Raw genomic sequence first — 144,179 nt, forward strand, 5'->3', positions numbered from 1 at the left:
TGGACTCTTTACTGTAAGAGCAGTGAGACTATGGACTCTTTACTGTAAGAGCAGTGAGACTATGGACTCTTTACTGTAAGAGCAGTGAGACTATGGACTCTTTACTGTAAGAGCAGTGAGACTATGGACTCTGTACTGTAAGAGCAGTGAGACTATGGACTCTTTACTGTAAGAGCAGTGAGACTATGGACTCTGTACTGTAAGAGCAGTGAGACTATGGACTCTTTACTGTAAGAGCAGTGAGACTATGGACTCTTTACTGTAAGAGCAGTGAGTTTATGGACTCTTTACTGTAAGAGCAGTGAGACTATGGACTCTATACTGTAAGAGCAGTGAGACTATGGACTCTTTACTGTAAGAGCAGTGAGACTATGGACTTTACTGTAAGAGCAGTGAGACTATGGACTCTTTACTGTAAGAGCAGTGAGACTATGGACTCTTTACTGTAAGAGCAGTGAGACTATGGACTCTTTACTGTAAGAGCAGTGAGACTACGGACTCTTTACTGTAAGAGCAGTGAGACTATGGACTCTTTAATGTAAGAGCAGTGAGACTATGGACTCTTTACTGTAAGAGCAGTGAGACTATGGACTCTATACTGTAAGAGCAGTGAGACTATGGACTCTTTACTGTAAGAGCAGTGAGACTATGGACTCTATACTGTAAGAACGGTGAGACTATGGAACTCTTTACTGTAAGAGCAGTGAGACTATGGACTCTTTACTGTAAGAGCAGTGAGACTATGGACTCTTTACTGTAAGAGCAGGGAGACTATGGACTCTATACTGTAAGAGCAGTGAGACTATGGACTCTTTACTGTAAGAGCAGGGAGACTATGGACTCTGTACTGTAAGAGCAGTGAGACTATGGACTCTTTACTGTAAGAGCAGTAAGACTATGGACTCTATACTGTAAGAGCAGTGAGACTATGGACTCTTTACTGTAAGAGCAGTGAGACTATGGACTCTTTACTGTAAGAGCAGTGAGACTACGGACTCTTTACTGTAAGAGCAGAGAGACTATGGACTCTTTACTGTAAGAGCAGTGAGACTATGGACTCTTTACTGTAAGAGCAGTGAGACTATGGACTCTTTACTGTAAGAGCAGTGAGTTTATGGACTCTTTACTGTAAGAGCAGTGAGACTATGGACTCTATACTGTAAGAGCAGTGAGACTTGACCATTATATCGGTAAGAGGCAGTGAGACTATGGACTCTTTACTGTAAGAGCAGTGAGACTATATGGGCCCCTCTTACTGTAATGAGCAGTGAGACTATGGACTCTTAGCTGTAGGAGCAGTGAGACTATGTACTCTTACTGTAAGAGCAGTGGAGACTATGGACTCTTTACTGTAAGAGCAGTGGGAGACTAATGGACTCTTTACTGTAGAGCAGTGAGACTATGGACTCTTTACTGTAAGAGCAGTGGTGACTATGGAATCTTTACAGTAAGAGCAGTGAGACTATGGACTCTTTACTGTAAGAGCAGTGAGACTATGGACTCTTACAGTAAGAGCAGTGAGACTATGACTCTGTACTGTAAGAGCAGTGAGACTATGGGACTCTTTACTGTAAGAGCAGTGAGACTATGGGACTCTTAACTGTAAGAGCAGTGAGACTATGGACTCTTTACTGTAAGAGCAGTGAGACTATGGACTCTTTACTGTAAGAGCAGTGAGACTATGGACTCTTTACTGTAAGAGCAGTGAGACTATGGACTCTTTACTGTAAGAGCAGTGAGACTATGGACTCTTTACTGTAAGAGCAGTGAGACTATGGACTCTTTACTGTAAGAGCAGTGAGACTATGGACTCTTTACTGTAAGAGCAGTGAGACTATGGACTCTTTACTGTAAGAGCAGTGAGACTATGGACTCTTTACTGTAAGAGCAGTGAGACTATGGACTCTTTACTGTAAGAGCAGTGAGACTATGGACTCTTTACTGTAAGAGCAGTGAGACTATGGACTCTTTACTGTAAGAGCAGTGAGACTATGGACTCTTTACTGTAAGAGCAGTGAGACTATGGACTCTTTACTGTAAGAGCAGTGAGACTATGGACTCTTTACTGTAAGAGCAGTGAGACTATGGACTCTTTACTGTAAGAGCAGTGAGACTATGGACTCTTTACTGTAAGAGCAGTGAGACTATGGACTCTTTACTGTAAGAGCAGTGAGACTATGGACTCTATACTGTAAGAGCAGTGAGACTATGGACTCTATACTGTAAGAGCAGTGAGACTATGGACTCTTTACTGTAAGAGCAGTGAGACTATGGACTCTTTACTGTAAGAGCAGTGAGACTATGGACTCTATACTGTAAGAGCAGTGAGACTATGGACTCTTTACTGTAAGAGCAGTGAGACTATGGACTCTTTACTGTAAGAGCAGTGAGACTATGGACTCTTTACTGTAAGAGCAGTGAGACTATGGACTCTATACTGTAAGAGCAGTGAGACTATGGACTCTATACTGTAAGAGCAGTGAGACTATGGACTCTTTACTGTAAGAGCAGTGAGACTATGGACTCTTTACTGTAAGAGCAGTGAGACTATGGACTCTTTACTGTAAGAGCAGTGAGACTATGGACTCTATACTGTAAGAGCAGTGAGACTATGGACTCTTTACTGTAAGAGCAGTGAGACTATGGACTCTTTACTGTAAGAGCAGTGAGACTATGGACTCTTTACTGTAAGAGCAGTGAGACTATGGACTCTTTACTGTAAGAGCAGTGAGACTATGGACTCTTTACTGTAAGAGCAGTGAGACTATGGACTCTTTACTGTAAGAGCAGTGAGACTATGGACTCTTTACTGTAAGAGCAGTGAGACTATGGACTCTTTACTGTAAGAGCAGTGAGACTATGGACTCTTTACTGTAAGAGCAGTGAGACTATGGACTCTATACTGTAAGAGCAGTGAGACTATGGACTCTATACTGTAAGAGCAGTGAGACTATGGACTCTTTACTGTAAGAGCAGTGAGACTATGGACTCTTTACTGTAAGAGCAGTGAGACTATGGACTCTTACTGTAAGAGCAGTGAGACTATGGACTCTATACTGTAAGAGCAGTGAGACTATGGACTCTTTACTGTAAGAGCAGTGAGACTATGGACTCTTTACTGTAAGAGCAGTGAGACTATGGACTCTTTACTGTAAGAGCAGTGAGACTATGGACTCTTTACTGTAAGAGCAGTGAGACTATGGACTCTTTACTGTAAGAGCAGTGAGACTATGGACTCTTTACTGTAAGAGCAGTGAGACTATGGACTCTTTACTGTAAGAGCAGTGAGACTATGGACTCTTTACTGTAAGAGCAGTGAGACTATGGACTCTTTACTGTAAGAGCAGTGAGACTATGGACTCTTTACTGTAAGAGCAGTGAGACTATGGACTCTTTACTGTAAGAGCAGTGAGACTATGGACTCTTTACTGTAAGAGCAGTGAGACTATGGACTCTTTACTGTAAGAGCAGTGAGACTATGGACTCTTTACTGTAAGAGCAGTGAGACTATGGACTCTTTACTGTAAGAGCAGTGAGACTATGGACTCTTTACTGTAAGAGCAGTGAGACTATGGACTCTTTACTGTAAGAGCAGTGAGACTATGGACTCTTTACTGTAAGAGCAGTGAGACTATGGACTCTTTACTGTAAGAGCAGTGAGACTATGGACTCTTTACTGTAAGAGCAGTGAGACTATGGACTCTTTACTGTAAGAGCAGTGAGACTATGGACTCTTTACTGTAAGAGCAGTGAGACTATGGACTCTTTACTGTAAGAGCAGTGAGACTATGGACTCTTTACTGTAAGAGCAGTGAGACTATGGACTCTTTACTGTAAGAGCAGTGAGACTATGGACTCTTTACTGTAAGAGCAGTGAGACTATGGACTCTTTACTGTAAGAGCAGTGAGACTATGGACTCTATACTGTAAGAGCAGTGAGACTATGGACTCTTTACTGTAAGAGCAGTGAGACTATGGACTCTTTACTGTAAGAGCAGTGAGACTATGGACTCTATACTGTAAGAGCAGTGAGACTATGGACTCTTTACTGTAAGAGCAGTGAGACTATGGACTCTTTACTGTAAGAGCAGTGAGACTATGGACTCTTTACTGTAAGAGCAGTGAGACTATGGACTCTTTACTGTAAGAGCAGTGAGACTATGGACTCTTTACTGTAAGAGCAGTGAGACTATGGACTCTATACTGTAAGAGCAGTGAGACTATGGACTCTTTACTGTAAGAGCAGTGAGACTATGGACTCTTTACTGTAAGAGCAGTGAGACTATGGACTCTATACTGTAAGAGCAGTGAGACTATGGACTCTTTACTGTAAGAGCAGTGAGACTATGGACTCTTTACTGTAAGAGCAGTGAGACTATGGACTCTTTACTGTAAGAGCAGTGAGACTATGGACTCTTTACTGTAAGAGCAGTGAGACTATGGACTCTTTACTGTAAGAGCAGTGAGACTATGGACTCTTTACTGTAAGAGCAGTGAGACTATGGACTCTTTACTGTAAGAGCAGTGAGACTATGGACTCTTTACTGTAAGAGCAGTGAGACTATGGACTCTTTACTGTAAGAGCAGTGAGACTATGGACTCTTTACTGTAAGAGCAGTGAGACTATGGACTCTTTACTGTAAGAGCAGTGAGACTATGGACTCTTTACTGTAAGAGCAGTGAGACTATGGACTCTTTACTGTAAGAGCAGTGAGACTATGGACTCTTTACTGTAAGAGCAGTGAGACTATGGACTCTTTACTGTAAGAGCAGTGAGACTATGGACTCTTTACTGTAAGAGCAGTGAGACTATGGACTCTTTACTGTAAGAGCAGTGAGACTATGGACTCTTTACTGTAAGAGCAGTGAGACTATGGACTCTTTACTGTAAGAGCAGTGAGACTATGGACTCTTTACTGTAAGAGCAGTGAGACTATGGACTCTTTACTGTAAGAGCAGTGAGACTATGGACTCTTTACTGTAAGAGCAGTGAGACTATGGACTCTTTACTGTAAGAGCAGTGAGACTATGGACTCTTTACTGTAAGAGCAGTGAGACTATGGACTCTTTACTGTAAGAGCAGTGAGACTATGGACTCTTTACTGTAAGAGCAGTGAGACTATGGACTCTTTACTGTAAGAGCAGTGAGACTATGGACTCTTTACTGTAAGAGCAGTGAGACTATGGACTCTTTACTGTAAGAGCAGTGAGACTATGGACTCTTTACTGTAAGAGCAGTGAGACTATGGACTCTTTACTGTAAGAGCAGTGAGACTATGGACTCTTTACTGTAAGAGCAGTGAGACTATGGACTCTTTACTGTAAGAGCAGTGAGACTATGGACTCTTTACTGTAAGAGCAGTGAGACTATGGACTCTTTACTGTAAGAGCAGTGAGACTATGGACTCTTTACTGTAAGAGCAGTGAGACTATGGACTCTTTACTGTAAGAGCAGTGAGACTATGGACTCTTTACTGTAAGAGCAGTGAGACTATGGACTCTTTACTGTAAGAGCAGTGAGACTATGGACTCTTTACTGTAAGAGCAGTGAGACTATGGACTCTTTACTGTAAGAGCAGTGAGACTATGGACTCTTTACTGTAAGAGCAGTGAGACTATGGACTCTATACTGTAAGAGCAGTGAGACTATGGACTCTTTACTGTAAGAGCAGTGAGACTATGGACTCTTTACTGTAAGAGCAGTGAGACTATGGACTCTTTACTGTAAGAGCAGTGAGACTATGGACTCTTTACGGTAAGAGCAGTGAGACTATGGACTCTTTACTGTAAGAGCAGTGAGACTATGGACTCTTTACTGTAAGAGCAGTGAGACTATGGACTCTATACTGTAAGAGCAGTGAGACTATGGACTCTTTACTGTAAGAGCAGTGAGACTATGGACTCTTTACTGTAAGAGCAGTGAGACTATGGACTCTTTACTGTAAGAGCAGTGAGACTATGGACTCTTTACTGTAAGAGCAGTGAGACTATGGACTCTTTACTGTAAGAGCAGTGAGACTATGGACTCTTTACTGTAAGAGCAGTGAGACTATGGACTCTTTACTGTAAGAGCAGTGAGACTATGGACTCTTTACTGTAAGAGCAGTGAGACTATGGACTCTTTACTGTAAGAGCAGTGAGACTATGGACTCTTTACTGTAAGAGCAGTGAGACTATGGACTCTTTACTGTAAGAGCAGTGAGACTATGGACTCTTTACTGTAAGAGCAGTGAGACTATGGACTCTTTACTGTAAGAGCAGTGAGACTATGGACTCTTTACTGTAAGAGCAGTGAGACTATGGACTCTTTACTGTAAGAGCAGTGAGACTATGGACTCTTTACTGTAAGAGCAGTGAGACTATGGACTCTTTACTGTAAGAGCAGTGAGACTATGGACTCTTTACTGTAAGAGCAGTGAGACTATGGACTCTTTACTGTAAGAGCAGTGAGACTATGGACTCTTTACTGTAAGAGCAGTGAGACTATGGACTCTTTACTGTAAGAGCAGTGAGACTATGGACTCTTTACTGTAAGAGCAGTGAGACTATGGACTCTTTACTGTAAGAGCAGTGAGACTATGGACTCTTTACTGTAAGAGCAGTGAGACTATGGACTCTTTACTGTAAGAGCAGTGAGACTATGGACTCTTTACTGTAAGAGCAGTGAGACTATGGACTCTTTACTGTAAGAGCAGTGAGACTATGGACTCTATACTGTAAGAGCAGTGAGACTATGGACTCTTTACTGTAAGAGCAGTGAGACTATGGACTCTTTACTGTAAGAGCAGTGAGACTATGGACTCTTTACTGTAAGAGCAGTGAGACTATGGACTCTTTACTGTAAGAGCAGTGAGACTATGGACTCTTTACTGTAAGAGCAGTGAGACTATGGACTCTATACTGTAAGAGCAGTGAGACTATGGACTCTTTACTGTAAGAGCAGTGAGACTATGGACTCTTTACTGTAAGAGCAGTGAGACTATGGACTCTTTACTGTAAGAGCAGTGAGACTATGGACTCTTTACTGTAAGAGCAGTGAGACTATGGACTCTTTACTGTAAGAGCAGTGAGACTATGGACTCTTTACTGTAAGAGCAGTGAGACTATGGACTCTTTACTGTAAGAGCAGTGAGACTATGGACTCTTTACTGTAAGAGCAGTGAGACTATGGACTCTTTACTGTAAGAGCAGTGAGACTATGGACTCTTTACTGTAAGAGCAGTGAGACTATGGACTCTTTACTGTAAGAGCAGTGAGACTATGGACTCTTTACTGTAAGAGCAGTGAGACTATGGACTCTATACTGTAAGAGCAGTGAGACTATGGACTCTTTACTGTAAGAGCAGTGAGACTATGGACTCTTTACTGTAAGAGCAGTGAGACTATGGACTCTTTACTGTAAGAGCAGTGAGACTATGGACTCTTTACTGTAAGAGCAGTGAGACTATGGACTCTTTACTGTAAGAGCAGTGAGACTATGGACTCTTTACTGTAAGAGCAGTGAGACTATGGACTCTTTACTGTAAGAGCAGTGAGACTATGGACTCTTTACTGTAAGAGCAGTGAGACTATGGACTCTTTACTGTAAGAGCAGTGAGACTATGGACTCTTTACTGTAAGAGCAGTGAGACTATGGACTCTTTACTGTAAGAGCAGTGAGACTATGGACTCTTTACTGTAAGAGCAGTGAGACTATGGACTCTTTACTGTAAGAGCAGTGAGACTATGGACTCTTTACTGTAAGAGCAGTGAGACTATGGACTCTTTACTGTAAGAGCAGTGAGACTATGGACTCTTTACTGTAAGAGCAGTGAGACTATGGACTCTTTACTGTAAGAGCAGTGAGACTATGGACTCTTTACTGTAAGAGCAGTGAGACTATGGACTCTTTACTGTAAGAGCAGTGAGACTATGGACTCTTTACTGTAAGAGCAGTGAGACTATGGACTCTTTACTGTAAGAGCAGTGAGACTATGGACTCTTTACTGTAAGAGCAGTGAGACTATGGACTCTTACTGTAAGAGCAGTGAGACTATGGACTCTTTACTGTAAGAGCAGTGAGACTATGGACTCTTTACTGTAAGAGCAGTGAGACTATGGACTCTTTACTGTAAGAGCAGTGAGACTATGGACTCTTTACTGTAAGAGCAGTGAGACTATGGACTCTATACTGTAAGAGCAGTGAGACTATGGACTCTATACTGTAAGAGCAGTGAGACTATGGACTCTTTACTGTAAGAGCAGTGAGACTATGGACTCTTTACTGTAAGAGCAGTGAGACTATGGACTCTTTACTGTAAGAGCAGTGAGACTATGGACTCTTTACTGTAAGAGCAGTGAGACTATGGACTCTATACTGTAAGAGCAGTGAGACTATGGACTCTTTACTGTAAGAGCAGTGAGACTATGGACACTTTACTGTAAGAGCAGTGAGACTATGGACTCTTTACTGTAAGAGCAGTGAGACTATGGACTCTATACTGTAAGAGCAGTGAGACTATGGACTCTTTACTGTAAGAGCAGTGAGACTATGGACTCTATACTGTAAGAGCAGTGAGACTATGGACTCTATACTGTAAGAGCAGTGAGACTATGGACTCTTTACTGTAAGAGCAGTGAGACTATGGACTCTATACTGTAAGAGCAGTGAGACTATGGACTCTTTACTGTAAGAGCAGTGAGACTATGGACTCTATACTGTAAGAGCAGTGAGACTATGGACTCTTTACTGTAAGAGCAGTGAGACTATGGACTCTTTACTGTAAGAGCAGTGAGACTATGGACTCTTTACTGTAAGAGCAGTGAGACTATGGACTCTTTACTGTAAGAGCAGTGAGACTATGGACTCTTTACTGTAAGAGCAGTGAGACTATGGACTCTTTACTGTAAGAGCAGTGAGACTATGGACTCTTTACTGTAAGAGCAGTGAGACTATGGACTCTTTACTGTAAGAGCAGTGAGACTATGGACTCTATACTGTAAGAGCAGTGAGACTATGGACTCTTTACTGTAAGAGCAGTGAGACTATGGACTCTTTACTGTAAGAGCAGTGAGACTATGGACTCTATACTGTAAGAGCAGTGAGACTATGGACTCTTTACTGTAAGAGCAGTGAGACTATGGACTCTTTACTGTAAGAGCAGTGAGACTATGGACTCTTTACTGTAAGAGCAGTGAGACTATGGACTCTTTACTGTAAGAGCAGTGAGACTATGGACTCTTTACTGTAAGAGCAGTGAGACTATGGACTCTTTACTGTAAGAGCAGTGAGACTATGGACTCTTTACTGTAAGAGCAGTGAGACTATGGACTCTTTACTGTAAGAGCAGTGAGACTATGGACTCTTTACTGTAAGAGCAGTGAGACTATGGACTCTTTACTGTAAGAGCAGTGAGACTATGGACTCTTTACTGTAAGAGCAGTGAGACTATGGACTCTTTACTGTAAGAGCAGTGAGACTATGGACTCTTTACTGTAAGAGCAGTGAGACTATGGACTCTTTACTGTAAGAGCAGTGAGACTATGGACTCTTTACTGTAAGAGCAGTGAGACTATGGACTCTTTACTGTAAGAGCAGTGAGACTATGGACTCTTTACTGTAAGAGCAGTGAGACTATGGACTCTTTACTGTAAGAGCAGTGAGACTATGGACTCTTTACTGTAAGAGCAGTGAGACTATGGACTCTTTACTGTAAGAGCAGTGAGACTATGGACTCTTTACTGTAAGAGCAGTGAGACTATGGACTCTTTACTGTAAGAGCAGTGAGACTATGGACTCTTTACTGTAAGAGCAGTGAGACTATGGACTCTTTACTGTAAGAGCAGTGAGACTATGGACTCTTTACTGTAAGAGCAGTGAGACTATGGACTCTTTACTGTAAGAGCAGTGAGACTATGGACTCTTTACTGTAAGAGCAGTGAGACTATGGACTCTTTACTGTAAGAGCAGTGAGACTATGGACTCTTTACTGTAAGAGCAGTGAGACTATGGACTCTTTACTGTAAGAGCAGTGAGACTATGGACTCTTTACTGTAAGAGCAGTGAGACTATGGACTCTTTACTGTAAGAGCAGTGAGACTATGGACTCTTTACTGTAAGAGCAGTGAGACTATGGACTCTATACTGTAAGAGCAGTGAGACTATGGACTCTTTACTGTAAGAGCAGTGAGACTATGGACTCTTTACTGTAAGAGCAGTGAGACTATGGACTCTATACTGTAAGAGCAGTGAGACTATGGACTCTTTACTGTAAGAGCAGTGAGACTATGGACTCTTTACTGTAAGAGCAGTGAGACTATGGACTCTTTACTGTAAGAGCAGTGAGACTATGGACTCTATACTGTAAGAGCAGTGAGACTATGGACTCTTTACTGTAAGAGCAGTGAGACTATGGACTCTTTACTGTAAGAGCAGTGAGACTATGGACTCTTTACTGTAAGAGCAGTGAGACTATGGACTCTATACTGTAAGAGCAGTGAGACTATGGACTCTTTACTGTAAGAGCAGTGAGACTATGGACTCTTTACTGTAAGAGCAGTGAGACTATGGACTCTATACTGTAAGAGCAGTGAGACTATGGACTCTTTACTGTAAGAGCAGTGAGACTATGGACTCTTTACTGTAAGAGCAGTGAGACTATGGACTCTTTACTGTAAGAGCAGTGAGACTATGGACTCTTTACTGTAAGAGCAGTGAGACTATGGACTCTTTACTGTAAGAGCAGTGAGACTATGGACTCTTACTGTAAGAGCAGTGAGACTATGGACTCTTTACTGTAAGAGCAGTGAGACTATGGACTCTTTACTGTAAGAGCAGTGAGACTATGGACTCTATACTGTAAGAGCAGTGAGACTATGGACTCTTTACTGTAAGAGCAGTGAGACTATGGACTCTTTACTGTAAGAGCAGTGAGACTATGGGCTCTTTACTGTAAGAGCAGTGAGACTATGGACTCTATACTGTAAGAGCAGTGAGACTATGGACTATATACTGTAAGAGCAGTGAGACTATGGACTCTTTACTGTAAGAGCAGTGAGACTATGGGCTCTTTACTGTAAGAGCAGTGAGACTATGGACTCTATACTGTAAGAGCAGTGAGACTATGGACTATATACTGTAAGAGCAGTGAGACTATGGACTCTATACTGTAAGAGCAGTGAGACTATGGACTCTATACTGTAAGAGCAGTGAGACTATGGACTCTTTACTGTAAGAGCAGTGAGACTATGGACTCTATACTGTAAGAGCAGTGAGACTATGGGCTCTTTACTGTAAGAGCAGTGAGACTATGGACTCTATACTGTAAGAGCAGTGAGACTATGGACTCTTTACTGTAAGAGCAGTGAGACTATGGACTCTATACTGTAAGAGCAGTGAGACTATGGACTCTATACTGTAAGAGCAGTGAGACTATGGACACTTTACTGTAAGAGCAGTGAGACTATGGGCTCTTCACTGTAAGAGCAGTGAGACTATAGACTATATACTGTAAGAGCAGTGAGACTATGGACTCTCTACTGTAAGAGCAGTGAGACTATGGACTCTTTACGGTAAGAGCAGTGAGACTATGGACTCTGTACTGTAAGAGCAGTGAGACTATGGACTCTTTACTGTAAGAGCAGTGAGACTATGGACTCTTTACTGTAAGAGCAGTGAGACTATGGACTCTATACTGTAAGAGCAGTGAGACTATGGACTCTTTACTGTAAGAGCAGTGAGACTATGGACTCTTTACTGTAAGAGCAGTGAGACTATGGACTCTTTACTGTAAGAGCAGTGAGACTATGGACTCTATACTGTAAGAGCAGTGAGACTATGGACTCTTTACTGTAAGAGCAGTGAGACTATGGACTCTTTACTGTAAGAGCAGTGAGACTATGGGCTCTTTACTGTAAGAGCAGTGAGACTATGGACTCTATACTGTAAGAGCAGTGAGACTATGGACTCTTTACTGTAAGAGCAGTGAGACTATGGACTCTTAACTGTAAGAGCAGTGAGACTATGGACTCTTTACTGTAAGAGCAGTGAGACTATGGACTCTATACTGTAAGAGCAGTGAGACTATGGACTCTTTACTGTAAGAGCAGTGAGACTATGGACTCTTTACAGTAAGAGCAGTGAGACTATGGACTCTTTACTGTAAGAGCAGTGAGACTATGGACTCTATACTGTAAGAGCAGTGAGACTATGGACTCTTTACTGTAAGAGCAGTGAGACTATGGACTCTTTACTGTAAGAGCAGTGAGACTATGGACTCTTTACTGTAAGAGCAGTGAGACTATGGACTCTATACTGTAAGAGCAGTGAGACTATGGACTCTTTACTGTAAGAGCAGTGAGACTATGGACTCTTTACTGTAAGAGCAGTGAGACTATGGGCTCTTTACTGTAAGAGCAGTGAGACTATGGACTCTATACTGTAAGAGCAGTGAGACTATGGACTCTTTACTGTAAGAGCAGTGAGACTATGGACTCTTAACTGTAAGAGCAGTGAGACTATGGACTCTTTACTGTAAGAGCAGTGAGACTATGGACTCTATACTGTAAGAGCAGTGAGACTATGGACTCTTTACTGTAAGAGCAGTGAGACTATGGACTCTTTACAGTAAGAGCAGTGAGACTATGGACTCTTTACTGTAAGAGCAGTGAGACTATGGACTCTTTACTGTAAGAGCAGTGAGACTATGGACTCTTTACAGTAAGAGCAGTGAGACTATGGACTCTATACTGTAAGAGCAGTGAGACTATGGACTCTTTACTGTAAGAGCAGTGAGACTATGGACTCTATACTGTAAGAACGGTGAGACTATGGAACTCTTTACTGTAAGAGCGGTGAGACTATGGACTCTTTACTGTAAGAGCAGTGAGACTATGGACTCTTTACAGTAAGAGCAGTGAGACTATGGACTCTATACTGTAAGAGCAGTGAGACTATGGACTCTTTACTGTAAGAGCAGTGAGACTATGGACTCTTTACTGTAAGAGCAGTGAGACTATGGACTCTTTACTGTAAGAGCAGTGAGACTATGGACTCTTTACTGTAAGAGCAGTGAGACTATGGACTCTTTACTGTAAGAGCAGAGAGACTATGGACTCTTTACTGTAAGAGCAGTGAGACTATGGACTCTATACTGTAAGAGCAGTGAGACTATGGACTCTTTACTGTAAGAGCAGAGAGACTATGGACTCTTTACTGTAAGAGCAGTGAGACTATGGACTCTATATTGTAAGAGCAGTGAGACTATGGACTCTTTACTGTAAGATCAGTGAGACTATGGACTCTTTACTGTAAGAGCAGTGAGACTATGGACTCTTTACGGTAAGAGCAGTGAGACTATGGACTCTATACTGTAAGAGCAGTGAGACTATGGACTCTTTACTGTAAGAGCAGTGAGACTATGGACTCTTTACAGTAAGAGCAGTGAGACTATGGACTCTTTACTGTAAGAGCAGTGAGACTATGGACTCTTTACTGTAAGAGCAGTGAGACTATGGACTCTTTACAGTAAGAGCAGTGAGACTATGGACTCTTTACTGTAAGAGCAGTGAGACTATGGACTCTTTACTGTAAGAGCAGTGAGACTATGGACTCTGTACTGTAAGAGCAGTGAGACTATGGACTCTATACTGTAAGAGCAGTGAGACTATGGACTCTTTACTGTAAGAGCAGTGAGACTATGGACTCTGTACTGTAAGAGCAGTGAGACTATGGACTCTTTACTGTAAGAGCAGTGAGACTATGGACTCTATACTCTAAGAGCAGTGAGACTATGGACTCTTTACTGTAAGAGCAGTGAGACTATGGACTCTTTACTGTAAGAGCAGTGAGACTATGGGCTCTTTACTGTAAGAGCAGTGAGACTATGGACTCTATACTGTAAGAGCAGTGAGACTATGGACTCTTTACTGTAAGAGCAGTGAGACTATGAACTCTTTACTGTAAGAGCAGTGAGACTATGGACTCTATACTGTAAGAGCAGTGAGACTATGGACTCTTTACTGTAAGAGCAGTGAGACTATGGACTCTTTACAGTAAGAGCAGTGAGACTATGGACTCTTTACTGTAAGAGCAGTGAGACTATGGACTCTATACTGTAAGAGCAGTGAGACTATGGACTCTTTACTGTAAGAGCAGTGAGACTATGGACTATTTACTGTAAGAGCAGTGAGACTATTGACTCTTTACTGTAAGAGCAGTGAGACTATGGACTCTTTACTGTAAGAGCAGTGAGACTATGGACTCTTTACTGTAAGAGCAGTGAGACTATGGACTCTTTACTGTAAGAGCAGTGAGACTATGGACTCTTTACTGTAAGAGCAGTGAGACTATGGGCTCTTTACTGTAAGAGCAGTGAGACTATGGACTCTATACTGTAAGAGCAGTGAGACTATGGACTATATACTGTAAGAGCAGTGAGACTATGGACTCTATACTGTAAGAGCAGTGAGACTATGGACTCTATACTGTAAGAGCAGTGAGACTATGGACTCTTTACTGTAAGAGCAGTGAGACTATGGACTCTTTACTGTAAGAGCAGTGATACTATGGACTCTATACTGTAAGAGCAGTGAGACTATGGACTCTATACTGTAAGAGCAGTGAGACTATTCGCTCTTTACTGTAAGAGCAGTGAGACTATGGACTCTTTACTGTAAGAGCAGTGAGACTATGGACTCTATACTGTAAGAGCAGTGAGACTATGGACTCTATACTGTAAGAGCAGTGAGACTATGGACACTTTACTGTAAGAGCAGTGAGACTATGGGCTCTTCACTGTAAGAGCAGTGAGACTATGGACTCTTCACTGTAAAAGCAGTGAGACTATAGACTATATACTGTAAGAGCAGTGAGACTATGGACTCTTTACTGTAAGAGCAGTGAGACTATGGACTCTTTACTGTAAGAGCAGAGAGACTATGGACTCTTTACTGTAAGAGCAGTGAGACTATGGACTCTATACTGTAAGAGCAGTGAGACTATGGACTCTTTACTGTAAGAGCAGTGAGACTATGGACTCTTTACTGTAAGAGCAGTGAGACTATGGACTCTTTACTGTAAGAGCAGTGAGACTATGGACTCTATATTGTAAGAGCAGTGAGACTATGGACTCTTTACTGTAAGATCAGTGAGACTATAGACTATATACTGTAAGAGCAGTGAGACTATGGACTCTTTACGGTAAGAGCAGTGAGACTACGGACTCTTTACTGTAAGAGCAGAGAGACTATGGACTCTTTACTGTAAGAGCAGTGAGACTATGGACTCTATATTGTAAGAGCAGTGAGACTATGGACTCTATACTGTAAGAGCAGTGAGACTATGGACTCTTTACTGTAAGAGCAGTGAGACTATGGACTCTTTACTGTAAGAGCAGTGATACTATGGACTCTATACTGTAAGAGCAGTGAGACTATGGACTCTATACTGTAAGAGCAGTGAGACTATTCGCTCTTTACTGTAAGAGCAGTGAGACTATGGACTCTTTACTGTAAGAGCAGTGAGACTATGGACTCTATACTGTAAGAGCAGTGAGACTATGGACTCTATACTGTAAGAGCAGTGAGACTATGGACACTTTACTGTAAGAGCAGTGAGACTATGGGCTCTTCACTGTAAGAGCAGTGAGACTATAGACTATATACTGTAAGAGCAGTGAGACTATGGACTCTATACTGTAAGAGCAGTGAGACTATGGACACTTTACTGTAAGAGCAGTGAGACTATGGACTCTTCACTGTAAGAGCAGTGAGACTATGGACTCTTTACTGTAAGAGCAGTGAGACTATGGACTCTTTACTGTAAGAGCAGTGATACTATGGACTCTATACTGTAAGAGCAGTGAGACTATGGACTCTATACTGTAAGAGCAGTGAGACTATTCGCTCTTTACTGTAAGAGCAGTGAGACTATGGACTCTTTACTGTAAGAGCAGTGAGACTATGGACTCTATACTGTAAGAGCAGTGAGACTATGGACTCTATACTGTAAGAGCAGTGAGACTATGGACACTTTACTGTAAGAGCAGTGAGACTATGGGCTCTTCACTGTAAGAGCAGTGAGACTATGGACTCTATACTGTAAGAGCAGTGAGACTATGGACTCTATACTGTAAGAGCAGTGAGACTATGGACACTTTACTGTAAGAGCAGTGAGACTATGGACTCTTCACTGTAAGAGCAGTGAGACTATAGACTATATACTGTAAGAGCAGTGAGACTATGGACTCTTTACTGTAAGAGCAGTGAGACTATGGACTCTTTACGGTAAGAGCAGTGAGACTACGGACTCTTTACTGTAAGAGCAGAGAGACTATGGACTCTTTACTGTAAGAGCAGTGAGACTATGGACTCTTTACTGTAAGAGCAGTGAGACTATGGACTCTATATTGTAAGAGCAGTGAGACTATGGACTCTTTACTGTAAGATCAGTGAGACTATGGACTCTTTACTGTAAGAGCAGTGAGACTATGGACTCTTTACGGTAAGAGCAGTGAGACTACGGACTCTTTACTGTAAGAGCAGAGAGACTATGGACTCTTTACTGTAAGAGCAGTGAGACTATGGACTCTATATTGTAAGAGCAGTGAGACTATGGACTCTATACTGTAAGAGCAGTGAGACTATGGACTCTTTACTGTAAGAGCAGTGAGACTATGGACTCTTTACTGTAAGAGCAGTGATACTATGGACTCTATACTGTAAGAGCAGTGAGACTATGGACTCTATACTGTAAGAGCAGTGAGACTATTCGCTCTTTACTGTAAGAGCAGTGAGACTATGGACTCTTTACTGTAAGAGCAGTGAGACTATGGACTCTATACTGTAAGAGCAGTGAGACTATGGACTCTATACTGTAAGAGCAGTGAGACTATGGACACTTTACTGTAAGAGCAGTGAGACTATGGGCTCTTTACTGTAAGTGCAGTGAGACTATGGGCTCTTTACTGTAAGAGCAGTGAGACTATGGACTCTATACTGTAAGAGCAGTGAGACTATGGACTATATACTGTAAGAGCAGTGAGACTATGGACTCTTTACTGTAAGAGCAGTGAGACTATGGGCTCTTTACTGTAAGAGCAGTGAGACTATGGACTCTATACTGTAAGAGCAGTGAGACTATGGACTATATACTGTAAGAGCAGTGAGACTATGGACTCTATACTGTAAGAGCAGTGAGACTATGGACTCTATACTGTAAGAGCAGTGAGACTATGGACTCTTTACTGTAAGAGCAGTGAGACTATGGACTCTTTACTGTAAGAGCAGTGATACTATGGACTCTATACTGTAAGAGCAGTGAGACTATGGACTCTATACTGTAAGAGCAGTGAGACTATTCGCTCTTTACTGTAAGAGCAGTGAGACTATGGACTCTTTACTGTAAGAGCAGTGAGACTATGGACTCTATACTGTAAGAGCAGTGAGACTATGGACTCTATACTGTAAGAGCAGTGAGACTATGGACACTTTACTGTAAGAGCAGTGAGACTATGGGCTCTTCACTGTAAGAGCAGTGAGACTATGGACTCTTCACTGTAAGAGCAGTGAGACTATAGACTATATACTGTAAGAGCAGTGAGACTATGGACTCTTTACTGTAAGAGCAGTGAGACTATGGACTCTTTACTGTAAGAGCAGAGAGACTATGGACTCTTTACTGTAAGAGCAGTGAGACTATGGACTCTATACTGTAAGAGCAGTGAGACTATGGACTCTTTACTGTAAGAGCAGTGAGACTATGGACTCTTTACTGTAAGAGCAGTGAGACTATGGACTCTTTACTGTAAGAGCAGTGAGACTATGGACTCTATATTGTAAGAGCAGTGAGACTATGGACTCTTTACTGTAAGATCAGTGAGACTATGGACTCTTTACTGTAAGAGCAGTGAGACTATGGACTCTTTACGGTAAGAGCAGTGAGACTACGGACTCTTTACTGTAAGAGCAGAGAGACTATGGACTCTTTACTGTAAGAGCAGTGAGACTATGGACTCTTTACTGTAAGAGCAGTGAGACTATGGACTCTATATTGTAAGAGCAGTGAGACTATGGACTCTTTACTGTAAGATCAGTGAGACTATGGACTCTTTACTGTAAGAGCAGTGAGACTATGGACTCTTTACGGTAAGAGCAGTGAGACTACGGACTCTTTACTGTAAGAGCAGAGAGACTATGGACTCTTTACTGTAAGAGCAGTGAGACTATGGACTCTATATTGTAAGAGCAGTGAGACTATGGACTCTATACTGTAAGAGCAGTGAGACTATGGACTCTTTACTGTAAGAGCAGTGAGACTATGGACTCTTTACTGTAAGAGCAGTGATACTATGGACTCTATACTGTAAGAGCAGTGAGACTATGGACTCTATACTGTAAGAGCAGTGAGACTATTCGCTCTTTACTGTAAGAGCAGTGAGACTATGGACTCTTTACTGTAAGAGCAGTGAGACTATGGACTCTATACTGTAAGAGCAGTGAGACTATGGACTCTATACTGTAAGAGCAGTGAGACTATGGACACTTTACTGTAAGAGCAGTGAGACTATGGGCTCTTCACTGTAAGAGCAGTGAGACTATGGACTCTTCACTGTAAGAGCAGTGAGACTATAGACTATATACTGTAAGAGCAGTGAGACTATGGACTCTTTACTGTAAGAGCAGTGAGACTATGGACTCTTTACTGTAAGAGCAGAGAGACTATGGACTCTTTACTGTAAGAGCAGTGAGACTATGGACTCTATACTGTAAGAGCAGTGAGACTATGGACTCTTTACTGTAAGAGCAGTGAGACTATGGACTCTTTACTGTAAGAGCAGTGAGACTATGGACTCTTTACTGTAAGAGCAGTGAGACTATGGACTCTATATTGTAAGAGCAGTGAGACTATGGACTCTTTACTGTAAGATCAGTGAGACTATGGACTCTTTACTGTAAGAGCAGTGAGACTATGGACTCTTTACGGTAAGAGCAGTGAGACTACGGACTCTTTACTGTAAGAGCAGAGAGACTATGGACTCTTTACTGTAAGAGCAGTGAGACTATGGACTCTATATTGTAAGAGCAGTGAGACTATGGACTCTTTACTGTAAGAGCAGTGAGACTATGGACTCTTTACTGTAAGAGCAGTGAGACTATGGACTCTATATTGTAAGAGCAGTGAGACTATGGACTCTTTACTGTAAGATCAGTGAGACTATGGACTCTTTACTGTAAGAGCAGTGAGACTATGGACTCTATACTGTAAGAGCAGTGAGACTACGGACTCTTTACTGTAAGAGCAGAGAGACTATGGACTCTTTACTGTAAGAGCAGTGAGACTATGGACTCTATATTGTAAGAGCAGTGAGACTATGGACTCTTTACTGTAAGATCAGTGAGACTATGGACTCTTTACTGTAAGAGCAGTGAGACTATGGACTCTTTACTGTAAGAGCAGTGAGACTACGGACTCTTTACTGTAAGAGCAGAGAGACTATGGACTCTTTACTGTAAGAGCAGTGAGACTATGGACTCTATATTGTAAGAGCAGTGAGACTATGGACTCTTTACTGTAAGATCAGTGAGACTATGGACTCTTTACTGTAAGAGCAGTGAGACTATGGACTCTTTACGGTAAGAGCAGTGAGACTATGGACTCTGTACTGTAAGAGCAGTGAGACTATGGACTCTTTACTGTAAGAGCAGTGAGACTATGGACTCTGTACTGTAAGAGCAGTGAGACTATGGACTCTATACTGTAAGAGCAGTGAGACTATGGACTCTTTACTGTAAGAGCAGTGAGACTATGGACTCTTTACTGTAAGAGCAGTGAGACTATGGACTCTTTACTGTAAGAGCAGTGAGACTATGGATTCTATACTGTAAGAGCAGTGAGACTATGGACTCTTTACTGTAAGAGCAGTGAGACTATGGACTCTTTACTGTAAGGGCAGTGAGACTATGGGCTCTTTACTGTAAGAGCAGTGAGACTATGGACTCTATACTGTAAGAGCAGTGAGACTATGGACTCTTTACTGTAAGAGCAGTGAGACTATGGACTCTTTACTGTAAGAGCAGTGAGACTATGGACTCTATACTGTAAGAGCAGTGAGACTATGGACTCTTTACTGTAAGAGCAGTGAGACTATGGACTCTATACTGTAAGAGCAGTGAGACTTTGGACTCTTTACTGTAAGAGCAGTGAGACTATGGACTCTTTACAGTAAGAGCAGTGAGACTATGGACTCTTTACTGTAAGAGCAGTGAGACTATGGACTCTATACTGTAAGAGCAGTGAGACTATGGACTCTATACTGTAAGAGCAGTGAGACTATGGACTCTTTACTGTAAGAGCAGTGAGACTATGGACTCTTTACTGTAAGAGCAGTGAGACTATGGCCTCTTTACTGTAAGAGCAGTGAGACTATGGACTCTTTACTGTAAGAGCAGTGAGACTATGGACTCTTTACTGTAAGAGCAGTGAGACTATGGACTCTATACTGTAAGAGCAGTGAGACTATGGACTCTTTACTGTAAGAGCGGTGAGACTATGGACTCTATACTGTAAGAGCAGTGAGACTATGGACTCTTTACTGTAAGAGCAGTGAGACTACGGACTCTATACTGTAAGAGCAGTGAGACTATGGACTCTTTACTGTAAGAGCAGTGAGACTATGGAACTCTACTGTAAGAGCAGTGAGACTATGGACTCTTTACTGTAAGAGCAGTGAGACTATGGACTCTATACTGTAAGAGCAGTGAGACTATGGACTCTTTACTGTAAGAGCAGTGAGACTATGGACTCTATACTGTAAGAGCAGTGAGACTATGGACTCTTTACTGTAAGAGCAGTGAGACTATGGACTCTATACTGTAAGAGCAGTGAGACTATGGACTCTTTACTGTAAGAGCAGTGAGACTATGGACTCTATACTGTTAGAGCAGTGAGACTATGGACTCTTTACTGTAAGAGCAGTGAGACTATGGACTCTATACTGTAAGAGCAGTGAGACTATGGACTCTTTACTGTAAGAGCAGTGAGACTATGGACTCTACTGTAAGAGCAGTGAGACTATGGACTCTGTACTGTAAGAGCGGTGAGACTATGGACTCTTTACTGTAAGAGCAGTGAGACTATGGACTCTATACTGTAAGAGCAGTGAGACTATGGACTCTACTATAAGAGCAGTGAGACTATGGACTCTATACTGTAAGAGCAGTGAGACTATGGACTCTATACTGTAAGAGCAGTGAGACTATGGACTCTATACTGTAAGAGCAGTGAGACTATGGACTCTTTACTGTTAGAGCAGTGAGACTATGGACTCTTTACTGTAAGAGCAGTGAGACTATGGACTCTTTACTGTAAGAGCAGTGAGACTATGGACTCTTTACTGTAAGAGCAGTGAGACTATGGACTATTTACTGTAAGAGCAGTGAGACTATGGGCTCTTTACTGTAAGAGCAGTGAGACTATGGACACTTTACTGTAAGAGCAGTGAGACTATGGACTCTTTACTGTAAGAGCAGTGAGACTATGGACTCTATACTGTAAGAGCGGTGAGACTATAGACTCTTTACTGTAAGAGCAGTGAGACTATGGACTCTATACTGTAAGAGCAGTGAGACTATGGACTCTATACTGTAAGAGCAGTGAGACTATGGACTCTATACTGTAAGAGCAGTGAGACTATGGACTCTATACTGTAAGAGCAGTGAGACTATGGACTCTATACTGTAAGAGCAGTGAGACTATGGACTCTATACTGTAAGAGCAGTGAGACTATGGACTCTTTACTGTTAGAGCAGTGAGACTATGGACTCTTTACTGTAAGAGCAGTGAGACTATGGACTCTATACTGTAAGAGCAGTGAGACTATGGACTCTATACTGTAAGAGCAGTGAGACTATGGACTCTTTACTGTAAGAGCAGTGAGACTATGGACTCTATACTGTAAGAGCAGAGACTATGGACTCTTTACTGTAAGAGCAGTGAGACTGTGGACTCTATACTGTAAGAGCAGTGAGACTATGGACTCTTTACTGTAAGAGCAGTGAGACTATGGACTCTTTACTGTAAGAGCAGTGAGACTATGGACTCTATACTGTAAGAGCAGTGAGACTATGGACACTTTACTGTAAGAGCAGTGAGACTATGGACTCTTTACTGTAAGAGCAGTGAGACTATGGACTCTATACTGTAAGAGCGGTGAGACTATAGACTCTTTACTGTAAGAGCAGTGAGACTATGGACTCTATACTGTAAGAGCAGTGAGACTATGGACTCTTTACTGTAAGAGCAGTGAGACTATGGACTCTTTACTTTAAGAGCAGTGATACTATGGACTCTTTACTGTAAGAGCAGTGAGACTATGGACTCTATACTGTAAGAGCAGAGAGACTATGGACTCTACTGTAAGAGCAGTGAGACTATGGACTCTTTACTGTAAGAGCAGTGAGACTATGGACTCTTTACTGTAAGAGCAGTGAGACTATGGACTCTATACTGTAAGAGCAGTGAGACTATGGACTCTATACTGTAAGAGCAGAGAGACTATGGACTCTACTGTAAGAGCAGTGAGACTATGGACTCTGTACTGTAAGAGCAGTGAGACTATGGACTCTTTACTGTAAGAGCAGTGAGACTATGGACTCTATACTGTAAGAGCAGTGAGACTATGGACTCTTTACTGTAAGAGCAGTGAGACTATGGACTCTTTACTGTAAGAGCAGTGAGACTATGGACTCTTTACTGTAAGAGCAGTGAGACTATGGACTCTTTACTGTAAGAGCAGTGAGACTATGGACTCTTTACTGTAAGAGCAGTGAGACTATGGACTCTTTACTTTAAGAGCAGTGATACTATGGACTCTTTACTGTAAGAGCAGTGAGACTATGGACTCTATACTGTAAGAGCAGTGAGACTATGGACTCTTTACTGTAAGAGCAGTGATACTATGGACTCTTTACTGTAAGAGCAGTGAGACTATGGACTCTTTACTGTAAGAGCAGTGAGACTATGGACTCTATACTGTAAGAGCAGTGAGACTATGGACTCTATACTGTAAGAGCAGTGAGACTATGGACTCTTTACTGTAAGAGCGGTGAGACTATGGACTCTTTACTGTAAGAGCAGTGAGACTATGGACTCTATACTGTAAGAGCAGTGAGACTATGGACTTTATACTGTAAGAGCAGTGAGACTATGGACTCTATACTGTAAGAGCAGTGAGACTATGGACTCTATACTGTAAGAGCAGTGAGACTATGGACTCTTTACTGTAAGAGCAGTGAGACTATGGACTCTTTACTGTAAGAGCAGTGAGACTATGGACTCTTTACTGTAAGAGCAGTGAGACTATGGACTCTTTACTGTAAGAGCAGTGAGACTATGGACTCTATACTGTAAGAGCAGTGAGACTATGGACTCTTTACTGTAAGAGCAGTGAGACTATGGACTCTTTACTTTAAGAGCAGTGATACTATGGACTCTTTACTGTAAGAGCAGTAAGACTATGGACTCTATACTGTAAGAGCAGTGAGACTATGGACTCTTTACTGTAAGAGCAGTGATACTATGGACTCTTTACTGTAAGAGCAGTGAGACTATGGACTCTTTACTGTAAGAGCAGTGAGACTATGGACTCTATACTGTAAGAGCAGTGAGACTATGGACTCTATACTGTAAGAGCAGTGAGACTATGGACTCTTTACTGTAAGAGCGGTGAGACTATGGACTCTTTACTGTAAGAGCAGTGAGACTATGGACTCTATACTGTAAGAGCAGTGAGACTATGGACTTTATACTGTAAGAGCAGTGAGACTATGGACTCTACTGTAAGAGCAGTGAGAATATGGATTCTTTACTGTAAGAGCAGTGAGACTATGGAACTCTCTGCCTGAGGAGGTGGTGATGGTGAGTACAATAAAGGAATTCAGGAGGGGCCTGGATGTATTTCTGGAGTGTAATAATATTACAGGCTATAGCTACTAGAGAGGGGTCGTTGATCCAGGGAGTTATTCTGATGCCTGATTGGATTTGGGAAGAAATTTATTTCCCTAAAGTGAGGAAAATTGGCTTCTACCTCACAGTTTTTTTTTTGCCTTCCTCTGGATCAACTTGCAGGATGACAGGCCGAACTGGATGGACAGAGGGCTTTTTTCGGCCTTATATATTGTGTTACTATGGTATTTCAGCTCCAGGTAGCAGTTTTATTAGACAATGATATGGATGATGTGGGAGTAGTTTATCTGCATTCTTCTTATCACAGACATCCTGAAATCCTCTGTACTGCGGAGGTAATAGTTCTTTAGCAGACAGTTCAGAGATGCTCTCAGGCAATGAAGAGTTGGGTTTATGCAGGCAATTCAGCTGGAAAAAAAATTCAGAGGTAAACTGTACACGAGTTTCCCAGTCAACAGATGGATTGTGAATAGAAAGCCAAGGGATACCCCAAATTACTGTAAACTTTGGGGAAGGAATCAGTGAAAAATTATTAACTTCACGGTGATCAGGTTTAATGAGGTCTTGAAGCTTCACAGTCTGTTGGGCCCGATGAAAGTGGTGACCCCTCAACAGTTTCCATGTCTGTAGGTGTTGTCTTTGTTAACAGTGTAATATTATTTTCATGAGCCAAGGTTATGTCCATGAAGATACCACCGGCCCCAGAGTCGAGCAGAACAGGAGATCTTCAGGGCAGATGTGGATTAGCATTATAAAATGAGACCCGGGAGCCGTTCTCTTCTCATCACCCAGAGCTAAAGGAGAAATAGAATTTATTTTTGAGTCCAAAAGATATGATGTTTCTAGTTTAATCTGTTCTTTTACCTCCATGACAGCAATTGTTCTACGGACCTTGTTTGGAATTTGGACATTTTTTAGCATAATGCCCTGACTCCCCACAGAAGGTTTTCTGTAAACCGTCTCTCTTTTTCTGCTGTAGTTAGAGATTTCTGTACGACATCAATCTGCATTGGTTCAGGTATGGACTCACTGAAAGTATAGGTAGGTACAGTGAGGTCCTTAAATATTGGGACATGGACACAATTCTAACATTTCTGGCTCTATACACCACCACAATGGATGTGAGATGGCTTTACCTGCAGACTGTCAGCTGTAATCTGAGGGGATTTACATCCAGATGAGGTGAACGGTGCAGGAATTACAGCAGTTTGTATATGTGCCTCCCACTTGTTAAGGGACCAGAAGTAATGGGACAATTGGCTTCTCAGCTGTTCCATGGCCAGGTGTGTGTTATTCCCTCATTATCCCAATTACAATGAGCAGATACAAGGTCCAGAGGTCATTTCCAGTCTGCTATCTGCATCTGGAATCTGTTGCTGTCAACACTCAAGATGAGATCCAAAGAGGTGTCACTATCAGTGAAGCCATCATTAGGCTGAAAAAACACCACAAACCCATCAGAGAGATAGCAAAAACATTAGGCGCGGCCAAAACAACTGCCAGGAACATTCTTATAAAGAAGGAACGCACCGGTGAGCTCAGCAACACCAAAAGACCCGGAAGACCACGGAAAACAACTGTGGTGGACGACCGAAGAATTCCTTCCCTGGTGAAGAAAACCCCCTTCACAACAGTTGGCCAGATCAAGAACACTCTCCAGGAGGTAGGTGTATGTGTGTCAAAGTCAACCATCAGGAGAAGACTTCACCAGAGTGAATACAGAGCGTTCACCACAAGATGGAAACCATTGGTGAGCCTCAAAAACAGGAAGGCCAGATTAGAGTTTGCCAAACGAGATCTAAAAAAGCCTTCACAGTTCTGGAACAACATCCTATGGACAGATGAGACCAAGATCAACTTGTACCAGAGTGATGGGAAGAGAAGATTATGGAGAAGGAAAGGAGCTGCTCATGATCCTAAGCATACCACCTCATCAGTGAAGCATGGTGGTGGTAGTGTCATGGCGTGGGCATGTATGGCTGCCAATGGAACTGGTTCTCTTGTAGTTATTGATGATGTGACTGCTGACAAAAGCAGCAGGATGAATTCTGAAGTGTTTGGGGCAATATTATCTGCTCATATTCAGCCAAATGCTTCAGAACTCATTGGACGGCGCTTCACAGGGCAGATGGACAATGACCCAAAGCATACTGCAAAAGCAACCAAAGAGTTTTGGAATGTTCTGCAATGACCGAGTCAATCACCGGACCTGAATCCGATTGAGCATTTCACTTGCTGAAGACAAAACTGAAGGGAAAATGCCCCAAGAACAAGCAGGAGCTGAAGACAGTTGCAGTAGAGGCCTGGCAGAGCATCACCAGGGATGAGACCCAGCGTCTGGTGATGTCTATGCGTTCCAGACTTCAGGCTGTAATTGACTGCAAAGGATTTGCAACCAAGTATTAAAAAGTGAAAGTTTGATTCATGATTATTATTCTGTCCCATTACTTTTGGTCCCTTAACAAGTGGGAGGCACAGATGCAAACTGCTGTAATTCCTGCACCGTTCACCGGATCTGGATGTAAATACCTCAGATTACAGCTGACAGTCTGCAGGTAAAGCACATCTTGTATGTTTCATTTCAAATCCATTGTGGTGATGTACAGAGCCAAAAATGTTAGAATTGAGTCGATGTCCCAATATTTATGGACCTGACTATATATTTCCCAATGCCCAGAGTTCTTCCCTCTTCCTTTCAGAAAGTCTCTGATCAACTCGGATACACAATTAAATAAGGTCCTCCAAATCATCAGGGGCTTCCACTATAGCAAGCTCATCTTTTACTTGTTCTGAAAGTTCTTGCCAAAGCTGTTTTTTATGGGCTGCTAGATTCCATGTAGTATGAGCGACCCAATAGCGGAATTCTGCAGAGTATTCAGCCACCGAACGTTTCCCTTGTCGTAGATTCTGTAGTTTGGCTTCATCTGTGGAACAACGGTTAGGGTCATCAAAGACTTGACTCATACCAGAGACGAAGTTATTCAATTCATTCAAAAGATGACTATTTGTATCCACGTACGGAGAAGCCCATGCAAGAGCTTCGTCAGTCAAAATATTGATGATGAACAATACTTTTTTCTGGTCACTGGTAAGGACTGGAGCTGGCTGCATTTGAAAATATATGCGGCTTTGATTAATGAACCCCCAATAATGACGTTGATTACCATTGAACGTTGATGGAAATGGCATGCGTGTATCCCTGGCTGAGCCGCGCACATCCAAAAGTTGTCTTTGCAATTGAATTATTTCTCTTTGTTGATTTTGTACTAAGCCTTGTAGCTGTGAAAAGTTTTTTTGATAGGTGGCACCAAATTCCTGCAGTTCAGAAACTTGTTTCCTCAAAGTTGTCATAGCAGACACCATATTTTGTGGCCAGATTATTCTGTTAGAGTGATGTCACAATTGCTCACTTGAAATGAGCAGTCGTCTAGGCCTGGATGGTAGGTAAGGAGTCCAATGGTTGAGAGTGAGACAATTTGGAGCACTTTAGTAGCTGAAGCAAGCAGTATCAAATAACAGTGCGGGTTGGTAACAGGTAAGCACAGCAGTCTAGGAGGACGCTCAAGAACTACATAGAGGCAGAAAGCACAATAATCTGGCCAGGAGGGAGTGGTGAGGTCTGGTTTATATAGGAAGTTCCCCCCTCATCTGAGCAGTAATGAGGGGGTCGCTCCAGTGACGTGAACACACTTTCCGTGGATGCAACGCCCTTCCAGCTCCTCATAGCTAGGCAGTAAGTAGAGGGCACTCCAGTTACGTAAAACACTCCCTGGAGGCATCGCCCATCCAGCCTCCTCAGCCGGGCAGTAAGGAGGGAGCACTCCAGTAACATGTAGACACTCTCCGCGGATGAACCACCTTTCCAGCCTCCTCAGCCGGGCAGTAAGGAGGGAGCACTCCAGTGATGTGTAGACATTCCCCGCGGATGAACCGCCCATCCAGCCAGGGAGTAAGGAGAGGGTACTCCAGTGATGTGTAGACATTCCCCGCGGATGAACCACCCATCCAGCCGGGCAGTAAGAAGAGGGCACTCCAGTGACATTTAGACACTCTCCATAGATGAAGCACCCATCCAGCCTCCTCAGCCGGGCAGTAAGGAGGGAGCACTCCAGTGATGTGTAGACACTCTCCACGGATGAAGCACCCGTCCAGCCTCCTCATCGGGCAGTAAGGAGAGGGCACTCCAGTGACATGTAGACACTCTCCACGGATGAACCATCCATCCAGCCTCCTCAGCCGGGCAGTAAGGAGGGAGCACTCCAGTTGCATGTACAGTACAGACCAAAAGTTTGGACACACCTTCTCATTCAAAGAGTTTTCTTTATTTTCATGACTATGAAGGCATCAAAACTATGAATTAACACATGTGGAACTATATACATAACAAACAAGTGTGAAACAACTGAAAATACATCATATTCTAGGTTCTTCAAAGTAGCCACCTTTTGCTTTGATTACTGCTTTGCACACTCTTGGCATTCTCTTGATGAGCTTCAAGAGGTAGTCCCCTGAAATAGTCTTGAAGGAGTTCCCAGAGATGCTTAGCACTTGTGGGCAGTAAGGAGGGAGACCTCCAGTGACATTTAGACACTCTCTGCGGATGAACCACCCATCCAGCCTCCTCAGCCGGGCAGTAAGGAGAGGGCAATCCAGTGACATGTAGACACTCTCCACGGATGAACCATCCATCCAGCCTCCTCAGCCGGGCAGTAAGGAGGGAGCACTCTAGTTATATGTAGACACTCTCTGCGGATGAACCACCCATCCAGCCTCCTCAGCCGGGCAGTAAGGAGAGGGCACTCCAGTTACATGTAGACACTCTCCACGGATGAAGCACCCATCCAGCCTCCTCAGCCGGGCAGTAAGGAAGGAGCACTCCAGTGACATTTAGACACGCTCTGCGGATGAACAACCCATCCAGCCTCCTCATCCGGGCAGTTAGGAGAGGGCACTCCAGGTACATGTAGACACGCTCTGCGGATGAACAACCCATCCAGCCTCTTCATCTGGGCACTAAGTAGAGGGCACTCCAGTGACATTTAGACACTCTGCGGATGAACCACCCGTCCAGCCCCCTCAGCTGGGCAGTAAGGAGAGGGCACTCCAGTGACATTAAGACACTCTCTGCGGATGAACCACCCGTCCAGCCTCATCGGGCAGTAAGTAGGGGACACTCTAGTTACATGTAGACACTCTCCGCGGATGAAGCACCCATCCAGCCTCTTCATTGGGCAGTAAGTAGGGGACACTCTAGTTACATGTAGACACTCTCCGTGGATGAAGCACCCGTCCAGCCTCATTGGGCAGTAAGTAGGGGACACTCTAGTTACATGTAGACACTCTCCGCGGATGAAGCACCCGTCCAGCCTCATCGGGCAGTAAGTAGGGGACACTCTAGTTACATGTAGACACTTTCCATGGATGAACCACCCGTCCAGCCTCCTCATTTGGCAGTAAATAAGGGACACTCCAGTTACAGGTAGACACTCTCTGCACAGGGCGTACATATGTAGTGATATAAGGGGGTACAGATATTTTGGGGTATGTAGTGATATACAGAGTACAATTATTTTAGGGGGTTCAGACATCTCTTGGGGTTATCTCCCTTGAGAACATAGGATTGGGCATGATGTGGTGGACATACGCAAGCTGGTCCTGGCTGCTCTTCACGCTGGCTGGTGGAGGGTCCTGAGCAGAACCCTCTCTTACGGTTCTTAATAATAAAGAAGAAATCAACACATTTTCAAGTATTTTATTTTCCTGAGAAAATGTTCAAATTATGTCACATGAAGGGGGTGAGGGGCTGCAGCGGATCCAGACATCCCAGGCAGTGCTGTGGTATCAGTTACCATGTCCATCATGAGAGGTGTGCAGATCTGTCCTCCTTCCCTTGGGGCACACAGAAGCAAGGTTTCATGCATGAAGATGACAGAGGACCATGCACCAGGAAAGATGGCAGTGCAGAAAAAAGAAGAGAAGTCAACAACCAGGGTGGGGGTGGAGTATTTATTATTAAAGTGCTAATGATCCCAACAGACGAGATCCCCCCCAGATTCACCACCACCAGACTCCCCAGAACCCCACAATCCCTGAAGCGCCTTCCATCCTGGTGACCGACGACTCACCCCCATCTGACGGTGAAGAAACCTGTCTGTAATGCCACCCTGTGAATCCATCATCTTACAGCATTGAGATAGGAGGTGTAGTGTTACTGTTTTATTATAGGATGCAATGATGGAGTTGTAGTGCCTTGACATTTTTATAGAGAACAGTGATGGGAGTTGTAGTGTTTCTCCAGTACTATTGAGCAGAGTGATGAGGAGTGTAGTGTTGCTCCAGTACAGTGATGGGAGTGGTGGTGCTACCTTAGAATAGGAGAATTCGCTGAGAGTAGAGTCTGGGGTCACCAGGCGATGGGCTCCTCCAGTCAGCTAAATCCTATAATCTGATCTGGGTTCATCGGGTCATGGGGGGCTGGCATTATCAGACTATAATACAGGCTTAGTGGCCACTGGGCCATATCGAGGCGGGAGTGCGATGAGTTTAATTGTGAGGGTGCAGGGGTCCCCGTTATCCAGCACCAGCCATTAGCTGTGGGACGACAGGTCAATGTTACTGGCGCTCAAGCCTCGAGTTTCAGACAGAGGATTCTGAGAGCCCTGAAAATAAAAAGAAGTTTCATAAAGTTACTCTTAATGGAGAAATATGGAGCAAATCTGCAAGGAAGAGACCTCCCACCTTGGGACGCTTCTTACCTGGAAGGTCTCGTCGCTGGATTTATTGAGATAGTTCAGGGAGGCAGCACGCTTCATACTGTAAGAGAAAAGAGGAGAGGCACTAAGCCAGGAGGCAAGAAGGCCGGGCTCCTGCAGAGGCCGGTGTGAAGACTACTCCGTCTGTAATGTGTACGTCACGTTCAACATGTCCCAGAATGAGTCACTGATGTGTGTTGTGCACCATTTACTTTGTGCTTCGTGGTTCCGGAGGTGTCGTCCCTTGTAGCTTCTTCACCAACATTTCACTGCTCCTCCTTAGGACATCACGGATCTTACCCAGAGACCCAGAACGTCTGAGTGTTCCACTGCCGTCCTGTAACACAACACATGACTGACGCCCGTGTATCACTGTCATCCTGTAACACATCACATGAATGACGCCCGTGTATCACTGTCATCCTGTAACACATCACATGACTGACGCCCGTGTATCACTGTCATCCTGTAACATCACATGTATCACTGCCGTCCTGTAACACAACACATGACTGACGCCCGTGTATCACTGTCATCCTGTAACACATCACATGAATGACGCCCGTGTATCACTGTCATCCTGTAACACATCACATGACTGACGCCCGTGTATCACTGTCATCCTGTAACATCACATGTATCACTGCCGTCCTGTAACACAACACATGACTGACGCCCGTGTATCACTGTCATCCTGTAACACATCACATGACTGACACCCGTGTATCACTGTCATCCTGTAACACATCACATGACTGACGCCCGTGTATCACTGTCATCCTGTAACACATCACATGACTGACGCCCGTGTATCACTGTCATCCTGTAACATCACATGTATCACTGCCATCCTGTAACACAACACATGACTGATGCCCGTATATCACTGCCATCCTGTAACACATCACACGCAGGACGCCCGTGTATCACTGTCATCCTGTAACACATCACATGACTGACGCCCGTGTATTACTGCCGTCCTGTAACACATCACACGCAAGACGCCCGTGTATCACTGCCATCCTGTAACACATCACATGACTGCCGCCCGTGTATCACTGCCGTCCTGTAACACATCACATGACTGACGCCCGTGTATCACTGTCATCCTGTAACATTACATGACTGACACCCGTGTATCACTGTCATCCTGTAACACATCACATGACTGACGCCCGTGTATCACTGTCATCCTGTAACACATCACATGACTGACGCCCGTGTATCACGGTCATCCTGTAACACATCACATGACTGACACCCGTGTATTACTGCCGTCCTGTAACACATCACACGCAAGACGCCCGTGTATCACTGCCATCCTGTAACACATCACATGACTGACGCCCGTGTATCACTGCCGTCCTGTAACACATCACACGCAGGACGCCCGTGTATCACTGCCATCCTGTATGACTGATGCCCGTGTATCACTGCCGTCCTGTAACACATCACATGACTGACGCCCGTGTATCACTGTCGTCCTGTAACACATCACATGACTGATGCCCGTGTATCACTGTCATCCTGTAACACATCACATGACTGACGCCCGTGTATCACTGTCATCCTGTAACACATCACATGACTGACGCCCGTGTATCACTGCCATCCTGTAACACATCACATGACTGACGCCCATGTATCACTGTCATTCTGTAACATCACATGTATCACTGCCGTCCTGTAACACATCACACGCAGGACGCCCGTGTATCACTGCCATCCTGTATGACTGATGCCCGTGTATCACTGTCGTCCTGTAACACATCACATGACTGACGCCCGTGTATTACTGTCATCCTGTAACACATCACATGACTGACGCCCGTGTATCACTGCCATCCTGTAACACATCACACGCAGGACGCCCGTGTATCACTGTCATCCTGTAACACATCACATGACTGACGCCCATGTATCACTGTCATTCTGTAACATCACATGTATCACTGTCATCCTGTAACACATCACATGACTGACGCCCGTGTATCACTGCCATCCTGTAACACATCACATGACTGACGCCCGTGTATCACTGTCATCCTGTAACACATCACATGACTGACGCCCGTGTATCACTGTCATCCTGTAACACATCACATGACTGACGCCCGTGTATCACTGTCATCCTGTAACACATCACATGACTGACGCCCGTGTATCACTGCCATCCTGTAACACATCACACGCAGGACACCCGTGTATCACTGTCATCCTGTAACACATCACATGACTGACGCCCATGTATCACTGTCATTCTGTAACATCACATGTATCACTGCCGTCCTGTAACACATCACACACAGGACGCCCGTGTATCACTGCCATCCTGTATGACTGATGCCCGTGTATCACTGCCGTCCTGTAACACATGACTGACACCCGTGTATCACTGTCGTCCTGTAACACATCACATGACTGACGCCCGTGTATTACTGTCATCCTGTAACATCACATGTATCACTGCCATCCTGTAACACAACACATGACTGATGCCCGTGTATCACTGCCATCCTGTAACACATCACACGCAGGACGCCCGTGTATCACTGCCGTCCTGTAACACATCACATGACTGACGCCCGTGTATCACTGTCCTCCTGTAACATCCCATGTATCACTGCCATCCTGTAACACATCACATGACTGACGCCCGTGTATCACTGCCATCCTGTAACACATCACATGACTGACGCCCGTGAATCACTGCCATCCTGTAACACATCACATGACTGACGCCCGTGTATCACTGTCATCCTGTAACACATCACATGACTGACGCCCATGTATCACTGTCATCCTGTAACACATCACATGACTGACGCCCGTGTATCACTGTCATCCTGTAACACATCACATGACTGACGCCCGTGTATCACTGTCATCCTGTAACACATCACATGACTGACGCCCGTGTATCACTGCCATCCTGTAACACATCACATGACTGACGCCCGTGTATCACTGCCATCCTGTAACACATCACATGACTGACGCCCGTGTATCACTGTCATCCTGTAACACATCACATGACTGACGCCCGTGTATCACTGTCATCCTGTAACACATCACATGACTGACGCCCGTGTATCACTGCCATCCTGTAACATCACATGTATCACTGCCGTCCTGTAACACAACACATGACTGACGCCCGTGTATCACTGCCATCCTGTAACATCACATGTATCACTGCCGTCCTGTAACACAACACATGACTGACGCCCGTGTATCACTGTCATCCTGTAACACATCACATGACTGACGCCCGTGTATCACTGTCATCCTGTAACACATCACATGACTGACGCCCGTGTATCACTGCCATCCTGTAACATCACATGTATCACTGCCGTCCTGTAACACATCACACGCAGGACGCCCGTGTATCACTGTCATCCTGTAACACATCACACGCAGGACGCCCGTGTATCACTGTCATCCTGTAACACATCACATGACTGACGCCCGTGTATCACTGTCATCCTGTAACACATCACATGACTGACACCCGTGTATCACTGTCATCCTGTAACACATCACATGACTGACGCCCGTGTATCACTGTCATCCTGTAACACATCACATGACTGACGCCCGTGTATCACTGTCATCCTGTAACATCACATGTATCACTGCCATCCTGTAACACAACACATGACTGATGCCCGTATATCACTGCCATCCTGTAACACATCACACGCAGGACGCCCGTGTATCACTGTCATCCTGTAACACATCACATGACTGACGCCCGTGTATTACTGCCGTCCTGTAACACATCACATGACTGACGCCCATGTATCACTGTCATTCTGTAACATCACATGTATCACTGCCGTCCTGTAACACATCACACGCAGGACGCCCGTGTATCACTGCCATCCTGTATGACTGATGCCCGTGTATCACTGTCGTCCTGTAACACATCACATGACTGACGCCCGTGTATTACTGTCATCCTGTAACACATCACATGACTGACGCCCGTGTATCACTGCCATCCTGTAACACATCACACGCAGGACGCCCGTGTATCACTGTCATCCTGTAACACATCACATGACTGACGCCCATGTATCACTGTCATTCTGTAACATCACATGTATCACTGCCGTCCTGTAACACAACACATGACTGACGCCCGTGTATCACTGCCATCCTGTAACATCACATGTATCACTGCCGTCCTGTAACACAACACATGACTGACGCCCGTGTATCACTGTCATCCTGTAACACATCACATGACTGACGCCCGTGTATCACTGTCATCCTGTAACATCACATGTATCACTGCCGTCCTGTAACACATCACACGCAGGACGCCCGTGTATCACTGTCATCCTGTAACACATCACACGCAGGACGCCCGTGTATCACTGTCATCCTGTAACACATCACATGACTGACGCCCGTGTATCACTGTCATCCTGTAACACATCACATGACTGACACCCGTGTATCACTGTCATCCTGTAACACATCACATGACTGACGCCCGTGTATCACTGTCATCCTGTAACACATCACATGACTGACGCCCGTGTATCACTGTCATCCTGTAACATCACATGTATCACTGCCATCCTGTAACACAACACATGACTGATGCCCGTATATCACTGCCATCCTGTAACACATCACACGCAGGACGCCCGTGTATCACTGTCATCCTGTAACACATCACATGACTGACGCCCGTGTATTACTGCCGTCCTGTAACACATCACATGACTGACGCCCATGTATCACTGTCATTCTGTAACATCACATGTATCACTGCCGTCCTGTAACACATCACACGCAGGACGCCCGTGTATCACTGCCATCCTGTATGACTGATGCCCGTGTATCACTGTCGTCCTGTAACACATCACATGACTGACGCCCGTGTATTACTGTCATCCTGTAACACATCACATGACTGACGCCCGTGTATCACTGCCATCCTGTAACACATCACACGCAGGACGCCCGTGTATCACTGTCATCCTGTAACACATCACATGACTGACGCCCATGTATCACTGTCATTCTGTAACATCACATGTATCACTGTCATCCTGTAACATCACATGACTGACGCCCGTGTATCACTGTCATCCTGTAACACATCACATGACTGACGCCCGTGTATCACTGTCATCCTGTAACACATCACATGACTGACGCCCGTGTATCACTGTCATCCTGTAACACATCACATGACTGACGCCCGTGTATCACTGCCATCCTGTAACACATCACACGCAGGACACCCGTGTATCACTGTCATCCTGTAACACATCACATGACTGACGCCCATGTATCACTGTCATTCTGTAACATCACATGTATCACTGCCGTCCTGTAACACATCACACGCAGGACGCCCGTGTATCACTGCCATCCTGTATGACTGATGCCCGTGTATCACTGCCGTCCTGTAACACATGACTGACACCCGTGTATCACTGTCGTCCTGTAACACATCACATGACTGACGCCCGTGTATTACTGTCATCCTGTAACATCACATGTATCACTGCCATCCTGTAACACAACACATGACTGACGCCCGTGTATCACTGTCATCCTGTAACATCACATGTATCACTGCCATCCTGTAACACAACACATGACTGATGCCCGTGTATCACTGCCATCCTGTAACACATCACACGCAGGACGCCCGTGTATCACTGCCGTCCTGTAACACATCACATGACTGACGCCCGTGTATCACTGTCCTCCTGTAACATCACATGTATCACTGCCATCCTGTAACACATCACATGACTGACGCCCGTGTATCACTGCCATCCTGTAACACATCACATGACTGACGCCCGTGTATCACTGTCATCCTGTAACACATCACATGACTGACGCCCATGTATCACTGTCATCCTGTAACACATCACATGACTGACGCCCGTGTATCACTGTCATCCTGTAACACATCACATGACTGACGCCCGTGTATCACTGTCATCCTGTAACACATCACATGACTGACGCCCGTGTATCACTGCCATCCTGTAACACATCACATGACTGACGCCCGTGTATCACTGCCATCCTGTAACACATCACATGACTGACGCCCGTGTATCACTGCCATCCTGTAACACATCACATGACTGACGCCCGTGTATCACTGTCATCCTGTAACACATCACATGACTGACGCCCGTGTATCACTGTCATCCTGTAACACATCACATGACTGACGCCCGTGTATCACTGCCATCCTGTAACACATCACATGACTGACGCCCGTGTATCACTGCCATCCTGTAACACATCACATGACTGACGCCCGTGTATCACTGCCATCCTGTAACACATCACATGACTGACGCCCGTGTATCACTGTCATCCTGTAACACATCACATGACTGACGCCCGTGTATCACTGTCATCCTGTAACACATCACATGACTGACGCCCGTGTATCACTGTCATCCTGTAACACATCACATGACTGACACCCGTGTATCACTGCCATCCTGTAACACATCACATGACTGACGCCCGTGTATCACTGCCATCCTGTAACACATCACACGCAGGACGCCCGTGTATCACTGTCATCCTGTAACACATCACATGACTGACGCCCGTGTATCACTGTCATCCTGTAACACATCACATGACTGACACCCGTGTATCACTGCCATCCTGTAACACATCACATGACTGACGCCCGTGTATCACTGCCATCCTGTAACACATCACACGCAGGACGCCCGTGTATCACTGTCATCCTGTAACACATCACAAGCCTCACACCCATGTACAGTTGTGTTCAGAATAATAGCAGTGTGTTTAATAAGTGAATAAAGCTCAGAATCCTTCCAATAGCTTCTATCTCCATCCACACAGATGCATCGGGAACACTGCACATTCTATTCCAAATTAAAACATGAAGAAAAATATATCACATTTGTGTTGTTCCTCTAAAACAATCGAAGAAAAGTGAATATTAGACTGTTCAAAAAAATAGCAGTGTTTGTCGTCTTCTTTACAATCTCAGACATTCACTCTATAAACTGAGAAATGTCTGAAGCTTCTCTTCCCTCTGAATCCCGTCACTAATACTTAGTTGTATAACCGCTGTCTCTGAGACCTGCTGGACGTCTGTGCTGCTCGGAGTCACCACCTTCTGCCCCTGTGCCCAGGTATTCCGGCCCAGGAGGATCGGACCACATTCCACCGTTCTTCTCTATTACTTGGTTTTTCTCTCAGACTCTGCATGTTTGATGTCACCCACAAGTTTTCTATTGGATTAAGACCCGGGGATTGGGCCGGCGGCTCCATGACGTCAGTCTTGTTGGTCTGGAGCCGAGATGTTGCCCGTTTACTGGTGTGTTTGGGGTCGTTGTCTTGTTGGAGCACCCATTTCAAGGGCATTTCCTCTTCAGCATAAGGCAGCCTGACCTCTTCCAGTATTCTGATGGATTCAAACTGATCCACGATCCCTGGTCTGCGATAAATACTCCCAACACCGTAGTATGAGACACATCCCCATCTCATGATGCTTGTCCACCATGCTTTACTGTCTTCACAGTGTACTGGGGCTGAATTCAGTGTCTGGGGGTCGTCTGACAAACTGTCTCCGGCCACTAGACCCAAACAGAACAATCTCACTTCCATCAGTCCACAGAATGTCTCTTCAGGCCGGTCAATGGGCTCTTTGGCAGATTGTAAGCTCTTCAGCACACATCTTGTTTCCAGCAGTGGGACTTTGCGGGGGCTTCTTGCAGATCGCTCGGCGTCTTCTCCTTGTAACAGGACTCACAGGGAACTTTACACCTTCTTCATCTTCCTGGAGCAGATTGTCGGCCGAGTCCTCGCCATTTTGGCTTTTCTTCTATCCATTCGAATGGTAGTTTTTCGCTTTCTTCCACGTCTTTTTGGTTTCCATTTTAAAGCATTTGCGATCATTTTCTGCGCTTCTTTATATGTTTTCCCCTCTCCAATCATCTTTTTAATCAAGGTACGCTGTTCTTCTGAACAATCTCTGGAACGACCCACGTTCCTCAGAGTTTCAGAGAGAAATGCGCTGTAACCGACAGGTACGACATGTGCTGCCTTCCTTCCTTAAATAAGGGTAATAATGGCCACCTGTTTTTCAAAGAATGAACGACCTCACTCATTGAACTCCACACTGCTATTATTTTGAACATGCTCCGTTCAATTAGTGATTGAATTACAGAGAATCAGCGGCATGCATGTCCTGACTGTTGGGTTTCTATTACTCTACTACACCTGATAGTAAATTATCTGCCATGTAGAAATATCATCTATACCAAAAACAGAGATTGATCAGATTAGGGATGTCTGACTGCTATTATTTTGAACACAACTGTATCACTTGTCGTAAAAATTATTGGCCCAACATGAATCAAGCATGAATTGCTATGTTTAATAGTGTGGCATCTGCCATCTTGTGATATGTTCACCATTTTGCACAAGTTTATGGAAAGGCGGCACGTTCCTAAAGTGTATTCTCATTTTTTTTCTCTATAATTGTGCCAGTCGGAGAGAGCTCTCCTGGTCTTCTAAAAGATTTATATTTAAAGATAAAGCACGAGGAGGTCAGTATGTTCTCTAAACATGGGATACAGCGTGCGGTCTGCTAATGAAGCAGCAAGTGAGTGAATAGAGGAACGAGAGCAGCAACCAATCTGTGACTATATACGGTATATTATATATACATACACGTGTAATGAACCTTAATTCTTTAAGTATAAGAGACTCAATAGGATATATGGTATTGTTATGTATGTAATGTTATAAAAGATATAGAATACATCCCTAAAATATAGGAAGAATCTTTAAGTATTAGGCTACTTTCACACTCGCATTTTGTGCGGATCAGTCATGGACGGATCCGTTCAGATAATAAAACCGTCTGCATCCGTTCAGACGGATCCGTTTGTATTATCTGGAACATGGCCAAAATAGATCAGTCTAGAACACCATTGAAAGGTCAATGGAGGACGGATCCGTTTTCTATTGCGCCAGATTGTGCCATAGACGGATCCGTCCCCATTGACTTACATTGTGTGTCAGGACTGATCCGTTTGGCTCAGTTTCGTCAGACGGACACCAAAACGCTGCAGGCGGCCTCCAGAGCGGAACAGAGACAGAACGGAGGCAAAGTGATGTATTCTGAGCCGATCCTTTTCCATTCAGAATGCATTAGGGCAAAACGGATTCCGTTTCGGACGCCTGTGAGAGCCCTGAACGGATCTCACCAACGGAAACTAAAACGCCAGTGTGAAAGCAGCCTTAGACTGTGTAAATGAGTCTCTGTCCGAAGAGAGCCATGTTATTCTAACTAGCAATTAACTACTCTTTCAAGACACACGTGCAAGTGTCCGATTGTATTTCTATCTGTACCATAACTTTGACAGATTGAGAGATGTCTAATAGTACAACCAAGTCTTCATTTTAATTAGTATATGTGTCAAAGTTAATCCTTATCGTTCTGATTTAAGGTTCTAGATGACAAATGTATAGAATGCAAGATGAAGTCAGACTTGCGTAATTAACTCTTTATAGTATGATGCTAATAGCTTATACAACAGTGCCACCTAGGTATGAGAAGGTGACATTACAACAGCAGCAGAGATGCATTCTGGTTAATACAGTGACACCATAGTCCTTATCATGTGTACACGCCTAACCGATAAGGATTGGAAAACTTCAAGTTAGGAAGGTGTGTCTAACTGATACGTTTTTGGAAATAAGCCAGATACACGGATGAGGAGAGAACTAAGCAACCAGGAGATTATAAAACCAAAGAGCTAGACACCTACAGAGGTTAGAAGACAGGCTTAGACACACAAGGACAAGTTGAGCTCTCTAGAGAGGTCTATCAAGATGAAAGCTATGATGAGATATGCGATGATGGACCACCCAGCGTTCCTAGGAGCAGAAGTGAAATTCCTACTAGGACTCAGTAAGAGACACAAAGAATATTTCATTTTATTAAGACTAATTGGATAGTGTGGGTAAAATTATACCATCTAGATTGGTTAATAAATAAATAAATTGATCATCTCCATATTAAGATGTAGTCTCAGGATATTGTGAGGCTTCATTCTACCTGCAGAAGAATCAAGACTCAGAATTTATCAGAGCGTTAAATGATTGCTTATATTTTATGCACTTCTATAGCGCTACTATATTCCGCAGCGCTTTACAGACATCATCATCCAACTGTCCCCAATAGGGCTCACAATCCAAGGTGTGTGGGAGGAAACCGGAGAACCTGGAAGAAACCCCCACAGACACGGGGAGAACATACAAACTCCATGCAGATGTTGCCCTTGGTCGGATTTGAACTTAGGACCCCAGAGCTAATCACTGAGCCACCACTAACCACTGAGCCACCGTGCTGCCCATATTGATAGTAACATTCTTCGCCAAGCTAAGTGATGGATTCCCACAGGAAAGACTTGTTCCACGTTCTTCCCATTTCAGATATAATAATAGCTTTGATCCTAGATCCCTGTTATTTGTCTTAATAGTCTTACCAAAGTTATATGTGTGAAAATAGTCCAGGATGGGGCGGAAGGATACAGGTGTCTCTTCTAAGTTATATCCTTGGATGGGTTTGCCCATCTTGAGGTCATGTGATGTGTAGTTGGTTAGAGGGGGTGGAATGCATTTAGTATTCCTTATTGATGTCTAGGATTACACATGCCCGTCCTGATGTCACAGAAGTGATGTATATAAATGATGTTCCTATTGTGATATCCTAACCTGATAATAGCTTGGTTATAATGTGACAAGTTATTTCCACTCACCTGTATTGTTAAGCTTGTAATGCTTTATATCAACGCTATATATATATATTCATTCGCATGAATCATTGTGTTTATTTACTTATGTACAGTACAGACCAAAAGTTTGGACACACCTTCGCATTCAAAGAGTTTTCTTTATTTTCATGACTATGAAGGCATCAAAACTATGAATTAACACATGTGGAATTATATACATAACAAACAAGTGTGAAACAACTGAAAATATGTCATATTCTAGGTTCTTCAAAGTAGCCACCTTTTGCTTTGATTACTGCTTTGCACACTCTTGGCATTCTCTTGATGAGCTTCAAGAGGTAGTCCCCTGAAATGGTCTTCCAACAGTCTTGAAGGAGTTCCCAGAGATGCTTAGCACTTGTTGGCCCTTTTGCCTTCACTCTGCGGTCCAGCTCACCCCAAACCATCTCGATTGGGTTCAGGTCCGGTGACTGTGGAGGCCAGGTCATCTGGCGCAGCACCCCATCACTCTCCTTCATGGTCAAATAGCCCTTACTTTCAAAGTTTTCCCAATTTTTCGGCTGACTGACTGACTGACCTTCATTTCTTAAAGTAATGATGGCCACTCGTTATTCTTTACTTAGCTCCTTTTTTCTTGCCATAATACAAATTCTAACAGTCTATTCAGTAGGACTATCAGCTGTGTATCTACCTGACTTCTCCTCAACGCCACTGATGGTCCCAACCCCATTTATAAGGCAAGAAATCCCACTTATTAAACCTGACAGGGCACACCTGTGAAGTGAAGACCATTTCAGGGGACTACCTCTTGAAGCTCATCAAGAGAATGCCAAGAGTGTGCAAAGCAGTAATCAAAGCAAAAGGTGGCTACTTTGAAGAACCTAGAATATGACATATTTTCAGTTGTTTCACACTTGTTTGTTATGTATATAATTCCACATGTGTTAATTCATAGTTTTGATGCCTTCATAGTCATGAAAATAAAGAAAACTCTTTGAATGAGAAGGTGTGTCCAAACTTTGTCTGCACTGTATGTTTATAAACTTATACAAATATGCAGATTTATTGGTTATAATACCTGTGTATTATTGTATAATGCAGAACTACATTTTATCATTAACGTCATCTCACGTCAAAAATAACTTATTTATCTGAGGAAATAGTCGGACTCAGATGTGAATTGTATCAATTAGTTTGTCTACAATTCACCAGGTCATGACTTTAAGAATTTATGACAAATTTTATAAATTTTATTTTTTGTATCGCTGCCATCCTGTAACACGACGCGCCTCACACGACGCGCCTCACACGACGCGCCTCACACGACGCGCCTCACACGACGCGCCTCACACGACGCGCCTCACACGACGCGCCTCACACGACGCGCCTCACACGACGCGCCTCACACGACGCGCCTCACACCCGCGTCTCACACGGCACGCCTCACACCCATGTATCACACGGCACGCCTCACACCCGTCTATCACACGGCACGCCTCACACCCGTCTATCACACGGCACGCCTCACACCCGTCTATCACACGGCACGCCTCACACCCGTCTATCACACGGCACGCCTCACACCCGTCTATCACACGGCACGCCTCACACCCGTCTATCACACGGCACGCCTCACACCCAGTACAGCACGTGGCTCCAGGTAAGCCGTCGGCTCCAGCTTCTTCTTGGTGACATCTGCAGGAACCTTTAGGAGCGGTGAGTGCGGTTCCCTTGGTTGTGGGATCCGTCGTACACACGGACAGCGTCTATTTCACCAATTTGAGTATTTGTAGAAGATCTGGACTCCCCTGGATGTGTCCTGCCCAGAGATGTCCCCACCTGCCCACCATGCCAATGTGGAGACCACCATGAGGGCACCATGGCCTGATCTGTGCGGCTGCAGAGAACAAACCAGAAGGGACCCGACCAAAGCATCTCAGGCCTGGTCGAAACTGCGCGACGTGTGCACAGGAGGCGCCACCCACGAGCAGACCACGAACATGGTACCACATATACTTCCATCCAATGATAATGTCCAGGTTACGATCTACAGGAAGGCCTGTACTGAGCCTTTCACCAGACCAACACTTCCTGCTTTGTACAGTTTTCTCAGCAGTCATCTCATTATTGTCAGATGGCAAGGTTATAGGTAACACTTCTATAATATGTGATGGTCAGAGTTCTCTATGACTATTCCTGCACAGTGAATTTATACCTATAATACTCACTTACAGAGGTGAATACTTCATGGTCACCAATTACTTCCTTCTCCCTCACAGAGCATGCCCACTATAACCACAGCAGTCATGCTGCTCTCAGCTCACCTCCTGCCTGCACTGCGACCTCTGCCTTGGTCACAGAGCATGCCCACTATAACCACAGCAGTCATGCTGCTCTCAGCTCACCTCCTGCCTGCACTGCGACCTCTGCCTTGGTCACAGAGCATGCCCACTATACCACAGGAGTCCTGCTGCTCCCGGCTCACCTCCTGCCTGCACTGCGACCTCTGCCTTGGTCACAGAGCATGCCCACTATACCACAGCAGTCATGCTGCTCCCGGCTCACCTCCTGCCTGCACTGCGACCTCTGCCTTGGTCACAGAGCATGCCCACTATAACCACAGCAGTCATGCTGCTCTCAGCTCACCTCCTGCCTGCACTGCGACCTCTGCCTTGGTCACAGAGCATGCCCACTATACCACAGGAGTCCTGCTGCTCCCAGCTCACCTCCTGCCTGCACTGCGACCTCTGCCTTGGTCACAGAGCATGCCCACTATACCACAGCAGTCCTGCTGCTCCCAGCTCACCTCCTGCCTGCACTGCGACCTCTGCCTTGGTCACAGAGCATGCCCACTATACCACAGCAGTCATGCTGCTCCCAGCTCACCTCCTGCCTGCACTGCGACCTCTGCCTTGGTCACAGAGCATGCCCACTATAACCACAGGAGTCCTGCTGCTCACCTCCTGCCTGCACTGCGACCTCTGCCTTGGTCACAGAGCATGCCCACTATAACCACAGCAGTCATGCTGCTCCCAGCTCACCTCCTGCCTGCACTGCGACCTCTGCCTTGGTCACAGAGCATGCCCACTATACCACAGCAGTCATGCTGCTCCCAGCTCACCTCCTGCCTGCACTGCGACCTCTGCCTTGGTCACAGAGCATGCCCACTATAACCACAGGAGTCCTGCTGCTCCCAGCTCACCTCCTGCCTGCACTGCGACCTCTGCCTTGGTCACAGAGCATGCCCACTATACCACAGGAATCATGCTGCTCCCGGCTCACCTCCTGCCTGCACTGCGACCTCTGCCTTGGTCACAGAGCATGCCCACTATAACCACAGCAGTCATGCTGCTCCCAGCTCACCTCCTGCCTGCACTGCGACCTCTGCCTTGGTCACAGAGCATGCCCACTATAACCACAGCAGTCATGCTGCTCCCAGCTCACCTCCTGCCTGCACTGCGACCTCTGCCTTGGTCACAGAGCATGCCCACTATACCACAGCAGTCATGCTGCTCCCAGCTCACCTCCTGCCTGCACTGCGACCTCTGCCTTGGTCACAGAGCATGCCCACTATACCACAGCAGTCATGCTGCTCCCAGCTCACCTCCTGCCTGCACTGCGACCTCTGCCTTGGTCACAGAGCATGCCCACTATAACCACAGCAGTCATGCTGCTCTCGGCTCACCTCCTGCCTGCACTGCGACCTCTGCCTTGGTCACAGAGCATGCCCACTATACCACAGGAGTCATGCTGCTCCCAGCTCACCTCCTGCCTGCACTGAGACCTCTGCCTTGGTCACAGAGCATGCCCACTATACCACAGCAGTCATGCTGCTCCCGGCTCACCTCCTGCCTGCACTGCGACCTCTGCCTTGGTCACAGAGCATGCCCACTATACCACAGCAGTCATGCTGCTCCCAGCTCACCTCCTGCCTGCACTGCGACCTCTGCCTTGGTCACAGAGCATGCCCACTATACCACAGGAGTCATGCTGCTCCCAGCTCACCTCCTGCCTGCACTGCGACCTCTGCCTTGGTCACAGAGCATGCCCACTATACCACAGGAGTCCTGCTGCTCCCAGCTCACCTCCTGCCTGCACTGCGACCTCTGCCTTGGTCACAGAGCATGCCCACTATACCACAGCAGTCATGCTGCTCCCAGCTCACCTCCTGCCTGCACTGCGACCTCTGCCTTGGTCACAGAGCATGCCCACTATAACCACAGGAGTCCTGCTGCTCCCAGCTCACCTCCTGCCTGCACTGCGACCTCTGCCTTGGTCACAGAGCATGCCCATTATACCACAGGAGTCATGCTGCTCCCAGCTCACCTCCTGCCTGCACTGCGACCTCTGCCTTGGTCACAGAGCATGCCCACTATACCACAGGAGTCCTGCTGCTCCCAGCTCACCTCCTGCCTGCACTGAGACCTCTGCCTTGGTCACAGAGCATGCCCACTATACCACAGGAGTCATGCTGCTCCCAGCTCACCTCCTGCCTGCACTGCGACCTCTGCCTTGGTCACAGAGCATGCCCACTATACCACAGGAATCATGCTGCTCCCGGCTCACCTCCTGCCTGCACTGCGACCTCTGCCTTGGTCACAGAGCATGCCCACTATAACCACAGGAGTCATGCTGCTCCCGGCTCACCTCCTGCCTGCACTGCGACCTTTGCCTTGGTCACAGAGCATGCCCACTATACCACAGGAGTCATGCTGCTCCCAGCTCACCTCCTGCCTGCACTGAGACCTCTGCCTTGGTCACAGAGCATGCCCACTATACCACAGCAGTCAACAGTGATGGTCACAGCTCCTTACTCCCTCCTCCTTCCTGCGCTGACACCGAGCATGCTCACTACATACCTCCAGAGTCACTCATGTGCATGTTCCTGCAGTAAGCAAAATCATCATTCACAACTCAAGTAAGATGGTCGCCGTGATAATCACGTACAGAAAATGGAACCGAGTAATAGGATCATAGGAAGGTTTCCAGTGGAGCCGTCTGCTAAAATCACCGTCCCAGGAATTAGAGGAGAAGATGGTCAGACTTCTCCGGGTAATCTGGAGCCTCCACCATAGAGAAGAGACTGCGCCCACAGGGGTGACCAGGGTGCAAACAACTCCGGCTTTAGACAGCTGTAAATGCTGATGACAAACGCCCCCGAGTCCGAGTGGTGAGGAGAGGCCCCCCCAACAGTCAAGGAGGGCAGGCCCCCCCAGCTATCAAGTAATAAGGAAAGGCACCCCACCCCCGCTGTCAAGTACTGAGGAGAGGCACCCCCAACAGTCAAGGAGGGCAGGCCCCCCAGCTATCAAGTACTGAGGAGAGGCGACCCCACCCCTGCTTGGGATAATGAAAAGGCCCCCCCTACAGTTGAGGACTGAGGACAGGTGTCCCCCGCCTCCGAGTACTGAGGACAGGTGTCCCCCGCCCCCGAGTACTGAGGACAGGTGTCCCCCGCCCCCGCTGTCGAGTACTGAGGACAGGTGTCCCCCGCCCCCGAGTACTGAGGACAGGTGTCCCCCGCCCCCGCTGTCGAGTACTGAGGACAGGTGTCCCCGCCCCCGCTGTCGAGTACTGAGGACAGGTGTCCCCCGCCCCCGCCTCCGAGTACTGAGGACAGGTGTCCCCCGCCCCCGCCTCCGAGTACTGAGGACAGGTGTCCCCCGCCTCCGAGTACTGAGGACAGGTGTCCCCCGCCTCCGAGTACTGAGGACAGGTGTCCCCCGCCTCCGAGTACTGAGGACAGGTGTCCCCCGCCTCCGAGTACTGAGGACAGGTGTCCCCCGCCTCCGAGTACTGAGGACAGGTGTCCCCCGCCTCCGAGTACTGAGGACAGGTGTCCCCCGCCTCCGAGTACTGAGGACAGGTGTCCCCCGCCTCCGAGTACTGAGGACAGGTGTCCCCCGCCTCCGAGTACTGAGGACAGGTGTCCCCCGCCTCCGAGTACTGAGGACAGGTGTCCCCCGCCCCCGAGTACTGAGGACAGGTGTCCCCCGCCCCCGAGTACTGAGGACAGGTGTCCCCCGCCCCCGAGTACTGAGGACAGGTGTCCCCCGCCTCCGAGTACTGAGGACAGGTGTCCCCCGCCCCCGAGTACTGAGGACAGGTGTCCCCCGCCTCCGAGTACTGAGGACAGGTGTCCCCCGCCTCCGAGTACTGAGGACAGGTGTCCCCCGCCCCCCGAGTACTGAGGACAGGTGTCCCCCGCCCCCCGAGTACTGAGGACAGGTGTCCCCCGCCCCCCGAGTACTGAGGACAGGTGTCCCCCGCCCCCGAGTACTGAGGACAGGTGTCCCCCGCCCCCGCTGTCGAGTACTGAGGACAGGTGTCCCCTGCCCCCGAGAAGGTGTGTCCCAAAGAGCAGAAAGCAGTGTAAAAAGATTACAATGGCGTCTCGAGTCCTGTGATCGCTACAGCCAATTACTGGCCTCTGTACGCAAAACCCCTTCAGGTGATGAGACACTGGTGGTACATGGGTGCGGGTCCCACCTATCTATAGAACGGGACCCCCAAAGGGAGCAGAGAGCAGCTGTGCATGCATGGCCACTCGTTTCGATGAAAGATGCAAACATAGCCGAGCGCTGGCTGCGCAGGGGCGGGCGGTGCGCTCTACATTCCTCTCTATAGGACTTCCCATAGAAATGTATGGAGCGCGCAGGGTGCATGTGCGGAGCGCTCTCTGTCAGACAGGCGAGACCAGCACATATCCGCGCAATGGGCGAGAAAAGTCCCAAATGACAACCCCTTTAAGGGGGTTATCCCACGATCTGTGCAGCGATGCATCAGAAAGCTGGTGTAAAAATCAGTAATAAGTAGCAGGGCGAGTTTCTTGGAGCACTCCCCACTATTTTTTACATCATTTGGAAGGGGGGGGGGGGGGGGTACCTCTCGTGGTACTAAATGACTAATTTGTGGAGTAAATTACACCGACGCTCAGTAGGATAGGATGTGACACTGGATTAAGACTGGGGCAGTCTCAGCCATTATGTCCTGATACAATATGGGATGTGTGGCCCCGAGGCCGCCGGCTCACCTTGTACGTGTATGCAGAAAACTGCACATGAATACGCACTATTAATGGGGTTTGGTGCGTTTTGTTTTTTTTTGGCAGTTTTGGTGCAGATTATCAGCCCCAGTGAAGTCTATGGGGAACGCCCTTTACAGAAGGTGCACGATCGCACTGCACGTGAAAAATACACAAAGGGCACGAGATCCGGCAAATCTCTCTGTATTGTCCTGACAACTTTCCACACAAAAAACTGATGGCAAGACCGGCGGGGGGTCCGCTGCACAGCACCAACCGAGCCAGCACTGTATGACCGGAGGGGGGTCCGCTGCACAGCACCAACCGAGCCAGCACTGTATGACCGGCGGGGGGTCCGCTGCACAGCACCAACCGAGCCAGCACTGTATGACCGGCGGGGGTCCGCTGCACAGCACCAACCGAGCCAGCACTGCATGACCGGCGGGGGGTCCGCTGCACAGCACCAACCGAGCCAGCACTGCATGACCGGCGGGGGGTCCGCTGCACAGCATCTCTCGAGCCAGCACTGTATGACCGGCGGGGGGGTCCGCTGCACAGCATCTCTCGAGCCAGCACTGTATGACCGGCGGGGGACCCGCTGCACAGCATCTCTCGAGCCAGCACTGCATGACCGGCGGGGGGGTCCGCTGCACAGCATCTCTCGAGCCAGCACTGTATGACCGGCGGGGGGGTCCGCTGCACAGCATCTCTCGAGCCAGCACTGTATGACCGGCAGGGGTCCGCTGCACAGCATCTCTCGAGCCAGCACTGTATGACCGGCGGGGGACCTGCTGCACAGCATCTCTCGAGCCAGCACTGTATGACCGGCGTGGGGTCTGCTGCACAGCATCTCTCGAGCCAGCACTGTATGACCGGCGGGGGACCTGCTGCACAGCATCTCTCGAGCCAGCACTGTATGACCGGCGTGGGGTCTGCTGCACAGCATCTCTCGAGCCAGCACTGTATGACCGGCGTGGGGTCTGCTGCACAGCATCTCTTGAGCCAGCACTGTATGACCGGCGGGGGGTCCGCTGCATAGCATCTCTCGAGCCAGCACTGTATGACCGGCGGGGGGTCTGCTGCACAGCATCTCTTGAGCCAGCACTGTCAGTGCTCCAGACAAAAAAAAATGACCAGGAGCCATTGGCTCCTAAACTAAAAAATGTAGGAGCCAAATTAAATTTTAGTCGCCAAATTTAAAATGCATATAATTAAAAAAAAAAGGACTTGGAGGAGATGAGACGCAGGTGACAGTAGAGAGCCAGGTCTACATATAGGAGAATACAGCACCACATGCCTCTCACATCCAGGGACATCTTCTGGGGGGACAAGGTGACTAAAAATGGCGAATTGCGTGGTTTAGAGGTTTTTTTTCTGTTACGGCCTTCACCGAGCGGAAATATTTTTTAATATTTTAATAGCTCACACTTTTTGGGACGTGGCGATATGTAATATGTTTATTCTTTTATGGTTTGTAAATTTTATATGTAAAACTGGGAAGGGGGCCATTTAAACTTTTAGTATTTTGGTGGGTTTTTTTTAAACTTTTTTTATTTAATAACCATTTCTTCCCTTCGGGACTAGAACCTGGATCTTTTCATCCCTTGTGCTATTCACCCTGAGAGATCTCTATTGTGGTGACTAGGACTTCACACTGTCCCTGCTGTCCTGTGCATAGTACACACAGCAGCAGGGAGGTTACCATGGCAGCCAGGGCTTCAGTAGAGTCTGATAGAGATCTATTGTGGTGACTAGGACCTCACACTCTCCCTGCTGTCCTGTGCATAGTACACACTGCAGCAGGGAGCTTACCATGGCAGCCAGGGCTTCAGTAGAGTCTGATAGAGCTCTATTGTGGTGACCAGGACCTCACACTCTCCCTGCTGTCCTGTGCATAGTACACACAGCAGCAGGGAGGTTACCATGGCAGCCAGGGCTTCAGTAGAGTCTGATAGAGATCTATTGTGACCAGGACCTCACACTCTCCCTGCTGTCCTGTGCATAGTACACACAGCAGCAGGGATGTTACCATGGCAGCCGGGGCTTCAGTAGTGTCTGATAGAACTCTATTGTGGTGACCAGGACGTCACACTCTCCCTGCTGTCCTGTGCATAGTACACACAGCAGCAGGGAGGTTACCATGGCAGCCAGGGCTTCAGTAGTGTCTGATAGAGATCTATTGTGGTGACTAGGACCTCACACTCTCCATGCTGTCCTGTGCATAGTACACACAGCAGCAGGGAGCTTACCATGGCAGCCAGGGCTTCAGTAGTGTCTGATAGAGCTCTATCAGGGTGACCAGGACCTCATACTGTCCCTGCTGCCCTGTGCATAGTACACACAGCAGCAGGGATGTTACCATGGCAGCCAGGGCTTCAGTAGTGTCTGATAGAGATCTATTGTGGTGACTAGGACTTCACACTGTCCCTGCTGCCCTGTGCATAGTACACACAGTAGCAGGGATGTTACCATGGCAGCCAGGGCTTCAGTAGTGTCTAATAGAGATCTATCAGGGTGACTAGGACCTCACACTCTCCCTGCTGTCCTGTGCATAGTACACACAGCAGCAGGGATGTTACCATGGCAGCCAGGGCTTCAGTAGTGTCTGATAGAGCTCTATCAGGGTGACCAGGACCTCACACTCTCCCTTCTGCCCTGTGCATAGTACACACAGCAGCAGGGATGTTACCATGGCAGCCAGGGCTTCAGTAGTGTCTGATAGAGCTCTATTGTGGTGACCAGGACCTCACACTCTCCCTGCTGTCCTGTGCATAGTACACACAGCAGCAGGGATGTTACCATGGCAGCCAGGGCTTCAGTAGTGTCTGATAGAGATCTATTGTGGTGACTAGGACTTCACACTGTCCCTGCTGCCCTGTGCATAGTACACACAGTAGCAGGGATGTTACCATGGCAGCCAGGGCTTCAGTAGTGTCTAATAGAGATCTATCAGGGTGACTAGGACCTCACACTCTCCCTGCTGTCCTGTGCATAGTACACACAGCAGCAGGGATGTTACCATGGCAGCCAGGGCTTCAGTAGTGTCTGATAGAGCTCTATCAGGGTGACCAGGACCTCACACTCTCCCTTCTGCCCTGTGCATAGTACACACAGCAGCAGGGAGGTTACCATGGCAGCCAGGGCTTCAGTAGTGTCTGATAGAGATCTATTGTGGTGACTAGGACCTCACACTCTCCCTGCTGTCCTGTGCATAGTACACACAGCAGCAGGGATGTTACCATGGCAGCCGGGGCTTCAGTAGTGTCTGATAGAACTCTATTGTGGTGACTAGGACCTCACACTGTCCCTGCTGCCCTGGGCTCTGTGCACACAGCAGCAGGGAGGTTACCATGGCAGCCAGGGCTTCAGTAGCATCCTGGCTGCCATGGTAACCGATCGGAGCCCCAGAAGTGTAATCTGCCACTGCCCCCAATGGAGGGGATGGGACCCTGTGGCCACCATATAACAATGAGGGGGGGGGGGGGGGGGGGCGGGCTTGTGGCCAGTGATAATGGGTGGGGACGAGGCTTTTAATTAAAGAGGACCTTTCGTGGGTCCAAAGAATATGAACTTAGTAGCAGGCTGCATAGAGCGGCGCCCAGGGATCACCCTGCACTCCGTTCGTCCGCTGTGGCCCCCGGTATTTTCAGCATTCAGAGAGAGGAGGAGGAGACGCCAGAGTCTCTCCGTCTCCATGACAGCAGTGCTGTCCAATCAGAGCGCAGAGCTCAGTCAGGGAGAAAAAAAAAACTCCCTCGCTCTGCGCTGTGATTGGACAGCGCTGCTGTCATGGAGACGGAGAGACACTGGCGTCTCCTCCTCCTTGCTCTGAATGCTGAAAATACCAGGGGCCACAGCGGACGAACGGAGCGGCGCCCAGGAATAATAGTAAGTGCATGGATATCCCTGGGCGCCGCTCTATGCAGCCTGCTACTAAGTTCATATTCTTTGGACCCACAAAAGGTCCTCTAACTCCTTTATACAAGCAGACATCCCAACCTGCAAAAACTCATTTCAGGGAGGTTTTCATTTTTTTTTCTTTCACAAACTTTTTACGACATTTCCCAGACATCTGCAGTATCCGCACACTGTGCTCTATGGTGTGGAGGACGGGGCTCATCACCCTGTATATGATTAGAGGGGTTCTGTCCCCACCTATAAGTCCTGTGAGCTAAACATCTGCTCATGTCCAGGGTAGCATTCTGATTTCTAGGGTGGCCTTATAGAAGCTACTTGTGGCTTTATTCTGCGGAAAAACAGGTTTTACTAACCTGTCAATCATTGAACTAAGGTGCCCAAGCAGGGGAGGTCTGTGGATGCAGGGTGCCTGGCCGCACGCATCACCGTTCTTGCCCAGCGCCGCCTTCTACTCCTCAGCGCCGCCTCTCCCTCCCTCTCCTCCCACTTTGAGATCCCGCGCGTGCGCACAGGCTCAGCCTGATGCGCCGTTGCGGACTGCTGGCATCGGCTTCTTCTTGCACTGTGCGCACGCACCGAGAAGGGGACACTGCTACAGGTTGCTGGAAAGGTTTACTGCGAGTAAACTAGAGATGGGAAGTCCGGATCTTTCACATGAATCGGTTCATTCGCTGAGCTGACAAGAAGCAAGTGAACCGAAGCTTAGGTTGCGCAATGCGCATGCGCGGAGGCTTCCATTCACTCGCTGGCTCGCTGACTCGGCTCTTGCTCTGAGTCAGGAAGTTTATTCTTTAAAACCCTGTAATTATCTACCCCACTGTAGGAAAAAAACAAGCATCCGGGGGGGTGAATTTAACACTGGGGTAAATAATAGAATTAAAATGGAGGGTTAAATGTGTAAATGTATTTCAAAACAATCCATCTCTCTCAATAGTTCTATAGCTACTGAATGAGACAGAAGGAGGGATGCCTTTACCATATAGATCTCCTTGAGAAGCCAATTTGACCCTAAAGGGTTAATTCAACCTGTAATCTAAACTGTGTCTTCTCTTATCTCTCTTCTCTGCCATCAGTGAACCTTTCCGGGATATATTGTCTCACATGGGATATATAACGTCTCACATGCGGGTGTCAGGGAGCCGCTATCTAATAGCGGGAAACTCCCTGAACCTCCAGGAGACTTGAGATCATTGTACAAGTGTCAGCAGCGGTATAACAGACCCGGCATGCGATCTGTGGCAATTAACCCCTCAGATGTGGCACCTGAGGGGTTAATTGCCACGTATCGCATGCCCCGTTATTGAGGCCGGGTCTGTGATACCGCTGCCTATACTTATGTTTTACATTCATTGGTGGCGCAGTGGCGGCAGCTCCTCCCTGCTATCTCCCCATTGGTGGTAGTGGCGGCCGCGTCACAGTGGAGGGGGGAGGGACTCCTTCCTTCTCCACTGTGCTACTGAAGAGAACTTAGGCTGCGCAGGATCCCGGCGGTACAGTCGCAAATGGCGACAAGACTAAAAAGTCTTGTCGCCATCTGCAAATTTTGGTCGCCATCTGGAGCCCTGACTGTATGACATGCGAGGGTCCGCTGCACAGCATCTCTCAAGCCAGCACTGTATGACCGGCGGGGGGGTCCGCTGCACAGCATCTCTCAAGCCAGCACTGTATGACATGCGAGGGTCCGCTGCACAGCATCTCTCAAGCCAGCACTGTATGACCGGCGGGGGGTCCGCTGCACAGCATCTCTTGAGCCAGCACTGTATGACCGGCGGGGGTCCGCTGCACAGCATCTCTCAAGCCAGCACTGTATGACCGGCGGGGGGTCCACTGCACAGCATCTCTTGAGCCAGCACTGTATGACCGGCGGGGGGTCCACTGCACAGCATCTCTTGAGCCAGCACTGTATGACAGACGGGGGTCCGCTGCACAGCATCGCTCGGAGCCAGCACTGTATGACCGGCGGGGGGTCCGCTGCACAGCATCTCTCGAGCCAGCACTGTATGACCGGCGGGGGTCCGCTGCACAGCATCTCTCGAGCCAGCACTGTATGACCGGCGGGGGGTCCACTGCACAGCATCTCTTGAGCCAGCACTGTATGACCGGCGGGGGTCCGCTGCACAGCATCTCTCAAGCCAGCACTGTATGACAGGCGGGGGGGTCCGCTGCACAGCATCTCTCGAGCCAGCACTGTATGACAGACGGGGGGTCCGCTGCACAGCATCGCTCGGAGCCAGCACTGTATGACCGGCGGGGGTCCGCTGCACAGCATCTCTTGAGCCAGCACTGTATGACCGGCGGGGGTCCGCTGCACAGCATCTCTTGAGCCAGCACTGTATGACCGGCGGGGGTCCGCTGCACAGCATCTCTTGAGCCAGCACTGTATGACCGGCGGGGGGTCCGCTGCACAGCACCAACCGAGCCAGCACTGTATGACCGGCGGGGGGTCTGCTGCACAGCATCTCTTGAGCCAGCACTGTATGACCGGCGGGGGGTCCGCTGCACAGCATCTCTTGAGCCAGCACTGTATGACCGGCGGGGGGTCCGCTGCACAGCATCTCACGCATCTTGGTGCATTCCGTTCAGAAGAGTATTTCTCCGGTATTGAGATCCGTCATAGGAGAAACACTAGTGTGAAAGTAGCCTAATCCTGCCTGTAATGATAGCACCTCTGGGTACAGATAAGACAGAATTCACCAGTCTCAAGAGGTGATATAACAGCTTACATACTCCCCATCCCTGCACAATGACCTCAGCACAGGTCACAGAGCATGCCCAGAAAACTTTCCTATGGAAGTCAATGAGGTCCCTCCTGATCATGGTGTCTATGGACCATGGGGCTGCCGCAAAGCAATTTTCTTCATGCTGTTAAGAAAAGCTTAGGCAAGATGACCGTCCCCCATAATCATGTCCAAGATGACCGTCCCAATAGTCATGTCTAAGATGAGCGTCCCCCATAGTCATGTCGACCCCCCCTCAATAATCATGTGTAAAATGTCCGTCCCATAATCATGTCTTAGATGACCGCCCCCATAATCATGTTCAGGAAATAGAAGAAAGAAATCTACAGAGATAAGCAGATCACCATCTGGCGGATTACGTATTTGGTTACACATTCCCTTTAAACCTAAGGACTGGCTGGATTTTTGGGCCGACCATCATTCAATATTTGCCCCTCCTGCTGCTGGCTCATGACCCCATGAAATGACCAAACTGACAACCAGTGCAATTGTCTGATGGAACGCAAGGTAATCTCTCTCATGGGTTTGGAGCGTCACCTGTTTGGGAATCGATTTAACGACCGCACTCAGTGGGTGGTCCGCACGGCAGCTGCATTTCCCTCACGTCTGGTGATTTCATCAAACATGTCACCTGATGGCAGGAGCTCAAGGTCTTCTTCTAGCCCTGACGGATCATATGTGCCTAGTACACGACAAGGAGGCCAGGACACCAGCGCCCGGGGCGCCCTGGAGGCCAGGACACCAGCGCCCGGGGCGCCCTGGAGGCCAGGACACCAGCGCCCGGGGCGCCCTGGAGGCCAGGACACCAGCGCCCGGGGCGCCCTGGAGGCCAGGACACCAGCGCCCGGGACGCCCTGGAGGCCAGGACACCAGCGCCCGGGACGCCCTGGAGGCCAGGACACCAGCGCCCGGGACGCCCTGGAGGCCAGGACACCAGCGCCCGGGACGCCCTGGAGGCCAGGACACCAGCGCCCGGGACGCCCTGGAGGCCAGGACACCAGCGCCCGGGACGCCCTGGAGGCCAGGACACCAGCGCCCGGGACGCCCTGGAGGCCAGGACACCAGCGCCCGGGACGCCCTGGAGGCCAGGACACCAGCGCCCGGGACGCCCTGGAGGCCAGGACACCAGCGCCCGGGACGCCCTGGAGGCCAGGACACCAGCGCACGGGACGCCCTGGAGGCCAGGACACCAGCGCACGGGACGCCTTGGAGGCCAGGACACCAGCGCACGGGACGCCCTGGAGGCCAGGACACCAGCGCACGGGACGCCCTGGAGGCAGGCTTTTTCATCGAAAATATTGGCTATGATTAAAGCAGCTTACAGGTGAGAAGCGGCACACACCGCTAAATACACGGGTGAGAAGCGGCACACACCGCTACATACACGGGTGAGAAGCGGCACACACCGCTACATACACGGGTGAGAAGCGGCACACACCGCTACATACACGGGTGAGAAGCGGCACACACCGCTACATACACGGGTGAGAAGCGGCACACACCGCTACATACACGGGTGAGAAGCGGCACACACCGCTACATACACGGGTGAGAAGCGGCACACACCGCTACATACACGGGTGAGAAGCGGCACACACCGCTACATGAGTTGCGTTCCTCCAATCACAGAAAGCGTCTGAGGAAACATCGAGAGGCGATGGTGGAAGACTGTTTAATGGCACTTGGGTAACACTGAGCAGAGAACACGGTGCCCGACGCCCCAGGTACAGCGGGAACCGCCTAGAGGCCCAAAACACCCTCAACTCCCAGTGTAAAAGCCCCATTCACAGGGAGCGGTGATGGAGGATCCTGGGGGAGGGCACGCCCCCGGACATTACACCAGGTGTCGGGGAGCTGTGATGGAGAGGATCCTGGGGGAGGGCACGCCCCCGGACATTACACCAGGTGTTGGGGAGCTGTGATGGAGAGGATCCTGGGGGAGGGCACGCCCGGACATTACACCAGGTGTCGGAGAGGATCCTGGGGGAGGGCACGCCCGGACATTACACCAGGTGTCGGAGAGAATCCTGGGGGAGGGCACGCCCGGACATTACACCAGGTGTCGGAGAGGATCCTGGGGGAGGGCACGCCCGGACATTACACCAGGTGTCGGAGAGGATCCTGGGGGAGGGCACGCCCGGACATTACACAGGGTAAAGCCTTGCAGCAGTCACAATGGTAATAACACTTCGGGGAGATGGCATCTGGCAGTGAGGTGGGAGGTTTGTGGACAGAGCCGGGTTCTGTCCTCTTGGCATATGACTGCGGCCATCTGCTGGGGGTGGACAAGGGTGGACATGGTCCCACAATTACGCCTAAAAAGTACAAAAATGAGAAAACAAAAGAGAAGTTCTTACAGGATCTGTGCTGGATGACACCCACCCGGGGGAGAGGACGGGGCTGGGGATGCTGCAGATATACAATGTCTTGCCCGTTTTGCTGTATGACAATCCAGGATTTTAATACTGAAGGCCTCACGTCAGAGCGGACCATCGCCATCCGACACCCTCCATGCCCACCCAATGCTGGAAACCATTCACTTCAATGGGGGCGGCGCTGCAGTAAGTCCGGCACCACCATGGAACTGATGGGGTGGGTGCAGGATGTCCGAGGAGAGGCCAACACTAAAATCCTCCAACACCCGTGGAAATGGATTCCACCACGTTCCGCTATCCCCGACCACGGAAGGTGCAAAGTATTCTGACTGAAGTTCAGATTTTTTTGCCTTAATTCTAGTTTTTGTCAATGTGCGTAAGTATTCACACCCTGTAAGGCCTCTTGCACACGAACGTGTGCGCCCGGTGACAGTGCTGCGGGCCACAATGCACAAACACCCACCGTGTGGCAGCAGCGGCGGATCGCAGAATCATTCACTTTAATGGGTCAGTGATCGCCCGTTCTGCAAAAAGATAGGACATGTTCTGACTTTTTACGGAACAGACGTACAGGACGGAATCCCACGGAAGCACTTGGTAGCGCTGCTGTAGGATTCCGCTCCATGCTTCTGTTCGGCACCTCCGGATTTGCAGACCCATTCAAGTGAATGGGTCCACATCCGTGATGCGGAACGCCCACGGAACTGCGCCCGTGTATTGCGGATCCACAAATGCGGTCTGCAATATGGCCACGGAGCGCACACATTGGTGTGAAAGAGGCCTAGGTCAGTACTTTGTGGACCCCTTTTGCTGGTCTCTCCGCGTACATCTTTATATCCGCAAATCCAGCCCCCGGGATCCGTGCCCGTCCTGGTAGAGGTCGTGTGCAGCTTCTCCATTGGATTGAGGTCCCAGACATTACACCCTCCAGCGCAGCTCCAGGGTCATGGTCCTCCTGGAGGTGAACCTCCCCTCACATCTCTGAGGGAATGGGGAGCGATACAATCCCAACCTTCCCCATGTATTTGGTGTCGTCTGCGGAGGGTACGGCTTATAGCGTCCTATGGACGGATCCTTCCATCTCCTCTGTGGAGGGTACGGCTTATAGCGTCCTATGGACGGATCCTTCCATCTCCTCTGTGGGGGGTACGGCTTATAGCGTCCTATGGACGGATCCTTCCATCTCCTCTGTGGGGGGTACGGCTTATAGCGTCCTATGGACGGATCCTTCCATCTCCTCTGTGGGGGGTACGGCTTATAGCGTCCTATGGACGGATCCTTCCATCTCCTCTGTAGGGGGTACGGCTTATAGCGTCCTATGGACAGATACTTCCATCTCCTCTGCGGAGGGTACGGCTTATAGCGTCCTATGGACGGATCCTTCCATCTCCTCTGCGGGGGGTACGGCTTATAGCGTCCTATGGACAGATACTTCCATCTCCTCTGCGGAGGGTACGGCTTATAGCGTCCTATGAACGGATCCTTCCATCTCCTCTGTGGGGGGTACGGCTTATAGCATCCTATGGACGGATCCTTCCATCTCCTCTGTGGGGGGTACGGCTTATAGCGTCCTATGGACGGATCCTTCCATCTCCTCTGTGGGGGGTACGGCTTATAGCGTCCTATGGACGGATCCTTCCATCTCCTCTGGGGGGGGTACGGCTTATAGCGTCCTATGGACAGATACTTCCATCTCCTCTGCGGAGGGTACGGCTTATAGCGTCCTATGGACGGATCCTTCCATCTCCTCTGCGGGGGGTACGGCTTATAGCGTCCTATGGACAGATACTTCCATCTCCTCTGCGGAGGGTACGGCTTATAGCGTCCTATGAACGGATCCTTCCATCTCCTCTGTGGGGGGTACGGCTTATAGCGTCCTATGGACGGATCCTTCCATCTCCTCTGTGGAGGTTACGGCTTATAGTGTCCTATGGACGGATCCTTCCATCTCCTCTGTGGAGGGTACGGCTTATAGCGTCCTATGGACGGATCCTTCCATCTCCTCTGTAGGGGGTACGGCTTATAGCGTCCTATGGACAGATACTTCCATCTCCTCTGCGGAGGGTACGGCTTATAGCGTCCTATGGACGGATCCTTCCATCTCCTCTGCGGAGGGTACGGCTTATAGCGTCTTATGGACGGATCCTTCCATCTCCTCTGTGGGGGGGTACGGCTTATAGTGTCCTATGGACGGATCCTTCCATCTCCTCTGCGGAGGGTACGGCTTATAGCGTCCTATGGACGGATCCTTCCATCTCCTCTGGGGGGGGTACGGCTTATAGCGTCCTATGGACGGATCCTTCCATCTCCTCTGTGGAGGGTACGGCTTATAGCGTCCTATGGACGGATCCTTCCATCTCCTCTGTGGAGGGTACGGCTTATAGCGTCCTATGGACGGATCCTTCCATCTCCTCTGCGGAGGGTACGGCTTATAGCGTCCTATGGACGGATCCTTCCATCTCCTCTGTGGTGGGGTACGGCTTATAGCGTCCTATGGACGGATCCTTCCATCTCCTCTGTGGGGGGTACGGCTTATAGCGTCCTATGGACGGATCCTTCCATCTCCTCTGTGGAGGGTACGGCTTATAGCGTCCTATGGACGGATCCTTCCATCTCCTCTGTGGGGGGTACGGCTTATAGTGTCCTATGGACGGATCCTTCCATCTGCTCTGTGGAGGGTACGGCTTATAGCGTCCTATGGACGGATCCTTCCATCTCCTCTGTGGAGGGTACGGCTTATAGCGTCCTATGGACAGATCCTTCCATCTCCTCTGGGGGGGGTACGGCTTATAGCGTCCTATGGACGGATCCTTCCATCTCCTCTGGGGGGGGTACGGCTTATAGCGTCCTATGGACGGATCCTTCCATCTCCTCTGCGGAGGGTACGGCTTATAGCATCCTATGGACGGATCCTTCCATCTCCTCTGTGGAGGGTACGGCTTATAGCGTCCTATGGACGGATCCTTCCATCTCCTCTGTGGGGGGTACGGCTTATAGCGTCCTATGGACGGATCCTTCCATCTACTCTGTGGGGGGTACGGCTTATAGCGTCCTATGGACAGATCCTTCCATCTCCTCTGGGGGGGGTACGGCTTATAGCGTCCTATGGACGGATCCTTCCATCTCCTCTGCGGAGGGTACGGCTTATAGCATCCTATGGACGGATCCTTCCATCTCCTCTGTGGAGGGTACGGCTTATAGCGTCCTAGGGACGGATCCATCTCCTCTGTGGGGGGGTACGGCTTACAGCGTCCTATGGACAGTTCCCTCCATCTTAGAGCTCCCTCAGGTTCTCAGTGTCCTCCTTTTTCGGTCTGAGGTTTTGGCAGCCCCTTCTCTGGGGACCTTTTATAAGGCCATTGGTTGGACCAGACCTCATTCAGGGGTTGATGGCACAGGGGGTGAATACATATGCAATCACAACAGCTCAGGTTTTATCTTTTTCGCTCCATCACATCTACATTAAAATCCCTTTCCAGGTTGTAATGCAACAAAACAAGGCAATGTAGATGATGAGAGAATTACTACAACCATGGTGGAAAGATCATCCTGAAATCTAAGACCGCACCTCATGAGGGCCACGGATGGGTCATGCAGCTCAGGGATGAGGGGCCCCATGTTCCCACCAGGAGGTTCGGCATTCTACAATCAATCCTTTGGGTGAGAAATCTAGAAATGGTCTTGGTTTAGTGAACAGAACAGAGATAGAAGGTGAAAGACCCCAAAACACGGAGCAGCTGGAAGCACAATCCACCATCAGGATTTTAGGAGAGAGGGGGACATCTGTAGGGGGATAGCTATCTCCTGGGGAGAGGGACATGAGGATCCCGGACAATGGCAGATAATGGTCAGTAGAAACACAAGCTACAAACAGGTCATCTAATAAGGGGGAAGCAGGTGTGCAACTGGGGGGGGAGAAAGGGGTTAAAGCACAAAAACATGACTAGTCACATTGGTGGGGCAAACATGACAAGTCAGGGTTTGGGGCAAACGTGGGAGTCAGGTGGGGAATGTGTGGAAGCTTGGAGCCGAGGGATAGAGGAAGAGTTATACGTCTGGGTTGCAGGGAGTGGAGGCACAAGACGGAGGGTTACCAGGAGGAGGCAGAACATGAAGGGGTCAGAAGAGGTTAGGTGTCTCCAAACCTACAACGTGTTGATTACCGTTTACAGACTGTGTACGCGTCACCACCAGCATCAGACATCCATACAGTGGACACACAGCCACAGACCTGCGAGAAACCATGCCTATATATTCCATAGCTTTCAGGAGCATGTTCTAAAAAGGACCACCCGACCTAACCCACCATCAGCTGCCTCCCCACAAATGATTCCTTCCTCTAGTGCTCTGCAAACCCTACACAACTCCTGCCCTCCTACGTGATGCCAAGTGGTATCCAGACTACGAGCATCTCCTGATCAAACCTTACACAAGATGCCGTCAAGTCACCACACAAGCTGTGGGCTATTGTGGCAATAGCCTACGCAGCCAACCCTCGACCCCGGGCACCCTACGCAGCCAACCCTCGACCCCGGGCACCCTACGCAGCCAACCCTCGACCCCGGGCACCCTACGCAGCCAACCCTCGACCCCGGGCACCCTACGCAGCCAACCCTCGACCCCGGGCACCCTACGCAGCCAACCCTCGACCCCGGGCACCCTACGCAGCCAACCCTCGACCCCAGGCACCCTACGCAGCCAACCCTCGACCCCAGGCACCCTACGCAGCCAACCCTCGACCCCAGGCACCCTACACAGCCAACCCTCGACCCCAGGCACCCTACACAGCCAACCCTCGACCCCAGGCACCCTACACAGCCAACCCTCGACCCCAGGCACCCTACACAGCCAAACCTCGACCCCAGGCACCCTACACAGCCAACCCTCGACCCCAGGCACCCTACACAGCCAACCCTCGACCCCAGGCACCCTACACAGCCAACCCTCGACCCCAGGCACCCTACACAGCCAACCCTCGACCCCAGGCACCCTACACAGCCAACCCTCGACCCCAGGCACCCTACACAGCCAACCCTCGACCCCAGGCACCCTACACAGCCAACCCTCGACCCCAGGCACCCTACACAGCCAACCCTCGACCCCAGGCACCCTACACAGCCAACCCTCGACCCCAGGCACCCTACACAGCCAACCCTCGACCCCAGGCACCCTACACAGCCAACCCTCGACCCCAGGCACCCTACACAGCCAACCCTCGACCCCAGGCACCCTACACAGCCAACCCTCGACCCCAGGCACCCTACACAGCCAACCCTCGACCCCAGGCACCCTACACAGCCAACCCTCGACCCCAGGCACCCTACACAGCCAACCCTCGACCCCAGGCACCCTACACAGCCAACCCTCGACCCCAGGCACCCTACACAGCCAACCCTCGACCCCAGGCACCCTACACAGCCAACCCTCGACCCCAGGCACCCTACACAGCCAACCCTCGACCCCAGGCACCCTACACAGCCAACCCTCGACCCCAGGCACCCTACACAGCCAATCCAACCAACCAAATGCACAGCCAGTTGTCCATATACAGAACTCAACACTTTATGAACCTATCTGTAAACAAATCAGTTGCTAAGCATAAGAGGTTCTGTAGACGACATCCCGGACGAGCCCCAAGTTAGTCACTGGGCCCAAGCTTCTACTAACTGTAGAAGACATTCCAGACGAGCCCCCAAGTTATTCTCTGGGCCCACGATTCTACTAATGGTAGAAGACATCCTGTACGCGCCCCCAGTCAACCATGGAACCCAGGATGATATAATCTGTAGAAGATATCTTGTACACGCCCCCAATTAAGCCACAGAGCCCAAGATGATGTAATCTGTAGAAGACATCCCGGACAAGTCCCAAGCAGCTAATGAACCCAAGATTATATTATCTGTAGAAGAGATCCTGGTTGAGACCCTAAGACAGTCTGACTGACTACAAGAATAGGTCATCTGTAGACAACATTCCATATGAGCCTCCAAACCAGTCGTTGAGCTAAAGATCTGGTCGAGTTCTCAAGTAGGCCAACATGTCCAAAACTGTGCCATCTGTAGAAGACAACCAGGACAATAGCTGATGTGGTCATTTATGACCACATATACACCACTTTTTGGCGTATATTTGTCACAGATTTTGTCGCAAAGGTGAATTGCAGCTAAATCTGTGACTTCTTCCCCTTCCATGCCTCGCCAACCACATCTAAAGAAAGGGGGCATGGTGTGGGAAGGGAAGAGGCCGGGCGGAAGCTCAGTCCCCTTTATTATTTTCCACAACAGTTTTAAGTGTAGAAAATTATCTAAATGTATGCCAGCAAGAGAGCCGGCGTAGATTTGAGGCTGTTGTACGCCGGTGGGGGATGCGCCTACATCGCGTACTGGCCGGCGCTTCTACATAACTTAGGTGCATCAAGTGCCAGCGCTGGGGGATTAAGACCGCTGTCTAAAACGCCGGTCTTAATAAATGACCCCAGTAATATGTGCGGCGTGTGAATGGATTACTTAGCTTCCAACGCCCACCAGGACTTCGTTGTTCAGTTCTTTTAAGCCATGTTAACGAGATTATTTAAAATTCCTTTTCCAGAACAGAGAATAATGTAGACACATCAGCGTTACAGCCACAACCTTCTCCTGCAGGGTTGGCGAGGCCCTTCATATCATGCTGATACTCATGACTAACATTCCTCCTACTTTACAGAAGACCACCACCAGAAAGTTCTGCTCATCTCCAAACCTGATATCGCACTTTCAGACAACATCCACCAGACAAGGCCCTCTCGCTCTCAAGCCTGGACTCTCACACACAGGTACACATAATGAACAGATTAAATACACAATGCGCAGACTGGAATCAGCAGCTATGAAGGGTGGGTGACATGCAGGAGAAGTTATGGGGCGAGGGATGGGCCCACAAGATAGATGCATGCAGTCAAAAGGCGGTGACCACCAGCTGCCATGATGGAAAGAGTGGAGAATCACTGAAACTAATGTGGTCACCAAGAGAGGACTGTATAATCTCAGCTAAGATTGGTCTGACCATACGATCGGACCACGAGCACCCAACTGCCCCCTACCAGGAGGAACACTCTCACACTACAGGGAGCTGTAGGAACTATGAACGTGGGATGGACTTTAGCTGCATTCTGTGCACTTACACGCCAGCTCTCACACGGAGGATGCTCTTGGCATGGGCATGCTTTACTTGGCCTCTCCCAACTTTGACAATTTTTATTTCTCAATCTTTGTTAGGTTTTAAGGAGGAGCAGCCTCTCACAGCGGGGATGTACTGTCCTGAGATGGGGCAGAGGGGCTCCCTTCTTTACGATTACAGTGCTCCTGAAAGTCATGATGGCGGATGTGTACTTACCCCACTCCACTCCACACTGCCCATACTCACTTCTTCTGTGCCCTCTGTGCCACTCTCATATTTCACACTACTCCGGGCACTGTCCCGTCCTTTCTTCCTCTGCTCCAGGGTCTCGCCATCTTTAAGGAGCTGGGCAACTTTTGTCTGGTTGACAGGATCCAGTCCCTGAAACAATTAATGGACAGAGGGCTCAGTCCAGTGCAGCGGGGCTGTATACCTCCGCATAGATGAATACTGGGCAGAGGGCTCAGTCCAGTGCAGCGGGGCTGTATACCTCCGCATAGATGAATACTGGGCAGAGGGCTCAGTCCAGTGCAGCGGGGCTGTATACCTCCGCATAGATGAATACTGGGCAGAGGGCTCAGTCCAGTGCAGCGGGGCTGTATACCTCCGCATAGATGAATACTGGGCAGAGGGCTCAGTCCAGTGCAGCGGGGCTGTATACCTCCGCATAGATGAATACTGGGCAGAGGGCTCAGTCCAGTGCAGCGGGGCTGTATACCTCCGCAGAGATGAATACTGGGCAGAGGGCTCAGTCCAGTGCAGCGGGGCTGTATACCTCCGCATAGATGAATACTGGGCAGAGGGCTCAGTCCAGTGCAGCGGGGCTGTATACCTCCACATAGATGAATACTGGGCAGAGGGCTCAGTCCAGTGCAGCGGGGCTGTATACCTCCGCATAGATGAATACTGGGCAGAGGTCTCAGTCCAGTGCAGCGGGGCTGTATACCTCCGCATATATAAATACAGAGCAGAGGGCTCAGTCCAGTGCAGCGGGGCTGTATACCTCCACACAGATGAATACAGGGCAGAGGGCTCAGTCCAGTGCAGCGGGGCTGTATACCTCCGCACAGATTAATACAGGGCAGAGGGCTCAGTCCAGTGCAGCGGGGCTGTATACCTCCGCATAGATGAATACTGGGCAGAGGGCTCAGTCCAGTGCAGCGGGGCTGTATACCTCCACATAGATGAATACTGGGCAGAGGGCTCAGTCCAGTGCAGCGGGGCTGTATACCTCCACACAGATGAATACAGGGCAGAGGGCTCAGTCCAGTGCAGCGGGGCTGTATACCTCCGCATAGATGAATACAGGGCAGAGGGCTAAGTACTGTGCAGCGGGGCTGTATACCTCCGCATAGATGAATACTGGGCAGAGGGCTCAGTCCAGTGCAGCGGGGCTGTATACCTCCACATAGATGAATACAGGGCAGAGGGCTCAGTCCAGTGCAGCGGGGCTGTATACCTCCGCATAGATGAATACTGGGCAGAGGGCTCAGTCCAGTGCAGCGGGGCTGTATACCTCCGCATAGATGAATACAGAGCAGAGGGCTCAGTCCAGTGCAGTGGGGCTGTATACCTCCGCACAGATGAATACAGGGCAGAGGGCTCAGTCCAGTGCAGTGGGGCTGTATACCTCCACATAGATGAATACAGAGCAGAGGGCTCAGTCCAGTGCAGCGGGGCTGTATACCTCCGCATAGATGAATACTGGGCAGAGGGCTCAGTCCAGTGCAGCGGGGCTGTATACCTCCGCATATATAAATACAGAGCAGAGGGCTCAGTCCAGTGCAGCGGGGCTGTATACCTCCGCACAGATGAATACAGGGCAGAGGGCTCAGTCCAGTGCAGTGGGGCTGTATACCTCCACATAGATGAATACAGAGCAGAGGGCTCAGTCCAGTGCAGCGGGGCTGTATACCTCCGCATAGATGAATACTGGGCAGAGGGCTCAGTCCAGTGCAGCGGGGCTGTATACCTCCACATAGATGAATACAGGGCAGAGGGCTCAGTCCAGTGCAGTGGGGCTGTATACCTCCGCATAGATGAATACAGAGCAGAGGGCTCAGTCCAGTGCAGCGGGGCTGTATACCTCCGCATAGATGAATACAGGGCAGAGGGCTCAGTCCAGTGCAGCGGGGCTGTATACCTCCGCATAGATGAATACAGGGCAGAGGGCTCAGTCCAGTGCAGCGGGGCTGTATACCTCCACATAGATGAATACAGGGCAGAGGGCTCAGTCCAGTGCAGCGGGGCTGTATACCTCCACATAGATGAATACAGGGCAGAGGGCTCAGTCCAGTGCAGCGGGGCTGTATACCTCTGCATAGATGAATACAGAGCAGAGGGCTCAGTCCAGTGCAGTGGGGCTGTATACCTCCGCATAGATGAATACAGGGCAGAGGGCTCAGTCCAGTGCAGTGGGGCTGTATACCTCCACATGTAGACCTCACCTGTTTACGGGAGCGTACGGCGCACTCCTCCAGAGTCTCGGCAGCCTCCAATTTGCCCTGTCGTCGGTACAAGGCGCCCAGGTTTCGGAGCGTGGTGTTCACTGTGGGACTTTATGTAGAAGAGACAATTAGAGAAAAGCGGAAGGGAAACCCCCAGAAGACACTGGTAAGAAGAAGACTAACCTGTTCACCCGACAGGCCTTGTACCAGCCCCCATACTCCGAGTACGGGGTCCCATCATTGTTAGGAGTCTGCAGGGAGGGAATGAGATTAATAGAGAGGACAACAATCAGCAGATACGATAGAGGACGAGACGGCTGGAACGACGCTCCTACAGACTAATGTACAACCACCTGCTGTATGACCCTCCCCATTGTATCCAGCGCCCCCACCCCCCCGGATCCAGGCTCAGGAGGTACAGCTTATCCCTCACTTACCTCAGTGAAGGCTTAAAAGGTACAGCCCAACAGCCCCCCCCCCCCCAGTAAAAGAGGAGAGGTCCAGCTCACCACAATCCAGGTTTACAGGCATAACCCACATTACATTACCCTGCCAGTCCCCGCCCAGAAGTATAGCCGCCCCCTCCCCTCCCCACCCCCCCCCCCCCGTCCAGAGGTATAGCCGCCCCCTCCCCCCCGTCCAGAGGTATAGCCGCCCCATCCCCTCCACACCGCCATGTACAGAGAAGAGGCTGCAGACCCGCACCTTGCTCATCTCCTCCCGCTCCTCAGCATGCATCCAGATGGGCTTGTGGTCATCTACAAGACAGAAAATGCACAATAATGAAATCTAGACCAAGAGGCGTCCAGAATGTCAGCTCTTGTGCCCAGAACTCACCATCCACGGAGCCAAACTCCTTGACGTGGGCCTGAGTCAGGATGTCCTTGTACAGCTGCTCTGCTGCTTTATACTTTGCTTGCTTCAGGTAACACGAGGCCTGAAGAAGAGAGGCGACCGCATCAGACACAGGATCCACCATCAGCCACAGGCCCCACGCCTCCCCAATACCTCACTAGTCACAGAGCCCCCCCGATATACAGCCCAACCTCAGCCACAGCGCCCCACGCCTCCCCAATACCTCACTAGTCACAGAGCCCCCCCGATATACAGCCCAACCTCAGCCATAGAGCCCCACGTCTCCCCAATACCTCACTAGTCAGAGCCCCCTGCCCCCCCGATACACAGCCCAACCTCAGCCATAGAGCTCCACGTCTCCCTCATACTGTTTATACACAGCCATACACATCAATAGCAGGCACAGAACTACAAGCCTCCTCCATACCAGATTATTCTTGGTTTTGGCAACATTTGGATCGTCAGGTCCTAGCCGGGCTTGGTAGATCTCCAGTGCACGGCAGTAGTAGTATTCTACCTCATCGTATTTCCCCTGGTTCTGACACAGCAGCGCCAAGTTATTCAGCTGTTTTGCAACATCAGGATGATCCTTCCCGAGAACCTGAGCACAAAGATCAGAGAAGGATCATGAGAAGGAAGAGATGAGGTAGAGAGGTGGTAGGAGACATGGAGGAGGAGATGAGGTAGACAGCTGGTAGGAGACATGGAGGAGGAGATGAGGTAGACAGCTGGTAGGAGACATGGAGGAGGAGATGGGGTAGACAGCTGGTAGGAGACATGGAGGAGGAGATGGGGTAGACAGCTGGTAGGAGACATGGAGGAGGAGATGAGGTAGACAGCTGGTAGGAGACATGGAGGAGGAGATGGGGTAGACAGCTGGTAGGAGACATGGAGGAGGAGATGGGGTAGACAGCTGGTAGGAGACATGGAGGAGGAGATGGGGTAGACAGCTGGTAGGAGACATGGAGGAGGAGATGAGGTAGACAGCTGGTAGGAGACATGGAGGAGGAGATGAGGTAGACAGCTGGTAAGAGACATGGAGGAGATGAGGTAGACAGCTGGTAGGAGACATGGAGGAGGAGATGGGGTAGACAGCTGGTAGGAGACATGGAGGAGGAGATGAGGTAGACAGCTGGTAGGAGACATGGAGGAGGAGATGGGGTAGACAGCTGGTAGGAGACATGGAGGAGGAGATGGGGTAGACAGCTGGTAGGAGACATGGAGGAGGAGATGGGGTAGACAGCTGGTAGGAGACATGGAGGAGGAGATGAGGTAGACAGCTGGTAGGAGACATGGAGGAGGAGATGAGGTAGACAGCTGGTAAGAGACATGGAGGAGATGAGGTAGACAGCTGGTAGGAGACATGGAGGAGGAGATTAGGTAGACAGCTGGTAGGAGACATGGAGGAGGAGATGAGGTAGAGAGGTGGTAGGAGACATGGAGGAGGAGATGAGGTAGACAGCTGGTAGGAGACATGGAAGACAGGGAGAAGAAGATCAGGTAGACATGCTCTTCAGGATCACTTACCTTCTCCCGGATCTCCAGTGCCCTCTTACACAAGGGTTCGGCCTCTCTGTATTTGCCCCTTTTCCCGTACAGAACTGCCAGGTTATTGAGGGTAGCTGCCACCTGTGAACATGGCACAGTCAGCTCCTACCTGCTCTAAGGATTACATTTTTGCGTCATGTTGGTTATACACTTACCGCTGGGTGGTCCTTTCCCAGGGTTTTCTCTCTGATAGACAGGGCATCATTTAGAAGATGGGCAGCTTCCTTATACTTGTTCTGGTCTCGGTACACCAGCGCAAGGATGTTTAACATGGTGGCCACATCAGGATGGTCATGTCCAGAGGTTTTCTCCAGGTCTTCCAGCGCTTGCTTGCAGAGTGGCACAGCCACCTCGTACCGACCTTGAGATGCATACTGGATGACGAGATTGTGCAATGTGCGGAGTCGTGCCGGGATCTCGTACCCACCCTGCTGGGCAGCAGCAGCTGCAGAGCTGTGCTGGTGTGACACTAAGAAAACGGAAAGAGGTCCATTTCATATGTGTCCTTCCAGGATGATACAGGCGCGATGCCAAAACTAGATGACCTCCCTTTACAGGAGCAATGACCCAACCTAACATGACCTCCACCAATCCTGATGATACAAGAGTGATGCCTCTACCAACCCCACCACATGACCTCCACCAATCCTCATCTTATACTGATGATATAGGAGTGATGCCTCTACCAACCCCACCACATGACCTCCACCAATCCTCATCTTATACTGATGATATAGGAGTGATGTCCCAACCAACCCCACCACATGACCTCCACTAATCCTCATACTGGAGTGGTGCTGGGGATACAGTAGACCTCAGGGGGAGAACATTACGCCAGTGATGGGAGTGAATAGATAGGCATTATCTTGCACATGGTCTCGTCAACACGTCAGGGGATCATGTTTCAGGATCCATGTCATGAAGGTCAGGTCCAGGTACCAGAGATGCACGGATGAAGCTAGGACTGGAGTAGGGGATGGTCTGATACTCACTGCCTTGTCCTGACTCTTCCTCCTCATTGGGGAAGAGCTCATCCAGATTATCCTTATTGGCGTCTCCTTCCTTCTCTTCCTGTGGACAGAACACGGAGACATTATAAAGGAAGATGTGAGGAGGCCGCGGCTATGGATGCTTTATAATGGCGATCTGCGCTGACGTTTTGGTTTTTCACGTTATTTTGCAGTGGACATATAATGACAGGATATGGCGGTATTACAGTCACATTCTCGCCCTGTTTTTCTTGCAATGAAGTTCTCATACACAGGGAGCCACAGGTGACCTTGACGGTACGAGGCGCACTTACCGTGGGCGACACATCCTCATCGTACTTCTTCAGCTGGTTCATGAACTCCAGGTGTTTCTTCTCCTCCTCCAGCTGTGCCACGTTCTGCTCGCTGTGCTGTAGCTTCTGCTGGGTATTCGCCAGTTCGTCTCGCAGCCACTGGTTCTCCTGGCAAAGTCGCCTCACCTGTGCGCGCAGTTTCTGCTTCTCCGACTCCACTGCCGTCAAATGATTAGATAACGCCATCATCAGCTGTAGAGAAGAACTGTGTGAGCTCGTCAGCCGACACCGCACGTCAGCTTCCTTCCTGCAGGGGGTGTCAGTCTATGGAAACCTCAGGAGGTGAATCTGTATCTGATGGCGGGACTATTGTATACAGGATGATACGAGTACAGTACAATAGACCCGCCATCAGACTATCAGTCACTATCCTCGTGTCATGCGCCCCATCCAGGACTTCCTCCCCTCTCCTCGCGTCATGCGCCCCATCCAGGACTTCCTCCCATCTCCTCGCATCCTGCGCCCCATCCAGGACTTCCTCCCATCTCCACGTCTCATATGCCCCATCCAGGACTTCCTCCCATCGCCACGTCTCATATGCCCCATCCAGGACTTCCTCCCATCGCCACGTCTCATATGCCCCATCCAGGACGTCCTCCCATCTCCTCGTCTCATATGCCCCATCCAGGACTTCCTCCCATCTCCTCGTCTCATATGCCCCATCCAGGACTTCCTCCCATCTCCTAGTCTCATATGCCCCATCCAGGACTTCCTCCCATCTCCTCGTCTCATATGCCCCATCCAGGACTTCCTCCCATCTCCTCGTCTCATATGCCCCATCCAGGACTTCCTCCCATCTCCTATGCCCCATCCAGGACATCCTCCCATCTCCTCGTCTCATATGCCCCATCCAGGACTTCCTCCCATCTCCACGTCTCATATGCCCCATCCAGGACTTCCTCCCATCTCCTCGCGTCATGCGCCCCATCCAGGACTTCCTCCCATCTCCTCGTCTCATATGCCCCATCCAGGACCTCCTCCCATCTCCACGTCTCATATGCCCCATCCAGGACGTCCTCCCATCTGCTTGTCTCATATGCCCCATCCAGGACGTCCTCCCATCTCCACGTCTCATATGCCCCATCCAGGACTTCCTCCCATCCCCTCGTCTCATATGCCCCATCCAGGACTTCCTCCCATCTCCACGTCTCATATGCCCCATCCAGGACTTCCTCCCATCTCCTAGTCTCATATGCCCCATCCAGGACTTCCTCCCATCGCCACGTCTCATATGCCCCATCCAGGACTTCCTCCCATCGCCACGTCTCATATGCCCCATCCAGGACGTCCTCCCATCTCCTCGTCTCATATGCCCCATCCAGGACTTCCTCCCATCTCCTAGTCTCATATGCCCCATCCAGGACTTCCTCCCATCTCCTCGTCTCATATGCCCCATCCAGGACTTCCTCCCATCTCCTATGCCCCATCCAGGACATCCTCCCATCTCCTATGCCCCATCCAGGACATCCTCCCATCTCCTCGTCTCATATGCCCCATCCAGGACTTCCTCCCATCTCCACGTCTCATATGCCCCATCCAGGACTTCCTCCCATCTCCTCGCGTCATGCGCCCCATCCAGGACTTCCTCCCATCTCCTCGTCTCATATGCCCCATCCAGGACCTCCTCCCATCTCCACGTCTCATATGCCCCATCCAGGACGTCCTCCCATCTCCTCGTCTCATATGCCCCATCCAGGACGTCCTCCATCCAGGACTTCCTCCCATCTCCTCGTCTCATATGCCCCATCCAGGACTTCCTCCCATCTCCTAGTCTCATATGCCCCATCCAGGACTTCCTCCCATCTCCACGTCTCATATGCCCCATCCAGGACTTCCTCCCATCCCCTCGTCTCATATGCCCCATCCAGGACCTCCTCCCATCTCGTCTCATATGCCCCATCCAGGACTTCCTCCCATCTCCTCGCGTCCTGCGCCCCATCCAGGACTTCCTCCCATCTCCTCGTGTCCTGCGTCCCATCCAGGACCTCCTCCCATCTCCTCGTCTCATATGCCCCATCCAGGACGTCCTCCATCCAGGACTTCCTCCCATCTCCTCGTCTCATATGCCCCATCCAGGACTTCCTCCCATCTCCTAGTCTCATATGCCCCATCCAGGACTTCCTCCCATCTCCACGTCTCATATGCCCCATCCAGGACTTCCTCCCATCCCCTCGTCTCATATGCCCCATCCAGGACCTCCTCCCATCTCGTCTCATATGCCCCATCCAGGACTTCCTCCCATCTCCTCGCGTCCTGCGCCCCATCCAGGACTTCCTCCCATCTCCTCGTGTCCTGCGCCCCATCCAGGACCTCCTCCCATCTCCTCGTCTCATATGCCCCATCCAGGACTTCCTCCCATCTCCACGTCTCATATGCCCCATCCAGGACTTCCTCCTATCTCCTCGTCTCATATGCCCCATCCAGGACCTCCTCCCATCTCTTTGTGTCATGTACTCCATCCAGGAAACCCATCTCATTTTCTCATAAGTGCGGTCCAGGACTTCCTCCCATCTCCACGTCTCATATGCCCCATCCAGGACTTCCTCCCATCTCCTATGCCCCATCCAGGACATCCTCCCATCTCCTATGCCCCATCCAGGACATCCTCCCATCTCCTCGTCTCATATGCCCCATCCAGGACTTCCTCCCATCTCCACGTCTCATATGCCCCATCCAGGACTTCCTCCCATCTCCTCGCGTCATGCGCCCCATCCAGGACTTCCTCCCATCTCCTCGTCTCATATGCCCCATCCAGGACCTCCTCCCATCTCCACGTCTCATATGCCCCATCCAGGACGTCCTCCCATCTCCTCGTCTCATATGCCCCATCCAGGACGTCCTCCATCCAGGACTTCCTCCCATCTCCTCGTCTCATATGCCCCATCCAGGACTTCCTCCCATCTCCTAGTCTCATATGCCCCATCCAGGACTTCCTCCCATCTCCACGTCTCATATGCCCCATCCAGGACTTCCTCCCATCCCCTCGTCTCATATGCCCCATCCAGGACCTCCTCCCATCTCGTCTCATATGCCCCATCCAGGACTTCCTCCCATCTCCTCGCGTCCTGCGCCCCATCCAGGACTTCCTCCCATCTCCTCGTGTCCTGCGCCCCATCCAGGACCTCCTCCCATCTCCTCGTCTCATATGCCCCATCCAGGACGTCCTCCATCCAGGACTTCCTCCCATCTCCTCGTCTCATATGCCCCATCCAGGACTTCCTCCCATCTCCTAGTCTCATATGCCCCATCCAGGACTTCCTCCCATCTCCACGTCTCATATGCCCCATCCAGGACTTCCTCCCATCCCCTCGTCTCATATGCCCCATCCAGGACCTCCTCCCATCTCGTCTCATATGCCCCATCCAGGACTTCCTCCCATCTCCTCGCGTCCTGCGCCCCATCCAGGACTTCCTCCCATCTCCTCGTGTCCTGCGCCCCATCCAGGACCTCCTCCCATCTCCTCGTCTCATATGCCCCATCCAGGACTTCCTCCCATCTCCACGTCTCATATGCCCCATCCAGGACTTCCTCCTATCTCCTCGTCTCATATGCCCCATCCAGGACTTCCTCCCATCTCCTCGTCTCATATGCCCCATCCAGGACCTCCTCCCATCTCGTCTCATATGCCCCATCCAGGACTTCCTCCCATCTCCTCGTGTCCTGCGCCCCATCCAGGACCTCCTCCCATCTCCTCGTCTCATATGCCCCATCCAGGACTTCCTCCCATCTCCACGTCTCATATGCCCCATCCAGGACTTCCTCCCATCTCCTCGTCTCATATGCCCCATCCAGGACCTCCTCCCATCTCTTTGTGTCATGTACTCCATCCAGGAAACCCATCTCATTTTCTCATAAGTGCGGTCCAGGACTTCCTCTCATTTCATCTGTGTGTGCCCCATCCTGAACTTACTTCCATCTTGTCTCACGAGTCTGGTCCAGGAACCCCATCTCCTTGTTTCATGTGCCCCATCTCCTGTCCTCACACACGTCAAAGACTCCCTAGTAACACATTCCCTGCCAGGACCCCTCACCTCCTGAGATTTCCTGACAGAAGGGGATAGGCTGTAGAGAGATTAAGTGGCAGTAAAGTCAGCGAAACACTCCGAGCAAAACGGCTGCCATTCTACCAGATGCAGCAGCTGAGGGGCATGACCAGGACTGCAACACCATAAGGACAACCCTTGTGTCATGCTTCACTGCCTTGATCCCAGCACCCAGCAGAACACAGCAGGGTAGAAGTATCACAGCTGAAGCCCACAGAAAGCAGACAGACTGGGGTGGGCTCGGCCCCATCTCACCTGCGCTTCCCCGAGACCCAGTTCAATCATCTCCACAGACTTGCGGAGCAGGCCGGACTTCTCGTGCACCAGGTTGGCCTCTTCATCTTTCTTCAGGCATTTGATGGTCTCCAGGAGGCTGTGAAGGATGGAGTTGTGTTCATTGCGCAGAGCCTCCAGTCCCTGCACCACCAGCTTTGTGTTTGAGATGATCTCCTCCTGGGACAACTTGTCCAACTTCTCCTCACGGGGGTACATCATGAGCGACGTGTCCTGCAACACAGAAAGAGAGGCAGACGCCATGAGCGACGTGTCCTGCAACAATGAACGAGGGGCAGACGCCATGAGCGACGTGTCCTGCAACACAGAACGAGGGGCAGACGCCATGAGCGACGTGTCCTGCAACACAGAAAGAGAGGCAGACGCCATGAGCGACGTGTCCTGCAACACAGAACGAGGGGCAGACGCCATGAGCGACGTGTCCTGCAACACAGAACGAGGGGCAGACGCCATGAGCGACGTGCCCTGCAACACAGAACGAGGGGCAAACACCATGAGCGACGTGCCCTGCAACACAGAACGAGGGGCAGACGCCATGAGCGACGTGTCCTGCAACACAGAACGAGGGGCAGGCGCCATGAGCGACGTGTCCTGCAACACAGAACGAGGGGCAGGCGCCATGAGCGACGTGTCCTGCGACACAGAACGAGGGGCAGACGCCATGAGCGACGTGTCCTGCAACACAGAACGAGGGGCAGGCGCCATGAGCGACGTGCCCTGCAACACAGAACGAGGGGCAGGCGCCATGAGCGACGTGTCCTGCAACACAGAACGAGGGGCAGACGCCATGAGCGACGTGCCCTGCAACACAGAACGAGGGGCAGACGCCATGAGCGACGTGTCCTGCAACACAGAACGAGGGGCAGGCGCCATGAGCGACGTGTCCTGCAACACAGAACGAGGGGCAGGCGCCATGAGCGACGTGCCCTGCAACACAGAACGAGGGGCAGACGCCATGAGCGACGTGCCCTGCAACACAGAACGAGAGGCAGACGCCATGAGCGACGTGCCCTGCAACACAGAACGAGGGGCAGACGCCATGGCCGACGTGCCCCGGAACACCTTAAACTACCCCCCCTCTACAATGGACTATCAGCCATTACTCCTGGGGCGCCCTGTAGACTACCAGCCATTAACCCCGGCAGGACTGGGAATTGCACTAAACGGAGTCAGTGCCTCACACAGCTGGCAGTCCCAGGTCATTAACCCCTACTCTGCCATTATTTTGTCCACCCCCCACACCAGCTCCACAGACTGCAGAGTTAACCAGTGCAGTGCCACAGGCTGGCCAGCTGAGTCCTCCCTTCTAGACATGTCACTGCCTGCAGTGGAAGAGCAGGCACTCACCTTGCACACAGGTTGAAGCTGGCCTTACAAGTGGGCTCCAGGAAGAGGAGCCCAACGTCACTGCATAGACCACCTAAGAACTGGATGAGCACTGCAGGACCCTGACACAACCTCCCTCCTCCTCCTCCTCAGCTTCCTGTACGATCCCTGCTTCACCCCCTCCCAACACCCAGACCGCCCTCCACAGCCTGCCCCCCCCTCCCAACACCCAGACCGCCCTCCACAGCCTGCCCCCCCCTCCCAACACCCAGACCGCCCTCCACAGCCTGCCCTCCCTCCCAACACCCAGACCGCCCTCCACAGCCTGCCCTCCCTCCCAACACCCAGACCGCCCTCCACAGCCTGCCCTCCCTCCCAACACCCAGACCGCCCTCCACAGCCTGCCCTCCCTCCCAACACCCAGACCGCCCTCCACAGCCTGCCCTCCCTCCCAACACCCAGACCGCCCTCCACAGCCTGCCCCCTCCCAATGCTGCGTCCGCACAGCACTGCACTGATCTCACTGCACCTGCACCATTTGAACTGTACCGATGATACACATGCTGCCCCCTAAGAATATATACACAAACTGCACGCTACCCCTTAATACACACTGCACGCTACCCCCCCAGAATAAACGCTGCCCCTTAATACACACTGCACACTACCCCCCCCAGAATAAACGCTGCCCCTTACTGCACGCTACCCCCCCAGAATAAACGCTGCCCCTTAATACACGCTGCACGCTACCCCCCCAGAATAAACGCTGCCCCTTAATACACACTGCACGCTACCCCCCCAGAATAAACGCTGCCCCTTACTGCACGCTACCCCCCCAAAATAAACGCTGCCCCTTAATACACACTGCACGCTACCCCCCCAGAATAAACGCTGCCCCTTACTGCACGCTACCCCCCCAAAATAAACGCTGCCCCTTAATACACACTGCACACTACCCCCCCTCCAGAATAAACGCTGCCCCTTAATACACACTGCACGCTACCCCCCAGAATAAACGCTGCACGCTACCCCCCCCCAGAATAAACGCTGCCCCTTAATACACACTGCACGCTACACCTATCACCCCCCCCCCCCCCCAAGAATAAACGCTGCACCCCGAAAATACGCACACGTGCCCAATAATGATGTACAGGAGGTAGAGACCATGAGGATTACCGAGCGGTGAGCATCTCCTCACTCCACACCAGCCCATACCTAACAATGATGTACAGGAGGTAGAGACCATGAGGATTACTGAGCGGTGAGCATCTCCTCACTCCACACCGGCCCATACCTAATAATAATGATGTACAGGAGGTAGAGACCATGAGGACTACCGAGCGGTGAGCATCTCCTCACTCCACACCGGCCCATACCTAACAATGATGTACAGGAGGTAGAGACCATGAGGATTACCGAGCGGTGAGCATCTCCTCACTCCACACCGGCCCATACCTAACAATGATGTACAGGAGGTAGAGACCATGAGGATCTCCTCACTCCACACCAGCCCATACCTAACAATGATGTACAGGAGGTAGAGACCATGAGGATTACCGAGCGGTGAGCATCTCCTCACTCCACACCGGCCCATACCTAACAATGATGTACAGGAGGTAGAGACCATGAGGATTACCGAGCGGTGAGCATCTCCTCACTCCACACCGGCCCATACCTAATAATGATGTACAGGAGGTAGAGACCATGAGGACTACCGAGCGGTGAGCATCTCCTCACTCCACACCGGCCCATACCTAACAATGATGTACAGGAGGTAGAGACCATGAGGATTACCGAGCGGTGAGCATCTCCTCACTCCACACCGGCCCATACCTAACAATGATGTACAGGAGGTAGAGACCATGAGGATCTCCTCACTCCACACCGGCCCATACCTAACAATGATGTACAGGAGGTAGAGACCATGAGGATTACCGAGCGGTGAGCATCTCCTCACTCCACACCGGCCCATACCTAATAATGATGTACAGGAGGTAGAGACCATGAGGACTACCGAGCGGTGAGCATCTCCTCACTCCACACCGGCCCATACCTAATAATGATGTACAGGAAGTAGAGACCATGAGGATTACCGAGCGGTGAGCATCTCCTCACTCCACACCGGCCCATACCTAACAATGATGTACAGGAGGTAGAGACCATGAGGATTACCGAGCGGTGAGCATCTCCTCACTCCACACCGGCCCATACCTAACAATGATGTACAGGAGGTAGAGACCATGAGGATTACCGAGCGGTGAGCATCTCCTCACTCCACACCGGCCCATACCTAATAATGATGTACAGGAGGTAGAGACCATGAGGACTACCGAGCGGTGAGCATCTCCTCACTCCACACCGGCCCATACCTAATAATGATGTACAGGAAGTAGAGACCATGAGGATTACCGAGCGGTGCGCATCTCCTCACTCCACACCGGCCCATACCTAACAATGATGTACAGGAGGTAGAGACCATGAGGATTACCGAGCGGTGAGCATCTCCTCACTCCACACCGGCCCATACCTAACAATGATGTACAGGAGGTAGAGACCATGAGGATTACCGAGCGGTGAGCATCTCCTCACTCCACACCGGCCCATACCTAATAATGATGTACAGGAGGTAGAGACCATGAGGACTACCGAGCGGTGAGCATCTCCTCACTCCACACCGGCCCATACCTAATAATGATGTACAGGAAGTAGAGACCATGAGGATTACCGAGCGGTGAGCATCTCCTCACTCCACACCGGCCCATACCTAACAATGATGTACAGGAGGTAGAGACCATGAGGATTACCGAGCGGTGAGCATCTCCTCACTCCACACCGGCCCATACCTAATAATGATGTACAGGAGGTAGAGACCATGAGGACTACCGAGCGGTGAGCATCTCCTCACTCCACACCGGCCCATACCTAATAATGATGTACAGGAAGTAGAGACCATGAGGATTACCGAGCGGTGAGCATCTCCTCACTCCACACCGGCCCATACCTAACAATGATGTACAGGAGGTAGAGACCATGAGGATTACCGAGCGGTGAGCATCTCCTCACTCCACACCGGCCCATACCTAACAATGATGTATAGGAGGTAGAGACCATGAGGATTACCGAGCGGTGAGCATCTCCTCACTCCACACCGGCCCATACCTAATAATGATGTACAGGAGGTAGAGACCATGAGGATTACCGAGCGGTGAGCATCTCCTCACTCCACACATCGAGGTATACTGTGGGGGGTGTATATATTTATATTGAGTATACGGCAGGGTGGTTACAATGCCTTAAAAATATAAAAAATTCACACCCCTTGAACTTTTCCACATTTTTTTCACGTTACAGAAACAAAGGATAATGTATTTTATTGGGATTTTATGTGATCAGACATACCTGTACTTTGTGTTGGTCGAAGTGAACAGAAAATGATGCCTGGTTTTCACAATGTTTAATAAATAATAATCAGTGCATTAGTGTTCAGCCCCTGTACTCTGATCCCTCTAATAGAGTCCAGGGTGACCAATTGCCCTCAGAAGTCACCTCATTAGTGCAGTCGTGGCCAAAAGTTTTGAGAATTACATAAATATTGGAAAAGTTGCTGCTTAAGTTTTTATAATAGCAGTTTGCATCTATGTATAAGGTAATGTCGCACTAGAATGGGGTGGAGATCCAGCAGAGGCGCCCCCACTAACAGACAGGATAAATATATAGAAGTGGGGCACCCTCTATAAGTAAAGGGATCCTTTATTAAACATAGCAAGATCCACAGTAAAATGAACACTATATATCACAATAATAGTAAAGGTCAGCAACTGTCTAAAGATCGGCAGAGAATGGTTGATCAGTGTAATGATAAAAATTCTATAAATTAAAACCTAAAATAAAAAAATATAGATCCCAATGTACAAATGATTTAAAAGACAATACTTAGAATATTCGATAAATAATTGAGAGAAGGTGGTCGTATAAGTCACTGGTGATTATTCAATGCGAAATCTTAAAAAATAATTGCTTTCTGCCGAATAGTTAGAATAATCGGCTCATGTCCTTTGACGCACATGTATAGCGATGGCCAAAATTCAGCGCGTATGTAACATTAGGTGATTGATGTAGACAATGTTACAATTGTTCTATATAAATACAGCGGGACGCCGCTCTGCGTATGAACAATTGAAACATTGTCTACACCAATCACCTAATGTTACATACGCGCTGAATTTTGGCTATCACTATACATGTGCGTCAAAGGACATGAGCCGATTATTCTAACTATTCGGCAGAAAGCAATTATTTATAAGATTTCGCATTGAATAATCACCAGTGACTTATATGACCACCTTCTCTCAATTATTTTTCGAATATTCTAAGTATTGTCTTTTAAATCATTTGTACATTGGGATCTATATTTTTTTATTTTAGGTTTTAATAATTTATTGAATTTTTATCATTACACTGATCAACCATTCTCTGCCGATCTTTAGACTGTTGCTGACCTTTACTATTATTGTGATATATAGTGTTCATTTTACTGTGAATCTTGCTATGTTTAATAAAGGATCCCTTTACTTATAGAGGGTGCCCCACTTCTATATATTTTTTTACAGTAATTTGCACGTACTCCAGAATGTTATGAAGAGTGATCAGATGAATTGCATAGTCCTTCTTGGCCATGAAAATTAACTTAATCCCCAAAAAACCTTTCCACTGCATTTCATTGCTGTCATTAAAGGACCTGCTGAGATCATTTCAGTAATCGTCTTGTTAACTCAGGTGAGAATGTTGACGAGCACAAGGCTGGAGATCATTATGTCAGGCTGATTGGGTTAAAATGGCAGACTTGACCTGTTAAAAAGGAGGGGGATGCTTGAAATCATTGTTCTTCCATTGTTAACCATGGTGACCTGCAAAGAAACGCGTGCAGCCATCATTGCGTTGCATAAAAATGGCTTCACAGGCAAGGATATTGTGGCTACTAAGATTGCACCTCAATCAGCAATTTATAGGATCATCAAGAACTTCAAGGAAAGAGGTTCAATTCTTGTTAAGGCTTCAGGGCGTCCAAGAAAGTCCAGCAAGCGCCAGGATCGTCTCCTAAAGAGGATTCAGCTGCGGGATCGGAGTGCCACCAGTGCAGAGCTTGCTCAGGAATGGCAGCAGGCAGGTGTGAGCGCATCTGCACGCACAGTGAGGCCAAGACTTTTGGAAGATGGCCTGGTGTCAAGAAGGGCAGCAAAGAAGCCACTTCTCTCCAAAAAAAAACATCAGGGACAGATTGATCTTCTGCAGAAAGTCTGGTGAATGGACTGCTGAGGATTGGGGCAAAGTCATATTCTCCGATGAAGCCTCTTTCCGATTGTTTGGGGCATCTGGAAAAAGGCTTGTCCGGAGAAGAAAAGGTGAGCGCTACCATCAGTCCTGTGTCATGCCAACAGTAAAGCATCCTGAGACCATTCATGTGTGGGGTTGCGTCTCATCCAAGGGAGTGGGCTCACTCACAATTTTTCCCCAAAACACAGCCATGAATAAAGAATGGCACCAAAACACCCTCCAACAGCAACTTCTTCCAACAATCCAACAATAGTTTGGTGAAGAACAAGGCATTTTCCAGCACGATGGAGCACCGTGCCATAAGGCAAAAGTGATAACTAAGTGGCTCGGGGACCAAAACGTTGACATTTTGGGTCCATGGCCTGGAAACTCCCCAGATCTTAATCCCATTGAGAACTTGTGGTCAATCCTCAAGAGGCGGGTGGACAAACAAAAACCCACTAATTCTGACAAACTCCAAGAAGTGATGATGAAAGAATGGGTTGTATCAGTCAGGAATTGGCCCAGAAGGTGATTGAGAGCATGCCCAGTCGGATTGCAGAGGTCCTGAAAAAGAAGGGCCAACACTGCAAATACTGACTCTTTGCATAAATGTCATGTAATTGTCGATAAAAGCCTTTGAAACGTATGAAGTGCGTGTAATTATATTTCACTACATCACAGAAACAACTGAAACAAAGATCTAAAAGCAGTTTAGCAGAAAACTTTGTGAAAACTAATATTTGTGTCATTCTCAAAACTTTTGGCCACGACTGTACATCGAGTCCTCCTGTGTGTAATGTCTTCTCAGTATAAGGGCTCATTCACACGACCATGGTTTGGTTCCACATCCGAGCTGCATTTTTTGCGGTTCGGATGCGGACCCATTCACTTCAATGGGGTCACAAAAGATGTGGACAGCACTCTGTGCTGTCCACATCCGCTGCTCCGTTCCGTGGACCCGCAAAAATTATAAGTCATGTCCTATTCTTGTCCGTTTTGCGGACAAGAATAGGCATTTCTATAGAGGGCCGTCCGTTCCGTTGCGCAAATTGCGGAAGGCACATGAGCGGCATCCATGTTTTGTGGATCCGCAATTTGCAGACCGCAAAACACGGCACGGTCGTGTGAACAAGCCCTAAGTCCAGCTGTTCTGTGAAGGCCTCAAAAAAGTTTGTTAGAGAACATTAGTGATCAAACAGCATCATGTAAACCAAGGAACCCACCAGACAGGTCAGGGATAAAGTTGTGAATAAGTGTAAAGCAGGGCTAGGTAATAAAAAAATATATATATATATCCCAAGTTCTAAACATCTCATGGAGCACTGATCAATCTATCATCCGAAAATGGAAGGAGTATGGCACAACTGCAAACCTACCAAGACATGGTCTTCCACCTAAATGGACAGCCCAGGCAAGGAGAGCACCAATTAGAGAAGTAGCCAAGAAGCCCATGGTCACTGTGGAAGAGCTGCAGAGATCCACAGCTCAGGTGAGAGAATCTGTCCTCAGGACATTAGTCGCGGACTCTACAAATCTGGCCTTTATGGAAGAGTGGAAAGAAGCCATAAGAAGTCTCGTCTGCAGTTTGCCACAAGCCATGTAGGGAACACAAAAAACATGTGGAAGAAGGTGCTCGGGTCAGAGGAGACCAAAGGGGAACTTTTTTACCTAAAAGCAAAACGCTATGTGTGGAGAAAACTAACCCTGCACGTCCCCCTGAACCTACCATCCCCACCGTGACACATGGCGGTGGTGGCATCATGCTGGGGGGAGGCTTTTCTTCAGCAGGGACAGGGAAGCCGGTCAGAGGTGATGGGACAACGGATGGGGCTAAATACAGGGCAATCCTGGAGGAAAACCTGGTAGAGGCTGCAGAAGACTGGAGACTGGGGCGGAGGTTCAGCTTCCAGCAGGACAATAACCCTCAACATCCAGCCAGAGCTACAATGGAAGTGTTTAGATGTGTTAGAACGGCCCAGTCACAATCCAGAACCAAATCCCATTGAGAATCTGTGACTAGACCTGAGAATTACTGTTCACAGACGCTCTCCATGCAATCTGACTGAGTGCGAGCTCTTCTGCAAATACATCTCTCCTGGGATCTGATCTTTACATACAAGACATTAACCCCCTCAGCTCCCCTAGCTTAAACCCCCTTAATGACCAGGCCACTTTTTACACTTCTGACCTACACTACTTTCACCATTTATTGCTCGGTCATACAACTTACCACCCAAATGATCTTTACCTCCTTTTCTTCTCACTAATAGAGCTTTCATTTGGTGGTATTTCATTGCTGCTGACATTTTAACTTTTTTTGTTATTAATCGAAATTTAACAAAATTTTTGCAAAAAAGACATTTTTCACTTTCAGTTGTAAATTTTTTTTTTTTTAAAACTACATTTCTATATATATATATTTCTCTCTAAATTTATTGTTCTACATGTCTTTGATAAAAAAAAAAATGGTTTGGGTAAAAGTTATAGCGTTTACAAACTATGGTACAAAAATGTGAATTTCCGCTTTTTGAAGCAGCTCTGACTTTCTGAGCACCTGTCATGTTTCCTGAGGTTCTACAATGGCCAGACAGTACAAACACCCCACAAATGACCCCATTTCGGAAAGTAGACACCCTAAGGTATTCGCTGATGGGCATAGTGAGTTCATAGAAGTTTTTATTTTTTGTCACAAGTTAGCGGAAAATGATGATTTTATTTCTTTATTTTTTTTTCCTTACAAAGTCTCATATTCCACTAACTTGTGACAAAAAATAAAAACTTCCATGGACTCACTATGCCCATCAGCGAATACCTTGGGGTGTCTTCTTTCCAAAATAGGGTCACTTGTGGGGTATTTATACTGCCCTGGCATTTTAGGGGCCCTAATGCGTGAGAAGAAGTCTGGAATCCAAATGCCCTCCTAAAAGTGCTCTTTGGAATTTGGGCCTCTTTGCGCACCTAGGCTGCAAAAAAAGGCTGCAAAAAAGGTGTCACACATCTGGTATTGCTGTACTCAGGAGAAGTAGGGCAATGTGTTTTGCGGTGTCTTTTTACATATACCCATGCTGGGTGAGAGAAATATCTCTAAAAGTCAACTTTTCCCATTTTTTTTTATACAAATTTGTCATTAGAGATATTTCTCTCACCCAGCATGGGTATATGTAAAAATACACCCCAAAACACATTGCCTAACTTCTCCTGAGTACGGCGATACCAGATGTGTGACACTTTTTTGCAGCCTAGGTGGGCAAAGGGGCCCAAATTCCAAAAAGTATCTTTTAGGAGGGCATTTGGATTCCAGACTTCTTCTCACGCATTAGGGCCCCTAAAATGCCAGGGCAGTATAACTACCCCACAAGTGACCCCATTTTGGAAAGAAGACACCCCAAGGTATTCCATGAGGGGCATGGTGAGTTCATAGAAGTTTTTTTATTTTTGGCACAAGTTAGAGGAAAAAAATTTTTGTTTGATTTTTCTCACAAAGTCTCCCTTTCTGCTAACTTGTGACAAAAAATAAAATTTTACATGAACTCGCCATGCCCCTCACAAAATACCTTGGGGTGTCTTCTTTCCGAAATGGGGTCACATGTGGGGTATTTATACTGCCCTGGCATTTTAGGGGCTTTAAAGCGTGAGAAGAAGTCTGGGATCTAAATGTCAAAAAATTTTTACGCATTTGGATTCCGTGAGGGGTATGGTGACTTCATGTGAGATTTTATTTTTTGTCACAAGTTAGTGGAATATGAGACTTTGTAAGAAAAAATAAAAATAAATAAATAAATAAAAATATCAATTTCCGCTAGCTTGTGCCCAAAAAAAATGTCTGAATGGAGCCTTACAGGGGGGTGATCAATGACAGGGGGGTGATCAGGGAGTCTATATGGGGTGATCACCCCCCTGTCATTGATCACCCCCAGGTCATTGATCACCCCCCTGTAAGGCCCAATTCAGACGTCCGTATGTGTTCTGCAGATCCATGGATCGGATCCGCAAAACACATACGGACCTCTGAATGGAGCCTTACAGGGGGGTGATCAATGACAGGGGGGTGATCAGGGGTTAATAAGTGTCGGGGGGGGGGGGGAGTGTAGTGTAGTGTGATGCTTGGTGCTACTTATTTCTGAGCTGCCTGTGTCCTCTGGTGGTCGATCCAAGCAAAAGGGACCACCAGAGAACCAGGTAGCAGGTATATTAGACGCTGTTATCAAAACAGCGTCTAATATACCTGTTAGGGGTTAAAAAAATCACATCTCCAGCCTGCCAGCGAACGATCGCCGCTGGCAGGCTGGAGATCCACTCTCTTACCTTCCGTTCCTGTGAGCGTGCGCGCCTGTGTGCGCGCGTTCACAGGAAATCTCGCCTCTCGCGAGAGGACGCGTATATGCGTCCAGGAGGAATAACAGGGCCGCCATCATGACACAATCCTGCGTACGGCGGTCCTGAGCTGGTTAAGCATTACCATATGGAGATGTATCTCTACTATACTTCTAAGATAACACATATTACTGGTGTCTGTACAATCATATACTGTGTTTGTGAATAAAGCAGTGATATGTAGATGAGCTTTCTGAGCAGATCTCAGTGTGGTGAAGCTATAGTACATAGTGTATATGATATGTAGATGAGCTTTCTGAGCAGATCTCAGTGTGGTGAAGCTATAGTACATAGTGTATATGATATGTAGATGAGCAGATCTCAGTGTGGTGAAGCTATAGTACATAGTGTATATGATATGTAGATGAGCAGATCTCAGTGTGGTGAAGCTATAGTACATAGTGTATATGTTATGTAGATGAGCTTTCTGAGCAGATCTCAGTGTGGTGGAGCTATAGTACATAGTGTATATGATATGTAGATGAGCTTTCTGAGCAGATCTCAGTGTGGTGAAGCTATAGTACATAGTGTATATGATATGTAGATGAGCAGATCTCAGTGTGGTGAAGCTATAGTACATAGTGTATATGTTATGTAGATGAGCTTTCTGAGCAGACCTCAGTGTGGTGAAGCTATAGTACATAGTGTATATGATATGGAGATGAGCTTTCTGAGCAGATCTCAGTGTGGTGAAGCTATAGTACATAGTGTATATGATATGTAGATGAGCAGATCTCAGTGTGGTGAAGCTATAGTACATAGTGTATATGATATGTAGATGAGCAGATCTCAGTGTGGTGAAGCTATAGTACATAGTGTATATGATATGTAGATGAGCAGATCTCAGTGTGGTGAAGCTATAGTACATAGTGTATATGATATGTAGATGAGCAGATCTCAGTGTGGTGAAGCTATAGTACATAGTGTATATGATATGTAGATGAGCAGATCTCAGTGTGGTGAAGCTATAGTACATAGTGTATATGATATGTAGATGAGCAGATCTCAGTGTGGTGAAGCTATAGTACATAGTGTATATGTTATGTAGATGAGCTTTCTGAGCAGATCTCAGTGTGGTGGAGCTATAGTACATAGTGTATATGATATGGAGATGAGCTTTCTGAGCAGATCTCAGTGTGGTGAAGCTATAGTACATAGTGTATATGATATGTAGATGAGCTTTCTGAGCAGATCTCAGTGTGGTGAAGCTATAGTACATAGTGTATATGATATGTAGATGAGCAGATCTCAGTGTGGTGAACCTATAGTACATAGTGTATATGATATGTAGATGAGCTTTCTGAGCAGATCTCAGTGTGGTGAAGCTATAGTACATAGTGTATATGATATGGAGAGGCTAGGACACAGCTCTGCACTCAGCATGTCTAGCCCCGTCAGTCAAGAGGAGGGGCAGAGCACAGAGGGCGTTACATAGCAGTGCTCAAATGAATTAGCCCCGCCTCATGGTGCTCCAACCTTTGCTGGCGCCGGCATAGATCAGCAAAAACACTTCCGTTATGAACAGATCTCTGAAGTGGCCACGACGGATTGTAAGTCAATGGGCAACAGATCAGTTTTCTTTTGTGGCCAAGAAAACAGATCCGTATCTCATGCTGCCTGCAGCGGTTTTCCGTCCGGAATGGGAACAGAACGCTTTCTGCTGCCCTCCGTTCCCTTCAGCTCAGTCTCGTCACCATTGACTATGTATGGGGACAAAACAGACGCATTTTACTACGGTAATGAGATCCTACGACGGATCTACGCGGAAAGGGAAATCGCAGGTGTGAAAGTAGCCTTGATCAGCACGATGATCCCGACCAGGCAGAGTGTGTGTTTAATAGGGCTGATCCTGCTGACAGAGCCGGGTGTAACGTGAAATAATGTGAAAGGGGTAGGAATAAAGCACTGTAAATATATATTACACATATTACATGGGATATATAGCAGGGTGTGTATACATAGTACAGGGATATATAGCAGGGTGTGTATACATAGTACAGGGGTATAGAGGGGGGGTGTATACATAGTACAGGGGTATAGAGGGGGGGTGTATACATAGTACAGGGGTATAGAGGGGGGGTGTATACATAGTACAGGGGTATAGAGGGGGGGTGTATACATAGTACAGGGGTATAGAGGGGGGGTGTATACATAGTACAGGGGTATAGAGGGGGGGTGTATACATAGTACAGGGGTATAGAGGGGGGGTGTATACATAGTACAGGGGTATAGAGGGGGGGTGTATACATAGTACAGGGGTATAGAGGGGGGGTGTATACATAGTACAGGGGTATAGAGGGGGGGTGTATACATAGTACAGGGGTATAGAGGGGGGTGTATACATAGTACAGGGGTATAGAGGGGGGTGTATACATAGTACAGGGGTATACAGGGGGGGTGTATACATAGTACAGGGGTATAGAGGGGGGGTGTATACATAGTACAGGGGTATAGAGGGGGGTGTATACATAGTACAGGGGTATAGAGGGGGGTGTATACATAGTACAGGGGTATAGAGGGGGGGTGTATACATAGTACAGGGGTATAGAGGGGGGTGTATACATAGTACAGGGGTATAGAGGGGGGTGTATACATAGTACAGGGGTATACAGGGGGGGTGTATACATAGTACAGGGGTATAGAGGGGGGTGTATACATAGTACAGGGGTATACAGGGGGGTGTATACATAGTACAGGGGTATACAGGGGGGGTGTATACATAGTACAGGGGTATAGAGGGGGGGTGTATACATAGTACAGGGGTATAGAGGGGGGGTGTATACATAGTACAGGGGTATAGAGGGGGGGTGTATACATAGTACAGGGGTATAGAGGGGGGGTGTATACATAGTACAGGGGTATAGAGGGGGGGTGTATACATAGTACAGGGGTATAGAGGGGGGGGTGTATACATAGTACAGGGGTATAGAGGGGGGGTGTATACATAGTACAGGGGTATAGAGGGGGGGGTGTATACATAGTACAGGGGTATAGAGGGGGGGGTGTATACATAGTACAGGGGTATAGAGGGGGGGTGTATACATAGTACAGGGGTATAGAGGGGGGGGTGTATACATAGTACAGGGGTATAGAGGGGGGTGTATACATAGTACAGGGGTATAGAGGGGGGGGTGTATACATAGTACAGGGGTATAGAGGGGGGGGTGTATACATAGTACAGGGGTATAGAGGGGGGGGTGTATACATAGTACAGGGGTATAGAGGGGGGGGTGTATACATAGTACAGGGGTAGAGGGGGGGGGGTGTATACATAGTACAGGGGTATAGAGGGGGGGGTGTATACATAGTACAGGGGTATAGAGGGGGGGGTGTATACATAGTACAGGGGTATAGAGGGGGGGGTGTATACATAGTACAGGGGTATAGAGGGGGGGGTGTATACATAGTACAGGGGTATAGAGGGGGGGTGTATACATAGTACAGGGGTATAGAGGGGGGGTGTATACATAGTACAGGGGTATAGAGGGGGGTGTATACATAGTACAGGGGTATAGAGGGGGGTGTATACATAGTACAGGGGTATAGAGGGGGGGTGTATACATAGTACAGGGGTATAGAGGGGGGTGTATACATAGTACAGGGGTATAGAGGGGGGTGTATACATAGTACAGGGGTATACAGGGGGGTATATACATAGTACAGGGGTATACAGGGGGGTGTATACATAGTACAGGGGTGTATACATAGTACAGGGGTATAGAGGGGGGTATATACATAGTACAGGGGTATACAGGGGGGTGTATACATAGTACAGGGGGATAGAGGGGGGTGTATACATAGTACAGGGGTATAGAGGGGGGGTGTATACATAGTACAGGGGTATACAGGGGGGTGTATACATAGTACAGGGGTATACAGGGGGGTGTATACATAGTACAGGGGTATACAGGGGGGTGTATACATAGTATTGGGGGATAGAGGGGGGGTGTATACATAGTACAGGGGTATAGAGGGGGGGTGTATACATAGTACAGGGGTATAGAGGGGGTGTATACATAGTATAGGGGGATAGAGTGGGGTGTATACATAGTACAGGGGGATAGAGGGGGGGTGTATACATAGTACAGGGGTATAGAGGGGGGTGTATACATAGTACAGGGGTATAGAGGGGGGGTGTATACATAGTAAAGGGGTATACAGGGGGGTGTATACATAGTACAGGGGTATAGAGGGGGGTGTATACATAGTACAGGGGTATAGAGGGGGGTGTATACATAGTACAGGGGTATAGAGGGGGGTGTATACATAGTACAGGGGTGTATACATAGTACAGGGGTGTATACATAGTACAGGGGTGTATACATAGTACAGGGGTATAGGGGGGGTGTATACATAGTAAAGGGGTATAGAGGGGGGTGTATACATAGTACAGGGGTATAGAGGGGGGTGTATACATAGTACAGGGGGTATAGAGGGGGGGTGTATACATAGTACAGGGGTATAGAGGGGGGTGTATACATAGTACAGGGGTATAGAGGGGGGGTGTATACATAGTACAGGGGGATGTATACATAGTACAGGGGTATAGAGGGGGGGTGTATACATAGTACAGGGGGATGTATACATAGTACAGGGGTATAGAGGGGGGGTGTATACATAGTACAGGGGTATAGAGGGGGGGTGTATACATAGTACAGGGGTATAGAGAGGGGGTGTATACATTGTATACACCCCTCCTCTATACCCCCTGCACTATGTATACACCCCCCTGTATATGGTGTATACATAGTACAGGGGGGTGTATACATAGTACAGGGGGGTGTATACATAGTACAGGGGGGTGTATACATAGTACAGGGGGGTGTATACATAGTACAGGGGGGTGTATACATAGTACAGGGGGGTGTATACATAGTACAGGGGGGTGTATACATAGTACAGGGGGGTGTATACATAGTACAGGGGGGTGTATACATAGTACAGGGGGGTGTATACATAGTACAGGGGGGTGTATACATAGTACAGGGGGGTGTATACATAGTACAGGGGGGTGTATACATAGTACAGGGGGGTGTATACATAGTACAGGGGGGTGTATACATAGTACAGGGGGGTGTATACATAGTACAGGGGGGTGTATACATAGTACAGGGGGGTGTATACATAGTACAGGGGGGTGTATACATAGTACAGGGGGGTGTATACATAGTACAGGGGGGTGTATACATAGTACAGGGGGGTGTATACATAGTACAGGGGGGTGTATACATAGTACAGGGGGGTGTATACATAGTACAGGGGGGTGTATACATAGTACAGGGGGGTGTATACATAGTACAGGGGGGTGTATACATAGTACAGGGGGGTGTATACATAGTACAGGGGGGTGTATACATAGTACAGGGGGGTGTATACATAGTACAGGGGGGTGTATACATAGTACAGGGGGGTGTATACATAGTACAGGGGGGTGTATACATAGTACAGGGGGGTGTATACATAGTACAGGGGGGTGTATACATAGTACAGGGGGGTGTATACATAGTACAGGGGGGTGTATACATAGTACAGGGGGGTGTATACATAGTACAGGGGGGTGTATACATAGTACAGGGGGGTGTATACATAGTACAGGGGGGTGTATACATAGTACAGGGGGGTGTATACATAGTACAGGGGGGTGTATACATAGTACAGGGGGGTGTATACATAGTACAGGGGGGTGTATACATAGTACAGGGGGGTGTATACATAGTACAGGGGGGTGTATACATAGTACAGGGGGGTGTATACATAGTACAGGGGGGTGTATACATAGTACAGGGGGGTGTATACATAGTACAGGGGGGTGTATACATAGTACAGGGGGGTGTATACATAGTACAGGGGGGTGTATACATAGTACAGGGGGGTGTATACATAGTACAGGGGGGTGTATACATAGTACAGGGGGGTATACATAGTACAGGGGTGTATACATAGTACAGGGGTGTATACATAGTACAGGGGTATAGAGGGGGGTGTATACATAGTACAGGGGTATAGAGGGGGGTGTATACATAGTACAGGGGTATAGAGGGGGGGTGTATACATAGTACAGGGGTATAGAGGGGGGTATATACATAGTATAGGGGTATACAGGGGGGTGTATACATAGTACAGGGGGGTGTATACATAGTACAGGGGGGTGTATACATAGTACAGGGGGGTGTATACATAGTACAGGGGGGTGTATACATAGTACAGGGGGTGTATACATAGTACAGGGGGGTGTATACATAGTACAGGGGTGTATATACATAGTACAGGGGGGTGTATACATAGTACAGGGGTGTATATACATAGTACAGGGGTGTATATACATAGTACAGGGGTGTATATACATAGTACAGGGGTGTATATACATAGTACAGGGGTGTATATACATAGTACAGGGGTGTATATACATAGTACAGGGGTGTATATACATAGTACAGGGGTGTATATACATAGTACAGGGGTGTATATACATAGTACAGGGGTGTATATACATAGTACAGGGGTGTATATACATAGTACAGGGGTGTATATACATAGTACAGGGGTGTATATACATAGTACAGGGGTGTATATACATAGTACAGGGGTGTATATACATAGTACAGGGGTGTATATACATAGTACAGGGGTGTATACATAGTACAGGGGTGTATACATAGTACAGGGGTGTATACATAGTACAGGGGTGTATACATAGTACAGGGGTGTATACATAGTACAGGGGTATAGAGGGGGGTGTATACATAGTACAGGGGTATAGAGGGGGGTGTATACATAGTACAGGGGTATAGAGGGGGGGTGTATACATAGTACAGGGGTATACAGGGGGGTGTATACATAGTACAGGGGTATACAGGGGGGTGTATACATAGTACAGGGGTATAGAGGGGGGTGTATACATAGTACAGGGGGGTGTATACATAGTACAGGGGTATAGAGGGGGGTGTATACATAGTACAGGGGGGTGTATACATAGTACAGGGGTATAGAGGGGGGGTGTATACATAGTACAGGGGTATAGAGGGGGGTGTATACATAGTACAGGGGTATAGAGGGGGGTGTATACATAGTACAGGGGGGTGTATACATAGTACAGGGGTAGAGGGGGGTGTATACATAGTACAGGGGTATAGAGGGGGGTGTATACATAGTACAGGGGTATAGAGGGGGGGTGTATACATAGTACAGGGGTATAGAGGGGGGTGTATACATAGTACAGGGGTATACAGGGGGGTGTATACATAGTACAGGGGTATACAGGGGGGTGTATACATAGTACAGGGGTATACAGGGGGGGTGTATACATAGTACAGGGGTATAGAGGGGGGTGTATACATAGTATAGGGGGGTGTATACATAGTACAGGGGTATACAGGGGGGTGTATACATAGTACACGGGGTATACAGGGGGGTGTATACATAGTACAGGGGTATATACATAGTACACGGGGTATACAGGGGGGTGTATACATAGTACACGGGGTATACAGGGGGGTGTATACATAGTACAGGGGTATATACATAGTACAGGGGTATAGAGGGGGGTGTATACATAGTACAGGGGTATACAGGGGGGGTGTATACATAGTACAGGGGTATACAGGGGGGGTGTATACATAGTACAGGGGTGTAGAGGGGGGGTGTATACATAGTACAGGGGTATAGAGGGGGGTGTATACATAGTACAGGGGTATAGAGGGGGGTGTATACATAGTACAGGGGTATACAGGGGGGTGTATACATAGTACAGGGGTATACAGGGGGGGTGTATACATAGTACAGGGGTATAGAGGGGGGGTGTATACATAGTACAGGGGTATAGAGGGGGGGTGTATACATAGTACAGGGGTATAGAGGGGGGTGTATACATAGTACAGGGGTATACAGGGGGGGTGTATACATAGTACAGGGGTATAGAGGGGGGTGTATACATAGTACAGGGGTATAGAGGGGGGGTGTATACATAGTACAGGGGTATAGAGGGGGGTGTATACATAGTACAGGGGTATACAGGGGGGGTGTATACATAGTACAGGGGTATAGAGGGGGGTGTATACATAGTACAGGGGTATACAGGGGGGGTGTATACATAGTACAGGGGTATAGAGGGGGGTGTATACATAGTACAGGGGTATAGAGGGGGGGTGTATACATAGTACAGGGGTATAGAGGGGGGTGTATACATAGTACAGGGGTATAGAGGGGGGTGTATACATAGTACAGGGGTATAGAGGGGGGTGTATACATAGTACAGGGGTATACAGGGGGGGTGTATACATAGTACAGGGGTATAGAGGGGGGTGTATACATAGTACAGGGGTATAGAGGGGGGTGTATACATAGTACAGGGGTATAGAGGGGGGTGTATACATAGTACAGGGGTATAGAGGGGGGGTGTATACATAGTACAGGGGTATAGAGGGGGGGTGTATACATAGTACAGGGGTATAGAGGGGGGTGTATACATAGTACAGGGGTATAGAGGGGGGTGTATACATAGTACAGGGGTATAGAGGGGGGTGTATACATAGTACAGGGGTATAGAGGGGGGTGTATACATAGTACAGGGGTATAGAGGGGGGGTGTATACATAGTACAGGGGTATAGAGGGGGGTGTATACATAGTACAGGGGTATAGAGGGGGGTGTATACATAGTACAGGGGTGTATACATAGTACAGGGGTGTATACATAATACAGGGGTGTATACATAATACAGGGGTGTATACATAATACAGGGGTGTATACATAATACAGGGGTGTATACATAATACAGGGGTGTATACATAATACAGGGGTGTATACATAATACAGGGGTGTATACATAATACAGGGGTGTATACATAATACAGGGGTGTATACATAGTACAGAGGTGTATATATAGTATAGGGGTGTAAACATAATACAGGGGGTGTATACATAGTACAGGGGGGTGTATACATAGTACAGGGGTATATACATAGTACAGGGGTATATACATAGTACAGGGGTGTATACATAGTACAGGGGTGTATACATAGTACAGGGGTATAGAGGGGGGGTGTATACATAGTACAGGGGTATAGAGGGGGGTGTATACATAGTACAGGGGTATAGAGGGGGGTGTATACATAGTACAGGGGTGTATACATAGTACAGGGGTGTATACATAATACAGGGGTGTATACATAATACAGGGGTGTATACATAGTACAGGGGTGTATACATAGTACAGGGGTGTATACATAGTACAGGGGTGTATACATAGTACAGGGGTGTAAACATAATACAGGGGGTGTATACATAGTACAGAGGTGTATACATAGTATAGGGGTATACAGGGGGGTGTATACATAGTACACGGGGTATACAGGGGGGTGTATACATAGTACAGGGGTATATACATAGTACACGGGGTATACAGGGGGGTGTATACATAGTACAGGGGTATACAGGGGGGTGTATACATAGTACAGGGGTATATACATAGTACACGGGGTATACAGGGGGGTGTATACATAGTACACGGGGTATACAGGGGGGTGTATACATAGTACACGGGGTATACAGGGGGGTGTATACATAGTACAGGGGTATATACATAGTACAGGGGTGTGTATACATAGTACAGGGGTATATACATAGTACAGGGGTGTATACATAGTACAGGGGTGTATACATAATACAGGGGTGTATACATAATACAGGGGTGTATACATAATACAGGGGTGTATACATAATACAGGGGTGTATACATAGTACAGGGGTGTATACATAGTACAGGGGTGTATACATAATACAGGGGTGTATACATAATACAGGGGTGTATACATAATACAGGGGTATATACATAGTACAGGGGTATATACATAGTACAGGGGTGTATACATAATACAGGGGTGTATACATAATACAGGGGTGTATACATAATACAGGGGTATATACATAGTACAGGGGTGTATACATAATACAGGGGTGTATACATAATACAGGGGTATATACATAATACAGGGGTATATACATAGTACAGGGGTGTATACATAATACAGGGGTGTATACATAATACAGGGGTGTATACATAATACAGGGGTGTATACATAATACAGGGGTGTATACATAATACAGGGGTGTATACATAATACAGGGGTGTATACATAGTATAGGGGTGTATACATAGTACAGGGGTGTATACATAGTACAGGGGTGTATACATAGTACAGGGGTGTATACATAGTATAGGGGTGTATACATAGTATAGGGGTGTATACATAGTACAGGGGTGTATACATAGTATAGGGGTGTATACATAGTATAGGGGTGTATACATAATACAGGGGTGTATACATAGTACAGGGGTGTATACATAGTACAGGGGTGTATACATAGTACAGGGGTGTATACATAGTACAGGGGTGTATACATAGTACAGGGGTGTATACATAGTACAGGGGTGTATACATAGTATAGGGGTGTATACATAGTATAGGGTGTATACATAGTACAGGGGTGTATACATAGTACAGGGGTGTATACATAGTATAGGGGTGTATACATAGTATAGGGGGTATACAGGGGGGTGTATACATAGTACACGGGGTATACAGGGGGGTGTATACATAGTACAGGGGTATATACATAGTATAGGGGTGTATACATAGTATAGGGTGTATACATAGTACAGGGGTGTATACATAGTACAGGGGTGTATACATAGTATAGGGGTGTATACATAGTATAGGGGGTATACAGGGGGGTGTATACATAGTACACGGGGTATACAGGGGGGTGTATACATAGTACACGGGGTATACAGGGGGGTGTATACATAGTACAGGGGTATATACATAGTACAGGGGTGTGTATACATAGTACAGGGGTATATACATAGTACAGGGGTGTATACATAGTACAGGGGTGTATACATAATACAGGGGTGTATACATAATACAGGGGTGTATACATAATACAGGGGTGTATACATAATACAGGGGTGTATACATAGTACAGGGGTATATACATAGTACAGGGGTGTATACATAATACAGGGGTGTATACATAATACAGGGGTGTATACATAATACAGGGGTATATACATAATACAGGGGTGTATACATAATACAGGGGTGTATACATAATACAGGGGTATATACATAGTACAGGGGTATATACATAGTACAGGGGTGTATACATAATACAGGGGTATATACATAATACAGGGGTATATACATAGTACAGGGGTGTATACATAATACAGGGGTGTATACATAATACAGGGGTGTATACATAATACAGGGGTGTATACATAATACAGGGGTGTATACATAATACAGGGGTGTATACATAATACAGGGGTGTATACATAGTATAGGGGTGTATACATAGTACAGGGGTGTATACATAGTACAGGGGTGTATACATAGTACAGGGGTGTATACATAGTATAGGGGTGTATACATAGTATAGGGGTGTATACATAGTACAGGGGTGTATACATAGTATAGGGGTGTATACATAGTATAGGGGTGTATACATAATACAGGGGTGTATACATAGTATAGGGGTGTATACATAGTACAGGGGTGTATACATAGTACAGGGGTGTATACATAGTACAGGGGTGTATACATAGTACAGGGGTGTATACATAGTACAGGGGTGTATACATAGTATAGGGGTGTATACATAGTATAGGGTGTATACATAGTATAGGGGTGTATACATAGTACAGGGGTGTATACATAGTACAGGGGTGTATACATAGTATAGGGGTGTATACATAGTATAGGGGTGTATACATAGTATAGGGTGTATACATAGTATAGGGGTGTATACATAGTACAGGGGTGTATACATAGTATAGGGGTGTATACATAGTATAGGGGTATATACACGGGGTTGCAGAAGTATTCGCACCACGGAGAGCTCCTACCTGCCTCGGTTCCGGGTCTGGTGAAGCGTCTTCCTTTCTGCTCCCACAATCCCCCGCGCCGTATTTTTGTGACGCATCCCCCGTCACGTGACCGGTCTTGGCGCAGCAGACTTTCTCCCGTAGTTGCGGCGCCATTTTGCCGTCGTCTGCAGGGTTTTATAGCCGCTAATGGCGCATTGACCTCTAGTGAACATGCTTAGTGACGTCACTAATGTGCGACCTGTCACCGGCGTGACATCGGAGCGACAGGTAGTCCCAGAGATGCTGATCTGCTCTTGAAAGGTCGGGGGCACGAAGAAAGTATTAGCACCCCGGGACTGGCTGCAGCTGCTGTCATTTGTGGTGTACGATCTGGGGTGTGAATACTTTCCACAAGTACCATGTGTGATATGCTGGGGTGTGAATACTTTCTACAAATACCATGTATGATGTGCTGGGGTGTGAATACTTTCCACAAATACCATGTATGATGTGCTGGGGTGTGAATACTTTCCTCAAGTACCATGTGTGATGTGCTGGGGTGTGAATACTTTCTACAAGTACCATGTATGATGTGCTGGGGTGTGAATACTTTCCTCAAGTACCATGTATGATGTGCTGGGGTGTGAATACTTTCCTCAAGTACCATGTATGATGTGCTGGGGTGTGAATTACTTTTGTATAGAGAATTAAGTTTAGAGATGTACGGGGGGGGGGGCAGGTTGTGATAAGAGGAGAGGAAGAGGTCCTGTGAGGATCAGAGATTACATGTGGGGGTGTATCAGGAGGTCAGAGATGTACGGGGGGGGGGGGGGGGCAGGTTGTGATAAGAGGAGAGGAGGAGGTCCTGTGAGGATCAGAGATTACATGTGGGGATGTATCAGGAGGTCAGAGATGTACGGGGGGGGGGGCAGGTTGTGATAAGAGGAGAGGAGGAGGTCCTGTGAGGATCAGAGATTACATGTGGGGGTGTATCAGGAGGTCAGAGATGTACGGGGGGGGGGGGGGGCAGGTTGTGATAAGAGGAGAGGAGGGGGTCCTGTGAGGATCAGAGATTACATGTGGGGGGGTATCAGGGGGGCAGAGATGTACGGGGGGGGGGGGGGGGGGGGCAGGTTGTGATAAGAGGAGAGGAGGAGGTCCTGTGAGGATCAGAGATTACATGTGGGGATGTTATCAGGAGGTCAGAGATGGTACGGGGGGGGGGGGCAGGTTTGGTGATAAGAGGAGAGGAGAGGTCTCTGTGAGGATTAGAGATTAATGTGGGGTGTAATCCAGGAAGGTCAGAGATGTCGGGGGGGGGGTCAGGTTGTGATAAGAGGAGAGGAGGAGTCCAAGTGAGGATCAAGATTACATGTGGTGTGTATCAGGTGGTCAGAGAATACTGGGGGGGGGGGGGCAGTTGTGATAAGAGGAGAGGAGGGAGTCCCTGTGAGGAGATGGATTCGGAGATTACAATGTGGGGTGGTGGGGGGGTGGGGGGGGGGTGTATCAGGAGGTCAGAGATGTACGGGGTGTACGTGGGGGGTAGGGGGGGGTACGGGGGGGGGGGCAGGTTGTGATAAGAGGAGAGGAGGAGGTCCTGTGAGGATCAGAGATTACATGTGGGGTGTATCAGGAGGTCAGAGATGTACGGGGGGGGGGGGGCAGGTTGTGATAAGAGGAGAGGAGGAGGTCCTGTGAGGATCAGAGATTACATGTGGGGGTGTATCAGGAGGTCAGAGATGTACGGGGGGGGGGGGCAGGTTGTGATAAGAGGAGAGGAGGAGGTCCTGTGAGGATCAGAGATTACATGTGGGGTGTATCAGGAGGTCAGAGATGTACGGGGGGGGGGGCAGGTTGTGATAAGAGGAGAGGAGGAGGTCCTGTGAGGATCAGAGATTACATGTGGGGTGTATCAGGAGGTCAGAGATGTACGGGGGGGGGGGCAGGTTGTGATAAGAGGAGAGGAGGAGGTCCTGTGAGGATCAGAGATTACATGTGGGGGTGTATCAGGAGGTCAGAGATGTACGGGGGGGGGGGCAGGTTGTGATAAGAGGAGAGGAGGAGGTCCTGTGAAGATCGGAGATTACATGTGGGGGTGTATCAGGAGGTCAGAGATGTACGGGCGGGGGGGGCAGGTTGTGATAAGAGGAGAGGAGGAGGTCCTGTGAGGATCAGAGATTACATGTGGGGGTGTATCAGGAGGTCAGAGATGTACGGGGGGGGGGGGCAGGTTGTGATAAGAGGAGAGGAGGAGGTCCTGTGAGAATCAGAGATTACATGTGGGGTGTATCAGGAGGTCAGAGATGTACAGGGGGGGGGGCAGGTTGTGATAAGAGGAGAGGAGGAGGTCCTGTGAGGATCAGAGATTACATGTGGGGATGTATCAGGAGGTCAGAGATGTACGGGGGGGGGGGCAGGTTGTGATAAGAGGAGAGGAGGAGGTCCTGTGAGGATCAGAGATTACATGTGGGGGTGTATCAGGAGGTCAGAGATGTACGGGGGGGGGGGGGGGCAGGTTGTGATAAGAGGAGAGGAGGAGGTTCCTGTGAGGATCGGAGATTACATGTGGGGGTGTATCAGGAGGTCAGAGATGTACGGGGGGGGGGGCAGGTTGTGATAAGAGAAGAGGAGGAGGTCCTGTGAGGATCGGAGATTACATGTGGGGTGTATCAGGAGGTCAGAGATGTACAGGGGGGGGGGCAGGTTGTGATAAGAGGAGAGGAGGAGGTCCTGTGAGGATCAGAGATTACATGTGGAGGTGTATCAGGAGGTCAGAGATGTACCCGGGGGGGGGGGGGGGGGGGGGGGTCAGGTTGTGATATGAGGAGAGGAGAAGGTCCTGTGAGGATCAGAGATTACAGGTGGGGGTGTATCGGGAGGTCAGAGATGTACGGGGGGGGGGGGGCAGGTTGTGATAAGAGGAGAGGAGGAGGTCCTGTGAGGATCAGAGATTACATGTGGGGATGTATCGGGAGGTCAGAGATGTATGCGGGGGGGGGCAGGGTGTGTAGGTGTTAGTGTCTAGAACTGAACTCGCTGGGCGATGGGGATCCAATGAAGGGATTGGCAGAGGAGAAAGGAGGTGAGAGGTGAAGTCACCGGGCAGCAGAGTGAGAGGGCTGGATGGGAGGCCACAGAGGAGGATGTTGCAGTAGTCCAGGTGGGAGATGATGAGGACACTCACTGGTATATTAGTTGACTCAGGGGTGAGGAAGGAGATAATATGAGAGATATTCTTGAGCTGATGGCATCAGGTGGAGGTGAGGGTTTGGATGTTGGGGCAGAGTCCAGTGTGATCCCCAGGCAGCCGGCCTGCGAGATGGGAGAAAGCGGGTGCTATTAACTGTAATGGAGAGGTCTCGTCGGGGGTGAGTGACATGGTGGGAAGACAGTGAACTCAGTGTTACCCTCACCCATGACAGCACCCATGTGAGATGGACCATCCAGGACAGGAAACCTGAGGATAGAAGATGTTCACACCCCACCACACCTCCGTTCAGGTTTCCTGTCCTCCGGATAGGAGGTCCCGGGGAACCTACTTCTTCAGCGTTCACACCAGAACTGGCTGAGGAAGGTCCAGGCTCTAGTCCGGTGTGTGACCCATCCTATGGCGGCATATGACCATGTGCAGTAGGACATCCGGTCTGTGTCCTGGTGTCGGCAGTGTGGACCCACGCTGGATCGTATTGGGGAGGCCGAGTGTGCTGGGCTGTGCTGTGGCAGTGGAGAGTGCCTGGCGCATGGACAGTAGGGGACTGCAGCCAGTTTGTTTCCACATGGTGCTGCGCAGGATCCCTGGCACTGGAGTTGTGGAGGCAGGCGATCCGGTCCACGTTGAGCCCTCTAGACCATCAAGCCCAGCATTTGGCCTGAGGAGCGCGGTACAGCTTCAGGAGGGCGAGATTAGTCCTTTATTTTTCTCCTCACTGATTGAGTCCTTTTCTGGCTGTTTATTCAGTAGGGGCCAAAAATACCTGAAAAAGTCACAGTAAAGACTAAGCCCAGAGAATGTTCTGTCTGTAAGTCTGCTGCCTCTCCTCATCTGAAACCACGTCAATCATGGGTGGAGAAAGTGCTGTTGGAGGAGCCTCACTCTATGTCAAAGAGGATCAAGGCTCTGCTTATGTCGGAGGTTAGAGCTTCCCTTAGACCTTTAAAACAGCTCTTTCCTCCGTCAGTAAGTGGGTCTAGACAAGCCGTGGATGTAGATGTTTCAGCTCAAGATAAGTGGGACTTTGAGGTCACTAGTGAGTTTGCTGGTAATAGTTCTTCTGAAGATGAAGCAGGTGGAGCACTTTCCTACTGAAGATACGGAACCGTTATTGAAGGCTGTGAGGTCTACACTGCAGTTAGAAGTTGTGACACCGCAGAAGTCGATTGCGGACTGTTTAGCACCTAAAGAACATCGAGTATTTCTGGCACATGCAAGTATGGAGGCCCTAATTAAGAAAGAACGGAGAAGTCCTGACCATAAATGTGTTCCTCATACGATTAAGAGAAAATGTCATCAGTTTGGTACAGGAGTTCACTGTAGATTGCAAATAAATGGTCCCTTCAGTGTGAAGACCTGGGGTGTCTTAGTGACCTGTTAGATGAGAAAGCTGGGAGTCCGCCTCTGCCAGCTGGAGGCCCGCTATCTCAGCTTCCCGGGTGTCCAAATCTTTAAATCTCTGCTTGGGACAATTACAGACTCCTAAAGGACAGAACTAGAGAGGAACTTCTGGCCTCCATTCCCACTTTTATTAAGGCTGTAGGTTTTTCGGCAGGAAAGAAATAAACAGAGAATGGTGTCTGCAAAATTTAGTTTTCCAGCAGTTCAGAAATAGGATCAGCCAACTGTGGATCTTTTTGCAACAAAGGAGAACAAGAAAGTAGACTTTTTTTTTTCACTCAAGAGGATGGACAATCCGGTGGGGATAGATGCATTGACCCAGTATGGCATCAAGAACTCCGAGATGCCTTCCCTCCATTTTTATTTTCTCATTCCCAGAGTCTTGAAGAAAGTGATTCAGGGAAATGCTTCTATAATTCTTATTGCTCCAAGATGGCGTGGTTCTCAATGTTACAGGACCCAGCGATGGAACCCCCATGGATGCTTCCATTTTGGGACAATCTCCTGTATCAGGGACCGGATCTGCTTCAGCTAGCAGCAAGAGGGAAATATGGTCCAGAAGAGGCTTCTTGGATAGGGCCGTTTCCTCCCTATCGGCTAATAGGAAGACATTCTTGGATTAAGATATTTGTCAGCAGCCTCCAGATTACGTCCCTCTTTGAGACTTCTCTCTCCCCCCCCCCCCTTGGGATTTGAATTTGGTATTGTCTGCTCGGACTCGGTCGCCTTTTGAGCCTATAGAAGGGATACCTATTGAGGTCCTCACATTGAAGCCACAACGTCAGCCAGGCGAGTTTCTGAAAATCAGGCCTTCTCCACTAACCCTTACCTCCTTACACCAACATTTAGAATGACAAGGTCATTATAAGACCCTTGCCTGGTTTTCTGACTACCAAAGACACCAGGACAGGATGTTGCCCTCTTTTTGTGCCAATCCCACCAACTCTAGAGAGCAGAGTTTTCACTGCTTGGATGTTAGGAGGTGTTTAGTTACTTACCTGGAATGGAGGGTAGATGAGAATCTTCTGGCCAGTTTCAGGGACCTTGTAGGGGAAAAAAGCTTCCATAGCATCTATTGCTAGGTGGGTAAAGTTGTCGATCTCGCTTGCATATTCTTCTAGGGGCCTTCCTATTCCAGAGGGATTTGGTGCACATTCAACAAGAGCAATGGCGACTACGTGGGCAGAGAGGGCTGATGCTTCTCTATCTCAGATTTGCAGGGCAGCCATCTAGTCTTCTCCGCATACCTTTTTATGGGACTATAGGCTGCACCTAGATATGGATTCTGCCTTTGGGAGGAAGGTGCTGCAAGCTGTAGTCCCCCCCCTAATTCTAAGTTGATTCATAGTTTAGTCCACATGGGTGCTGTCATGGGTGAGGGGAAAACATAAATTGCTTACTGGTAATTGTTTTGCTTGAAACCCTTGACGGCACCCTAAGATTTCCCAACCGTATATGTTTATATAGTTCATGGTGCTGCTTCTTTGGCTTTACAGATCCCATAAAGCTTAGAGATGTAATGTTCCATATTGGTTCCCTGCCTGGGTTCTAGTATTTGTTCTTTGATCTTAATCACGCCTCTAGAGGATCTTTTCCTTGCGGTGGGGGTGTGAACGTTTTTATATCCTCAGGTTACCTCTCCTGGATGGGAGGTCCATCTCGCATGGGTGCTGTCATGGCTTTCAAGAAAGTAAGCAATTTCTGTTTTCTCCATGTTGAGTTTTAGGAAGCGAGAGGAGAAGAGTAAACATATTGCCAACAGACACCCTGGGATTCTGGATATCAGGTTCCTACGAGGGTGTGAAGTGCATAGGCTTGAGGGGCAGCTGAGAAAAGAGCGGTCAGGAACGTAAGAAGATGTGGTCTGAGAGGGGCAGAGGAGAGATTAGATAGGGAGCAGAGGCAGGTGAAGACCAGGTCTACTGTCTGTCTCTGTGGGTGGCTGTGGAGGACCATTGTGTGAGGCCCATGGAGGCAGTAAGAGCATCAATAAGGATGTTGAAATCCCTGATTATAAAGGAGCGGATGTCTGCAGAGAGGAATTTAGAAAGCGGGTATTGAAATGGTCGAAAAAGGCAGTAATATGGCCTGGTGGATGGTAGATGGCGACTACTTGGAGGTTGGAGGGAGAGAACATGCAGCTGCTTTGGTGGGTGTCAGCCATGTTTCTTTGAAGCCAAGAAATGAAAGTTTCTGGGAATGTGATGGAGGGAAGATAGAACGGTAGGGATTAGATGAGGGGTCCAGGGTTAGGAGAGATGTCTCCAGCAGTAAGAAGAAGTAGATAGAGGTGAGAGCAGGAGAGGACATGAGTGTGTAGAGGAGGAGGTCAGAGAAGATAGAAGGGGATAGGACAGTGGGGATTAGATGAGGGGTTCAGGATTAGGAGAGATGTCTCCAGCAGTAAGGAGAAGTAGATAGAGGTGAGAGCACGAGAGGACATGAGTGTGTAGAGGAGGAGGTCTGAGAGAAGATAGAAGGGGATAGGACAGTGGGGATTAGATGAGGGGTTCAGGATTAGGAGAGATGTCTCCAGCAGTAAGGAGAAGTAGAGAGAGGTGAGAGCAGGAGAGGACATGAGTGTGTAGAGGAGGAGGTCTGAGAGAAGATAGAAGGGGATAGGACAGTGGGGATTAGATGAGGGGTCCAGGATTAGGAGAGATGTCTCCAGCAGTAAGGAGAAGTAGAGAGAGGTGAGAGCAGGAGAGGACATGAGTGTGTAGAGGAGGAGGTCTGGGAGAAGATAGAAGGGGATAGGACAGTGGGGATTAGATGAGGGGTCCAGGAGTAAAGAGATGCTGAACTGCCCACCTCTGGAATCGCCCTTGTAAAGAGGAGGTCTCTTGTCATGGCCCCACCCCAAAGGAGAGAGCTCTTAAAGGGGCCAGCATGGACTGTTATTCCCATCCAGTCTCTTTTGTTATGTCTGATGTATGTTATATCCTCTTCCCATCAGTCTCGTGGGGCCGGTCATGGCGATCTGCAGCTTGTCTCGCGTCTTTCGAACACTAACAGTGACCTGCAGCCAAACAGCGCCCCCTGTGCTCCGTCAGCAGGTCAGTGCACCCCTCAGTACCCCAAACTGCTCCGTCACCAGGTCAGTGCACCCCCCACGTTGTGCTCCGTCACCAGGTCAGTGACCTCTGTCATGAAATCAGCTCGTGAACAACAAAGATAGGCCCTGAGCACTAGGAGTTGTCACCAGTGAGCAGTTACTGGAGGTCACACAGGAAGCTACAGATATTCCAAGTTCCCAAATCCAGGAGGAGAGAACTTCGCAGCTTGTTCTCACGAACCTCAACATCTGACTACTACCCCCAGTCTCAGAGATCTCCCTCCCATCTGTACTATCACTAGCAGAGGCCGGGGATCACAACCCCCAACATCTGACTACTACCCCCAGTCTCAGAGATATCCAGAAACACATCCGCCTCTCCTCTGTCTGTACTATCACTAGCAGGAACCGGGGTTCACTACCCCCATCATCTGACTACTACCCCCAGTCTCAGAGATCCCCCTCCCCTGTCTGTACTATCACTAGTAGGGGTCGGGGTTCCCCCACGGAGAGGATTGCTGTGTAGAACAGTCAGAACACTGAGACCCCTGTAGAGTTCCCAAACCTAACATTTCCTGAGGGTCACAGAGGTCATTAGTGTACCTACAGGGAGGTGTGAAGACCATCACTACAACCCCCAATATCTAATACAACCCCAACTATGTAATACAGCACACACTGACTAATAAAATAAGCACATTGACCATATACAGGGTCATAGGAAAATGACATAGTCCACGGTGACAACCCCCACTGTGCCCTGGTCAGTGCCCCACACTAGGTCAATGAGCCCACTGTGCTCCATCACCTGGTCATTGCAACCAGCACTCCCCCACCCTTTGCTCCATTATCAGGTCTGTGCCTCCCCCCCCCCCTGCTTCATGACCAGGTCAGTGCCAAACTAAACCAATGCCTCCCCCACCCCCCGTGCTCCGTCATCAGGTCAGTGCCAAACCAACCCCCGCCCCTCCTGTGCTCCATCACCAGGTCATTGACACGCCCCCCCCCCCCCCTCCATGCTGACACCAGCACTCACCTGGTGTCAGCAGGTCAGTGCCCCCCCCCCCCCCCCCCCCCGATCCGTCACCAGGTGAGTGCTGCCCGTAGCCCATCACATTAGTCGGCTGTTGTCTGTCTCCAGCCACTAGGGGTTGCTGTCTGTATGTGGTGCCTGTTGTAGTCCATGATGCACAGGAGGCGATGACCTGCTGGTCACGGCTGTTGTCTTATCCAGCCCCTGTACCACTAACTCTACTCGACCAGTGACTAATCAGGAGTAGTGTAACACATAGATGATTGAGGGAGTAGTCTGCAGCTGCTGGAGGTGTTCTCACTGCCTGTGTCTATATATGTTATGTTCTTGTGTTCTGCAGGCTGCACCCTCCTCACTGCTGCCCTTCAGAGGTCTTCTCACCACATCGCACCTTAACGCCTTAGAGATATGGAAGCCACCTGCCAAGTACACTATCAATCCCATAGGAAAGAGGAAGACAGGAGGCCGGGACCACACTGGTGTGTGATACGTCTGTTTATAGTAGTACCATCATTGTCACTGCTGTTGCTTTTTCTAGCAGTTAACTCCCACATCCCTTTTTCTGCCCGTTGGCTCCCTCTGTTCCCTTTTCCGCCCGTTGGCTCCCTCTGTTCCCTTTTCTGCCCGTTGGCTCCCTCTGTTCCCTTTTCCGCCCGTTGGCTCCCTCTGTTCCCTTTTCTGCCCGTTGGCTCCCTCTGTTCCCTTTTCTGCCCGTTGGCTCCCTCTGTTCCCTTTTCCGCCCGTTGGCTCCCTCTGTTCCCTTTTCTGCCCGTTGGCTCCCTCTGTTCCCTTTTCCGCCCGTTGGCTCCCTCTGTTCCCTTTTCTGCCCGTTGGCTCCCTCTGTTCCCTTTTCTGCCCGTTGGCTCCCTCTGTTCCCTTTTCTGCCCGTTGGCTCCCTCTGTTCCCTTTTCTGCCCGTTGGCTCCCTCTGTTCCCTTTTCTGCCCGTTGGCTCCCTCTGTTCCCTTTTCTGCCCGTTGGCTCCCTCTGTTCCCTTTTCCGCCCGTTGGCTCCCTCTGTTCCCTTTTCCGCCCGTTGGCTCCCTCTGTTCCCTTTTCCGCCCGTTGGCTCCCTCTGTTCCCTTTTCCGCCCGTTGGCTCCCTCTGTTCCCTTTTCCGCCCGTTGGCTCCCTCTGTTCCCTTTTCCGCCCGTTGGCTCCCTCTGTTCCCTTTTCCGCCCGTTGGCTCCCTCTGTTCCCTTTTCCGCCCGTTGGCTCCCTCTGTTCCCTTTTCCGCCCGTTGGCTCCCTCTGTTCCCTTTTCTGCCCGTTGGCTCCCTCTGTTCCCTTTTCTGCCCGTTGGCTCCCTCTGTTCCCTTTTCTGCCCGTTGGCTCCCTCTGTTCCCTTTTCTGCCCGTTGGCTCCCTCTGTTCCCTTTTCTGCCCGTTGGCTCCCTCTGTTCCCTTTTCTGCCCGTTGGCTCCCTCTGTTCCCTTTTCCGCCCGTTGGCTCCCTCTGTTCCCTTTTCCGCCCGTTGGCTCCCTCTGTTCCCTTTTCCGCCCGTTGGCTCCCTCTGTTCCCTTTTCCGCCCGTTGGCTCCCTCTGTTCCCTTTTCCGCCCGTTGGCTCCCTCTGTTCCCTTTTCCGCCCGTTGGCTCCCTCTGTTCCCTTTTCCGCCCGTTGGCTCCCTCTGTTCCCTTTTCCGCCCGTTGGCTCCCTCTGTTCCCTTCTCTGCCTGTTTCCCCCTACTCCCCCATCCCTTTTTCCGGCTGCTCACTCCTCTCGCTGCGCTCATGTTACCGATGTGTTATAGGTCGCGTCCGTGTGCGTGGTATTGGAGGGGGACACAAGCAGCTCTTCCGGATGATTGATTTTCACAGGCTAAACTATGAGTCTGGACGGGAGAATGCCCCGTTCCAGGAGAAGGTGGTGGAAGTGCGCTACGACCCATGCAGGTAAGTACAGGTCTTAGTCTTTTTGAGTGCAGCCTGTTATATTCACCTTGTGACAGTGCGTCTACTACTACACCTAGTATCTGTAGCTCCACAGGTGTGGTGTCACGTATGTGCTGTCCTGTGCAGCCGGCGTGTCTGTTCCTGATGCTTGCCTTTGTCTCCTCAGGTCAGCGGACATTGCTCTGGTGGCCGGAGGGAAGCGGAAACGCTGGATTATTGCCACAGAGAACATGAAGGCCGGAGACTTGATCACTTCGTCCGGGAACATTGGACGCATGGCAGGTATGATACTCGGGGGGTGGGGGGGTTCGCAGGAATGTGTCACATGACTGTAACATTCTGCTCTCACTCACCAGTGTCTGCAGAGGAGGGAGATGCTCATCCGCTCGGAGCACTGCCGATCGGCACCCTGGTGAACTGCCTGGAAGTGATGCCGGGGAAAGGTGCTCTGTTAATCAGAGCTGCGGGTGAGTTCTGGGCAACACACAGAGGGGGTGCCTACCGAGTATGACGTGCTGCTGGGGGCCCACCATGTATAAATTGTTGCTCTCTTCTTACAGGCACATGTGGGGTGTTGCTGAGGAAGGTGAATGGAACGGCCATTGTGCAGCTGCCCTCCAAGAGACAAGTTCAGGTGACCATGTCCTGAGCCCTGCCCTCCACCCCCTGTAACATTGTGGGGTGCCACAGTCTGACCTTTCTCCTCCCACAGGTGCTGGAAACCTGCGTGGTCACCGTGGGCCGTGTTTCCAATGTTGATCACAACAAGCGAGTGATCGGCAAGGCCGGGCGCAACCGCTGGTTAGGAATCCGACCATCCAGTGGTCTCTGGAAGAGGAAGGGCGGCTGGGCCGGACGCAAGATCAAGCCACTGCCCGCTCTAAAAAGCTACGTGACGTTACCAAGTTCCAGCCCAGCACCGCGGAACTGACCACCCGACTGACTGCCATAGTCTCTTCATATGGGAAGGGCGGAGTCTACAGGGAACCGCAGGACCGTATCTCTTCATCCACCTGTGCTGCCTCCTGACCATGTTGTGTCATATCATTAGGTGGCAGTGCTGAGCTAATGGGCGCTGCCATGAGACCGCTGTTAGGACTGGTGGAGTTGTGTGCGTCAAATAAACTAAGTAAACCTTGTATAATACATTTATATTACTATGATGTAATGTAGTAACATTGTCTCTAAGGCTATAGACATATGTCCATCCAGTTCAGCCGGTTATCCTTCGAGTTCATCTAGTCTAGTTGCTCTAATCTCCTGGTCGGGGGGAGATGTGATGAGGTCATGTGTGAGGATCTCCTGGTCGGGGAGATGTGATGAGGTCATGCGTGAGGATCTCCTGGTCAGGGGGGATATGTGCTAAGGTCATGTGTGAGGATCTCCTGGTCGGGAGGATATGTGCTAAGGTCATGTGTGAGGATCTCCTGGTCGGGGGGATATGTGCTAAGGTCATGTGTGAGGATCTCCTGGTCGGGGGGCATATGTGGTAAGGTCATGTGTGAGGATCTCCTGGTCAGGGGGATATGTGCTAAGGTCATGTGTGAGGAGCTCCTGGTCAGAGGGATATGTGGTAAGGTCATGTGTGAGGATCTCCTGGTCAGAGGGATATGTGGTAAGGTCATGTGTGAGGATCTCCTGGTCGGGGGGGATATGTGCTAAGGTCATGTGTGAGGATCTCCTGGTCGGGGGGATATGTGGTAAGGTCATGTGTGAGGATCTCCTGGTCGGGGAGATGTGATGAGGTCATGCGTGAGGATCTCCTGGTCAGGGGGGATTAGTGCTAAGGTCATGTGTGAGGATCTCCTGGTCGGGGGGCATATGTGGTAAGGTCATGTGTGAGGATCTCCTGGTCAGGGGGATATGTGCTAAGGTCATGTGTGAGGAGCTCCTGGTCAGAGGGATATGTGGTAAGGTCATGTGTGAGGATCTCCTGGTCAGAGGGATATGTGGTAAGGTCATGTGTGAGGATCTCCTGGTCGGGGGGGATATGTGCTAAGGTCATGTGTGAGGATCTCCTGGTCAGGGGGGATATGTGCTAAGGTCATGTGTGAGGATCTCCTGGTCGGGGGGATATGTGGTAAGGTCATGTGTGAGGATCTCCTGGTCGGGGGGATATGTGTGAGGATCTCCTGGTCGGGGGGATATGTGGTAAGGTCATTTGTGAGGATCTCCTGGTCGGGGGGGGGATATGTGCTAAGGTCATGTGTGAGGATCTCCTGGTCAGGGGGGATATGTGCTAAGGTCATGTGTGAGGATCTCCTGGTCGGGGGGATATGTGGTAAGGTCATGTGTGAGGATCTCCTGGTCGGGGGGATATGTGTGAGGATCTCCTGGTCGGGGAGATGTGATGAGGTCATGCGTGAGGATCTCCTGGTCAGGGGGGATATGTGCTAAGGTCATGTGTATGGATCTCCTGGTCGGGGGGATATGTGTGAGGATCTCCTGGTCGGGGGGGGGGGGGGGTTCCTGAGGCCAAGTGTGAGGATCTCGTTCCTGACAATCTGTCCTTGTAAAGGTGCTGCTGATCACCTGATAGGTGAGCGAAACGCTCGTTCATCAGGAGATCCTGTCGTTCGGGCTCGTACATTACGTTTCTGGGCAGCAGATCGTGCTGTCTAGACAGCGACCAGAGACTGCAGCTGTACAAGTGATGACAGTAGTGGCCCCTCGTCCTCATACTGTGGAGGAGATGGCCGCATGTAAATGTGTCTCCTCCACGCTTCCTTCCTGCCAATCTGCTGCTCCTCTGCTGTGTAAAGGGACCTTTAAAGTTTATGACCTTTTTAGTAGTTTAGAGATCAGGGTCATTAGATGATTCTCACAGCTAGACAGTTAACCCTTTGTGACAGAACGGCTCAATATTTTTAATAAAGACCAATTGAAAAAATAATATTTAGCCCAAAATGAGTAAAAAGTCATTGTAAAAAAAATTGTTCAAGTAATTGTTCATTAAATCGCGCCCTGACAGGAAGTGCTTACCAAAACCGCTGCTCACACGTAACCTCTCTATTCGCCGTATACTCGCAGTCCCTGTGTAACCCTGGAGCGGTGAGCGTACTGTCAGCGACCGCTGTCGTCTTCTCCAGTGCTGTATACATGGAGCTGAGCGATCGCTGTGTGTACGGATCATCAGTGGCAGCGCCACCGCTTCCGGCTCCGTTCCTTGTGCTCACCGGGTCTGCACCCAGATCAGCTCTGCAGTGAGGCCCTGTGCTTCGTCTCTGGGCCCCTGCAGCCGGGGCCAATATGTCCCCCCAGGAGAAACTGATAAAAAATAAATGACTTTAAACGCCCTTAAGGGCGCCTTCACACGCTACAGATTTTGTTGCAGAATTTTCGGTGAAAATCTGTTCCATTCACTTCAGTTTATTTTTTTTTTAAGTGATTGGGGGTCCTCTGACTTCAGTAAGTGGCAGTTATCCTGTAGACGCAGTTTATAGCAGGCACTTCCTAATGTCTTGTGAGTCTCCATATTGCCTCCTTTGCTGTCTGGATTTGATTTCCCATCACATTACACACGGCTCTTTTCCATGGTTACGACCACCCTGCAGTCCATCAGAGGTGGTCGTGCTTGAACAATATAGGAAAAAGTGCTGTTGGAGACTGTAGGAGCTCACGTAGGCCAGTGCTTTTTCCCTACAGTGCAGGCATGGCCAACCTGCGGCTCTCCAGCTGTTGTAAAACTACAACTCCCACCATGCCCTGCTGTAGACTGTCCGGGCATGATGGGAGTTTTGCAACAGCTGGAGAGCCTCAGGTTGGCCATCCCTGCTATAGTGTACAGGCACAATCTCGCTGCTGGGCACAAAGTATAAAAAAAAAAAACGGGGTGGAGCTTGGCCGCATGACAGTATGGCTGCATAACTTGTCAGCTCTGTGGATAACGCCGCAATAACGGCTCACAGCTGGCCAAACCAAGGGACAATCTACCATTTTGCTGACTGCCTCTCCTCATACCCCCACAAAAATGTACTACACCCTCCAAACTCTTCTACGTGCTACACCCCCCCCCCCCCAAACTCTTCTACCTGCTACCCCTCCCAAAAATCTTCTACGTGCTACACCCTCCCAAAACTCTTCTACATGCTACACACTCCAAAAACTCTTCTACGTGCTACACCCTCCCAAAACTCTTCTACGTGCTACACCCTCCCAAAACTCTTCTACGTGCTACACCCTCCCAAACTCTTCTACCTACCACACCCTCCCAAAAGTCTTTTACGTGCTCCACCCTCCTAAAACTCTTGTACGTGCCACACCTTCCCAAAACTCTTCTACGTTCTACACCTTCGCAAAACTTTTCTACCTACCACACCCTCCCGAAACTCTTCTACGTGCCACACCCTCCCAAAACTCTTCTACGTGCCACACCTTCCCAAAACTCTTCTACGTTCTACACCTTCGCAAAACTTTTCTACCTACCACACCCTCCCGAAACTCTTGTACGTGCCACACCCTCCCGAAACTCTTGTACGTGCCACACCCTCCCGAAACTCTTGTACGTGCCACACCCTCCCGAAACTCTTGTACGTGCCACACCCTCCCGAAACTCTTGTACGTGCCACACCCTCCCGAAACTCTTGTACGTGCCACACCCTCCCGAAACTCTTGTACGTGCCACACCCTCCCGAAACTCTTGTACGTGCCACACCCTCCCGAAACTCTTGTACGTGCCACACCCTCCCGAAACTCTTGTACGTGCCACACCCTCCCGAAACTCTTGTACGTGCCACACCCTCTCGAAACTCTTGTACGTGCCACACCCTCTCGAAACTCTTGTACGTGCCACACCCTCTCGAAACTCTTGTACGTGCCACACCCTCTCGAAACTCTTGTACGTGCCACACCCTCTCGAAACTCTTGTACGTGCCACACCCTCTCGAAACTCTTGTACGTGCCACACCCTCTCGAAACTCTTGTACGTGCCACACCCTCCCGAAACTCTTCTACGTGCCACACCCTCCCGAAACTCTTCTACGTGCCACACCCTCCCGAAACTCTTCTACGTACCACACCCTCCCGAAACTCTTCTACGTACCACACCCTCCCGAAACTCTTCTACGTACCACACCCTCCCGAAACTCTTCTACGTACTCCCCAAGTCAGGATAATTCACCAAACGAACAACCCATTACAGAAAACATACTAATAGATATCATCCCTATAAACCAATGTCTGTGACCATATTGGGCAATGTAACAGAAGCTCTCTGTCTGTCTGTTGAGATGATTGGAGAGGGGAGACATTGTGTGGGACTGTCCCGGGTTGTGTGGTTATTTCCATTGGTCTGTGTGTTTGTCACCCAGTTTTCCATCAGGTCCAGAGGGGAGGTCCCCTTCCATGGAGACTGGTATATAAGGCCAAGGGTGGCACCAATAAAGTCGGATCTTCTTACCCTGAACTCGCAGCCTCGTCTCGTGTTGTAGGGAACAGCTACAGTTGCAAGAAAAAGTATGTGAACCCTTTGGAATGATATGGATTTCTGCACAAATTGGTCATAAAATGTCACAACAATAGACAATCACAGTCGGCCTAAACTAATAACACACAAAGAGTTAAATGTGACCATGTTTTTATTGAACACACCATGTAAACATTCACAGTGCAGGTGGAAAAAGTATGTGAACCCTTGGATTTAATAACTGTTTGAACCTCCTTTGGCAGCAATAACTTCCACCAAACGTTCCCTGTTGTTGCAGATCAGACGTGCACAACGGTCAGGACCAACTGCTCCCGGATCTGGTTCACACTGATCAGGTGGGTGTGAGGCCCCAGATAATCTAAGTAAACTTCTAGACATCTTACATTGGTCTAATACACACCACAAGCCTCTTATGCTTCTCTCCTTAGATATTGAGAAGGCCTTTGACAGCTTTTCTTGGGAATATATGTCCGAGGTCCTGCACACTATGGGGTTTCAGGGTCCATTTGTGGATGCACTCCATGTTATTTACTCACATCCCCAGGCATTTCTCAAATTGCCCTCGACCCACATATCTGCAACACCAATCCACAGAGGCACGCGTCAGGGGTGCCTCCTATCCCCTGCACTTTTTGCTCTCACTATGGAACCTATAGCCAACCTCCTAAGGGACAATTTAGACATCTCTGGAGTTAGGATTCACTAACAGGAGTGTAAAGCCTTGCTTGTGACCCTGACTAATGCCTTAGTCTCTGTGCCCAACCTGTGGAAGGTGTTGGACGACTTCTCAAGAGTCTCCAGACTGCAAATCAATGCTTCCAAATCCGAGACCACGCATTGCAATTCCCCACCATCTATGGCCAACCTATTGGAATCAGATTTTGGGTTCGTCACCCATAGGGACACCCTGTTTTACTTAGGGATATTTTTAACCCCCTGTCAGGAATTGAACCAGGAAACTCCTGTGTCCCAGGCGGTTACTCAGGACGGCTCCACTCCTGAACCTGGTGAATGGTCTCCTAGTCTTGGACAATCTCTGCTCGTTTAGCCTAATCAGCCACAGGTTGGACCTTCCTATATAAACCAGACCTCGCCGCTCCCTCCATGGCAGGTTATTGTGCTTCCTGCCTCCATCTAGCTCCTGGCCGTCCTCCTAATCTGCTATGTTTACTTGTGTACTGAACTCGGATTGTTACCTCACCACGCTTCTGCCTTATCCTAACTGCTGTGTTTACTTGTGTACTGAACTCGGATTGTTACCTGACCACGCTTCTGCCTTATCCTAACTGCTGTGTTTACTTGTGTACTGAACTTGGATTGTTACCTGACCACGCTTCTGCCTTATCCTAACTGCTGTGTTTACTTGTGTACTGAACTTGGATTGTTACCTGACCACGCTTCTGCCTTATCCTAACTGCTGTGTTTACTTGTGTACTGAACTTGGATTGTTACCTGACCACGCTTCTGCCTTATCCTAACTGCTGTGTTTACTTGTGTACTGAACTCGGATTGTTACCTGACCACGCTTCTGCCTTATCCTAACTGCTGTGTTTACTTGTGTACTGAACTCGGATTGTTACCTGACCACGCTTCTGCCTTATCCTAATCTGCTGTGTTTACTTGTGTACTGAACTCGGATTGTTACCTGACCACGCTTCTGCCTTATCCTAACTGCTGTGTTTACTTGTGTACTGAACTCGGATTGTTACCTGACCACGCTTCTGCCTTATCCTAATCTGCTGTTCTTACTTGTGTACTGAACTCGGATTGTTACCTGACCACGCTTCTGCCTTATCCTAACTGCTGTGTTTACTTGTGTACTGAACTTGGATTGTTACCTGACCACGCTTCTGCCTTATCCTAACTGCTGTGTTTACTTGTGTACTGAACTTGGATTGTTACCTGACCACGCTTCTGCCTTATCCTAACTGCTGTGTTTACTTGTGTACTGAACTCGGATTGTTACCTGACCACGCTTCTGCCTTATCCTAACTGCTGTGTTTACTTGTGTACTGAACTCGGATTGTTACCTGACCACGCTTCTGCCTTATCCTAATCTGCTGTGTTTACTTGTGTACTGAACTCGGATTGTTACCTGACCACGCTTCTGCCTTATCCTAACTGCTGTGTTTACTTGTGTACTGAACTCGGATTGTTACCTGACCACGCTTCTGCCTTATCCTAACCACTGTGTTTACTTGTGTACTGAACTCAGATTGTTACCTGACCACGCTTCTGCCTTATCCTAATCTGCTGTGTTTACTTGTGTACTGAACTCGGATTGTTACCTGACCACGCTTCTGCCTTATCCTGAACGGCTGTGTTTACTATTGTACTGAACTCGGATTGTTACCTGACCACGCTTCTGCCTTATCCTAATCTGCTGTGTTTACTTGTGTACTGAACTCGGACTGTTACCTGACCACGCTTCTGCCTTATCCTAACTGCTGTGTTTACTATTGTACTGAACTCGGATTGTTACCTGACCACGCTTCTGCCTTATCCTAATCTGCTGTGCTTACTTGTGTACTGAACTCGGATTGTTACCTGACCACGCTTCTGCCTTATCCTGAACGGCTGTGCTTACTATTGTACTGAACTCGGATTGTTACCTGACCACGCTTCTGCCTTATCCTAACTGCTGTGTTTACTTGTGTACTGAACTCGGATTGTTACCTGACCACGCTTCTGTGCCTTATCCTAACTGCTGTGCTTACTTGTGTACTGAACTCGGACTGTTACCTGACCACGCTCCTGGGCGTCCTCCCAAACAGCAGTGCTTACTTGTGTACTGAACTCGGATTGTTACCTGACCACACTTCTGCCTTATCCTAACCGCTGTGTTTACTTGGATTGTTACCTGATCACGCTTCTGCCTTATCCTAACCGCTGTGTTTACTTGTGTACTGAACTCTGATTGTTACCTGACCACGCTTCTGCCTAATCCTAACTGCTGTGTTTACTTGTGTACTGAACTCGGATTGTTACCTGACCACGCTTCTGCCTTATCCTAACCACTGTGTTTACTTGTGTACTGAACTCGGATTGTTACTTGACCACGCTTCTGCCTTATCCTAATCTGCTGTGTTTACTTGTGTACTGAACTCGGATTGTTACCTGACCACGCTTCTGCCTTATCCTAACCACTGTGTTTACTTGTGTACTGAACTCGGATTGTTACCTGACCACGCTTCTGCCTTATCCTAACGGCTGTGTTTACTTGTGTACTGAACTCGGATTGTTACCTGACCACGCTTCTGCCTTATCCTAACCACTGTGTTTACTTGTGTACTGAACTCGGATTGTTACCTGACCACGCTTCTGCCTTATCGTGACCACTGTGTTTACTTGTGTACTGAACTCGGATTGTTAACTGACCACGCTTCTGCCTTATCCTGAACTGCTGTGTTTACTTGTGTACTGAACTCGGATTGTTACCTGACCACGCTTCTGTGCGTCCTCCTAATCTGCTGTGTTTACTTGTGTACTGAACTCGGATTGTTACCTGACCACGCTTCTGCCTTATCCTAATCTGTTGTTCTTACTTGTGTTCTGAACTCGGATTGTTACCTGACCACGCTTCTGCCTTATCCTAATCTGCTGTGTTTACTTGTGTACTGAACTTGGATTGTTACCCGACCACGCTTCTGCCTTATCCTAATCTGCTGTGTTTACTTGTGTACTGAACTCGGATTGTTACCTGACCACGCTTCTGTGCGTCCTCCTAATCTGCTGTGCTTACTTGTGTACTGAACTCTGATTGTTACCTGACCACGCTTCTGCCTTATCCTGAACTGCTGTGTTTACTTGTGTACTGAACTCGGATTGTTACCTCACCACGCTTCTGCCTTATCCTAATCTGCTGTGTTTACTTGTGTACTGAACTCGGATTGTTACCTGACCACGCTTCTGCCTTATCCTAATCTGCTGTGTTTACTTGTGTACTGAACTCGGATTGTTACCTGACCACGCTTCTGCCTTATCCTAACCACTGTGTTTACTTGTGTACTGAACTCGGATTGTTACCTGACCACGCTTCTGCCTTATCGTGACCACTGTGTTTACTTGTGTACTGAACTCGGATTGTTACCTGACCACGCTTCTGCCTTATCCTAACTGCTGTGTTTACTTGTGTACTGAACTCGGATTGTTACCTGACCACGCTTCTGCCTTATCGTGACCACTGTGTTTACTTGTGTACTGAACTCGGATTGTTACCTGACCACGCTTCTGCCTTATCCTAACGGCTGTGTTTACTTGTGTACTGAACTCGGACTGTTACTTGACCACGCTTCTGCCTTATCCTAACGGCTGTGTTTACTTTTGTACTGAACTCGGATTGTTAAATGACCACGCTTCTGCCTTATCCTAATCTGCTGTGTTTACTTGTGTACTGAACTCGGATTGTTACCTGACCACGCTTCTGCCTTATCCTAACTGCTGTGTTTACTTGTGTACTGAACTCGGATTGTTACCTGACCACGCTTCTGCCTTATCCTAACTGCTGTGTTTACTTGTGTACTGAACTCGGATTGTTACTTGACCACGCTTCTGCCTTATCCTAACGGCTGTGTTTACTTGTGTACTGAACTCGGATTGTTACCTCACCACGCTTCTGCCTTATCCTAATCTGCTGTGTTTACTTGTGTACTGAACTCGGATTGTTACCTGACCACGCTTCTACCTTATCCTAATCTGCTGTGTTTACTTGTGTACTGAACTCGGATTGTTACCTGACCACGCTTCTGCCTTATCCTAACCACTGTGTTTACTTGTGTACTGAACTCGGATTGTTACCTGACCACGCTTCTGCCTTATCGTGACCACTGTGTTTACTTGTGTACTGAACTCGGATTGTTACCTGACCACGCTTCTGCCTTATCCTAACTGCTGTGTTTACTTGTGTACTGAACTCGGATTGTTACCTGACCACGCTTCTGCCTTATCGTGACCACTGTGTTTACTTGTGTACTGAACTCGGATTGTTACCTGACCACGCTTCTGCCTTATCCTAACGGCTGTGTTTACTTGTGTACTGAACTCGGACTGTTACTTGACCACGCTTCTGCCTTATCCTAACGGCTGTGTTTACTTTTGTACTGAACTCGGATTGTTAAATGACCACGCTTCTGCCTTATCCTAATCTGCTGTGTTTACTTGTGTACTGAACTCGGATTGTTACCTGACCACGCTTCTGCCTTATCCTAACTGCTGTGTTTACTTGTGTACTGAACTCGGATTGTTACCTGACCACGCTTCTGCCTTATCCTAACTGCTGTGTTTACTTGTGTACTGAACTCGGATTGTTACTTGACCACGCTTCTGCCTTATCCTAACGGCTGTGTTTACTTGTGTACTGAACTCGGATTGTTACCTCACCACGCTTCTGCCTTATCCTAATCTGCTGTGTTTACTTGTGTACTGAACTCGGATTGTTACCTGACCACGCTTCTACCTTATCCTAATCTGCTGTGCTTACTTGTGTACTGAACTCGGATTGTTACCTGACCACGCTTCTAACTTATCCTGACCACTGTGTTTACTTGTGTACTGAACTCGGATTGTTACCTGACCACGCTTCTGCCTTATCATGAACGGCTGTGTTTACTTGTGTACTGAACTCGGATTGTTACCTGACCACGCTTCTGCCTTATCCTAATCTGCTGTGTTTACTTGTGTACTGAACTCGAATTGTTACCTGACCACGCTTCTGCCTTATCCTAACTGCTGTGTTTACTTGTGTACTGAACTCGGATTGTTACCTCACCACGCTTCTGCCTTATCCTAACTGCTGTGTTTACTTGTGTACTGAACTCGGATTGTTACCTGACCACGCTTCTGCCTTATCCTAACCACTGTGTTTACTTGTGTACTGAACTCGGATTGTTACCTGACCACGCTTCTGCCTTATCCTAATCTGCTGTGTTTACTTGTGTACTGAACTCGGATTGTTACCTGACCACGCTTCTGCCTTATCCTAATCTGCTGTGCTTACTTGTGTACTGAACTCGGATTGTTACCTGACCACGCTTCTAACTTATCCTGACCACTGTGTTTACTTGTGTACTGAACTCGGATTGTTACTTGACCACGCTTCTGCCTTATCCTAATCTGCTGTGTTTACTTGTGTACTGAACTCGGATTGTTACCTGACCACGCTTCTGCCTTATCCTAATCTGCTGTGCTTACTTGTGTACTGAACTCGGATTGTTACCTGACCACGCTTCTGCCTAATCCTAATCTGCTGTGTTTACTTGTGTACTGAACTCGGATTGTTACCTGACCACGCTTCTGCCTTATCCTAACTGCTGTGCTTACTTGTGTACTGAACTCGGATTGTTACCTGACCACGCTTCTGCCTTATCCTAACTGCTGTGCTTACTTGTGTACTGAACTCGGATTGTTACCTGACCACGCTTCTGCCTTATCCTAACTGCTGTGTTTACTATTGTACTGAACTCGGATTGTTACCTGACCACGCTTCTGCCTTATCCTAACTGCTGTGCTTACTTGTGTACTGAACTCGGATTGTTACCTGACCACGCTTCTACCTTATCCTAACTGCTGTGCTTACCTGTGTACTGAACTCGGACTGTTACCTGACCACGCTTCTGCCTTATCCTAATCTGCTGTGTTTACTTTTGTACTGAACTCGGATTGTTACCTGACCACGCTTCTACCTTATCCTAACTGCTGTGCTTACCTGTGTACTGAACTCGGACTGTTACCTGACCACGCTTCTGCCTTATCCTAACTGCTATGTATACTTGTGTACTGAACTCGGATTGTTACCTGACCACGCTTCTACCTTATCCTAATCTGCTGTGCTTACTTGTGTACTGAACTCGGATTGTTACCTGACCACGCTTCTGCCTTATCCTAACCGCTGAGTTTACTTGTGTACTGAACTCGGATTGTTACCTGACCACGCTTCTACCTTATCCTAATCTGCTGTGCTTACTTGTGTACTGAACTCGGATTGTTACCTGACCACGCTTCTAACTTATCCTGACCACTGTGTTTACTTGTGTACTGAACTCGGATTGTTACCTGACCACGCTTCTGCCTTATCATGAACGGCTGTGTTTACTTGTGTACTGAACTCGGATTGTTACCTGACCACGCTTCTGCCTTATCCTGAACGGCTGTGTTTACTTGTGTACTGAACTCGGATTGTTACCTGACCACGCTTCTGCCTTATCCTGAACGGCTGTGTTTACTTGTGTACTGAACTCGGATTGTTACTTGACCACGCTTCTGTCTAATCCTAAACTGCTGTGTTTACTTGTGTACTGAACTCGGATTGTTACCTGACCACGCTTCTGCCTTATCCTAACTGCTGTGTTTACTTGTGTACTGAACTCGGATTGTTAACTGACCACGCTCATGTGCCTTATCCTAATCTGCTGTGTTTACTTGTGTACTGAACTCGGATTGTTACCTGACCACGCTTCTGCCTTATCCTAACTGCTGTGCTTACTTGTGTACTGAACTCGGATTGTTACCTCACCACGCTTCTGCCTTATCCTAACTGCTGTGCTTACTTGTGTACTGAACTCGGATTGTTACCTGACCACACTTCTGCCTTATCCTAACTGCTGTGCTTACTTGTGTACTGAACTCGGATTGTTACCTGACCACGCTTCTGCCTTATCCTAATCTGCTGTGCTTACTTGTGTACTGAACTCGGATTGTTACCTGACCACGCTTCTGCCTAATCCTAATCTGCTGTGTTTACTTGTGTACTGAACTCGGATTGTTACCTGACCACGCTTCTGCCTTATTCTAACTGCTGTGCTTACTTGTGTACTGAACTCGGATTGTTACCTGACCACGCTTCTGCCTTATCCTAATCTGCTGTGCTTACTTGTGTACTGAACTCGGATTGTTACCTGACCACGCTTCTGCCTTATCCTAATCTGCTGTGCTTACTTGTGTACTGAACTCGGATTGTTACCTGACCACGCTTCTGCCTAATCCTAATCTGCTGTGTTTACTTGTGTACTGAACTCGGATTGTTACCTGACCACGCTTCTGCCTTATTCTAACTGCTGTGCTTACTTGTGTACTGAACTCGGATTGTTACCTGACCACGCTTCTGCCTTATCCTAACTGCTGTGCTTACCTGTGTACTGAACTCGGACTGTTACCTGACCACGCTTCTGCCTTATCCTAACCGCTGTGTTTACTTGTGTACTGAACTCGGATTGTTACCTGACCACGCTTCTGCCTTATCCTAACCGCTGTGTTTACTTGTGTACTGAACTCGGATTGTTACCTGACCACGCTTCTGCCCAATCCTAACTGCTGTGCTTACCTGTTACCACCCCGGACTGTTATTCGACACTGCTTGCTTCCACTACTCCAGGGATCCAGATCGTCTCAGTCTTTGGACTCCTTACCTACCTTCCAGGCCTAGACAATTCCTAATTTCAGGTGAGCAATGGTGACATCACTCTTACACCCCCACATTAGACGGTATTTATCAGGCTAATTACCCCCCAAAGCCGACCTAATTAAATGGGACAAGCCCATGCTGTCCTGGATTGGCAGAATCCCTACTGTTTAAACGATGTCCCTCCCCCGTCCCTCCATTTATTTCGGGCTCTCCCAACTCCTGTCCCAGTAAAAGTCCTACATTACCTGCACGAGGCCATCTTTATTTGAGTGAATAAGATTAGAATCTATGTGCCTCCACAAACGCCTGGGAGGCTTTATACAGTATTCTAGGGCAGCCCGCCTGTCACAGCTTCTATAGTTCAGTCTTCGGGACAGAGTACTGAGCTGGGGATTGTTGGTTACTCTTCCCCGAGCAGTGCTTTCTGGTCCACTCATCCCATGCCTGATATGGGGAGATCTCCCCTCTCCTTCTATTCGTTACAGTTCTGGAGAACAGTGAGATGTAAGTATAAGCCTCAATCAAGAATCGCACCCCTTTATTACATAACCCTGCGTTCCCTCCCATGGTGGAGATCTCATTCCCTAACCCGCCTGCATGATTTCCTGAGAAGGGGCTCCTTACTTACCGCCTCGCAGATCATTGATCAGCAATCATCCCCCCTTCCCCCCCGACCCGGGGACATGTATAGATTACCACAAATACTTTCACTCAGGAGGGGTAAGGTGGGGACTATGAGTGATACAACCTACAGCCTGGTCTCTTGTGTCTATAATTGGCTTAAGACCCCCCCTTGATGAGAGTAAATTGCCATTTATGCTTCGATGGGAGGAGGACATCCACCAGCAAATGCCTGTCTGAAAGTGGCTCTCCTGTTGTGAAACCATTAGTCGGGGAAGTTGGCAAGTGAGCCTAGTCGAAACTGCGACTAAGGTGCTTTATAGGGTCTATTATGTCCCTGAACGCCTTCATCGCATATTCCAATGGGTATTCTCCCCTCTGTGTTTTAGGGGATGCGCAGCGATGGCCTCTATGTACCATATATGGTAGGTCTGCCCGGTGGTGACTTTTGGTCCTCTATTTGCTCGATCCTCACTGGTATTGGGCATCACCTTTACAAGCTCCCCACTGCTTGTCTTCTGAGGACCAGACCTGTAGGGATGAGGTTTGTCCCTTTCAAACTTCCTTCTAGCTGCCCGCATACATGGAGACCTCTCCATAGCTGCTCTTAAGGCAACGATGGACAGAATGGCTGCCATCGGGGATGATAGAGTAAAAGTTGTCACAAAACTATGGCAGCCGTGGACGTCCTCCTCTCATTCTTCCCACCGGCTATCTCTATAGGGGTCGAGGTTTTCTAAGATATTCCAATGACACAAGATGCCTTTGCCCAGCAAGCCCTGGTCTCCTGTACTCCACCTCTTGCAATGACCCTTACTTTTAAGCTGCTGTAGATCGCCGGTTACATATTGTTACTTTGTTTAGTTTTTTTATAGATTTATTTATTTTTTCTCCTATTGTCATCTGATAGGTACAGCTGCTCGGGTTGCTTACAGCGTCATAAGCATAACCTCCTGCGCAAGGTTGTTCTTCCTTGTCAACCAGGCTATGACTACTTCATGACTACCCCTTTTCAATATGGAACCACATAAAGCAGTAACACGCGGGATATTCATACAAACAGCAGCACATGGAAACAAATAAAAGAAAAAACAAGAAACCTATCTCTCTGGAATTAACAAATCTTGAAAATAAAAAAACATAAACCAAACTCAGACTAGAACTACAACGGACTCTTACCGATCAATATGGAAAAATATTACAAAAATATAAAATGAATTCTATGTCAATAATATTATACAGTCCTGATCAAAAGTTTAAGACCACTTCAAAAATGGCAAACAATCCTATGTATCATGGCTGGATCTTCACCAGGTTCCAAGTGGAGCTTCAACCTGCAACAAGAAGAGATGGGAGGAGACAGAACATTTTTTTGAGCATTCAATTTAATGAAAACAACGAATAAACTGAAACAGGCTGTTTTTCAGCTGATCAAAAGTTTAGGACCACACCTCCAAAAAAGACCTAACCCCCCCCCCCCCCCCCCCCCCCCGCCCCCCCAAAACAGAAATCCAACCTCCAAACATGGACTCAGTAATGAGTAGCTCCGCCGTTATTGTTTCGGCATGCTTGATGCAAGCGTTTCCATGAGGTGAGTGGGAACATTTCTCCAAGTGGTGAAGACGGCCGCACGAAGGCCATCTACTGTCTGGGACTGGTGTCCATTTCTGTAAACTTCCCTTGCCGTCCATCCCCAAAGGTTCTCAATTGGATTTAGATCAGGGGGACACGCAGCATGGGCCAAAAGAATGATGTTTTTCTCCTGGAGGAAGTCCCTTGTCCTGCGGGCATTGTGTACTGTAGCGTTGTCCTGTTACCACACAGACGAGGGCCCTCAGTCATGAGGAATGCTCTCTGCAACATCTAGACATAGCCAGCGGCCGTTTGACGCCCCTGCACTTCCTGAAGCTCCATTGTTCCACTGAAGGAAAAAGCCCCCCAGACCATTATGGCGTCCCCTCCACTGTGGCCCGTAGAAAACATCTCAGGTGGGATCTGCTTGTCATGCCAGTAACAGTGGAAACCATCAGGACCATCAAGGTTACATTTTTTCTCATCAGACAATAAAACTTTCTTCCACCTTTGAATGTCCCATGTTTGGTGCTCTCTTGCAAAGTCCAAACGAGCAGTTCTGTGGCGTTCAAGGAGACGAGGTCTTTGAAGACGTTTTTTGTTTTTGAAGCCCTTCAGTCTCAGATGCCGTCTGATGGTTATGGGGCTGCAGTCAGCACCAGTAAGGGCCTTATATTGGGTCGAGGATCGTCCAGTGTCTTGACCGACAGCCAATTGGATCCTCCGGCTCAGTGCTGAGGACATTTTTTGGGTCTTCCACTTGACTTTTTTGCTCCATAACCCTCAGGATCATTTAAGAAATTCCAAATGACTGTCTTCCTGCGTCCCACCTCTTCCTGCTTATGCAGCTCAACAACCCAACCACGTTCAAAAAGGGAGAGTTTTTTTGCCTTTGCCATCACAACGTGTGACTACCTGACAGAAGATGACAATGAATCCACATCTTTCCACAGATTTGGCCTTTTAAAGGCATGTGGTCCTAAAGTTTTGATCAGCTGAAAAACAGCCAGTTTCAGTTTAATCGATTTTTTCATTAAATTGAATGCTCAAAAAATGTTCTGTCTCCCTCCCATTTCTTCTTGTTGCATGTTGAAGCTCCACTTGGAACCTTGTGAAGATCCAGCCACGCTAAATAGGATTTTTTGCCATTTTTCACGTGGTCTTAAACTTTTGATCAGGACTGTATGTAAATAATAAAACATTTCTTGCAAGACAAGCTAAAACCAAAGAAGCAAAACAGATAGCCTACCTACTAAGGAAAAGTAATAAACCCACAACAGATTCAAAGAATATTACTCCTCTATACAACCCCAAATATTACACAACCAAGTATTTCCGATATCACCAACTTTCTTAACCCTTTCAGGACCCTGCCATATTTCACCTTGAGGACCAGGCCATTTTTGGAAATCTGACCTGTCACTTTATGTGGTAATAACTCCGGAACGCTTTTACTTATCCATACCATTCTGAGATTGTTTTCTCATGACACATTGTATGTAGAGTTGAGCGAACCCGAACTGTAAAGCTCGGGTTCATACCAAACTTTAGGGTTTTTGGCACCCGGACCCGAACCCGAACCCGAACCCAAACATTTACGTAAAAAAGTTCGGGTTCGGTGATTTTTATGGCGCTTTTTGAAAGGCTGCACAGCAGCCAATCAACAAGCGTCATACTACTTGCCCCAAGAGGCCGTCACAGCCATGCCTACTATTGGCATGGCTGTGATTGGCCAGTGCAGCATGTGACCCAGCCTCTATATAAGCTGCAGTCACGTAGCGAGGAGAAATCTTATGAAGATTCAGAACTGCTTTTGTACTCAGCGATCTACAGCAAATGTGCTTTGTGGGTGCAGCGCACAATTGTTTTAAGCCTGCCCTGAGCAACTACTGCTGAAAATGAACTTTTTTTTCCTTCAGTTAGTCAATATCAATACATAATCAGCAGCCATTTTATGCAACGATAGTGCACCAGCTCAGGCTATCTGCACGTCTGCAAGTCCAGAAATACTGCTTTTTGCTTACTGGGGTTAAAAAAATACATCTGTTAAATATAGTGCACATCTGGGATTAGACGTGCATAAGTCACTGTCACATTTAGGCCACAAATACCGCTGTCGTATAGAGTTTTAAAAAAATTTTTTTAGTGCAATACCCTACATCAGGGTTTTTATTGGCGGTTAATTATTTTTAACAGACTTAACCACTTTTTACTTTGCTTTGTGAACGCTAACTATGAGGCAAACATCTAGTAAGGGACGTGGACATGGTCGTGGTGGTGTTAGTGGACCCTCTGGTGCTGGGAGAGGACGTGGCCGTTCTGCCACAGCCACACGTCCTAGTGAACCAACTACCTCAGGTCCCAGTAGCCAGCAGAATTTACAGCGATATTTGGTGGGGCCCAATGCAGTTCTAAGGATGGTAAGGCCTGAGCAGGTACAGGCATTAGTCAATTGGGTGGCCGACAGTGGATCCAGCACGTTCACATTATCTCCCACCCAGTCTTCTGCAGAAAGCGCACAGATGGCGCATGAAAACCAAGCCCATCAGTCTGTCACATCACCCCCATGCATATCAGGGAAACTGTCTGAGCCTCAAGTTATGCAGCAGTCTCTTATGCTGTTTGAAGACTCTGCTGGCAGGGTTTCCTAAGGGCATCCACCTAGCCCTTCCCCAGGGGTGGAAGAGATAGAATGCACTAACGCACAACCACTTATGTTTCCTGATGATGAGGACATGGGAATACCACCTCAGCACGTCTCTGATGATGACGAAACACAGGTGCCAACTGCTGCGTCTTTCTGCAGTGTGCAGACTGAACAGGAGGTCAGGGATCAAGACTGGGTGGAAGACGATGCAGGGGACGATGAGGTCCTAGACCCCACATGGAATGAAGGTCGTGCCACTGACTTTCACAGTTCGGAGGAAGAGGCAGTGGTGAGACCGAGCCAACAGCGTAGCAAAAGAGGGAGCAGTGGGCAAAATCAGAATACCCGCCGCCAAGAGACTCCGCCTGCTACTGACCGCCGCCATCTGGGACCGAGCACCCCAAAGGCAGCTTCAAGGAGTTCCCTGGCATGGCACTTCTTCAAACAATGTGCTGACGACAAGACCCGAGTGGTTTGCACGCTGTGCCATCAGAGCCTGAAGTGAGGCATTAACGTTCTGAACCTTAGCACAACCTGCATGACCAGGCACCTGCATGCGAGACACGGGCTGCAGTGGAGTAAACACCTTAAAAACAAGGAAGTCACTCAGGCTCCCCCTGCTACCTCTTCTGCTGCTGCCGCCTCGGCCTCTTCTGCTGCTGCTGCCGCCTCGGCCTCTTCTGCTGCTGCCGCCGCCTCGGCCTCTTCTGCTGCTGCCGCCGCCTCGGCCTCGGGATGTACCACCAACACCACCACCTGCGTCACCAAGCATCTCAACCATGTCACACGGCAGCGTTCAGCTCTCCATCTCACAAACATTTGAGAGAAAGCGTAAATTCCCACCTAGCCACCCTCGATCCCTGGCCCTGAATGCCAGCATTTCTAAACTACTGGCCTATGAAATGCTGTCATTTAGGCTGGTGGACACACACAGCTTCAAACAGCTCATGTCACTTGCTGTCCCACAGTATGTTGTTCCCAGCCGGCACTACTTCTCCAAGAGAGCCGTGCCTTCCCTGCACAACCAAGTGTCCGATAAAATCAAGTGTGCACTGCGCAACGCCATCTGTGGCAAGGTCCACCTAACCACAGATACGTGGACCAGTAAGCACGGCCAGGGACGCTATATCTCCCTAACTGCACACTGGGTAAATGTAGTGGCGGCTGGGCCCCAGGCGGAGAGCTGTTTGGCGCACGTCCTTCCGCCGCCAAGGATCGCAGGGGAACATTCTTTGCCTCCTGTCTCCTCCTCCTCCTACTCGGCTTCCTCCTCCTCTTCTTCCACTTGCTCATCCAGTCAGCCACACACCTTCACCACCAACTTCAGCACAGCACGGGGTAAACGTCAGCAGGCCGTTCTGAAACTCATATGTTTGGGGGACAGGCCCCACACCGCACAGGAGTTGTGGGGGGGTATAGAACAACAGACCGACGAGTGGTTGCTGCCGGTGAGCCTCAAGCCCGGCCTGGTGGTGTGCGATAATGGGCGAAATCTCGTTGCAGCTCTGGGACTAGCCGGTTTGACGCACATCCCTTGCCTGGCGCATGTGCTGAATTTGGTGGTGCAGAAGTTCCTTCACAACTACCCCGACATGTCAGAGCTGCTGCATAAAGTGCGGGCCGTCTGTGCGCGCTTCCGGCGTTCACATCCTGCCGCTGCTCGCCTGTCAGCGCTACAGCGTAACTTCGGCCTTCCAGCTCACTGCCTCATATGCGACGTACCCACCAGGTGGAACTCCACCTTGCACATGCTGGACAGACTGTGCGAGCAGCAGCAGGCCATAGTAGAGTTTCAGCTGCAGCACGCACGGGTGAGTCGCACTGCGGAACAGCACCACTTCACCACCAATGACTGGGCCTCCATGCGAGACCTGTGTGCCCTGTTGCGCTGTTTCGAGTACTCCACTAACATGGCCAGTGGCGATGACGCCGTTATCAGCGTTACAATACCACTTCTATGTCTCCTTGAGAAAACACTTAGGGCGATGATGGAAGAGGAGGTGGCCCAGGAGGAGGAGGAGGAAGAGGGGTCATCGCTAACACTTTCAGGCCAGTCTCTTAGAAGATTTTTGCAACAGCAGAGGCCAGGTACAAATTTGGCCAGCCAGGGCCCACTACTGGAGGACGAGGAGGAGGAGGAGGAGGTGGAGGAGGATGAGGATGAAGCAGGTTCACAGCGGGGTGGCATCCAACGCAGCTCGGGCCCATCACTGGTGCGTGGCTGGGGGGAAACGCAGGACGATGACAATACGCCTCCCACAGAGGACCACATTCACCGCCTCCTCAACCTCCGACTCCATATCCACCTCCTTCTCTGAGTTGCAGGTTAATAATTTGTAATTTTTAGTTATTTTATGTTATTTTAAGTTATTTCCCTATCCACATTTGTTTGCAGGCAGTTGTCATGCTCTTAAGCACATTTTACTGCCTTTTACATCCCTCTAGCCTTTTCAAGGACTATTTTAGAGCCATTTTAATTTAAAAAAGTGCCAATTTTAGTGCCCTAGATTGAAAAAATTCTTATTTTCAATTGACGGGTGACATTTTACTATTTTTGGCGTAAACAAACCCCTGCTGTGCCTGGGTGACAGGGGCCTAAATCTCTCCAAATCCTCTGTTCTATTGCTGGGTGACATGAACCCCCTTTTGCCATGAATGAACCCCTGCTCTGCATTGCTGACAGGGAACTGAATTTAATGAAAACATCTGTTACTGATGGGAAGATGCGCGACTACAAGCGCACGCTGCTGCTGGTGACATTCCCACCTGACAGCGGGGGCACAGTGGAGGCACAAGGCGAAGGCAGAGGAGGAGGAAGAGGTCGCCAACGCAGCTGGGGCACCGCCAGCACCTGAGAAGGCAGGGTTATCATGGCCGACATGTGGAAAAGCTTTGCCAGCCTTGGCGGTGCTGACCTGCCCTGCAGCCGGTGTATAGTGTGAACGTGTGTTTAGCAGAGAGCGTTATCACAGGCCGCAGCCAATGTGGACAAGCTGACGTTTATTATAATGAACCAGGCATGGATCCCACAGGACTTGTCCGTACCTTGTGCAGAATAGACATTTATACCAGCCTCAACCATCCATTCTTGTACTCAAGTGCACTTATTCTTAGTTTTATTTTGTTATATGTCCCAATATTTTGGGGGATACCCCAATTTAAAAATAAAAAAAGAACACAAATCAGTGTTGGCTACCTCCTCCTTCACCGCCGCTTCCACCTACACCGCCACGTCAACCTACACCGCCACATCCACCCACACCGCCACATCCACCCATCCACCGCCTCCTCAACCTCCTACTCCTAGATCCAGATTGTTATTTTTAATTGTTCTGTATTTTATGTTATTTTAAGTCATTTCCCTATCCATTGTTTGCAGAGCACTTGTCATGCTCTTAAGCACATTTTGATGCCTTTCGTAGCCCTCTAGACCTTTTCAGGACTATTTTAGAGCCATTTTAGTGCCCAAAAGTTCGGGTCCTGTAACGGTCACGTCCACACACACAGGGGGAAGGGTAGTGACCACTGCGCTCCACCTTCACCCCTGGCCCTGCCTACTTGCCTCACAAGTCCTGATGACAGGGGACAACTGGACGACAGTCCCTAACTTAGGATACGTGCAGGGAAGACAGACAAGGCAAAATACGGAACATGAACGGATCGAGTCAGAACCAAGAGAGCTACGCAGTACAAAGGGTTAAGCAAAGAATGGTCAGGAGAAGCCAGGGTCAAATACCAGGAGAGCAGAGAAGTACAAGAAGAGTCCTAAGAGAGTAATCAGGTGGGAGCCGAGGTCACAATACCAGGACGGATGCGCAGTACAGGAGGAGCAGGCAAAGGATCGTCAGGGAACAGGATCAGGTAAGTATTCAGCAGTCCTACAAATAGCCAGGAACCTAGAAGTTAACAGGCAACCTGTGGCCAGCAGGCTGCCTGTATTTATAGTGGGGAGTGAGGGTGATGTGACGTGGCCAGTGTCACATGACCGACAGACCAACCAGTCGAGCACCGAGTGATCAGCTCGGCGCTCAAGGCAGACTAGGAGCAGGGAGCCACCCAGCAGTAAAGCCGCCCTGGGAATGAGGTCAAACACAGATCCTCATTCTCAAAGCTAAGCAGCAGGTCTGCGGGCAATGGGGGACCGAGTGCACCTTCGGAACCCCGTTACAGTACCCCCCCTTTTACGAGGGGCCACCGGACCCAAGACTTCAGGCGATGGCTTTTCAGGGTGTTCTAAATGAAATTTACGAACCAGTCTAGGAGCATGAACCTCCCTGGCAGGTACCCAAGATCTCTCTTCAGGTCCACACCCCTTCCAGTGAATCAGATACTGCAAGGAGTTACGCACCTTCCTGACATCCACTATCTTAGACACCACATACTCGACAGCATCATTAACAAGAACCGGCGGAGGCGAGGCTTTCGATGGTACTACTGGTTCAAAATATTTTTTAAGTAGAGATTTATGGAACACATTATGAATGTGGAATGACTCGGGCAGCTCCAACCTAAAAGATACCGGGTTAATCACCTCCGTGATCTTATATGGTCCAATAAAACGAGGAGCAAACTTTCTAGAAGCTACCTTGAGAGATAGATTCTTGGAGGACAACCATACCTTATCCCCAACCTGAAAATTTACCCCCCTTGAACGTCTCCTATCGGCCTTGAGTTTCTGAGAACTTTGAGCCTTTTCTAGGTTCGATTGAACCCGGGCCCAAACTGTGCACAGTTTGGAGGAGAGTTTATCCGCTTCAGGGTTAGAGGAGGAGACGGACGACCCAGAATGAAAACGGGGATGGAAACCATGGTTACAAAAGAAAGGGGAGACCCCAGCAGAAGAATTGACACGGTTATTCAAAGCAAATTCAGCCAACGGAAGGAATTTGACCCATAATTGCTGGTCATCAGCAACATACAACCTCAGGAATTGTTCCACAGACTGATTAAGGCGTTCAGTCTGCCCATTACTCTCAGGGTGGTAGGCAGAGGAAAAAGACCATGAAATTTTACATCTTTGACAGAAGGCCCTCCAGAATTTGGACACAAACTGCACACCCCTGTCCGAAACAATATTTTCCGGGATGCCATGTAAACGAACAATCTCTCTCACAAAAATAGACGCCAGGTTTTTAGCATTCGGAAGTTTAGACAGGGGAATGAAATGAACCATCTTGCTAAACCTATCGACCACTATCTGAGAACAGAACTGTCGTTCTTGTCGTCTCTCTCTAACTCGTCTGTCAAGTCGGACAACTAGGGTCATCATCTCCTCTAAGGTCTGAGGAATTTGGTAATTGACTAATAGATCTTTTAAATTATCAGACAGACCAGACCTAAACTGACTCTTCAGGGCTGGTTCATTCCATCCTGAGGGGACACACCACCGTCTGAATTGGGTGCAATACTCCTCCGCAGGGAGATGGCCCTGAACCAGTGCCCTAAGAGCCGTCTCGGCTACCAGGGCCCTGTCTGGTTCGTCATAGAGGGTACCCAGGGCCTGAAAAAAACCCTCCACAGAAGTTAGACAACTGGCCCCAGGAGGTAACGAGAATGCCCAGTCCTGGGGATCACCCTGTAGTAGAGAAATGATAATCCCCACGCGTTGGCTCTCGGGACCGGAGGACACGGGGCGCAAACGGAAGTAGAGTTTGCAATTCTCCTTAAAGGAGAGAAACCTCTTCCGGTCTCCAGAAAAGGGTTCTGGGAGCTTGATCTGGGGTTCAAAATGTAGAGTGGAGGACAGAGGAGTGGAAGAGCCTTGCCCTAACTCACAAGAACTGAGTCTCTCTCCTAGCTCCTGCACCCTCTGTGTCAAGTTAGAGACATGGTCAGTCAGGGTAGTAAGAGGATTCATGATACAGTGGTTATTGGGCCTGTTAATCTGTAACGGTCACGTCCACACACACAGAGGGGGAAGGATAGTGACCACTGCACTCCACCCTTACCCCCGGCCCTGCCTACTTGCCTCACGAGTCCTGATGACAGGGGACAACTGGACGGCAGTCCCTAACTTAGGATACGTGCAGGGAAGACAGACAAGACAAAATACGGAACATGAACGGATCGAGTCAGAACCAAGAGAGCTACGCAGTACAAAGGGTTAAGCATAGAATGGTCAGGAGAAGCCGGGGTCAAATACCAGGAGAGCAGAGAAGTACAAGAGGAGTCCTAAGAGAGTAGTCAGGTGGGAGCCGAGGTCACAATACCAGGACGGATGCGCAGTACAGGAGGAGCAGGCAGAGGATCGTCAGGGAACAGGATCAGGTAAGTATTCAGCAGTCCTACAAATAGCCAGGAACCTAGAAGTTAACAGGCAACCTGTGGCCAGCAGGCTGCCTGTATTTATAGTGGGGAGTGAGGGTCATGTGACGTGGCCAGCATCACATGACCGACAGACCAACCAGTCGAGCACCGAGTGATCAGCTCGGCGCTCAAGGCAGAATTAGGAGCAGGGAGCCACCCAGCAGTAAAGCCGCCCTGGGAATGAGGTCAAACACAAATCCTCATTCCCAAAGCTAAGCAACAGGTCTGCGGGCAATGGGGGACCGAGTGCACCTTCGGAACCCCGTTACAGGTCCCCATTGACTTCAATGGGGTTCGGGGTCAAGTTCAGGTCCCGAACCCGAACTTTTTTTTCAAGTTCTGCCGAACCCGAACATCCAGGTGTCCGCTCAACTCTAATTGTATGTACTTCATGTAATTGGTAAATTTTAGGCCTCTTTCACACTTGCGTTGTTGGGATCCGGCATGCACTTCCGTTGCCGGAGGTGCCCGCCGGATCCGGAACCGTCTTCCAAATGCTTTCAGTGTTACTATGGCACCCAGGACGCTATTAAAGTCCTGGTTGCCATAGTAGTAGTGGGGAGCGGGGGAGCGGTATACTTACAGTCCGTGCGGCTCCCGGGGCGCTCCAGAATGACGTCAGAGCGCCCCATGCGCATGGATGACGTGATCCATGCGATCACATGATCCATGCGCTTGGGGCGCCCTGACGTCACTCTGGAGCGCCCGGGGAGCCGCACGGACGGTAAGTATGCTGCTCCCCCGCTCCCCACTACACTTTACCATGGCTGCCAGGACTTTAGCGTCCCGGCAGCCATGGTAACCACTCTGAAAAAGCTAAATGTCGGCTCCGGCAATGCGCCGAAACGACGTTTAGCTTAAGGCCGGATCCGGATCAATGCCTTCCAATGGGCATTAATTCCGGATCCGGCCTTGCGGCAAGTGTTCCGGATTTTTGGCCGGAGCAAAAAGCGCAGCATGCTGCGGTATTTTCTCCGGCCAACAAACGTTCCGTTCCGGAACTGAAGACATCCTGATGCATCCTGAACGGATTTCTCTCCATTCAGAATGCATTAGGATAATCCTGATCAGGATTCTTCCGGCATAGAGCCCCGACGACGGAACTCTATGCCGGAAGACAAGAACGCAAGTGTGAAAGAGCCCTAAGTCAATATTTTTCATCTTTATTTTTTTTTTAATCCCAAATTTACCAAAAATTTGAAAAATTCACAACTTTCCAAATTTCAATTTCTCTGCTTTTAAAACAGATAGTGATACCTGATATAATAGTTATTACTTTACATTCCCCATATGTCTACTTCATGTTAGGATCATTTTGGGAATGCCATTTTATTTTTTGGGGACGTTAGAAGGCTTAGAAGTTTAGAAGCAAATCTTGAAATTTTTCTGAAAATTTCCAAAACCCACTTTTTTAAGGACAAGTTCAGTTATGAAGTCACTTTGTGAGGCTTACATAATAGAAACCACCCAAAAATGACCCCATTCTATAAACTACACCCCTCAAGGTATTCAAAACAGATTTTACAAACTTTGTTAACTCTTTAGGTGTTCCACAAGAATTAAAGGAAAATGTAAATCAAATTTCAGAATTTCACTTTTTTGGCAGCTTTTCCATTTTTTGCCGATAAAGCAAGGGTTAACAGCCAAACAAAACTCAATATTTATTTCCCTGATTCTGTAGTTTACAGAAACACCACATATGTGGTCGTAAACTGCTGTACGGGCACACGGCAGGGCGCAGAAGGAAAGGAAAGCCATATGGATGTCACAGCGCCGTCTAGGAGGCAGGCACGTACGGACCGCGCGCGCATCATCAGCACGTCCAGCGTCGCCCGCGCTCCTGATAATACTATGCGCGCCCCTCGTGCATCTATGTGCATTCATGCGAATGGTTTTAGGGCTGAGCACCGAGCTGATCACTCGGCGCTCGGCTGTGTAGTCTGTGTGGAGTCATGTGACGCTGGCCACGTCACATGACCCCTCTGGCTCCCTATTTAAACAGGCAGTCTGCTGGCCACAGGTTGCCTGTTATTTAGGTTCCACCTGTGACTTTGTCTTTCCTGGCGTACTGACCCCCTGCTGAACTCCTGATGATCCTCTGCCTGCTCCTTGTGTACTTTGCTGCTCTCCTGGTATTCTGACCCCGGCCTCCTCCTGACGATCCTCTGCTGACTCCTTTGGTACTTCACGTCTCTCCTGGTATTTATGACCCGGGCTTCTCCTGACAATTCTCTGCTTGCTCCATTTGTACTTTGTAGCTTTCCTGGTATTGACTCGGTCCGTTCACGTTCTGTTGTTTGTCTGTCATCCCTGCACTTATTCCAAGCTAGGGATTGCCGTCCAGTTGTCCCCTGTCATTAGGACTCGCAAGGCAAGTAGGCAGGGCCAGGGGTAAGGGTGGAGCGCAGTGGTCACTTCCCTCCCCCCTGTGTGTGTACGCCACCGTTACAGAATAACAGGCCTACTGAAACCACTGTACCATGAATCCTCTAGTGACCCTGACTGACCATGTGTCAAACCTGACGCAGATGGTGCAGGAGCTAGGGGAGAAGATTCTTTCCCTAGAAATAGGACAAGACGCCGCTGCTCCTCAGGCCTCTGGTCCGAACTTGAGCCCTCATATGGAGCCACCGATCAAGCTTCCAGAGCCCTTCTCTGGAGATCGGAGGAAGTTTCACTCCTTTAAGGAGAGCTGTAAATTGTATTTTAGTTTACGCCCCTTGTCTTCCAGGTCGGAAAGCCAACGGGTGGGCATTGTTATTTCCCGCTTACAGGGGGATCCCCAGGAGTGGGCCTTTTCTTTACCCCCTGATGCTAGTTGTTTAACCACAGTAGAGGGTTTTTTCAGGCTCTGGGTTACCTGTATGATGAACCAGACAGGGCCCTAGTAGCCGAAACCGCGCTGAAAGCATTGGTTCAAGGCAACCTCTCTGCGGAGGAGTATTGCACCCAATTTAGAAGGTGGTGTGTTCCCTCAGGGTGGAATGAGCCAGCTCTTAAGTGTCAATTCAGGTTAGGCATATCTGATAATCTAAAAGACCTTCTAGTGAGTTATCAGCTCGACCGACGTGTTAGAGAAAGACGACAGGAACGACAGTTCTCTTCTCAGGTACTGGTTTAGTCTAAGGTTTGCACCAGGAGTGGTGTTTAGGTCTCCTTTGAAGAACCTATGCAAATTGGCATGACCAGAGGGGATCAGCGCCACAGACGTGGGATCTGTTTCTACTGTGGAGATCCTGACCATTGGATCAATCAGTGTCCAAAGAGGATCTTTTCTGATAAGGCTTCCAAGACAAGACCGCCAAGGGACCAGGTACTCCCTGTTATTACTAAGAGTAAGCTTTTAGTTCCTATAACCATTTCTCTGGGTTCTAATAAGTGGTCGGGTCAGGCCTTTATAGATTCGGGCTTAGCGGCCAGCTTTATTGACCAGGGGTATGCTACTAGACAGGGTATTCCAATTTTTGTTTTACCTACGCCCATCCATATCATGGCCATCGACTCCACTCCCCTGGTGGGGGGTACTGTGAGGTCATGTACCTCAGAGATTTCCTTAGCTGTGGGAGTGTGTCACTTAGAGAAATGTTCCCTGTTAGTCCTAGAGAACTTACCAGTCAAGGTGGTATTGGGGATGCCGTGGCTCCAATTACACAATCCTACGATTGATTGGACCAGAGGGGAACTGGTGAGTTGGGGATCTGAGTGCGGCTCGTGTTTGGCTAGAATACGGGTTGGGTTCTCTGTGGAGACTGAGGTATTACCTGCAGTCATAAAGGAGTATGCTGATGTGTTCTTGTCATCGTCCCCGGAGGCTCTTCCTCCCCATAGACCTTATGATTGCGCCATAGTCCTGGAGAAGGGGGCAAGGTTTCCTAAGGGGCGTATTTACAATCTTTCCAAACCTGAACGTGAGGCCATGGAAGATTACATTAAGGGGCACATTAGACCCTCGGTCTCTCCTATGGTTTTTCTTTGTTAAGAAGAAGGATGGTGGTCTTAGACCCTGTATAGATTACCGGAAATTAAATGAGATCACTATCCGGAATACTTACTCCCTCCCATTGATTCCGGATTTATTTAACCAGGTATTAGGGGCGGCCTGGTTTTCTAAGATTGATTTAAGAGGAGCATACAATTTAATCCGAATCAAGGAGGGAGACGAGTGGAAGACAGCGTTCAATACCCTGGCTGGTCACTTTGAATATCTCGTTATGCCTTTTGGACTCAGCAATGCCCCGGCTGTGTTCCAAAATTTCATGAACGATATTCTTAGGGAGTTCTTGGGAAAATTTGTCATTGTATATCTCGACGACATTTTGATATTTTCCCCTGATTTTAAGAGTCATGTGTTTCATGTTAGACAGGTGTTGGAGGTGTTGAGAGAGAACCAATTATCTGCTAAACAGGAAAAATGTGTTTTTGGGGTGCAGGAGATTATATTTCTCGGACATGTTCTGACTCCCCATGCCATAAAGATGGATCCTAGCAAGGTTTTAGCGATTAAGGGATGGGTAAGACCATCATTCTTAAAGGCCTTACAACGTTTCCTTGGATTCGCTAACTACTACCGTAAGTTCATAAAGAATTTCTCGGTAATCGCTAGACCACTGACCGACCTCACTAAAAAAGGAGCGGATCTCGAAAATTGGTCTACTGAGGCCTTAGATTCATTTGAAACCCTAAAGGATGCTTTCAGTAGCGCTCCCGTTCTAACCCAGCCAGATCAGGAAAAACCTGTTATCGTGGAGGTGGATGCTTCTGAGGACGGGGCAGGAGCAGTCCTCTCGCAAGGTCCTGCTACCCTCACTAACCTGAGACCTTGTGCCTTTTTTTCCAGAAAGTTTCCCCCCTCTGAGAGAAATTATGACATAGGAAATCGGGAGTTACTGGCCATTAAGTGGGCATTTGAAGAATGGAGACATTTTCTTGAGGGGGCAGAACATTGTGTTACTGTTGTTACCGATCATAAGAACCTAATGTTTCTCGAGTCGGCTAAAAGGTTAAATCCCCGTCAGGCTAGATGGGCATTGTTTTTTACTCGCTTTAATTTTTCCATAACTTTCAGACCTGGAAGTAGAAACGTGAAGGCCGACGCACTCTCTCAGAGTTTCTGTGCGTACCAGCCTACAGAGACTCCACCTGAAACCATTTTACCAGATAAGGTCTTCGTAGCAGCCTTGTCTCAGGACATCACGACTCTCATCAAGGCTGAACAACACCTAGCTCCGCCATCCACTCCTACAGATAAGTTGTTTGTTCCCGTACAGTTTCGTCTCCAACTGCTGGGTGAGTGTCATGACTGTTTTTGTGGACATCCGGGCATTGAGGGCACTAAGGAGCTGGTTTCCAGATCATTCTGGTGGCCTACTTTAACTAGAGACGTCAAGTCTTATGTGTCGGCCTGCGAGGTTTGTGCGAGGTCTAAGACCCCTAGGACTCGCCCGGCTGGGGACCTACGACCCTTACCCATTCCCAGTAGACCCTGGTCTCATATCTCGATGGATTTTATCACTGAACTGCCACCTGCGGAGGGTAAGACTGGGGTTTGGGTAGTGGTCGATAGATTCAGCAAGATGGCTCACTTTATTCCCCTGCCTAAACTCCCGAGTGCGAAGACCCTAGCATCTGTGTTTGTGGAACAAATTGTACGTTTACATGGCATTCCAGAAAATATTGTATCTGACAGGGGTGTGCAGTTTGTGTCCAAGTTTTGGAGGGCCTTCTGTCTGAGATGCCGGATTTCTCTGTCCTTTTCATCTGCTTATCACCCTGAAAGTAATGGACAGACTGAGCGCCTCAATCAGTCGGTGGAACAATTTCTCAGGGCATATGTTGCAGATGATCAACAGTTGTGGGTGAAATACCTTCCGTTAGCCGAGTTTGCTCTGAATAACCGTGTTAATTCCTCTGCTGGGGTCTCTCCTTTTTTTTTGTAACTATGGCTTTCATCCTCATTTTCTTTCTGGGTCATCCGTCTCCTCGTGTAATCCTGAGGCGGATGAGATCTCCTCTGAACTGTGCACAGTTTGGGCCCGGGTTCAATCGAACCTGGAAAAGGCTCAAGATACTCAAAGAGTCAAGGCCAATAGGAGACGTTCCACGGGGGTGAACTTTCAGGTGGGTGATAAGGTGTGGTTGTCCTCTAAAGATCTTTCACTCAAAGTTGCTTTAGGAAAGTTTGCTCCTCGCTTTATAGGGCCATACGAAATCATAGAGATGATTAATCCTGTATCATTTAGGTTAGAATTGCCCGACTCGTTCCACATTCACAATGTATTTCACAAGTCCCTACTAAAAAGATACCTCGACCCTGTTGTACCATCACAAGCCGCGCCTCTGCCTGTTCTGGTTAAGGATTCTCTGGAGTATGTGGAATCTAAAATTGTGGATGTCAGAAGAGTGCGTAATTCCTTGCAGCATCTGGTGCACTGGAAGGGCTATGGACCCGAGGAAAGGTCTTGGGTACCAGCTAGGGAGGTTCATGCCCCTAGACTGGTTAAGAAATTTCATGAGGATCATCCCGAGAAGCCGTCACCTCAGTCCTTAGGTCCGGTGGCCCCGCATAAAAGGCGGGGTACTGTCACGGCGCCGTCTAGGAGGTGGTCATGTCCGGAGCGCGTGCGCATCATCAGCGCGTCCAGCGTCGCCCGCTCTCCTGATAATACTATGCGCGCCCCTCGTGCATCTATGTGCTTTCATGCGAATGGGTTTAGGGCTGAGCACCGAGCTGATCACTCGGCGCTCGGCTGTGTAGTCTGTGTGGAGTCAAGTGATGCTGGCCACGTCACATGACCCCTCTGGCTCCTTAGGGTTAGGGTTAGTCTGCTGGCCACAGATTGCCTGTTATTTAGGTTCCACCTGTGATTTGGTCTTTCCTCGCGTACTTACCTCCTGCTGAACTCCTGACGATCCTCTGCCTGCTCCTTGTGTACTTTGCTGCTCTCCTGGTATTCTGACCCCGGCTTCTCCTGACAATTCTCTGCTGACTCCTTTGGTACTTCACGACTCTCCTGGTATTTATGACCCCGGCTTCTCCTGACAATTCTCTGCTGACTCCTTTGGTACTTCACGACTCTCCTGGTATTTCTGACCCCGGCTTCTCCTGACAATTCTCTGCTTGCTCCATTTGTACTTTGTAGCTTTCCTGGTATTGACTCGGTCCGTTCACGTTCTGGTGTTTGTCTGTCTGTCATCCTTGCACTTATTCCAAGCTAGGGATTGCCGTCCAGTTGTCCCCTGTCATTAGGACTCGCGAGGCAAGTAGGCAGGGCCAGGGGTGAGGGTGGAGCGCAGTGGTCACTTCCCTCCCCCTGTGTGTGTGTGTACGTGACCGTTACAGTGGATTTTGGAGGGAAGATTTCACTAGGATAATTTTAAGTTGCCATGTCACATTTGAAGCCCCCCTGATGCACCCCTAGAGTAAAAACTCCAAAAAAGTGATCCCATTTTGGAAAGTACGGGATGCGATGGCAGTTTTGTTGGTATTATTTTAGGGTACATATGATTTTTGGTTGCTCTATATTACACTTTTTTGTGAGGCAAGGTAACAAAAAATTGCTGTTTTGGCACCGTTTTTATTTTTAGTTTTTTACAATGCTCATCTGAAGGGTTAGATCATGTGCTATTTTTATAGAGCCGGTTGTTACGGACGTGACAATACCAAATATGTATACTATTTTTGGTTGTTTGTTTCAGTTTTACATAATAAAGCATTTTTAAAAAAAAAAATTTTTAGTGTCTCCATATTCTGAGAGATCTGTAAAGAATAAATCAAGGCAACTGGACTTACTGTAGATTTCTTGAAAACGTTTCACTCGTTCTTCCAACGAGCTTTCTCAATTCTGAGTGACTGTACAAGAATTCTCTGGGAATAAATATGTAACTGAATCAACATCTGGTAATTATACCCAGCAGGGGGTCAGAGGTCATTATACCCAGCATGGGTATAATTGGAGTCAGTAGGTGATAATGACCTCCCAGAAAAAGGTGTCAAGACAGCATTGTATGTGGCAGACAATAGATGTCTAACCCCCCCCCGCCTCTATTCAAGCTTGGCTTCTCCATTTTTACGTAGATGGCCTCCTTCACACCTCGTTTGTACCAATCGGCCTCCTTATCCAAAACACATACTACACCGAGTCATTGGTTCAGATATGTGGATGACACTTGGGTTAAAATTGCCTTGATTTATTTTTTACAGATATACCATGACCTGGATAAATGAGAACCTTCACAGACATATTCTGAGAGCCATAGTTTATTTTTTAGTTTTTAGTAAATTGTCTCATTTAGGATCTCATTTTTTGCGGGATGAGAGGACGGTTTGATTGGTACTATTTTGTGGTGCGTATGACTTTTTGATCGCTTGGTATTACACTTTTTGTGATATAAGGTGACCAAAAATGACTTTTTTGACACAGTTTTTAATTAAAAAAAATTGCGGTCTTCACCTGAGGGGTTAGGTCATGTGATATTTTAACAGACCTGTTATTTTAACAGACCTAATATGTATACTTTTTTAATTTGAAAAAAAATTTTTTTTTAACACAATAAAAGCTTTTTTTTAACTTTTAAAACAATAAAAGCATTTTTGAAACAAAAAAAGCATGTTTTAGTGTCTCCATATTCTGAGAGCCATAGTTTTTTTTTTATTATTTAGGTGATTGTCTTATGTAGGGGCTCATTTTCTTGCGGGATGAGGTGACAGATTGGTACTATTTTGGGGGGCATAAGCCTTTTTTTAATTGCTTGGTGTTGCACTTTTTGTAATGTAAGGTAGCAAAAAATGGTTGTTTTAGCACAGTTTTTTTTTATTTTTTTATGGCGTTCAGGTGAGAGGGTGGATCATGTGAAATTTTTATGGAGCCGGTCGTTACGGAAGTGTCAATACCCAATATGTCAGTTTTTCATTTTTTTTAAACTTTTTTTTTTTACAATTTTATGTGTTTAATTTTGGGAAAGGGGCTTTTTTTTTACTTGAAACTTTATTTATTTTTATTATGTAAAACACTTTCTTTTCACTTTTTATTTTTCCCCAACTTCTGGGGTTTGATCCCCTCTGCAATGCATTATGATACATCCTGTATTGTAATGCATTTTCTGTCAGTCTAAGGGGCTAGATCTCACAGGCTTCCGTAGAAGCATCGGGCTACCTTCTCTGCCATCGGGTCCCCATCACTGCAGAGCGGGGACCCAATGGAGAAGCGGAGGGAACCTGTAACCTCTGCATGCCGCGGTTAGCTTTGACCGCAGCATACAAGGGGTTAATATGCCGTCATCGGTGTTTCCACCGATGCCGGCATATGCAGCAGGGGCCCGGCTGTCAGTGACTGCTGGGTCCGTGCTGCTGATCAGGCGGACGCAGCTCCTGCACCCGCCCGATCAGTCTGCTGTACATGTAAGGCGCTGCTCCTTAAGTCACATCCACCAGCGCCGTACATGTATGGTGCGGGTCCTCTAAGGGTTAAATCCATCAATTTGCCAAAAATTAATTACAATCAATTTCATTCTATTAACAAAACGGAAATCCTACAAAATTAGACAATAAGGTAAATCTCCGGACCCAGATGGCCTCACCAATAGATACTACAAAATATTTGCAGAAGAATTAACACCTAATTTAGAAATAATATTTAATCTAGCTGCAAAAATAAAATCCTTCCCACAAGAACTGCTGACAGCTACAATAATCGCCCTACCTAAATCCGGTAAAGACCCTACTACACCATCTAATATTCACCCAATTTCATTACTAAACCATGACAACAAAATACATGCAAAAATAATAGCAAATAGATCAGTTAATATTCTTCCCTCGATAATCAACCATGACCAAGTTGGTTTTATTCCTGGCGGACAAACCTCTGATGCTACACTCAGAGTAATCACTAAAATCACTTAATATCCCCCCTTCTTCCCATCATTGGACACTGAATAAGCATTTGACCGGACACATCGGGCTATCTACAATCTGTACTACATAAATTACTACATAAATTCCACCATCACGGCGCCATACTCCAGTCCTACAGGAAGAGTCTGCTCTCCGGCTTCTCCCTTCATTATTAGTACCGGTACAGGACAGGGGTGCCCTTTCTTACCTTTAATTTTTGCATTATTATTGGAACCCCGAGCAGAAACAATTCGTACAAACTCACAAATACGAGGTATAAAAGTAGGTACAATAGAACATAAAATTACATTATACGCCGACGATATAATATTAACAATAATAAACCCCAAAGCATCACTAAATACACTACAAATTGCATTATCTGATCTCATATTACAAAATAAACCAAAATAAATCACAAATTCTAAACATCGGTAATCCTCGTAAAATACGAACTGAACGCGCAACGACATTCCCCTACCAACACTTAGGAATACACATCACATCCAGAGTCTATATAAAGAGAACCATAAACCCTTATTAACTTCAATACCTCAAAAAATACTCTCATATACAAAAATACAACTATCCTAGGCAGGTAAAATAACCTCAGTCAGAATGTTCAT

The 144,179-nt window shown here is 48.5% G+C and overlaps 4 protein-coding genes across 10 annotated transcripts; 3 read left to right on the top strand and 1 right to left on the bottom strand.

Moving 5' to 3' along the window:
- Positions 1 to 29,679: 29,679 nt before the first annotated feature.
- On the bottom strand, positions 29,680 to 98,290 carry KLC4 (kinesin light chain 4). 5 transcript variants are annotated; one of them, XM_040430884.1, is made up of 15 exons: positions 98,141 to 98,290; positions 75,178 to 75,429; positions 70,841 to 71,071; positions 70,530 to 70,608; positions 69,693 to 70,006; positions 69,517 to 69,618; positions 68,417 to 68,590; positions 67,972 to 68,071; positions 67,840 to 67,892; positions 67,318 to 67,385; positions 67,135 to 67,243; positions 64,934 to 65,068; positions 30,906 to 31,030; positions 30,697 to 30,754; positions 29,680 to 30,600 (listed from the first exon to the last, which is right to left on the bottom strand). In XM_040430884.1, exons 1-15 carry the CDS (start codon positions 98,273 to 98,275, stop codon positions 30,529 to 30,531), a joined length of 2,007 nt encoding a protein of 668 aa, XP_040286818.1. In that variant the 5' UTR covers positions 98,276 to 98,290; the 3' UTR covers positions 29,680 to 30,528. The 5 variants fall into 5 exon arrangements, with proteins under 5 accessions (XP_040286818.1, XP_040286817.1, XP_040286821.1 ...); XM_040430883.1 differs by having other exon boundaries at positions 64,904 to 65,068; XM_040430887.1 differs by having other exon boundaries at positions 64,904 to 65,068; positions 98,145 to 98,190.
- LOC120999857 (sialidase-like) lies at positions 44,278 to 45,914 on the top strand. The gene is made up of 2 exons (XM_040430888.1): positions 44,278 to 44,378; positions 44,537 to 45,914. Exons 1-2 carry the CDS (start codon positions 44,323 to 44,325, stop codon positions 45,897 to 45,899), a joined length of 1,419 nt encoding a protein of 472 aa, XP_040286822.1. The 5' UTR covers positions 44,278 to 44,322; the 3' UTR covers positions 45,900 to 45,914.
- A 10-nt stretch (positions 98,291 to 98,300) lies between the features above and the next one.
- On the top strand, positions 98,301 to 109,899 carry MRPL2 (mitochondrial ribosomal protein L2). 3 transcript variants are annotated; one of them, XM_040430891.1, is made up of 8 exons: positions 98,301 to 98,389; positions 105,673 to 105,772; positions 107,145 to 107,283; positions 108,551 to 108,692; positions 108,859 to 108,974; positions 109,049 to 109,159; positions 109,253 to 109,326; positions 109,405 to 109,899. In XM_040430891.1, exons 2-8 carry the CDS (start codon positions 105,689 to 105,691, stop codon positions 109,621 to 109,623), a joined length of 885 nt encoding a protein of 294 aa, XP_040286825.1. In that variant the 5' UTR covers positions 98,301 to 98,389; positions 105,673 to 105,688; the 3' UTR covers positions 109,624 to 109,899. The 3 variants fall into 3 exon arrangements, with proteins under 3 accessions (XP_040286825.1, XP_040286824.1, XP_040286823.1); XM_040430890.1 differs by having other exon boundaries at positions 98,374 to 98,496; XM_040430889.1 differs by lacking the exon at positions 98,301 to 98,389 and adding an exon at positions 104,518 to 104,770.
- A 2,763-nt stretch (positions 109,900 to 112,662) lies between these two features.
- LOC120999407 (putative uncharacterized protein ENSP00000383309) lies at positions 112,663 to 113,844 on the top strand. Its single transcript, XM_040430289.1, has one exon. The coding sequence runs from the start codon at positions 112,663 to 112,665 to the stop codon at positions 113,842 to 113,844; it is 1,182 nt and encodes a 393-aa protein (XP_040286223.1).
- The last annotated feature ends 30,335 nt before the right edge of the window (positions 113,845 to 144,179 follow it).

Source organism: Bufo bufo, chromosome 4 (assembly GCF_905171765.1).
Source record: "Bufo bufo chromosome 4, aBufBuf1.1, whole genome shotgun sequence".
In the NCBI taxonomy this organism is placed as follows: domain Eukaryota; kingdom Metazoa; phylum Chordata; class Amphibia; order Anura; family Bufonidae; genus Bufo; species Bufo bufo.

Bases quoted from the DNA above. Each gene is read 5' to 3' on its own strand.
- LOC120999857 (XM_040430888.1), top strand. From the start codon at position 44,323: ATGCCCACTATACCACAGCAGTCATGCTGCTCCCAGCTCACCTCCTGC. The intron at 44,379-44,536 runs CGACCTCTGCCT...CCTGCACTGCGA, and splicing joins CTCACCTCCTGCCTGCACTG to CCTCTGCCTTGGTCACAGAG.
- KLC4 (XM_040430883.1), bottom strand. From the start codon at position 98,275: ATGGCGCCGCAACTACGGGAGAAAGTCTGCTGCGCCAAGACCGGTCAC. The intron at 70,609-70,840 runs GTAAGTGCGCCT...TTCTGTCCACAG, and splicing joins ATGAGGATGTGTCGCCCACG to GAAGAGAAGGAAGGAGACGC. The intron at 67,244-67,317 runs GTTAGTCTTCTT...TTCTACATAAAG, and splicing joins AAGGCCTGTCGGGTGAACAG to TCCCACAGTGAACACCACGC.
- LOC120999407 (XM_040430289.1), top strand. From the start codon at position 112,663: ATGTACTACACCCTCCAAACTCTTCTACGTGCTACACCCCCCCCCCCC.
- MRPL2 (XM_040430889.1), top strand. From the start codon at position 104,685: ATGGAGGCAGTAAGAGCATCAATAAGGATGTTGAAATCCCTGATTATA. The intron at 109,160-109,252 runs GTGAGTTCTGGG...CTCTTCTTACAG, and splicing joins TCTGTTAATCAGAGCTGCGG to GCACATGTGGGGTGTTGCTG. The intron at 109,327-109,404 runs GTGACCATGTCC...CTCCTCCCACAG, and splicing joins CCTCCAAGAGACAAGTTCAG to GTGCTGGAAACCTGCGTGGT.